Source organism: Myxocyprinus asiaticus, chromosome 46 (assembly GCF_019703515.2).
Source record: "Myxocyprinus asiaticus isolate MX2 ecotype Aquarium Trade chromosome 46, UBuf_Myxa_2, whole genome shotgun sequence".
NCBI lineage: Eukaryota > Metazoa > Chordata > Actinopteri > Cypriniformes > Catostomidae > Myxocyprinus > Myxocyprinus asiaticus.
The window spans coordinates 23,514,892-23,625,540 of NC_059389.1; the positions used below are offsets into that span (position 1 = coordinate 23,514,892).

At 37.2% G+C, this 110,649-nt stretch overlaps 1 protein-coding gene and 1 long non-coding RNA gene across 5 annotated transcripts; one reads left to right on the plus strand and one right to left on the minus strand.

Annotated features, from left to right (window-relative positions):
• Positions 1–5,218: 5,218 nt before the first annotated feature.
• On the minus strand, positions 5,219–103,535 carry LOC127436184 (ATP-binding cassette sub-family C member 8-like). Of its 2 annotated transcripts, none has more exons than XM_051690186.1 (39): positions 103,350–103,535; positions 97,648–97,789; positions 95,081–95,202; positions 92,826–92,992; positions 90,205–90,447; positions 81,594–81,782; positions 80,344–80,508; positions 79,767–79,922; positions 75,878–76,012; positions 75,474–75,636; positions 67,297–67,337; positions 66,967–67,112; positions 64,660–64,768; positions 64,354–64,470; positions 64,154–64,226; positions 61,811–61,916; positions 50,639–50,668; positions 43,162–43,194; positions 42,309–42,407; positions 39,867–39,951; positions 37,419–37,499; positions 34,478–34,615; positions 32,198–32,323; positions 30,687–30,783; positions 24,309–24,556; positions 20,102–20,268; positions 19,915–19,984; positions 19,612–19,748; positions 15,223–15,315; positions 14,914–15,016; positions 12,302–12,415; positions 11,860–11,980; positions 11,529–11,659; positions 9,919–9,997; positions 9,706–9,814; positions 8,394–8,497; positions 6,207–6,340; positions 5,692–5,754; positions 5,219–5,464 (listed from the first exon to the last, which is right to left on the minus strand). In XM_051690186.1, exons 1-39 carry the CDS (start codon positions 103,495–103,497, stop codon positions 5,327–5,329), a joined length of 4,722 nt encoding a protein of 1,573 aa, XP_051546146.1. In that variant the 5' UTR covers positions 103,498–103,535; the 3' UTR covers positions 5,219–5,326. The 2 variants fall into 2 exon arrangements, with proteins under 2 accessions (XP_051546146.1, XP_051546145.1); XM_051690185.1 differs by having other exon boundaries at positions 19,591–19,748.
• Positions 12,284–32,053, plus strand: LOC127436207 (uncharacterized). 3 transcript variants are annotated; one of them, XR_007896348.1, is made up of 6 exons: positions 12,284–12,423; positions 20,134–20,241; positions 24,318–24,467; positions 27,001–27,036; positions 30,106–30,226; positions 30,705–32,053. It is a non-coding gene; the product is annotated as an uncharacterized LOC127436207 (long non-coding RNA). The 3 variants fall into 3 exon arrangements; XR_007896349.1 differs by lacking the exon at positions 27,001–27,036; XR_007896350.1 differs by lacking the exon at positions 20,134–20,241 and having other exon boundaries at positions 12,318–12,423.
• Positions 103,536–110,649: the final 7,114 nt, after the last annotated feature.

Below are 110,649 nucleotides of genomic sequence, written 5' to 3' on the forward strand. Positions count from 1 at the left end.
TAAAAAAAAAATAGCTACTTCTAGAAGTAATAAGTTAAAATTGTTTCTGTTAACCTAACTCATCTATTATGGGTATGTGCAAGTTCAACGAGATCTGGCTCGAGACCAGTGCATTTAGTGCTTGGTTGAAGCCTGTTGAAAATAACGAATTTGAAACCCGCTGCACCTTGTGCAAGAAAACGCTCAAAATAGGAACTTTCGGTATAAAGGCATTAGAGTCGCATGGGAAGTCAGAAAAACATAAATCCTTCATAAAAAGCCACCAACAAATGCCTGCTATCACACAATATTTTTCTGTATTCACATCGGGAGCATCACCAAAGTCCAGCCCCAGTGCGACCCACTCTGCACTAACAATGTTAACTCCTGCAACTCCGGTAAGTGACCTCCAGACAGCGTTTGGATCTACGCCAACATTAAAAGTGGAGGTGCTCTGAACTTTACACACGGTAGCAAAACATCAGTCATATAAAAGCAATGAAGACATAGGTGAGCTGTTTCAAACCATGCTCCCTGATTCTGACTTCGCTAAAACCTTCATTACGTGATTTGGATTGGCAGATTTCTATAAGAGAGTCCTCATCCAAAAATTATTAAGGGCCCGTTTGGGCTGATGTTTGACCAAAGTCTAAATCAAACAAACAAAACCAAGCAGTTGGACCTGCACGTACGCTTCTGGGAAGACGGGCATATACAGTCGAGGTACCTGAGGTCCCATTTTTTGGGTCATGTGACAGCCCTGTACTTACTGAAACATGTCAAAGTAAGTAAATGTTTTATTTATTAGCAAGCATTACATAATTTTTATTCTCACATTCATTGATTTTTTTTCCAATAGCAATGCTATGGCAAAGTGTGACGACCTATTCTGTTGCATATTAAAGGGATAGTTCACCCATTTTTTAAATTTGTATATTGTTTCACTTATCCCCAAAGTGGTATGTAGGACAGTAGTAATGGTGTCTAACTCACACAGTTCTAGCTGTGCTGGTGGTTATTTTGCAAGAAATCTAGCTGGGGGGGATAGTTAACTGAGCACATCTAGAACCATGTGAGGTAGCTGCCATTGTCAGTGTCCTACATACAGTGATGGGCAGTAGCTTTGCTACAAATAGCAAAGCTATTAGGTTAACTACATTTCTCAGTAGCGAGGTGGTAGCTTTGCAAGTTTTTAAACCAAGTAGCTTTTCAGTAGCGAAGCTGTATTTTTGATAAGCTAGCGCGTAGCTTTGACAAAAAGCTACACCACTACATCATACATCACACCGGTGTTTACTGTAGCCAGTTTTGAATCAGAACTAAAGATGTCTGACTCACAAATGAATCACTCATCTGAGTCAGTTCTTTACAATGAATTGCTCACAGGTTATAGCAAAGTGCTCTGAATTCGCGATTCAGTCTGAATGACTTAGAAAGCTTATGCGCGCACTGCTGAATCATTTGGTGCCCGCTCTCATTTGTCAACACACTCACAGAATATTTTAAAACATGGAAAATAAAGATAATGCTGGTTGCAGCGGAAATACAATCAATGGAAACCAAACCTACAAATGCATCCTATCATTTGCCAGTGATAATGGTCTTTATTAAGTTCAACATGTGTGCAGCTTGTAAACGACTTCTGCAGGTAAAGAAATTGTATGACCAAAAGAGTATCAAAACACTTAATATCCTACATGAAAACACATAGAAAAGTACCATGGCATTGCCATGTTTTTTGGACACGTACCATTACCTGGGACTGTAACGGTAGCCAGCTGGTAGGTAGCTGTGCAGTGTGTAAACTTCACTCCCCTGGCCTCAAGAGGCACACTAGCGACTGACGCTAGAGGCTGTAGCCTTTAGCCTCCTCGTTAGTGAGGTTTAGGGGGGTGAGTGTAAGGGTAGCCAGCTGGTAGGTAGCTGTGCAGTGTGTAAACCTCACTCCCCTGGTCTCAAGAGGCGCACTAGCGACTGACACTAGAGGCTGTAGCCTTTAGCCTCCTTGTTAGCGTGCCCGACTCCCATGTCGGAGACGCCGGTTCGAATCCCATTCGGAGTGGGTTGAGCAGGACCGGTTGCAGTGGTGCCGTGACCCGGATGGGAGTGAGGTTTAGGGGGGTGAGTGTAAGGGTAGCCAGCTGGTAGGTAGCTGTGCAGTGTGTAAACTTCACTCCCCTGGCCTCAAGAGGCACACTAGCGACTGACGCTAGAGGCTTTAGCCACCTCGTTAGCATGCCCGCCTCCCATGCCGGAGACACCGATTCGAATCCCGTTCGGAGCGGGTCAAAAAGGACCGGTTGCAGGAGCACTATGTTAATACAGTGGTTTACAAATAAGGTAATATAGTGAAATACCATAGTACAACCATGGTATTATTTGAATTACCTTGAAGCACCATGTACATTCAATTGTATATGAATGTGGTAATCATATATCAAATTTGGGCTTTCTGTCTGAAGCTGCTCATTTTGTCCCATGGACAGGCCTCTGTGGAGAGGCTTTTCTGTGAAAAAGGAAGTGGAGACTTGCAACATGCAGGAGGACACTGTTGTTGCACACAGGCTTGTGTGTGATTATGTCCCCTCACAAAAGAGCTCCTGACTTCTGTGGCATCAGCCAGGTCCAGGTACCTTGTCCACCTCGATCAAGAGAGAAGGAAGCAGGAGTCTGAGGCACAGGGCCAGAAGAGAAAGCCTACCTGGAGGTACTAAAAAAGAAAAGGAAAAACATCCAAAAGGTTTCTAAAAGTCAGGCCAGAGACACAGACAGGTTTGCAGAAGCAGCTGAGGGCAAGGCTGGCAGTCGGATGGCCCAGCTCATAACGAAGGCTGCAAGGAAAAGTTAGCTGAGCTCAAAAACATTGAGAAGGAGATTGCGGCCAAGGGAGAAGAGCTCAGATTAATGTAGCCTAGTTCTTGTGTACACACACTCACACACACACATACATACACACACACACACACACACACACACACACACACACACACACACACACACATTACTCTTGCGTACACACAGTTCTGTGTAGTTATGTTCAGTTGAATGTTCATGTTGAATGTGAATAAATTAATTTACTTTGCAAGTAATTGTGGGACTCATATCCCTCATACTTTGTTTACCAGTAAGGACATGAAATAGGTCTTAAATTGCATTCATAATGGTCTTAAAAAGGTCTTAAAAAGTCTTAAATGTAACTTGTTGTAACCTGCAGAAACCCTGACCCTGCTATATTATATGAAAGAACTATTATTCTACACTATACTGTACATGCTATATTATATTGTACTGTACTATATTATACTATATATATCCAACAAAACTGTACTATTTTACACTAGTATGCCCTACTATACTGTTCTAATATCTACAATACTACAAAGTATCCTGCTATATGGCCAAAGAACTACTATTCTAAACTATACCTGGCTATATTAAACTATACTATACCATATCCAACAAAACTACTATTCTACTCTATACCCTGCTATATTAAACTGTACTATACTACACTAAAGCTAGCAGTACTGCTATACACTGACTTTCATGTACTATTCTGTGTAATAAAGTATAATAAAATACTAAACTATATCCTAGCCAACAAAATTATTATTCTGCACTACACCCTGCAATATTATACTGTATGTACTGTACTATAGTATACTATACTATATCCAACAAAACTGTACTATTCTAATCTAGTATAGCCTACTATACTGTTCTAATGTCTACAATACCACACTATATCCTACTATATAGCCAAAGACCTACTATTCTACACTATACTGTACATGCTAAAGTATACTGTATTATACTATATCCAACAAAACTGTACTATTTTACACTAGTATTCCCTACTATACTGTTATAATGTCTACAATACTTCAAAATATCCTGCTATATGGCCAAAGATCTACTATTCTAAACTATACTGAACATGGTATTTATATTGTACTGTACTATTCTATACTACACTATACAGCTCTATACTATATCCAACAAAACTGTACTATTCTATACTAGTATAGCCTATACTGTACCAACATCTACAATACTAGACTTTATTATACATTATAGCCAACAAAACTACTATTCTACTCTATACCCTGCTATATTATACTGTGCTATACTAAACTATACTATAAAGATCTATACTATATCCAACAAAACTGTACTATTCTATACTAGTATAGAGCTGTTCAGCCGTGATGTCAATTTGTAGACAAACCCGTAAGTCTAATTCACCATGGGTTCCCTCTGGATTTTCCTATGGGTTTTTTTATAATGGGGTTTTTTAACTTAAGTGTAAAATAAGGTCTGTGGTAAACATTACTTGACGATACGTGGACATTTTGTTCTATAACATAAATTAAACACATTCATTCCTCAAACATGAATTTTGAAGCCACCGTGTGTTTAAAAAAAAAAAAAATACATAAATATGTAATTCAATACGGCTTCAAAATTCACATTTGAGGTATGACTGTGTGTGTTACCAGTGCTGAAGAAGTAATCCAAAGTATTTAGAATACGTTACTGACCTTGAGTAATCTAACGGAATACATTACAAATTACATTTTACAGCATGTATTCTGTAATCTGTAGTGGAATACATTCAAAAGTAACCCTCCCAACCCTGTATATAGCCAACAAAACTACTATGCTACACTAGACCCTGCTATATTATGTACTGTACTATATTATACTATACCTAACAAACCGGTACTATTCTACACTAGTATTGCCTACTATACTGTAGCCAACAATATGGTACGATTCTACACTAGACTGTGATAACACAGTAAGAATTCGAGAATTGTTTATGTGGATACATAGACCACTTCCTATGACATCTACAATGGAGTAGTTGAAAAATAATATGAAAATTAACATAAAACATCAAGATTTTAGTTTAAATTTAAGAATATATAAGTGAAAGTATATTTTTAATCATCCTTTTACATTTTAGTCCTGCAGTGTGACATTATTATTTTTTAAAGGGAAAAATATTCAATGTAGACTCTAAAGTCATTTTATAATGAGTAAATTGCTGTACAATGCATTACTTGTATACAAAAATTAAAAATGTTGTTTAAATGTTGCTGATTTAATATATCATGTCACACAGCAGGGCATTGCTGTCGATGTTTGAAATGTCAACTTATAAACTGTCTATAACTTAAAAAATATTTAATTAAAAGATTTAAAAAGAAAATACTGATTATGTAATTGTTTTTATTAATAAATGATTAATATATTATTTACAAATGTGATAATGATAGTAATAATAAATAATTCATTGTTTATTCATGGTACAATTGCACTTTCAATAGAGGGTCCCCCAGAATCATTTGTCTGCTCGCACAAATGATGCAAATACACTCTCCTCTTGATTCAGGAGAATCTCTGGCTTATCAAACTCTAGAATGACACCTCTCTTCATCACAATCACCAGGTCTGCATTCAGGATGGTGTGTACACGGTGCTGCGGAAAAACACAATGACCCATTATATAGTTTGAGACATCGTTTGACCTACAGTAGCTATATTGCTTAATAATCATTAAAAACATTGAATTGTTAGTATGCAAATGTGTACATTAGTTATTTGTACACGGTTTGTACACTGCCAAAAAAAAAAACATTTTATGAGGGTCTCGAGGACATTTAGACTTTGAATATTAAAGTAGGACAGCAAACTAATAGTACTTACAGCTATTGTTACCACAGTCCTATCAGCAAAGGCAGTCATCACAACTTTTTGTAGAATGCTCTCCTATGTGGAAAAAAGCATTTATCTTTGTTATATTATATGTTCATATTATATTTATATATATCTTCAGTGTGGTCTCAGACTTTTAGAACCTACTGCTTTTTAATGATATTATATTATTGTATAATTTTTTCGTATTTTTATATAGTCTGTAGGTGGTGTATAAACACCAGTAAGCTTCATTCCATCATAATTAACACAGAAGCTTTTCTTTCATTTTAAATCTGTCAAATTGACCCTGACTATTTGTTCGTTCCTTTATTAAACTCACGCAGTGCATTCAGTGCAGCCACGGTTCATTTACTCAAGAGAGATGAAGCAATTGTGTCGGTCTCTCCACTGACGAGGAGGATTCTTGAGAATAGTGTGAAGTGAATCGAGGTCTTGGCCCCAGGGGTTTCTACTTGTCTCTTTTGTACTTTTATCTCCTATCTTAAACACACACACACACACACCGTAGCCATGTCTATGGAAGCAGTGGCCTCGTCCATAATCAGAATACTGCTCTTCCGCACAAATGCACGCGCCAGGCAGAACAGCTGACGTTGCCCCTGGCTGAAGTTCTCCCCACCTTCAGTTATTATAGCGTCTGAAACACAGGAAGAAAGAGTACTAATCAATATCATTAACCACGGAATCCAGCATATTCTGTCTTTTATATTGTCCACTCAAGACACTCAACTTTGGATAGCTTGTATAATGTCCTGAGGTGGTGTGCTTAAAAGAATATTCCGGGTTCAATACAAGTGAAGCTCAACCGACACCATTTGTGGCATAATATTGATGACCACAAAACATCGACTCGTCCCTCCTTTTCTTTAAAAAAAGCTACAGTTTGGGTGACAGTGAGGCACTTACAATGTAAGTGAAAGGGGTCAATCCATACATGTTAAAATACCTTTTTCAAAAGTATAGCCACAAGACATAAACTATATGTGTGTTAACATGATTTTAGTGTGATAAAATCACTTACTAACCTTTTCTGTGTAAAGTTAACTTCGTTGTGATGACGGCGTAACGCTTAAACCCTAAAACGACCATAAAAACGATGATTTATACAACTTTATAGCTCAAATAATACACCAGTTTTAATAAAATTAATTGAAGTGGTTTTAAACCCTCCAAAAATTGGCCCAATTCACTTCCACTGCAGGTGCATCACTGTAACCTCGATTTAAAAAAAAAAACATTTTTTAAAGAAAAGGAGGGATGAGTCAAAATATATATATATTTTTTTGGTAATCAACATTATGCCACAAATCCTGTCGATTGAGCTGAACTAATATTGAAACCCTAATATTAAGCTGACCGCTGTTTTATTTTATGCACCCTCTTAAAAATGTCGTCCTTTCTAACAGCCACTAAAAATGAGATATAAATTCTTCATGATACTGCTGCCAGCATTCATAAAATTAGAAAGTCCATAGAGTCAAGAAATAAAATGTGGATAAAACTGTTGCTCTTACAGTGTTCAGATGCGGAAACAATATGGGGAATCTTCATTGATCTTTTCAGATAAAAGAGATTGATGTATTATGAAAACACACTGTAAATTTCAGAACTGAAACTTCCTCCCCAATCAAAAAAGAACCAAAAAAAGAGCTGTAAAAATGACTTGTTCTGAACTTTCTAACTGATGAAAACGAAGAAATAATAATAAAAGCAGTATGTCATATTTTGGCACTCCTTGTACTGTTTCTGAATGGGTGTAGCACCTACAGCTCTGCATATTCTTCAGAAGAACTTCAACGTTACAAATGAGCACCTGAAGTTTAATTTTAACAAAATCCCTGATCATTTCAGTCTGATCTTAACAGTTTGAGCGGCAGTGTGGAGAGTAAAAACTATACTGAACATAGCGACAGCAAATCCACTACCTGTAAGTGTTGTATCTAATCTCATTTCAAGGGTCAGAGAGAGGGTGGGAAATAGTCATGAAAGACTAAATTGACTTTTTTTGGAAGAACAAACCTTGACTAACATTTTAAGCGGACTATGGGGAAAAAATAAGATGCTAAAAATGTAAAATATACCACCTTTTACATGAAAAAGATCCCGTTTATAATGTAAGTACAGAAAAAGCATGTTCATTCAATCCCACCAACTTCTGTTATCACGTCTGCTGTTGATACAGTAGATTTAAACTTTTTCCCACAAAGGAATTGCCCAAACTCTGACGCAAACGTCTGTTTTGAATTTCCAAAGTGCAACCGTTGTGACTGATATGAGGCCAAATATGATCTAACGATGATCTTGTATTAATAAGACTACCATGTAAGATCTAATGGGATGAACTGGCCCATCTCGACCACTCCAGGGCATACTGGCTGTTTGTGAATGGATATGTGGATAAAACAAATGTACTACTTTTAAAATTTTGCCTTTGCATTTATGAAGTAACTTGTTCAATCTAAATAGATTATGTACTGTATGTTGGCCAATAATTTAAGCAGTAAAGACGCATATTGCAGGTCTGCTGGTAGTTTTCCTTTTTATATACCACATTTCTCAGGCTTTCAAAGTGTGTTAACAGATGTTTTTCCTTTTTCTATCATCTTTATCAAAAGACTGTATGATAAGATGCAGTAGAATATGGCAAGTAAAAGTATCTAGCATGTTCTTCACATCTGTAGTGTCCTTACCAAGTCCTCCAGGCAGGGATTTGACCACAGGTTTGAGCTGTGCGATTTCTAATGCTTCCCACAGCATGCTGTCTGTAGCCTTCATCTCTGGATCGAGATTAAAACTGAACAAAATGACAATTAGATATTATAAAACATATTATTTATTCAGGGTGCCCCAAATGTCCTGCAGTTGCAGAGTGCAATATTAATGTGTTATGTAGCTTTGTAGAACTGAGAGCCAAGCACTGCAACAGGGCATAAATGAGATCACTTCTTTTCTCCGCAGTTGCTAAGGTACGTTAACATAGAAAATCGCAGTGATTAAAATGATGGTTGAGGAGAGTCCCCTGTTCTCTGTGTAAAGCACTTTGAGTGTAGTGTCAGAAAAGCGCTATATAAATTTAACGTTCATTCATTCATTCATTCAAGAGGATATTTCACCCAAAAGTGTAAATTCTCTCATCTTTTACTCACCCTCATGAAATGTTTCTGTATATGACTTTCTTTCTTCTGCTGAACACAAACAAAGATTTTTAGAAAATATTTCAGCTCTGTAGGTCCTTACAATGCAAGTGAATGGTGGCCAGAACTTTGAAGGTCCACAAAACATATAAAGGCAGCATAAAAGAAATCCATACGACTCCAGTGGTTTAATCCATGTCTTCAGATGCTATATGATAAGTGTGGGTAAGAAACAGATCAATATTTAAGTCCTTATTTACTATAAATGTCCACTTTTACATTATTCTCTTCTTTTTTCTTTTTTTTTTTTTTTTTGCAGATTCACGTGCATATAGCCACCTACTGGGCAGGGAGGAGAATTTAAAGTAAAAATAACATAAATATTGATTTGTTTCTCACTCACACCTATCATATCACTTCAAATTATATGGATTTAACTACTGGAGTCATGTGGATTGCTTTTCTGCTGCCTTTATGTTCTTTTTGAACCTACAAAGTTCTGGTCACCATTCATTTGCATTGTATGGTCCTACAGAGCTGAAATATTCTTCTAAAAATCTTTGTGTTCAGAAAAAGAAAAAAGTCCTACACATCTGGGATGACATGAGGGAAAGAATATTCATTTTTGGGTGATCTATGCCTTTAATAATATATAAATGCTCATTCGTGATTGCCTTTCATTTATAATGTAAATCTGGAGCAGTGGGTGATGTTCCCCACAGAAGCTTCAGTAGTACATTAACCTTTTACTGTTATTAATAAGCAATAAAGAGTATTGCCACTCTCTCCTAATATGTCTTGTATATTGTGATAAATGAAAATTATAGACACATGCAGTATTCAGTTTAACTCCCACTAAGATATTTACCGGATGGTTCCACTGAATAAGAAGGGATCTTGCTGAATAATAGAGAAGCGAGACCTCAGCGTTTGAAGAGGCAAATTTGCTATGTCGATGCCATCAATGATTATTCTCCCTATTAACATATAGAGACTTAAAATTAAATATTATACAAATTCTGATGGAATTCATTTAAGATAATCATTAAATTGAGATTAAATGAAACCTAATGAATGTCACCTTCAAATGTGTCCACCATTCGGAAAAAGGCTAATGAGAAAGACGATTTGCCGCTTCCTGTTCTACCGCAGATCCCAACCTATAACAGATCAACACAATGTAAATGTGTTGTAATTCACAAACACAACGTCAAAAACAGTAGTCTATTTGGTTAACCTTTGGATCAAGCTCAATTTCTTGAATAATACCTAATCATATTTAGTACTTCAATATTCATATATTAATTAGCTGATTAATATTTATATTGTTTTCTTTAAATATTTAAGCCCTGATGGTGTTTTTAAAGATTTCCTGATTCAGTAGCATACCCAGAATTAAAAACGTATAACTCTACAAAAACAACTTTTCAAATTATTTACAATATAAATATAAATTCGGAGACTCTCAGCCTAAGAAACGGCTGAAAAATCACAAAAAGACTTGAGCCAAAAATTTACTTTTTTTCTTATTTTTCTGATTTGACATTAAATATCTCTGGGTGTAAATAAGGTGGCTCTGAAAAACTGCTTTTGTTTTGTTCCCAATCATGTCACCTGTAACTGAGTAAAATTGTGTGTTGATTCAACAAAGCAATCAAAAGGTATAGCATTACAAAAATAATGTATCCTAGTGTCCAAAAACATCTCCAAACAAATAAAACATAATAATTGTACATAAGAACTAATTACACATGCAAACACAACAATGACTAAAGGTTTGCATAGCATGCAGACATGCTATTTGAGCCATCATTGAGTCTGTGTCATGTACTTGGCACCATCTCCTGGCAGCCAAATATAACAGTCACCAATTACATGACTCTCTGCCCAAATGTGGATGACTTTTTGCACCAATCTGAACCCAGTCTGATTGGTTTAGCGTTCCATGATGCTGCATCATTTGACATTGTGCTCATTGTACTTTGTGTCAATTATCTAATGATCTATGCATCCGATTACTTTGTGTGTGTTGGCTTGTTTGTGAGATAATCGCCTCTTAAGTAATGGTATGTGATGTTTTATGTATTCTTCATGCAGTTATAAGCGGCATATGAGCAGCAGCTGTACACATGAAACATAAATGTCAAAGATATATATTAGCTATTACTCACTATGATTTTTCTGTGAGTAAAACAAATAGGCTGGTTGTATTCTATTCTTTCGAGAACTTTCCAACAACATATGACACATGGCCATTTGATGAGCTTGATGTTTTTACTGATTTCAATAATATGTACTGAACAAATTATCAAAACGTAACACTTCTAATTTGTCTGCAAATTTCAAAGCACTTGTACAGTTTTGTTCATAATGCATATATGCATTTTAAGTAGTGCTTCTAAGCTTTCAAATGATACCTATTTTGTTGGTCAAGACTGTAGTTATTAATATTTGTTTTTCTCGTAGGCCCATCTGCGCTTAAAAGGTTAAATATTTAATACAAATTAATATTTAAGCAACAAAGTATAAGGGCCGTTCTATATTGTGAATATTGTCAAGATGTTAGGCACAGTGTGCATAGGAGATATTCACAATAATGGTAATTCTGGTTTGACGTAACTGCACCATTAATATACAATCATAAAAGCATTGATAATTGTACTATAAATAATTTAAGATAGTTTATAGTACCTTTTGTCCTGGTCTAACGTGGGCGTTGACGTGTTTCAGGACCGGTTTTAGTGTGCTGTCGTACCTCACGCTCAGATTCTGAATCTGAATCTCACCCCACTGAGGCCAGCCTTCTGGAATTTGATTCGAAGCTGAGAGAGACATATAACCAAAAAGGTAATAGATCAGAAAGATGGATAGATTGATGGATGCAAAGAGACAGAAGCTGAGACCTACAGACAAATGCTGAGTGTACAAGTAGAGTGAAAATGAGACTCAAAGTGAAGGACGAAGTCACTGTAGTCTATGTGAGTAAATGTGGCTCATATATCCTGTGTGTAGTGATACTCACAGAGCAGTCCTTCATAGTTTTCAGGCTTAGTCTTCAGAAAAGCTTTTATTCTCTTCACAGCTCCCAGCTGAACCTCCATATCAGCCAGATTCCGCACCATCCAGTTCAGGTAGTTGGACACCTGAGTGAGTGATAACGTGTACATACACAAGGCACACCCTGTTTAATGTTAAAGGTCTTTATATCATGTAGTTTCATTGGATCCTGAAAACATGCTGGTTTGATCATTTATTTATAATTCAAAATAAACTTAGCATTTCTCCAAAAGTTGCTTGTTGTATATTCCAACTTTGAAAATACAAAGAAATCAATGAGCTATTTAAGAAAACATCAAAGCTGCTCTATATTTTTATTCTATAGTCTGTATTAAATATGATAAAGTGTTTCTGCTGCAAGTCCACCATAAGTGTGATGAAAGTTGGATGTATTTGTGTGCTCTTACCATGAGGGCATAAGTGAGTCCCAGCCCCACCAGCCCAGTGGACAGATGACTGAACAGCGAGTTGGTGATGGAGGCCACAGCTGCTATCAGGACTATACAGGCCCCAATGTACTCCTGTAGAGGTGAGTCAACAGCATAATGATTACATTTGTGTTCATCTGGATGTCCTAGCAAATACTTTTTTTATTTGTCATCTGTTTAAGGAAGCATTTGATCAGATGGAACAACCACAGAGCTTTAAAAGTGCACAAAGTATTACTTATGCTTCAGTGATCGTCTATCGGCACTGAAACAATGTCGCACAAAATCAAAAGTTGAAATGAGACAAAAATGTACATAATTTTAAACATATTTATAAAAGGAACTATTCATTTCTTTAGAAGGCTGGACTCAAAACCAGAGCCATGAGCATGACACCTCAAAATGTTGGAGCACTCGCACTGATAACAGGGTCACCACTCTGACAGAGAAAGTTAACTGTATTAATGTATTACTTGTAAATATGTATTAAATGCATATTTTGTCTCTTACAGTTAATGCATTTAAAACAACATAAAATTTTACTCTGAATTAAACTCTACATGGTGCAAGCTGAATGGTTCTTTAACTTGTTATCTGTTAGCCAATCGTCTCGCTCACATGTGATATGTCAAGCAAATTGGGCTCACATGGTGTAAGGTGATTGGTCCTTTGACATGTAATGGGGTAGCCAGTCAACTCATGTGCTCTCTCTTTGTCTAACATTTAAATTGCTCAGTGCAGCGAAAGAGTATTTTTTTTCTGAAACCCACCTCCACTCCAGCTCCACTTGTCTAGATCTGCTACATGGGTATTGTATTTATGTGTAATTGTGAAGTAGTATGTCATACATGCTTTATGCAGCATGTCTTGTGTTTTTCTAATTTTGCAGCAGCAGCAGCAGCATGTCCACATGCTAACTCAGTGAGTCTGTGAATGTTTTAGCAGCAGCAAGTCTTACGCTTTGCTACATAGCAGATCTAATCCACCAAGACCAAAATCCTAGCAATGTCATACCCACATTAACAAGCTAAATCATTCTGAGAGTTGTCATGACTGAACTGAAATAAACAGTGTCTATATTCAGTAATTCAAAGTTTTTTGGTCACATGCTTAATCGGGGGACATTAAAATGTTTTTATTAGGGCTGTTGATTTAACACGTTAATTCAGTGCAATTATTACGTAAAAAATAACATGTTAAAAAAATTAACGCAATTGATCATGTCCCCGTAATAAGGAATACTCCTGCCATCAGAGCAATTCAAGCTTGAAATACCATCTGTTTTCTCCAAGGGGCAATAAGCGAAACTCCAGCTGTAAAGGCAACATGCATATACAGAGAACAAACCACATTTACCAACAGCAGACAGCCCAAGATGAAAACTCATTCTTGCGTTCAATTACTTGATGAAGCGCAAATCCAAACGCAGGAGACATGTCTCGAGACGTGTTTTTCTAAGTTTCAAACTACGTATAACTTGACACAGTGACTTAAAAACGCTATGTTTATGTGACGCAACCAAATTAAGATGCTCTAAAAGTGTCCATCTGATGCAGGTGTACATTTATGCATCCTTAGACAATACCTTATAATAAATCTAAGACAGATTGACTAATTCAGTTGCAAAATGGATTGCTGTGAACAGTAGGCCAATTATGGGTTTGTTCAATAATATGGAATTAAACGATATATTGGATTTTAAAGCCAATTTTTGTATTGTCTTTTCAACTCTTTGCTGATTTGCCACAACAATGTAATGCATTTTATTTGTCTAAACTGTTATTATTTATAATGTATGTGTGTATATATATATGTACACACACATACTGGCAGCCAAAAGTTTGGAATAATGTAAAGATTTTGCTGTTTTGGAAGGAAATTGGTACTTTAATTCACTAAAGTGGCATTCAGCTGATCACAAAGTATAGTCAGGACATTACTGATGTAAAAAAACAGCACCATCACTATTTGCAAAAAGTCATTTTTTATCAAATCTAGACAGGCCCCATTTCTCGTCAGTCAGTCATTGTTTTGAGGAATGAAGGCTATACAATGCTTGAAATTGCCTTGTAGATTTCATACAAAGGTATACACTGCAGTCTTCAAAGACAAAGGACAACTGGCTCTAACAAGGACAGAAAGAGATGTGGAAGTCCCAGATGTACAACGAGTCTCTAGTTTGAGAAATAGATGCCTCACATGTCCTCAGCTGACAGCTTCATTGAATTCTACTTGCTCAACACCAGTTTCATGTACAACAGTAAAGAGAAGACTCAGGGGTTTTATTACATTTTAGTTTTGTAATGAAATAAATTAATATGGTGGCACAATTATATTTTTGTCTACAAAACTAATTTCAAACATTTAAGCATATGCCTTCAGATCGAAAGATTTTTAAGATCATGAGAAACATTTCAATCAAGTGTTTCAAAACTTTTGACCGGTAGTGTATATTTAACTATAGAAATTTCCATGACTTTTCCAGGTCTATAAAACACAATTTTAAAATTCCCTAATATTCCCAGGTTTTCCATGACTGTGAGAACCCTGATAAATTTAATAAGCCTATAAATGACCTTCAATAAACTCACCATTCGAACCTCCAGCCAGCGGTTAGCCGCTGTTAGAAAGAGAGAAGCCATGTTATTGGCATCAGTGAATTCTAGAAGCCTCTGTCTGAATCTAGCCTCATACCTAAGAAAGCAGAATACCAGAAGAATCAATTAATACATTCATGGCTTTTTGCAGATGTTCTTCAGAGGGACTTGCAAAAAGTGCTTTAGCATTACAAATGACACAGCCGTGGACAACAGTTGAGAAAATAGAGTATTCAAAACCAATCTGATGTCTATAAAGGTGTTGTATGCAGGGTTTGTCATGCACTGAATAGTTGTGCCCACCTGAATGCTCTGATGGTTGTGAGCCCCTCTACTGTTTCAGAGAAGTGTGAGAGCAGAGGAAGCTGTGTGCTGTCTTCTAGCTGCTGCAGATCCCTGAAAACAAAAAAAGGGATAGTTCACCAAAAAATTAAGATTTTTAGCAGAATATTTCAGCTCTGTAGGTCCATACAATGCAAATGAATGGTGGCAGAACTTTGAAGCAGTGTTGTAGTCCTCAAGACCGGACTTGGTCTCGAGTCTGAGTCCAGGACTAAGAAAATATGGTCTTGACTCGGACTCGAACAAGTGTGGACTCAGACTTAACCCAGAGTCCAGTTGAGTCCCTTTTAAAAAAAATATACAGTGAAAGCTTCGACTTATCTGATAAACATTTTTGACTGACAGTATCAGAGATCTTGATGTTAGTCCCGCATTTCAGTCTGTTGTGTAGAATCAGAACTTGTGAAGCCCAGTTCACAAATAAATCATTCTACTGAGTCAGCGAATTAGCCAAACAGGTTAGCAAATGGTTTGAATTGACTGGCTTTTCAGTCCGATTAGTTCAGACTGCTATCTCACTGAATAATCTGCAGCAGCTTCTCACTCATTAAAACAGCACCAGGACATTTAGAAAATGGAAAACAAACCAATCGTTGGATAAAGTGGATATTAACCTACAGTCAACAAAATACTTTTGAGAGGTAACTTTGAGAAACTTCCATTGGTGCTGTGTCTTGGTTTAAGGGGCTGTTCACACCAAATGGATTGTTGCGTCCATCCATGCTGTTTTTCAGTTGTTTTTCGATGTAAAAATGCTAAACAGATGTCTTTGACCGTTGCATTACGTATCGCTGTGTTTTTGGCATCTCATGCAGGAGTGCCACAATTTTTTCTAAGTTCTTTTGTCAAGTTAAAAAGAACATCAACAGTTAAAATGTGTCTCGAGACCTGTGTTATACTCTTTCCCCGATAGCACACGTACAACACCCAGACGTCTATTTAATGTGTGTGTTTACATCTGGAAGACATCTATTTTACGTTGTTTGTTCATCTGCAAAAACATCTATAAGACGTATGTCAATAAGTATGTATCGGATGTCAATAAGACATTCAGCAGATGTCTTTGAGACGTTTATGATTTAGAATGATTGTAAATCTGATCTTTTTAAGATGTTTTGCAGATTTTAGATGCTTTCCAGATGAAAAGATCTAAAACAGACTTCTTGGTGACGTACGTGTGCTATCTGGGTTCGTTGCACTGTGTTGGTCTGAACGGCCTGTCTTTTAGAAATGCTTTAGCCATTAGTTACATTATTGCTACACATATGGAAGAAAATGTAAAAATACGCCTCTCAGTGTAAACAAAATGTAATGGTTTCTGAAAAAAGAAAACAGTTTCTGTGCATACCCTGAAATGAAATCTTGCAGGCAGAAATGCAGAAATGCATACTTGACTTACAGTGAATGAAATATAGTTGTGCAATTGAGGAAATTAACAAATTGAATGTAAATGTTTATATTCACTTTCTGCATAAGCATTGTCATATTTAATACAATATTGTTTGGTTTTTAGGCCCATTTTAATTATAGTTCTGTAATACTGTATTTTGTAAAGCAGAAATATTTACTTGACTTAAATGGAATATAATAGTATACAGAAGCTGGTAGTTTGTATTGCCATGAGGCACTTTGAACCTTTAATTTGAGTTTTTCACTGACATTTTGTTAACACTGATATGTTGTAATTGTAATACCAATTTGTTCACTTAACTAAGGACATGCCATTTATTTCAGTAGTTCGTATGTTAATGAAATCTTGTGTTGAAGCAGTAAACGTATTTGGCTTGCTGTCCGTATACTGGAGGGCTCGGAGCTCGAGGCTCGACTCGAGTCCTGATTGCCTCCCGCCCGGACTTTACTTATTTAGATAATGGATCTAGAGAATAGGTGAAGATGGGGTGGAGGTGGGATGTCAGGAGAGTTGTCACAGGAAGCAGGTAAGCAGCGGCTTATATACTCCTGCTCGTGGGCTGTGATTTGTCAGATTAAAATTAACATGCTCCTCCCGAACCTCTGTTAATTAATGCCATTTAATTTTTATTCTCAACTGGTAATATTGTTTAACCATCATAAGCTTAAGCAAATAATAAATGAGGTTTATTTGATACAGTTGTGCTCAAAAGTTTGCATACCCTAGCAGAAATTGTGAAATTTTGGCATTGATTTGAAAATATGACTGATCATGCAAAAAAACTGTCTTTTATTTAAGGATAGTGTTCATATGAAGCCATTTATTATCACATAGTTGTTTGGCTCCTTTTTAAAATCATACTGATAACAGAAATCACCCAAATGGCCCTGATCAAAAGTTTACATACCCTTGAATGTTTGGCCTTGTTACAGACACACAAGGTGACACACACAGGTTTAAATGGCAATTAAAGTTTAATTTCCCACACCTGTGGCTTTTTAAATTGCAATTAGATCCTGTGTATAAATAGTCAATGAGTTCGTTAGCACTCACATGGATGCACTGAGCAGGCTAGATACTGAGCCATGGGGAGCAGAAAAGAACTGTCAAAAGACCTGCGTAACAAGGTAATGGAACTTTATAAAGATGGAAAAGGATATAAAAAGACATCCAAAGCCTTGAAAATGCCAGTCAGTACTGTTCAATCACTTATTAAGAAGTGGAAAATTTGGGGATCTCTAGATACCAAGCCAAGGTCAGGTAGACCAAGAAAGTTTTCAGCCACAACTGCCAGAAGAATTGTTCAGGATACAAAGGAAAAACCCACAGGTAACCTCAGGAGAAATACAGGCTGCTCTGGAAAAAGATGGTGTGGTTGTTTCAAGGAGCACAATATGACGATACTTGAACAAAAATGAGCTACATGGTCGATTTGCCAGAAAGAAGCCTTTACTGCGCCAATGCCACAAAAAAGCCCGGTTACAATATGCCCGACAATACCTTGACACGCCTCACAGATTCTGGCACACTGTAATTTGGAGTGACGAGACCAAAATAGAGCTTTGTTTGGAGAGGGGTCAACAAGGCCTATAGTGAAAAGAATACCATCCCCACTGTGAAGCATGGTTGTGGCTCACTGATGTTTTGGGGGTGTGTGATCTCTGAAGGCACGGGGAATCTTGTGAAAATTGATGGCAAGATGAATGCAGCATGTTATCAGAAAATACTTGCAGACAATTTGCATTCTTCTGCACAAAAGCTGAGCATGGGACGCTCTTGGACTTTCCAGCATGACAATGACCCTAAGCACAAGGCCAAGTTGACCCTTCAGTGGTTTCATCAGAAACAGGTGAAGGTTCTGGAGTGGCCATCACAGTCTTCTGAACTTAATATCATCGAGCCACTCTGGGGTGATCTCAAATGTGCGGTTCATGCAAGACGACCAAAGACTTTGCATGACCTGGAGGCATTTTGCCAAGACGAATGGGCAGCTATACCACCTGCAAGAATTTGGGGCCTCATAGACAACTATTACAAAAGACTGCATGCTGTCATTGATGCTAAAGGGGGCAATACACAGTATTAAGAACTAAGGGTATGCAGACTCTTGTCTTAGACTCAACCTTTACTGGTCTCGGCCTCGACTCGGACTCTGCCCTCTCCGGTCTTGGTCTCGACTCAGACTTGACCCTCTTCTGGTTTTGGTCTTGACTCAAACTCCTACTCTGGTCTCAGACAGGACTTGGACTCCGATGAGCTGGTCTCAACTAAAACAAGGCTTTGAAGCTCCAAAAAGCACATAAAGGCAGCATAAAAGTAATCCACACGACTTCAGTGGTTAAATATATGTCTTCAGAAGCAATATGATAGGTGTGAGTGAGAAACAGATAAATATTAACTATAAATCTCCACTTTCTCTTGAAAGTTTTTGGGAAATTGCATTCGTTGTGCATATCACCACCTACTGGGCAGGGAGGAGAGTTTATGGTAAAAAAGGACTTAAATATTGTGTTTCACACCCACACCTATCATATCGCTTCTGAAGACATGGATTTTACCACTGGAGTTGTATGGATTACTTTTATGCTTTCTTTATATGCTTTTTGGACCTTCAAAGTTCTGGCCACCGTTCACTTGCATTATATAGACCCAAAGAGCTGAAATATTCTTCTAAAAACTTCGTTTATGTTCAGCAGAAGAAAAAAAATCCTACATATCTTGGATGGCATGAGGGTGATTATATGATGAGAGAATTGTCATTTTTGGGTAAACTATCCCTTTAAATTCCAAGTTATATATATTAAAAAAAAAAAAAAAAAGCCAAGCAAATCTAGATTAAATATGGAATTCTCTCTCATTTGCAGTGGATTGAATCAGTATTTATCACATGTTGTAGGAGTTTTTTTCTGATTGATTACTTGGATGCGACTCTGAAGTACTTCTGGATAAAGTAACAGGCGATGGCTAATGGTGCCAGTACGATGAGGAAAACCGGCGTGACGTATGAGATCACACCTAGAGCTGATGCACACAGTAGCGTAGAGCGACTTAAACACTCTAGAGTAGCAGGAATGTGCTGGAAAAAAAAGAAGCAAAGAGAGAGAGAGATTCAAATTGTGCTGACCCAAAGGGTTTCAATTTACTAAAACTTCTTGCTAAATGTTGTTTCTAATAGTCACCAAAGAAGATATCTTGCCTCTCACACAGAAACATTGTTTGATTGTGGTATTGTAACCTCATACCTGGTCTATTGTATTGGTATCAGAGGAAAAGCGGTTTATTATGCTTCCCAATGGAGTTGTTTCAAAGAACCTAGAAAGAAAAGGGAATCTGACCTTATTTTGAGTTATTTTTCTATTTAAAATTTACAATCACTCGACCTCTTAAGGGCCAATTCATCCAAAAATAAAAGTACTGTATCAGATGTACCTCATCGGGGCAAGTATGATATTTTTGAGCAGATGGTGGTGCAGATCTTTGGCCACCCCCAGGCCTGTCCACTCCACAGCCACTGATGTGACCAGACACAGGACGATCCCCAGACAGCACAGAACGCTGAACACCAGCAGGTATGATGAGTGACTGAAACCCGCTTCCTGTGGGGAAATTACACTTCAGTTCACCAAGAAAACATAAGAAATGACAGTATAAATGAATATTTCAGGTTAAATTCAACTTAATGTCTATGAACAGCATCTGTGGAATACTGAAAAAAGAAAATGCACATTATACTGTACATGACAAGGCTGTCAGTAGATTTGGGAACTGAACCTATTCAGAATCACCACAACTGTAAATCAGCCAACTGGGTACAGTTATTGGCCGATATTTGGGAAATCGCCAAATATCAGACAATTCATCGGCCTTGCTTATATATCATCAATCATTAAAGGGATAGTTCACCCAAAGATGAAAATTCTCTCATCATTTACTCACACTCATGCCATCCCAGATGTGTATGACTTTCTTCTGCTGAACACAAATGAAGATTTTTAGAAGAATATTTCAGCTCTGTAGGTCCATACAATGCAAGTGAATGGTGGCAGAACTTTAAAGGTCCAAAAAGAACATAAAGGTAGCATAAACGTAATCCATAAGACTCCAGCGGTTAAATCCATGTCTTCAGAAGTGATACGATAGGTGTGGATGAGAAACATATCAACATTTATGTCTTTTTTTTTTTTTTTTTACTATAAATTCTCCTCCCTGCCCAGTAGGTGGTGATATGTACAAAGAATGTGAAAGTAGAGATTTATAGTAAAAAATGATTTAAATGTTGATCTGTTGATCTGATTTAACCACTGGAGTTTTATGGATAACGTTTATGCTGCCTTTATGTGATTTTTTGAGCTTCAAATTTTGCTACACAGCTGAGATATTCTTCTAAAATTATTTTGTGTTCTGCAGAAGAAAGAAAGTCATACACATCTGGGGTGCATGAAGGTAAGTAAATAGATAATTTTCATTTTTGGGTGCACTATCTCTTAAATATATAGAAATTTAAAGCTGAAGTGTATAATGTCTGCATCACCAAATGGAATTGCAAAAATTTTCCAAACAGCTTCCAGAAAACTCCCCCTTCTTCCATTAGCTTTACAAACAGATTGTCCTGCCCCAAACTCACACTGTTGGTCAAGTCAATTATTATTATTAATTATAATTATTAATTATTATTAAATTAAGTCAGTGTTGTTGTGTCTGGTTGGATGGGATGCTTAAACAAACAATGTTTTGATTGAGCTACAGTGTTACATTTTTAGGTGAAATCCACCATCAATTGGCTTACTTAAAGTTTTTAGAATCAGGTTTAGGTCAGTTAAAACCAAGAATATTGCATTTACTTCATTAACCTCGTGTGACCCTGCGTGCACATGCATGGATGTTGTATTTTGGCTTTGCTATACACAACGCATAATTTAAATGAATTTATTCTGACTGAACACTGTTCACAACACTCTAGAATGTCATTGAAAGGTTAAAATTCTGAGGCACTGAGTCATGTGACACAACAACATGATAATTTCTGTGAAGCGCTTCTACGGGTTCAGAGCAAACAAAAGTGCCTCTGGTAAGAAATCTCTTAAAGTTTTTTCATTGAAACCTGTTTGGGGTAGCATCTCTAGTTTCGTTTGATATGCCACTTTAAAAAATTCCTTAATTGTCCAATGCGCTGATAAACATGATGTCCACATACGTGGATTTTAGGACATTATTCCCCTCAAAAGTTGAAAAAACATGTTAGGTTTTTTTATTAACCTTCAACATTAACACATCTGTGGGTCACTTAGCTTCATTTTAAAATAAATTTTGTTATATTTTATTTTGTTATCACTGTACAATACAGTTCTATTCATTAACATTAGTAAATGCATTCCTATATTTACTGTGCATTTTCACATTGAGAATCGATGGGTTCATCCATAAGCTGAAAAATGTTGCTTTCAGAGGCTTTGTATGGAGTTAGGATGAAAATAAGGTGCAATTCAAACTGTTCTGAGACCAGTGCAGACAGACAGCACACTAGAGGTTAAGTCATTCACTAAATAGGGAGCAAGGGATCAAGATAGTATCCTATAGCTCTCTATGCAGCTAAGTGCATTCACTCCTAAAATTTGACCAAAGGTTCAGTTTCAGGCTGCAGATGATATTTGGACCTCTCAATATGTTTGGCAGACATGGGACAATGGTAATCAGTACATAGATTCAGAATTTATAATGTATGATTTTATTTTAACATGGTTGGCAGTGATTGGATGATGCTGGCCATTACTTTGAATCAGAATTATGCTAATTTCTCATGTAATGTCTGTAACGTCTCAAAAACAGGAATAACCAACACTCCTGGAAACATAATAACAATATGATGAAAAAATCTAAATTTCACAACTTAGTTCCACTGTCCACATACTGTAGGTTGCCATCAATTTTTAGGAAAATTATTTACTCTAGAATTTTTTTTATCTTCTTTATTAGGTCCTACTTGTTACAAATCAAAAAGGGAAATGGAAAATGCACACAGCAGTCACACTCGGGTCTCAGGAGGTTAACTCATAAATGTAGTCCAGAGAGACTATAAAAATCCCTAATATCCACTCTAACGCTGCAAGAAGGAAACATTTTAATTTTATTACACACCAAGACTGAGCATTTTCTATTTGATTGACATAGTGCTTTAACTTCTAACCTTGCAATGTTAATCATTCACACTGAAGAAATAAACCAAAAGAAAATCAATCCGGCAAGTCGACGCAGAGACTAAAAGCCTTTTAATTACTGTGCACTCCAGCAGAGAATATCAATAATGAAGACCAGTCTCCAAAACAGTTAGTGGGAAATCATAATCAATGCTTAAATCTACTTGATATGCCCTGTGGCGGCATAATGTGCTGTTTAAAATGCGTTCAGTGATTTCACGAGTAGTAATGGTGAATTAATTATTAAGTGCAAGGAACGAAAAATTATAAAATGTCATGTAGTGTCTCTAGGGTTTGAGGCATATGAGCAGTTGCTAGGGCAAGCATCACTATTACTATTACTCATATTTGTGGTAAGGGACTTGAACAAACCAATAACTCTACTGTAAGTATTGGGCTTCAGCTTGTTGCTCAAACTTCAGCTTGTGCAATGAACATGAATAATACCTGAAATCATGTGGCTTGTTGACAAGAGTTGTGCTATTACATTTCTAAGCAATTGGACTAACCATTTTCGCCTGGCAGTCAGATAATAAAATGACTTACATTTAAGGAGGGACCAGAGTCATATCTAGAGACCAGAATATCATAAAGACTTTTGACTTGGGCCATTAAGCAACTAGCTAGCAACCACCAAGAACACTTTAGCAACCACATAGAAACTCGTTTCCAACCACATGCTTTTTCGCGGGATAGCACCACTCACATTTTCAACAATCTTTTTGAGCCAAAGATAGATAAGATAAACCCTGAACAACTAGAGTCTAACCTCACAGTTTTTTCTGACCTGTCACAGCACACAATAAAGTAGCTCAAGGCTAAGCCAAGCACAACATGCTCTGTTAAGGCTTTTTGCAGTGACAGGGAAGTCTATTAATAAAGTGAAGTGTTTTTATCTGGCTCTTAACACCTTCCCTTTGCCCTGTACTGTCATCGATAACAAAATGCCATTCTCAGCTTGTATGTGGCTCATGGAAAAATGAAACGCAACATCAACACCCCTCATGCTGAATATTTCATACATAGGTTATACAGTTTATAGGTTTATACCTTATTCTCTGTGCCAGACTTGAGTGTTTGAACATTTTTAAAACATTTGAACAAAATTTCTCTTAGTAATAACTATTACTAACGCTCATACTTATGAGTTAGGGAAGAGAGGTGTGCTATTACTTTGCACAGTGATCAGACTTACAATATTTGCCTGGCAGATGATAAAATGGATGGAAAAAACCCCATAGACTTGCATTGAGCAGGGGATCTGAGCCATATCTAGAGACCAAACCATCTTAAAGTGTTGGGGTTGAACTTTTCACTTCCACCAGTAGACAACCACCTAGCAACCGTCCAGAACACCTTAGCAACCACATTGCAACACCCTAGCATTGTAGTGGCGAATACACAGACAAGCACCGCTCACGTGTATTACTGTCTTTTCTTACCTGCACTAGGGAGCAGTTGTGTGCGACTGCCTCATTCTTGGCCGTGATGACTTTGGACGTCCAGTGTGCGAGCCAGTAGTCGATGGCCACCATGAGGGAGTGTTTGAGGAGCTGGGACAGCAGGAGCAGGAGGAGCAGCAGGAGGCCAGCAGAGCTCAGGTACGTCCCACAGGATCTCCAGGAGATAGTGGCTCTGTGCCTCATCACTCGAGAAAGATTATCTTCATCATCACTCTCCACTGACTCCTCTAGAGATATGAAAGGTGGAAAAGGGTGATGGACAGACCACACGTTTGATTTTTTTATAACCTGTTCTACTGCACTGCACTAATATGATACTATGAAGCAGTGATAGACATACATTTGAATTTACAATATATTTATAATAATATATTCAGATTTTATCTATTTATTTCCTGTGTGGCTCCCAGTATATATTATGATTTGAGAATAATGCCTTATTTTAAAATATGAAATAATATCTAAGGTTAAAAAAAAAAGTCTTCTTCAAATTACTGCATTGAAAATGTATTGCATACTGTTTAATGGCTTTTCAGCAAAATGTAAATAGTAAAACAATTGTGTATTTCTTCAAATTTTGTTAAAACAAAACAACAACAAAAAACAGATATAAACATTTTCTATTTGTTATATGAAGCTCTCAGTAAAACTGCCTTCATAATTTATTTTTGGTACTTTTCAAATGCCTTTTATGTATAGATTTAGGTGTTTCAGCCTTGTTCCAGATCCAGACTGTCAATACTGAACTATGAAAATACATGATAAATACACATTATTACATGTTTAGAACTATGATAATCTAAACAGAGAGTGGAATAAACATAAACCATTTCAGTTATAGTGTGAAAAGAATTTACTTCAATTTTTCAAAAATTACGACTACCCCATAGGAGTATGGAGGGCCAAATTACTCAAAATTAAATAAATAATTAAATATTTAAATGCACAATTAATTAATTCAATTAATAATTCAATATTAAAATAAATCTTTAAATGCACAATTAATTAATTAATTCAATGCATCATTAAATAAATGTAAATACATATTTAAATGCACAATGAATTAGTTCAATTCATTATTCAATTAATAATTAAAATGTAATTAATCCATTAAATACATAGAAAATTAATTAAATACATAATTAAATATTGAAATAAATCTATAAATACACAGTGAATTAATTCAATTCATCATAAAATAAATAATTAAATATTTAAATACACAGTAAATTAATGAAATGCATCATTAAATAATTACATATTTTAATAATTCATTAAATACATAGTGAATTAATTCAACGCATCATTAAATTAATAATTAAATATTTAAATAAATCTTTAAATACACAGTGAATTAATTCATCATAAAAACAAACAATAAATATTTAAATAATTCATTAAATACATAGTGAATTTATTAAATGCATCATTAATTAAATATTTAAATAAACAGTGAATTAATTCATCATTAAATCGATAAATAAATATTTAAATACATAGTGAATTCATAAAAATCATTAGTCAATAAATCATGTAGTCGTTGCAGTGTGAAAAAAGCGCACCTAACCTAAACAGAAAGTCCAAACAAATAGATTTTGAAAGGTGACGCTCACTGCCGTTTAGTGCCGTGCCAATAACCATAACCCTAAAAATGAAAATAAGGACACTTGTAAATCTAAAATCAACCCTATAATGAAAATAGTTCTAAAAGAAATAAAAAGAACATTTGATTTTTTTTTTATGATTTAAAAATGTACTATATTTTTGTATAGTTTTTTTCACAATTTAACATTGTAGTGAATTATTTATTGAATTATTTAACTAATTTTGCATGTAATTAATTCACTATTTAATGATTTATTAAATTATTTAAATATTTATTATTTATTTACTGATGCATTTAATTCATTATCTATGTATTTTCTAAATTTAATTATCTATGTATTCAATGATTTAAATATTTATTTAATGATTTTATTTTAAGTATTTTGGCCCTCCATAGCCATTGAGTGACGTGGCGATAACGTAACCCTGAAAATGAAAACACACAAAGCTTGTGCTTAAATGAAAAATCAATCCAAAGATAATGCTAAAATGAAAATTAAATACAAGGAACATTTATTGATTTATTTAGTAATTTAATGATGAATTTATTTTTAACTTTTATAGTTTTTTTTAAACAATTTCCTTATGCATTTAATGATTAAAAAGTTTTTAGCAAGACTACAGTGCTAAAAGTACCCAAACTTGAAGAAACACTCAATTATGAAACAAAATATAAAAGGTAAATCTAAAAAATCAGAATTGTATAAAACGTGTATTGATCAATATTTAAATTCTTTTTTTTTTTTTTTTTTACTATAAGTCCTCCTCTCTGCCCAGTAGGTGGTGATATTCACAATTAATGTGAATCACCAAGAACAAAAGAATAAGAATGTGGAGAGTTATAGTAAAAAAAAAAAAAAAAAGGTCTTACTTATTGATCTGTTTCACACCCACACCTATAATATCACTTCTGAAGATATGGATTAAACCACTGGATTTTTATGGATTACTTTTATGCTGTCTTTATGTGCTTTTTGGACCTTGAAAGTTCTGGTCACTATTCACTTGCATTGTATGGACCTAAGAGCTGAAATATTCTCTAAAAATCTTCGTTTGTGTTCTGCAGAAGAAAAAAATCATTCACATCTGGGATGGCATGAGGGTGAGTAAACGATGAGAGAATTTTCACTTTTGGATGAACTATCCCTTTAAGAGCGTTTTGAACGAAGTGTTTGAAACACTAACAGACTTAAATGCAGACTGAATTTCAGTCCTCTCCACTTGCTGCATCTAAATTTAAAACACGCCATCACGCACAAGTGTAGATGGATGTCAAGGAGAGGAGAGGAGAGAAGAGAAAAAAAGAATAAACATGAAAAAGCTTTGAAGTCAACAAGCATGTATCACTACAATCATGCCAGGAATACCCTCGTCTCATCATAGACCAGATCAGTGGTGTTATGTGTGAATCACACATATCAATTTCATTGCAGTAGCACAGCATTTACTAGCACAGCACATTAGCTGCCACTGGAGAAAAACATACTACAAGCCACATCCGTTTAAAGACTCAGCAAAAACCCATTGCTGGGACAGAAATATCCCCACATACATTATTCAGTCCGTCATGGTCAGTCAACAGATGGTAAATGCACCTGATGTCTCTCTCACATGCTACGACTATAATAAACAATGTTTTGCAAACAAATTGAAAGTACATTACGTCTGCCACCAGGGGGCGAATCATGACAGACGTATGCAGGTATATAAAACCTTGAGAAAGCAATTATTTAGCGTTCCAATTTAACCAAGCACTTAAATATGTGATACGGGACATATTCTTATGGTTGGAACATGGTATGTCCCAGCCAATACGGTACAGCTGTCAACTCTACTTTTACATACTGTACAAGCAAAGCGCTTTGGGATTTGAAATAAATTTTTTCCAGCAAAGACTACAGTGTCATTGCACTGTAATATCATGTTTTTAGTAGGACTGTCAATCGATTAAAAATATCAAATTAATTACATTATATGCTGATTAATTAACCCTGTTAAAACGAGCCCACACACAACGTAATTGGATGCATAGATTATTAGATAATCCACACAAAGCACAAAGTGCACACAGCACATAATGTGCTATCTGGCTAAAAAAACATGGTAGCTTTCCTGGATCAGATGACTTCATCGGGCAACCAGAGGTGGAAGTCATCCAAATATGGGCAGAGAGGATTGTTCACTCTAATTACATATGGCCACCAGGTGATGGCGCCAAGTACATGACAAAGACTCAATGATGGCTCAAATGACACCGAATGGAACTGAATGAGATCTCGTTACTCATGCTTTGGAAAGAGAGCATACTTTAGTCATTGATGTATTTCCATGTGTGATTAGTTCTTGTGTACAATTTTTACGTTTTATTTGTTTGGAGTCGTTTTTGGACACTAGGATAAATTATTATTGTAATGCTATAACTTTTGATTGCTGTGTCATATCAACACAAAATTTTACTCAGTTACAGGTGATATGATTGGAAATAAAACAAAAGCATTTTCTTTTTTTTTTTGGAGCTATCTTATTTACACCCTGAGATACTATATATAATGTACTGTTTTTTGTGATTATTTAGCTTTTTTTAGGCTGGGAGTCTAATAATTTATCATTATCTACTTCAAGTATCAAGTTTTCTTTGAAATTATACCTACCAATTGAACCTCTTTGGGTTTTTTGAGGAGTTATAAGCCTTTAATTTTGGGCATAAGTAACCTCAGGAGAAATACAGGCTGCTCTGGAAAAAGACGGTGTGGTTGTTTCAAGGAGCACAATACAACGATACTTGAACAAAAATGAGCTGCATGGTTGAGTTGCCAGAAAGAAGCCTTTACTGTGCCAATGCCACAAAAAAGCCTGGTTACAATATGCCCGACAACAACATGACACGCCTCACAGCTTCTGGCACACTGTAATTTGGGGTGACGAGACCAAAATAGAGCTTTATGGTCACAATCATAAGTGCTATGTTTGGAGAGGGGTCAACAAGTATTGTGCTCCTTGAAACAACCACACCGTCTTTTTCCAGAGCAGTCTGTATTGTAGTGAAATCTTTCTTGGTCTACCTGACCTTGGCTTGGTATCAAGAGATTCCTGAATTTTCCACTTCTTAAGTGATTGAACAGTACTGACTGGCATTTTCAAGGCTTTGGATATCTTTTTATATCCTTTTCCATCTTTATAAAAAGTTCCATTACCTTGTTACGCAGGTCTTTTGACAGTTCTTTTCTGCTCCCCATGGCTCAGTATCTAGCCTGCTCAAAGCATCCACATGAGAGCTAACAAACTCATTGACTATTTATACACAGACACTAATTGCAATTTAAAAAGCCACAGGTGTGGGAAATTAACCTTTAATTGCAATTTAAACCTGTGTGTGTCACCTTGTGTGTCTGTAACAAGGCCAAACATTCAAGGGTATGTAAACTTGATCAGGGCCATTCCGGTGATTTCTGTTATCATTATGATTTAAAAAGGAGCAAAAAAACTATGTGAAAATAAATGGCTTCATATGATCACTATCCTTAAATAAAAGACAGTTTTTTTGCATGATCAGTCATATTTTCAAAATCAATGCCAAAATTTCACAATTTCTGCCAGGGTATGCAAACTTTTGAGCACAGCTGTATGCATCAGACTGTTTTTCAGCATTTCGACTGTGCAAATGATTACTATTGGCATCTCACACCATTAATGGTGTGTTTTTAAGACAACTTGTCAAGTTTGAAAAATGGGACCACTGCATTCTGTTTCATTCAGTTGCGCTCCATTTGGCTGATTTGAAACACAATGACGTTTCCTGTGTGGATGGATCCGCTTGCTCTTGGCAAGAAAATTCCTTATAACAAAATGTGTGTACAGGTCAAGAGGTATTAATAATTACATACTAATTTATTTTTTAATTCTTGATCATTTTTTTTAAACTTATAACAATCACATTGACTACATTGACAGCCCTAGTTTCTTCACAAGCTATCCTGATGCCCTATAGCACCCATCAAAATGGTCATGAAAGGCTTAGAAAGATTAATAAAGATCTTCACCAATCCTGAACCACCAAACTCTCTATACCAACTGTAATATACTTGCTGGAAGTAGAGATCCCCAGATGATGCTTTTATGTTTCTCTGTCCAACTCTTTTTTTCTTGATCTTGTTTCTTGACTACATCTCAGCAATCAACACTCTGGCTCTAAACATACCCATCTGCTCATGGATCCTGGACTTCCTGACAGGTGGTGAGGGTGGGCAGCCAAACATCTTGACATAGATACCTCACACCAACAGCTTGGTCAGGTAGGCACAGCTATGATGCCCTCCACCAGATACTGACATCATTTTACAGAAACATCCTGGTATGGCACCACACAAGGCCACAAGCACTTGCAGAGCATGCCACAATCAGATGAACATATCACTAGTGCAGACTGCCCAGTTTGAAGGCCACTTAAACAATTGCCTCTTCTAATTACTGTAGTCAGGAAAATGCTATCACACATGGAAAGGTTAAGGAGGAGCTACTACTCCCAAGCCATACAGATCCTTAATGAGGATTTATGAGGATTCCTACCAGGGGCTTGCACACAGTAGTTAACCATACAACAACCCATTGGCCTTTTATTGCAGCTGGCTTGCAAGAAAACATTTCTCTGCAACTGTCCCAGATGAGCATGTAAAACAAATACAACTTAGACAAATGAGCAATTAAAACTTTGATAAAACACTTTTTTGTGCATTCATATTTCTAAACTCTTACCCTCCTCTTCCTCTTCAGTTTTCAAGGCCTCTCTGGAGTACATGGCTCGCCTCAAGTTTTTTCTTTCCAGCACTGTCATATTATCATCTACTGTCTCCTGAAACACAACGTGATGGAGTACTGAATATGGGTCATTGACAAATAAGGTTGTCCGAGATGATCAAAATTAGAAATATTTGAAAAAGAATAGCCAAGTTTGTATAAATGCACGGAGCCCCTCGCAATAAATTTGTGTGCCCTCGCAATAAATTTACCATGGTTTTCCTATAGAAACCATATTTTAACCTTGATATATACAGTAAAACCATAGTAAATACAGAAAAACCACATGAATTACCTTGATTAATCTAGAGTAAAACCATGGTTACTATATGAATAAAGTATACTGTGTTAATATAATGGTTTCCGGCAAAAAACTTGGTTACTACGGTCTACAATATTACTATAGTAAAACCAGTTAAACTATGACATTTGTATAGTAAAACCATAATAACCACAAAATTATGATTTTATTTACCATCGTTTCTGTAGTAAAACCATGGTAATTTTTTGGCGAGGGAACGTAAAACTTATTGTAGGGGAATGCAAGCTATTGCGAAGGCATGCAAAACAATGTCCTTGTCCTCTAAGGGGCTCTGTATTAATGTAATCCTTGTCTTCATATTGATTTTCTACATTTTTGAAAAACATTTATAGCATTTTCAAAAAAAAAAAAAAAAATACATTTAATGACTTGTCAAGTGGTGTTAACTTAATTACACTTAACACTTCAATTTAATTTATTAAATAAAATTATTGTAAGGTAGTGTAACCATCAAGCTTTATTTACTCCTTGGATACACTTGAGTGTACTCAACTAAATAATTATTTTTAAAGATAAATAAAATAAAATTTTTCTTTTCTTTTTTATGTTGTTTTTTTTCACAAATAGCATAAATTTTTGAGTCATATCAAGGATTCAAGAGTCATTCCTGAGGTAGCACATTTGACATGAACAAAATGTGCTTCTTTTAATGGTCACATGACAACAAAATGGCAACCTGAACTTTGATTTTGTGGACAGAAGTATAATAATAATATTTTAAACAATAATATATATATATATATAATTTTTAATATACAAAAATGCTTCCCTGCTTATTTCAATAATAATAATAATCTAGCATTTAAAAGCACACTGAACAAAATAAATGGGTCATCTCAGCTCAATGCAAGAACATCTCTTGCAACTTTCTGAAGATCTAAGCCTATAATGAAGGATTCATCTGAGAGCATCAGATGTCAGGGTACTTGTACAAGTAGGCCAGTGCCTTTGAGTTTACTTTGGTTCACTGAAAGCCAGTGTAAAGACCTGATTGTTAGTTTTGTTAGCCACTAGGTGGCATTGACATCCACTGTGTCTGGTTGTTTTGATTACCATGCCTAAATGTTGCCAATGGAAATCCAGGTATTAACTTTACAACCAAAATAAATGACATGATAAATAAATCATGACATGATCTGCAGACTACCTTCTCAAACTCCTGGTCTTGTCTGTGCATCAAGGTCTTCCAGTGCTTGAAGAGCTCAGGTTCAGAGTTTTGGATGTCCTTTAGTGTTCCTTCTGTCTGTATGCTGCCATCCTTCATCGCAATGATCTACAAACAAATCAAGGTAGCTGTGAGTAACAGGGTTTTCTTAATAGAGTTAAGAAAAACTGTTTCCTGACCACAAGTGCAGAAGAAAGACTGCAACAAGGCAATTAATTACCGAAGTCAGAGCTAGTGTGAGAAAGTGCGCTTTGTTTATTTCAGATAGAAACAAGGTTGATGGTGACAACAAATTGGCTTGAGAATTCAAATGTGTTCAGATGATCAATTAGTGTATAAAAGTTTAAATGCAAAAGTATGCAGTAATGCGTTATTGTAGTCAGATTACTTTTTAGAGAGCAACACATTACAAGTCTTGCCAAACTACCACTACAATATTTTTCCTTATTAGTATTTTTGTCTTGTTTTCCAGTAAAAATTTGCTTAAATCAAGATTCATTTACATGAGAAGCATATTTGTAAAGTTCTGATATAATTAAATGTGTTTAATGTGTTTCTGAAACCAGTATCTGAACATGTGACATTTCTTGTTTGCCAAAATAAATTGAGAATACTGAACCTGAATGACCTCAACTTGGTTGGATGGGTGTGGTTTGGTCTGCAGAGTGATTACTTTCATTTGCAAATAACAGCCAAATTGGGATTTAATTAGATTTTTCTATAGGCCAGATGGTCTGTTGCTATATTTGATGTAGTAATGAATTGTGTTAGTAGGATTTGCAGATGAAAATGAACAGCGTTGAAAGTGTGAGGGGGCAATACAATTAAATTCATCCCTTAAAACAGACTGTTGTATTGGGCTATAAATAAATTAAATATCTTATAGGTTTCCTCGGAAATCATTTCTGTGTGTTCTTGGGGTGGAGGTGAAGCAATGAATGAACATGAATTATTCATAAGTATGGCTCAGGCTTTGTGAGATTTGACTTGTAAATGTAACTTCTGTTTCTCAGAGTGTGCGCTTGCCTTTTCTCTGTACCTTTCTTATTTAACAGAGAAAAGTCAGAGCATCCGAGCCACTGTATGGTGTCCTGCTTAAAGGGATAGTTCACCCAAAAATGAAAATGTTCTCATCATTTACTCACCCTCATGCCATCCCAGATGTGAATGAATTTCTGTCTTCTGCTGGACAAAAACTAAACTATTTTTAGAAGAATATTTCAGCTCTGTAGGTCCATACAATGCAAGTGAATGGTGGCCAGAACCTTAAGGCTCCAAAAAGCACATAAAGGCAGTATAAAAGTAATCCATATGACTCCAGTGGTTAAATCCATATATTCAGAAGTGATAAGTGTGGGTGAGAAACAGATCAATATTTAAGTCCTTTTTCACTATAAATTCTCCTCCCTGCCCAGTAGGTGGCGATATGCACGAATAATGCAAATTGCCAAAAACAAAAGAAGAAGAATGTGAAAGTTGAGATTTATAGTAAAAAAACAAAACAACAACAACAACAAAAAAAAAAATCCACACACATACCTATCATATCACTTCAGAAGACATGGATTTAACCACTGGAGTCATATGGATTACTTTTATGCTGCCTTTATATGCTTTTTGTTGCTTCAAAGTTCTGGTCACCATTCACTTGCATTGTATAGACCTACAGAGCTAAAATACTCTTCTAAAAATCTTCATTTGTGTTCAGCAGAAGAAAGAAAGTCATACACATCTGGGATGGCATGAGGGTGAGTATATGATTTTCATTTTTGGGTGAACTATCCTTTTAAGAGTTCTTACAGACCTGTTCCCACCAAGTTTTTCTTGGCAAGAAAAACATGCAAAACAAGAGTTTGAAACTAACAAATGCATTTCTACACAGTAAAAATGGTTGGCCAGGTACCTTAAAAATGTACTTATGGTAAAATCTGTGTATGTTTTTTATCAAATAAAAAAGATATTTCATATGACTGAATAAAACTGACTACGATAGTTTACACCAACAAATGTCATATTTTAAGGTCAGAAAGAAATAGGTAACAATGGCACTATTTCACTTTTTTTCAGTGTATAAACACCTAAACAAACACAATGTCTGAAATATTGTACTGCGATTAACTGTTTTATTTGTGTGTGTGTGTGTGTGTGTGTGTGTGTGTGTGTTATTTAGAGGTATTGTTTGAATTGATACCTAAAAAAATCCCCATTTATTCATGTAGGCATCCAAACATTTTTCAGCAAATTGTGACAATTCGCCATTACCCAGTCTGCATGGGGCAGATACTGCAGTTTGTGTGTCACAAGCACCACCGTTCTCTTCTCTTCTCTCAGCAGTTTGAGAATGCCTTCCTGCATCAGGTGATCACTAAGGTGGATATCCAGCGCTGAGAAAGGATCATCCTACAAGAAAAGTTAATAAACAAGCATTTACATTCTACTTGAAGTGTAATCCAAATTTATAAAAATTCCACAAATTCCACACATTATTTTGCTTTCCTTAATAAGGAACGGGAAAATATCTGGAGATATATAAAAAAAATGGTATTAAAATGTTCTAAATTTTTATTAGGGCTGTTGATTTAAAGCATTAATTTAGTGTGATTAATTATTTAAAAAAATAACATAGGGGCAGTCAGTGCACCTCAACAAACCTCAAAAGCAGCGAAGCCACAGAATGAGAGCCGGTCACACAGAATGCGTTTTTAACAGCTGGACGAAGCAGAACAGAATACAGGGATTTGATCCCGTGATTTTAAAAGTTTTAACCACTTTTAATTTGACACAGCATCCTAAAAACATGTTTATGACGCTGAAAACCAGTGAGAGGCTCCAAAAGCATCCGTCTGACGCATATGTACAGTGGCAAGAAAAAGTTTGTGAACCCTTTGGTATTAGCTGGTTTTGGGCATTAATTGCTCATAAAATGTGATCTCATCTTCATCAAAGTCACAAGTATAGACAAACACAATATGCTTAAGCTAACAACACACAAACAGTTATAATCTTTCATGTCTTTATTGAACACATCCCATTAAACATTCACAGTGCTGGGGAAAAAGTTGGTCAACCCTTGGATTTAATAACTGGTCAATCCTCCTTTGGCAGCAATAACCTCAACCAAGCGTTTCCAGTAGCTGCGGATTAGACCTGCACAACATTCAGAAGGAATTTTGACCCATTCTTCCTTACAGAACTGCTTCAGCTCAGCCATATTCTTAGGATGTCTGGTGTGAACGGCTCTCGATTTCACAGCATATCTGTTGGGTTAAGATCTCGGCTCTGACTGGGCCATTCCAAAAAGTGGATTTTCTTTTCTTTTTTTTTCTTTTTTTTAACCGTTCTGTAGTGGATTTACTTTCATGTTTAGGGTCACTGTCCAGCTGCATCACCCAACTTTTACTGAGCTTTAGCTGGCGCACAGCCACGCTGACATTATCCTGTAGAATATCTTGTTAAACTTGGGAATAATTTTTTTCCCTCGATGATGGCAAGCGGTCCAGGCTCTGAAGCAGCAAAGCAGCCCCAAATCATGATGTTTCCTCCACCGTACTTCACCATTGGGATGATGTTTTCATGTTGATATGTGGTGCCCTTTTTACGCCATACGTAGTGCTGTGTGTTCTTCCCAAACAATTCAACCTTAGTTTTATAAGTCCACAAAACATTTTCCCAATAGCGTTGTGGAATGTCAAGGTGGTCTATGGCAAACTTCAGGTACGCAGCAATGTTTTTGTTGGAAAGCAGTGGCTTCCGTCGTGGTGTCATGCCATGGACACCATGCCTGTTAAATGTTATCCATATAGTAGACTCATGCACAAAGATGTTATCTAGTTCCAATGATTACTTCAAGTATTTAGCTGTCACTCTAGGGTTCTTTTTTTACCTCACTGAGCATTCTGCATGTGCCATTTAAGTCATCTTGGCTGGACAGCCACTTCTAGAGAGAGTAGCCACAGTACTAAATCATCTCCATTTATAGATAATTTGTCTAACTGTGAACAGATGAATATCTAAGCTCTTTAAGATAGCTTTGTAACCCTTTCCAGCTTTTTTCAAAGCAACAATTCTTAATTTTAGGTCTTCTGATATCTCTTTTTTGCGAGGCACGGTCCACGTCAGCAGATGCTTCTTGTGAATACTCAAAATGTTTTAGTGCTTTTTATAAGTCAAAGTAGCTCTAACCCACATCTCCAATCTTTTTTCTTTAATTGGATGCCAGGTTTGCCAACTCCTGACTCTAATAAGCTTTTGTTGATGCCATTAGCCTATGGAGTTCACATACTTTTTCCAACCTACACTGTGAATTTTTGAATGATGTATTCAATATGTACAAGAACAATAAAATAATTTGTGTGTTATTAGTTAAAACAGATTGTGTTTGATCATTATTGTAACATAGATGAAGATCAAACCAGATGGGCAGTGGTAGCTCAGTGGTTAAGGCTCTGGGTTACTGATCAGAAGGTCGGGGGTTCAAGCCCCAGCACCGCCAAGATGCCACTGTTGGGCCCTTGAGCAAGGCCCTTGACCCTATCTGCTCCAGGGGCGCCGTATCATGGCTGACCCTGCACTCTGACCCCAGCCTAGCTGGGATATGTGAAAAAGAAGAATTTCACTGTATATGTGCAAATGTATAATGTGTGATGAATAAAGATAAATTATAATTATAGATTTTAAGAAAAATGTATACATAAATGCAGATAATTCCAAAGGGTTGACATACTTTTTCATGCCACTGTAAACAGACAGACAATTCCGCAGATGAAACGCAAGAACGTCCTGTGAGAAAAGGACAGACTGACAAACTCGATTGAAAATGGATTGCTGTCGACTGTAGGCATTTTCAATGATATAGGAATAAATCAAACAATATATTGATTTTTAAAAGCACTTTTTTTGTTGTCTAAACAATGCTTTACAAGTCAGCCAAAATAATGCAATTTATCTCTGAATTATTATAATATTGTATTATATTATTTTAACTATTTATTTATTTTCTAATTAAAAAGGTTTAAAAAAGCAGAAAAAATGTATGCATCCCCTCTGATTCGCTGTAATTGCTTTAATAGACGATGACACCAGCATAGACTGTGGCAGTATGATTCATAGAGAGACAGAGATTGTGAACAGTTCCTATAAAGACATCATACACAGACAGTGCTGTAGCAACTCACCTTACTGCTGTAGAAAGCTTTAGACTTACCAGAAACACCACATTGGTGGTTTGATAAAGCGCTCGAGCCACACTGATGCGCTGCCTCTGGCCTCCAGAAAGAATGATACCCTGGACAGAGGAAAAAATAAGTTACTGGCAAGTTTGTAAAGATAAAATGCGCAATGAGAAAGATATAGTAAGAGCTGAGCCTCACTAAAGTTTGTATGGTGATTGACTATTGTTGACTTCAATGAGGTGAAAGACTGCTGCTTTTAACTGCCAACAATATAACCTGAAAAGCTTTAACTACATGAAACAGCCCTAAATGTGACCTCAATTGAGAACCTGAACCAAAGAGAGTAAAAGAGAATGAGCACTGCCATGAGTGAATGATTAATGTCCTGTGAGGGCAGATATTTAAAGGTGCACTCAGTAATATTTTCCTCAATAAACAATTTTTACTCTTAATGAAATGTATTGTAATTTTTTTTTTTTTTTTTTACTTTCAATCCACAATATTCCTGAGTCCCATGATGCTTTGCTGGCGATGTGGGCAGAACTTCTGGTTAAGCACAAACAATCATTATGTTATGTACTAACGCAGCATTAAAAATTACGGAAACTTGAGAACAACTGATCACAGAATTATAGCGAGGCGATATTGTTCTTCCCCACCTATCTGTTAATGAATATGTGTTTGAGGATGATGGCCAAATATCGCAAATAGAAGCATTTTAGTTATTTTGTTAAGTCTTTATCCATCGATGGAAGAACCTAAGCAGACTAACCTGAAAAGCTATGTAGCCTATTAGCACCTTCACAGCTATAAATTTTGACATGTTTTGAGAACTGTAGATAAATATATTTATTTTAAAGAATATATTGACTCTAGTCAGAACCTGAAGAGTTTGTTGTACCGAGATGATGTACTTACTGCAGATACAGGGGAGGTCTAGACAGCAGGATGCTCGTGTATTACAGGACTCAGGCGATGATACCATCATGCTGCCGTTTTTCTGATAAAATACAATTATTTTGCGGGAGCTGAATGTGTAGTAAGCTCAGTCTAGCTTTATTATTGTTAGTTTACATACTTAATCTCCGTATCTAAATGCTATAACCTACATTAAATGTTTTAGTGTTGACTGAACAAGTGATCCTGTTGATAGACTGAATTTATTGTTCTTAGGAAGGAAATAACGATGTATTAGCAGCCACACATTAAACTGAAAAGAACTACATGCAATACAAATAAACATATTTATTAGGACATACATTATAAACATTGTACTCAAAAGTTCAATGTTCTCTGTACAGCAACTATAAAACAGTATGTATTATTAAAAGCACTAGATGTACAAATACATTTTATTGATACTGAATTAATGTCCACATTGTTTTCCAAATCACCTTTTCCCCTTAAGGGAAGACAAGCACATTCTGCAAAGACACTCAAAAGAAAGTGAATTTCAGGCAGGAAAAATGCAGGAAAGAGGAAAATCATAATACAATTAATTTCAAACGTGATAAAAAAATCTCACTACTGTACATGTCTCTTCTAATAATTATGGTCTTTCACTGTAGAACTATTCATTTAGCATCACAGCATGAAAACAGTTGAAAACATTGTCAGTACTCACAGACAGTTCAGGTAAAACGCTGTTCCTATATATGCCATTTCAAAGGCAAATGCTGAATAGAAATGACCAAACTCTTAAAATGTCTAATGAACTTTCAGCACATGTACACACACACCTGTTAGCACAATAATGCTATCGTTTATGTAATTCATTGTACTATGTTTCTGGACGTCTATCGTAGCTGGACCGTAACGATGAATAATATAAGTAATCCCCGCTCTTGACTTCTTGCCAATAAAGTGAAAGGAGCACACAAACACATTTTTCCAAGATTTTTCAAACAGATGTTCCAAAAGTCAATCCTTCTGTAGGCAGCCGATGGAAGAAGCAGCATCTGGGACAGGAGCGCTGTGCTTTAAGAGTGGTTTCTGATCATAACATTGCTCTTTTAGACAAAACTTTAGTTTCGCTTTATAATTAGGATAACCATTAACTGCACACATTGTCCGGGAAATTTTTAAGACATCTTACAACATTTAAAAAGCAAGAATCTAACTGTATGACACGCAAGCAAGCAGTGACCGGCTACACACAAAATGCCAACCAATCACTTCCGCTAGCCAACCGGAAATTCCTCCCACCTAGCGAAATACAGTGGACTTGCTGAGAATGTTGTGGATACTGGCGTGCAAAGTGTGAATAGTGATTTTCTACAATGGGATCAGTAACTGAAATCTACTGCTTTGAATGATGCTCCATCCACGTCCTTAGGTGTCAGTGTAAGTCCAAGATGACATAAACACAAATATTACTGAGTGCGCCTTTAAAACTCAATATCATACATCATAAGTGAAACAGTACAATATGTAAAATAAAACCAGTCCAGATGGCTAGCAATGAAATGCATCACACTGACCCTCTCGCCGATCTCCGTCTGGTCCCCCTGGGGAAGGATGTCAATATCCGGCTGGAGAGAACATGCTTCAATTACTGCCCTGTACCTGAAAACGACAAAAGAAGCTGAATGGGGACTAAACCACAGCTGGCTGGATGCTTAACACTGTGGTAATCTATCTGTATTACATTTTGAAATATTGATGTTGGAGTAAAATTGTTTGTTAACAATGAATGATTATTTATCAAGAGAATTGTATTAAAGAAGTGTACGGTTTTAATCAGCATTGAAATTACAGACTTACTCTCACAAAGACTTTTGATTTATGACTTTCCTGCTGAATTAAAATATGTGATTTAATCATAATCTTGAACATCCATTTAGGAGATTTCGGTCTTTCCCTCATTCAAGTAGATAGGAGCTGTACTTTTATGCCACTTGTTTACAAGAAAATAGCTGCCTGGGAGCGTTCCAAAGATGGCCGCCAAGTGGACTGACTTGCCTTGAAAGGGACTTTTGGGCAAAGTCACATTACTTTTTTGATGAGCATCAAGGAGTTTATTTGGTAAATGTGTCTCCATCGTAGTTTATGTGCAAGTCTTCTTACCATATAAAAATATGTATCCACCTCTAGCGAGCATATACGGTTTTTTATGCGCATTTTGGAAATTTTAATCGTATCGCAGGTTCTTCCATCCAGCATTTTTTATGCTATATCCCAAAATTTTGCATACAAATACATGGATGGAAAATTAGCTATTGTGCTCTAAGAAGTAATTTGTCATCAAATTGTCCTTTGTCACAGCTGGTTAGGACAAAAACTCAGAATAACATAGAAAAGATACTGTATCTTTCATTACTTGTATCCCGCCTGGTTAGGACACGGGTCATTCAGCCAATCAGAATGGTTTTGATGTCACAACCATGAACATATTTGCTATTCAACTACTTGGTCCGTCCTGATGAATGACAGTGTAAATATAAACTAATACGCAGAAATTAGCCAATCATAACAGAGGATCACTTATACAAAAATGTCTTAAAGGTACAGTCCCAAAAATGGCCCATTTAATTCAAAGAGTCAAAGAAATGGTGGAAAATATTATAAACCTATTCTAACCTAAAATTAGAAGTGGGCTTTGAGAAAATATATTGCTATTAAAGAGTAGAATATGCCCCTTTAACAATCCCTGTGTGCTGACATTGACACTTGCCAGCTGCCGAGGCTCCAGGGAAGGTGAATATCCAACAGATTCTAAGAAGCGTTGACTCACAGACAAGACACTTAGTAAGGGACACATCTGTCTAATGACTGTTACTGCTATTTAAAAAGCTTACAATGACTGCATGACATCAAGAGAGAAAAGTCTTTTGTATTGACTAATGGAAAGAGGGGGTATAAACAATGCACTTTTCTACATCACTAGGGTAACAGGGTGGTGGACACAGGTTAATGTTTACAAAAAGCCTATTAGAGGCAAATGCTGGCTCCAGACAACATATGGCGTCCTAAAAACCCAGCAACCTTAATCCATGGGGCAAAAATGGTGCCGAAAAATGTGTTCATTCATTCAGGTATATAAACCTCTTTCAGGGGATAACAAAAATTTGCCATCCATCCATCCACCCATCCATCTGACCAACAATCTAGCATCCAACCATCCATCCATCCATCCATCTATTCATCTAATCCATCCATCCATCCTTTTTTATGTATATCTGTTCATCCATCCATCCATACATCTGTCCATCCATCCATCCATCCATCCATCCATCAATCAATCTAGTTTCCATCATCCATCCTTTTTTATGTCCATATATTTATCATCCATCTACTGTATGTTCGTCCATCCAACAATACATCTGTCCATCCATTCATCCGCTTAAACAATCCATCCATCCAGCCATCCATCCATCATAGATACTAGCGTGCAAAGGCAAAACGCAACTACTAATTTTGTCAAAACTGATTTTTGACCAAAATTGGGTCTCTTAGACCATGATCCATCCATCCATCCATCCATCCATTCATCCTACAATATAGCATCCATCCATCCTTTTTATGTCCATCTATTCCATCCATCTACTGTATGTTCGTCCATCCATTCATCTGTCTAAAACATCCATCCATCTTTGTCCATCCATCCATCCATCATAGATACTGGCATGCAAAGTCAAAACGCAACTACTCATTTTGTCAAAACTGACTTTTGACCAAAACTGGGTCTCTTAGACCATGGTCTGTCCTGTAACAGACAGTTTTGGCTTAACTCTGCTCATTAACATATTTAATTAGTGCACTGCCATGTGTGTACATTATGTACAAATGATTTGGCTGGATGTTCAAAGAAATCTGTTGCTATTATTCTTAGTTTCATTGCATGTGCTGTAACTGCGTTTTGCCTTTTTAGGGCAGTATACATTTACATATTTAGATTGAGAATGTAAATGAAGATCCGTTACCTTTGCTTTATTAAAGGCATCTCGAATGTGATGTTCTCCGCAAGTGTGGTGTTTAGGAGCCAGGGCTTCTGAGAAGCATATGCCACAGCACCTCTTTTCCTGTCAGAGGGGTTGCCATAACATCAGTGACCTCCTTCACAACACCAATGTTGCTCTTAAATATAAAAGAAAAGCTTTATTTTAACTGACCTACACTAAAAATTATCTTTTTACTGTGTGCTCAAACAGAGTTATGGCCATGTCTTTAGTATTATGTTAAAAAAATAGCCTTTTTGACTACTGTACTTCAGTGAGTTTGTGAATTTTGCAGGTATCGTTTCATAAAAAAAATTATCACTAACAGATAAAATAATTACTTTTCTATAATAATAATAATAATAATAATAATAATTTTTTAATATAAAATCTATATAGAAAAAAAACAGTATTAGGAACAGTGCGCATTATGCAACGATAAACATTCACAGTAGTACGTTGCATGCTTAATTCAACAAGTTAAGTTTTCATCTTGCATTTTTATTGAGTAAAAATAATGAGCCAAGAAAGAGATATATATAAAAAAAATAAAAAAATAGTGTTTGACATTGTTCTGGTTCATTCGCCACACTGGACATGGAACGTCACATTGAGCATACTGCATTGTGCGATGCAGTATTATGTGCAGAATTCTTTGTAAGCTCATTTTAGCAAATGTAGTAGGTCATCTGGGTATTCCATGCATTCAGAAACATTGCATACTGTGCATAGTACACATTCTGCATACTGCTAAAATAGTATTAGTATGGTAGTGTGCTATTCCAAACCAAGGTCTCATGTGGTGTGTGTATGTGTTTGTTTATGTGTGTGTACATACCTGACATCCCACTCTGCAGCTGCATCTGTAGGGCTGGAAACACAAATACATCTTTTAAAAATACTGTCATAAAGCATCATAAACAGACACTTTAATACACATCATGAATAATCTCTCAAGCATTGCCAGTGACCTCAACTACAGAACATTTCTGCAGTGCTTCATATTAAACCTGGAATGCTGCTGCTGATGCCATGTAATAGAAGACTGGAAATAGTGCTGTGCAATCATGCATGGGTCAATCGGTAATGCAGTAGTGCTGACCCAAGTCTGGGTTTAAACTGAGGTGAGTACAGTAAAAAAAGACTCTTAAGCTTTAGACAGGCAGCAAAATATTATACTGGTTAGGCATATCTAACACAAATCCCTTTAGTTTTTGTTGTCTGAACAACAAACAAAAGCATGGAGTACATTTGTGTGTGGTTTCAAATACGATTAAAATCATAATTGAAGATTTGTATTTCATAATTTGGGACGCAACATGTACTGTATGTAACATTCACAATGCACAGTTCAGTTTATTTGTCAGAATTCACTCATTTTCATGCTCTCTTTCCCCATATAATGAACTACACTCAATTGCTATGTAGTGATTGAATAAATGGAATGAATGGGATACAATTTTATCACTTGCAAAATGGCAGTGTGGTCTAAAGATGGGATTTGAAAAACAAATCGAAACAGACTTCAGTGGTAAGATTCTGGAAGAGAAAATCCCATTCATTTTCTCCAATGGATTTTTAACGATAACATAAATCTTTCAAGAAAGGTCTGAGATTGTTAAATGATAATATGCTTTGGTAGAAGCCACAACTGTGATTTTCAATTTTAATAGTTAAATTCCTGGTGAAGAAAAACACCAATCAGAGAAGTCTCTGTTACCATGGGAATGAAAATCCTGGCAAAAGAGTATACTGACCACATACTCCCATGAAACATTGCGAATGATGTAATCGAGTCAATCTCCCTATCCTCATAACTTCATGGGAATACACAGTCTTCTACTTTTGTCTTTTTTCAGATTTTCATAATCTTTTTGCATGAAGTCAAAGTTTGTAATGCACTTAATCTCATAGCTGGCTGGTTTGGTTCATGGCTTGTTTTTTTTTTTATTTTTTTTTTTTATTCCTACCGAGAGAATAAATAGGAAAAAATACTTCCGGAACTAATGCAGCTGAAAAAGAGGGCAGGTGTTGTTGCTCTCTATTGGGTGAAGTATGCACAAAGCCTTAATGGTCTTGTCTTTTAAAAGCACTGGGGCTTTTAAAGTAATGGCGTCCTTCGTTAGACATACTGGACTGGATTTAGATTAATTTTGATTGAAACCACTGAGTTTCATAAAAAGATAACTTAGTAATTTTCTCATTTGTGCTTTGACATGAATGGCTTCTGATTGGCTGCTGTTAAACCTGATAATCAGAGCACAATGTCTTCTTGAAAAAAATTGCCCCCATGTAAAAAAGGTAAAAAAAAAAAAATAAAATAAAAAAAACATTTTATATATATATATATATATATATATTACATTTTCAATGAAGGGAATGAAATGCCAGATGTCTTTTTGAAATTCCTGTAATAATACACCTTGGCTTTGTATTGTATGACATAGTGATTGCCCCCAACAGTAATAAAAAGCTTCTGTCCTTGGATGCCAAATTCAGACCATTGCCAAGAACAAGACACACACTCCTACACACACACACACACACACACACATTCACGTTCACACACAGCAGCCCATTGTGACAGCACATTCTACTTTATTGATGGCCAAGGGGATGATAGTCCATTTTATCATCAGCACCAACTGTCAACTATTTGCAGTAATAGGCTTTGTGATAGACTTCTAGAGAATTTATGTTTGAGCTGCTCCAAAGAGTCTTAATGAGTCACCTTTATGGTAATGTATATAGATAAGAGAGCTGTTCAGAGAAGTAAAAGCATTAACTATAAAACTCTAGCTGCACCTGAAATCGCGTACTGTCAAAGTATTTACTGCTTCTGATGAAGGATGCACTTCTCGGCTGGTAAAAAAGTAAATTTTTTAGGTATGCAGGAGAGCAGTATGAATAGATTCCAGACATACTTCATACGGGAATGTGGGCATTGTCCCATGACCAGAATACAGTTGTGCTCAAAAGTTTGCATACCCTGAAAGAAATTGTGAAATTTTGGCATTGATTTTGAAAATATGACTGATCATGCAAAAAAACTGTCTTTTATTTAAGGACAGTGATCATATGAAGCCATTTATCATCACATAGTTGTTTGGCTCCTTTTTAAATCATAATGATAACAGAAATCACCCAAATGGCCCTGATCAAAAGTTTACATACCCTTGAATGTTTGGCCTTGTTACAGACACACAAGGTGACACACACAGGTTTAAATGGCAATTAAAGGTTAATTTCCCATACCTGTGGCTTTTTAAATTGCAATTAGTGCCTGTGTATAAATAGTCAATGAGTTTGTTAGCTCTCACGTGGATGCACTGAGCAGGCTAGATACTGAGCCATGGGGAGCAGAAAAGAACTGTCAAAAGACCTGCGTAATAAGGTAATGGAACTTTATAAAGATGGAAAAGGATATAAAAAGATATCCAAAGCCTTGAAAATGCCAGTCAGTACTGTTCAATCACTTATTAAGAAGTGGAAAATTCGGGGATCTCCTGATACCAAGCCAAGGTCAGGTAGACCAAGAAAGATTTCAGCCACAACTGCCAGAAGAATTGTTCGGGATATAAAGAAAAACCCACAGGTAACCTCAGGAGAAATACAGGCTGCTCTGGAAAAAGACGGTGTGGTTGTTTCAAGGAGCACAATACGACGATACTTGAACAAAAATGAGCTGCATGGTCGAGTTGTCAGAAAGAAGCCTTTACTACGCCAATGCAACAAAAAGCCCAGTTACAATATGCCTGACAACACCTTGACATGCCTCACAGCTTCTGGCACACTGTAATTTGGAGTGACGAGACCAAAATAAAGCTTTATGGTCACAACCATAAGCACTATGTTTGGAGAGGGGTCAACAAGGCCTATAGTGAAAGCACTGTGAAGCATGGTGGTGGCTCACTGATGTTTTAGGGGGGTGTGAGCTCTAAAGGCATGGGGAATCTTGTGAAAATTGATGCCAAGATGAATGCAGCTTGTTATCAGAAAATACTGGCAGATAATTTGCATTCTTCTGCATGAAAGCTATGCATGGGACGCTCTTGGACTTTCCAGCATGACAATGACCCTAAGCACAAGGCCAAGTTGACCCTCCAGTGGTTACAGCAGAAAAAAGTGAAGGTTCTGGAGTGGCCATCACAGTCTCCTGACCTTAATATCATCTAGCCACTCAGGGGAGATCTCAAATGTGCGGTTCATGCAAGACAACCAAAGACTTTGCATGACCTGGAGGCATTTTGCCACCACCTGCAAGAATTTGGGGCCTCATAGACAACTATTACAAAAGACTGAATGCTGTCATTGATGCTAAAGGGGGCAATACGCAGTATTAAGAACTAAGGGTATGCAGACTTTTGAACAGGGGTCATTTCATTCATTTCGTTTTATGATTGTGCCATTCTGTTATAATCTACAGTTGAATATGAATCCCATAAGAAATAAAAGAAATGTGTTTTGCCTGCTCATGTTTTCTTTAAAAATGGTACATATATTACCAATTCTCCAAGGGTATGCAAACCTTTGAGCACAATTGTATATGATCTGATAACAACAACCACGAAAGTAATCTACTCTGGTTTTGTTAAAAAAACAGCACCATTTAAGCACAAGAAACAACTTTCTTGGTATATATCACTTACAGCTGAGAAGAGCCACTGGACTCGTGGTTCTCCGCTGTTTTTTTTTAAACCAGCATTTGAACTTGAATGCGAATTTGAACATCTCCTCAGCTCTTGTGGGATTTTGGGAAAGTTTAGGTGTCCAGTCATTCCGCACTTCAGAATCTCGCAGGAAACAGTAGGTCATCCGGGTATTTCTCGCATAATATTTTATGAATACTTAGGATTCGGACATACTACTACTGTACATTGGTATACTGTTTTTCGCATACTATATAGTAGGGAATAATTCATAGTTGGACGCAGCTCATGACTGTCTAAAAACCTAGCAAGCTTCCTGGTGAGATAGCTTTCTACCTCAATTTATTTTGCCCAAAATTAGGAATCTTAGAAGTTACCATAATTTCACTAATAACTATCTAAGAAAGTCTTTATGTTGGACTGCAACCAAAATTATTATTTGTTTTACAATATTTGTCCAAAAAAATGCTGTCTAGGTAACAAGTTGATGAAATCATAGCTTAGCCACATGCTAACATTAGAATGATATTTTTTTGAATCACTTGTGTGGTTTACATAAAGAGTACTGGTCATAAGTTTGTTGTACATGAACGCCTCAGATCAGTTACTAATGAGGTTTTATTTCAGTCAGAATGCTGAAGCTCCCCGTATACTGTAGACAGTAGTAATCAGCAGCGTTCGAAAAGCTACTTTGAAACTGAAGCTTCCCAAGCTACAAGCTACTCAGTAGTTAAACTAGCCATCCATCCAATAGTTAAACTACAGCCAAACTACTCTTATAAAATGGTAGTAAGCTACACTACAAGTTACTAACAAAAATAAGCCATCAACAATAAAGCTATTTAAATATAAAAATGTATTTTTAAATATATAACAATCAGAGAATTGTATTAATACTGCAATCTTGCAGAATTCAATAATATTATCTGAAGTAAGCTTAAGTACGTAATTTCTGTGCCACTAGCACCACTAAACAGAATTGAAAAAAATAAACATTGTTTTCAAAACAGCTTTCTGAATACATTCCTCCCCCCCCCAACTTCAGCTTTAATAAGGGAAACAATCTCTTTAAAAATTAACCATGGTATTTGTAGTGAAAGCATTAAAACAAAATGAACAATGGTTGCTACAGTCATGGTTACTACAATATTACTATAGTAATACCATGATGCCAATAAAAGTATAGTTACTACAGTCATAGTCTCAGACGGCACACGCATTTGATGGAAATTCCGTGAGTTTACGCACACAGGACGTTTAATTAGTCTGCCTGGAAGCCGAGTTGTGTCCACAACCAGGGCCGTTTCTGACCATTTTAGTGCCCTAGGCGAGATCGCAATTGTCGGATGGTGGTTGGGGTGGCTGGGGGGTTGTGGGATGCAGACACGGTGGGGTATTGGCACGGCATAGGGGTGGGGCAAGATTGGCACTGGTGCTCCAGACAGCCGGAGCGGGAGAAGGGCACAGAGTTTGGGGGCGGCTTGCGATTTGGCACCCCAAGCTGGTGGCAAACTAGGCGGTTGCCTATGCCATAGTCATAGGTCTGTCTATGCAAGTCTACTAAAGTCATGGCTACTACAATACTGTTTTTAATTCAACAAAAGGAAAAAATATAACAGTGTGTGGATCTACTCCTCAAGTTTTACCACGATATCAAAACCATGGTTAATTTTCATTAAGCTTAAACAAATAGGGTGACAACATTTATTTAAACATAAGTTTATGCTTAATCGGCATTAATAAAACAATAACACCCTATTTTAGATACCTCTATTGAAATGCAGTGATACACAGCAGCATTCAACTAAATATTTCGCTTCTGAAAAAGATCTCATAGTCCATTTAAGGCAGTGTGAAGCTCAAGTGAAAAAGTGAATCATTTACTGTAAATGAACTAGTTCATTTACATTAATCTTTCGCAAGACCCAACTCACTAAAATGAATTGGAGTTCCCAATGCCAAAAATAAGGAAATCGTTTATTTTAACCTGTTTATTTACACAAACTGTCCTTAAGAACTGATTCACTTAAATTATTTGAATTCCCCAGCATCTAGATGAGAGAGTGGGGATAATTTAGGTAAAGTAATTCGACTCCATTGCTGCGTTCGTAATACCTTGTGACAAAGGTAGTGTTTTAAGATGCTACAGTGCTACTAGTTGGAAAATGTAGCTTATTACTGGAAAAGCTACACTATTGGGAAAATAGCTGAGCTACGTCATGCTGATGAAAAATGTAGTGAAGTTAGTAGCGTTGCTACTTTTATTTAACTACTCCCTAACACTGGTCATCAGATCTGTTCCAAAACCTATTGAGCTGCCTCGCTGCCTACTACCTTCATAGACAGCTTCATTCAAAGGCAGTGTCCTAACCAATAAGTGACTCATTTAAAACTCTCTTCACTTGAAGCACACAAGATACTCAACTAAGGCTCAGCTGATTCAAATATTAGCATGTTGCTGAGCTAATGACTTCATATTCTAATAAGCACTGATTAAACTAGTATACCTTGACTCTTTTTGCCATCTTGGATTTTTTTCCGTTCCAGCAATGCATGTAAAGCTACCATACTGACAGATATACTTAACTCTTATTCTATTTTTATTAGGGGAGTCAATCTATTACAATTTTTTATCGAATTAGCTACATGACATTCTCACAAGATTCACATTTGCTGTTACTGAGGTTGAGGTACGGGTTAGGATTTAGAATAGAGTTAGGGTTTAGGGTAAGGGTCGGGGCAGGTTAGGTTTAGGAGTAAGGTAAACAATCTAACTACAGATGTAATTAAATGCAGGTATTTTAAACGCAAGTACAATTAAACAACACATATGACATAATAAGTACATTGTATCAAATGCTTTAGTACACAATAAGCCTACAGTCGACCTCAATCCAGTTCATTATTCTGTTCTGTTTTTACAGGGAGTGTTCTTGCGCTATTTTTAATTTTGCTCTATGTACATATAAATCAGACAGATGCTTTTGGTGCAACTTACTGGTTTCAGTATAATAAACACCTCATTTTTAGGATGTTATATCAAGTTAAAAGTAATTGAAACTTTAAAAATTGTGTCTTGAGATCCCTGCATTCTATTGTGCTTCATCTAGCTGTCAAGAACAGGTCCTATATGACTGGCTCTCTTTCTGTGGCTGCACTGCTTGTAAGTCTTAATGAGGCACGCTGACTGCCCCCTGTTGACGTGGCTCATAAAAACGCTAAATTACATGTACTTCAAGCTTAAATTGCTCCGGTGGTACTAAAAATATTTACTTTTATTACGGAATTTACGTACAGGTCAGGATGCAAGATTAATTGCATTAAAGTTTTTAACACATTATTTTTTATATAATTAAATCACACTTATTTAACACGTGAAATCAACAGCCCTAATTTTTCATATTGTTGTTGTCAGTGTAAAATGCGCATATATTGAGCATGGCTATGTGGAAATAAACAGACCAACAGAACAAAGCTGGGGAATTAAAGCCAACAAACCACAATGAAGATGATCAGCACTGCACAGCATGACAGCACATAAGCACACACAAACCCTTTATCACACTCAATAAGGGAACATAATAAGTAATGGCTGTACTCTCTGAAGGAGGCACTAAATGTTTATCTGTTTTCATGTTTATCCCTTTGAAAGAACTGAGCACCTACCTTTCATTTCCCTCTGCATCCATGGGCAGTCTGCAAAACAATAAACAGCAAAACAATTACTCAAACGTGAAGCAACATTAACATGACAATGATGTTGACATGCATAGATTCTGATAAGCTGTGCTGAGAAATAGCTGCTATCACAAAGGCATTATCAAGGATATTGATAATCTCTGAACTTGAAATAAACATGAAGGCATTATTTGCATCTTTTACCCTCTATATGTCCTCAAAAGTGGAAAAGAACCATAAAGTTCTGCAGCACACCTAAAACTGCAATACAGTTTACATTGTTCTGCATTGGCTTTGTAGTTAAGCTATAGGACTCAACTTGTTAATTTACAGTAGATTGATGTGGACATGCTTAATCGGGCTGCAATCTTTACCATTTCCCCTCACAACTGGATTTCTTCATAAAGTAAAGGTAGGAAATGCTCAGTGCTTTAAAAAAAGATTTTTGCAGCTTTTTCAATTTAATTAAAATGAACTAAAGCAACACAATTCTAGAACATTTTGTCACAACTTGCGTTCTATCCATTTAAATTTGTAAAAAGGAAGATTACTTAATCCATTTGTCACTCATGAAATTGATTGCTTGCTTTGTTGAGCAATTGCTGTGCTAACCGTAGCATAGTTACTAAACTACACTCTGTAGTGCTTCCAACCGCGACATATTTAGCATGCTAACATTCCCTTTCACTAGTTAGCACATAACGAAATAAAGAGATTTATCTGAGCTATACATTAACATGTCTAATTTTGTTGGGTTTACCCATTTCAACTAGGTTGTTCCTACACAAAGTGTTTGTGTTGAGATTACGCTGTAATTTTAAGTTGAGAAAACTCATTTCAGGCATGTGGAACCATTGTTCATGATTGAATCAATTTCAGCCAAAGAGCAATTTTTTTTTTTTTTTTTTTTTTGAGTGTGGGTCTGTTTAAATTGCCATTCCATGTGAAGGACAACCGTAGAAAGCAGATGGCACATGCGGTTCCAGGAAAGTGATTTTCAGACACCGTACTGAGAGACGTAATTAGCCACAGTGAGCTATTACAAAATGATTGACACTGTGATTAAAACCACAGCAGAGCATTTTTGGAGGTGCTAAGCTAAACCTCCAAGGAGACTTTCTGTAAGCAACTACAGTATAATAAAGCAGACAAATAAAACAGAACTCGATTTAAATTTTTTACATTTTTTTTTCATTTTACAAACCTAAATGCTACAAAATTATTTTGTATTAATTGATTATCATTTAGTAAAAATGTCTTTATTATTAGCTTATAAGGTATTGAACCGTTTACAACGTTCATGCTTGTGATCCCTTTAGAGTCTAATATATTATATAGTGAGAGTAAATGATAACAGCAAATATTGTGCAATTCACAATGCAATGTATGCGTTGCTTTCTCAGCGTTGCAGCAAGGGATGCTATAGCGGGCATTAGCTTAAAATCTTTTTCTGCTATTCTATCTTTTAGGTCAACAGTTTGAAGACAATCTTGTAAGGTAAGTTAAAGTCGACAACATGTTTAATAGGACAAATCCCTTGCAATGCGTTGGCCAAGTATTCGAGTAATGTACGTAAAATATTCCTGCCTTAACTTTCATCATGTCCTCCTTGTTGTATTGTAAATTTGTGTTTAGAACATGTAACGTTGACATTAGAAGCTGTGAGAGTCATTTATGTGGGCAGATAACATTTGTCTGATAATTGATTGAGATAAAAGGGAGGTTGATACTGTCGGCGCCTTGGCTTGGGCGTATCTTACAAACTTAAATTGTGCAATCTTGTATGGTTAGCCGAACTGACTTTTAATTATGTGCAGGATAGAATTAAATGCTTACTAGTTAAAATGCAATTTTTTGATTCAAGTTATTAAGTTTGCACTAGTACAAATGTTAACTCTTGATATAAAAATGTCATTACTTGCAGAAATACCCATTCTTGATATCAAAAATGGAATTTCAACTAGTAAAAAACATCTGAAAATTGAAGTCTCAAATCCATTTTCAGAAATCTAACATGTTGAAATACATTTACAAATATCAATGATATACAAATGAGCATTTTTACTACTTGTTATTCAATTGTTGATATCAGGAATGGATATTTGTACTAGTAACAAAGTAATTATTGATATGAAAAAATATTGCTTTTAGTAAGTACATAGATTGTGAAATTACAACTAGTAAGAAATAAATTATAGATACAGTATCTGTAATTGTGTTTTGGACAGGAGTCAATGACAGATCATTGTGAAATTCTACTAGTAAAAGTGCAGTTACAGAAGAATTACAGCTTTCACAAGTTTAAAATCCATTTTTTGATATCAAAAATCGGTATTTCCATGAGTAATTATGTCATTTTTTATAGAAAGAATATATATATATTTTTACTAGTAGTATTTCCATTACAGATATCAAGAATTAGCATGATATCTATAATTCGTATCCTGCACATAATAAAATGTCGAAAGGGCTTACGATAAATCTTGTATTCTTATTTTCATTTTCAAAACATTTAAAATAATAATAATAATAATAATAATAATAATAATAATAATTAGCTTGAAAGGTATTACTTTAAATGGTTAATGTTTGCAATCCCTTTAAAGCAAAATATTTATTTGAGTAACTATGGCTGGGTTTCCCCAAGCACTAAGTAGAATGTTAGTAGCACTTAAGTAGTACTTAATCTCTGTGACACGTTTCCCAAATACATTATTATCTAAGTAGTTTGTAAAAACGCTCGTAAATTAACGAGAGCTTTGAACCACTCTTAAGTCCATTAAGTGCAACTTAAATGTATCTTTCTCGCATCTTTCACAGTTTATCAGAGACAAAGGGACATTGAATAAATTATATTATACCCCCCCTAAACCTCACTCCCATCCAGGTCATGGCACCACTGTAGCCAGTCCTACTCAACCCACTCTGAGCGGGATTCGAACCGGCGTCTCCGGCATGGGAGGCAACGTGCTAACGAGGGGGCTAAATACTACAGCCTCTAGCATCAGGCGCTAGTGCGCCTCTTGAGGCCAGGGGAGTGAGGTTTATCAGAGATCATTTATAAATGTTTGTTCCTACATTATTAATACATTAAAAAGCTACATATAAATAGTATGTTATTTGTTTCTATTCACTTTAGCAAATGATTTATTATTGTTTAATAATTTCATATATAGGCAGTTTGATAATGTTTTTTTATCCTTAGTAAACAACTTGTTAATCATACCTAACTGATGTATTTTAGTTGATGCAAACCAGTGGTAAAGAAGTGTTTATGAGAGCATTAAGAAAGCATAAATTCATATTTAATAAAGATATTAAATATGTAATGAATTGGATACACATTTCTGCTTAATGTGTATATTAATGTTTTAGGAACACTTACTATTAAATCAATGAATGCTTAATAAAGTTCGTAATAAAGCACTTACTAATGGCTAGCTAAGCATTTGCCATGACCTAATCTAAAGTGAGAACTATATATGCCTAATTAAACATTTATTAACCTGGTTCAACAGTAAGTATGGCCAGCTGGCCCAGAGCCAGTGTGAGAGTTTCGCCGTTTCGGGAGTGTTTTGAATCACTAAATCTTTTGTTGATCTTGTAAATTTCTAGTGTCCTAGTCTGATTATTAAACCACAGCAGCCTGCAATATAATTTAATAAAAAAAAAACAGTTCTCTCGTGTTGTATGCTTCAAAGTGATGTGTGAAGGTCATACAATATGACTTCTGTAATCTGTGTATAAGATTACAGAGAGTGAAATGCTCATTAAATGTGAAGTGTGCAGCACATTCCAGACTATTCATTTAATGAAACTGCTGCCTCTTAAGGTATAACAATCAAACGACCACGTAGCGAACTGCTTATCCAGAAGTGTGAAACTTCTGTCAAACAGACACAGAAACTGACAGAGTGATCCATCAAAATAAAAGTTCGGTTTAAATGGACGCACGAAATTGTAGAAATTATGTTAAAAAATATATTACTACTGCATAGTAAAAATTTAATATTCATTTTATTAATAATAATAATACTTATTATTTGTATTATTACTATTATTATTATTATTATTAATACTATTATTTCAAGAATAATTATATTTTAGCAAATTTCACAAGCAAGTGTACTGTTGTACTGAATGTACTGTAAGTTTTTAATTTATTCTGTAATTCTCTGTTGTGCTCACGTTATTTGACAAAAAAAAGATGTTATTGAAGCATATTATTTGATAAAATAATTTTATTTGATGAACTCTTTATAAATTCATTTGATTAGTCATATTTGTGCCAGCAACTCTAAGCAGTTGATATGCCATTGGAGTCGGGGCCCCATCCAGTGCCCCAACACTGCCTGCCCGTTGCACACGGCACCCCAGCCCGAGTTCGAGGCGTCCGTCGTGACCACGATGCACCTTGAGACCTGCTCTATGGGAACACTTGCCTGTAGAAATGCCAGGTCCGACCAAGGGCTGAAAGTCTGATGGCACTGTGGTGCCATGCCCACCTCGGGACTCGAGTCTGTAGCCAGTGCTGAAGCGGTCTCATATGCATCAACCCGAGGGGGAGAACCGCCGCCGAGGATGCCATATGCCCCAGGAGCCTCTGAAACTGTTTCTCTTGCACCACTACCTTCTGCCTGAAGGTCTTCAGGCAGGTCAGAACTGACTGAGCATGTTCGGTCGTAAGACATGCCCTGAGAGCAACCGAGTCCAACTCCATACTGAGAAAAGAGATGCTCTGCACAGGGGAGAGCTTGCTCTTCTCCCAGTTGTCCTGAAGCCCAAGTCGGTTTATTGCACACAATATATCTCGCGAGTGAGCTAGGATTAGCCAGTCATTGAGATAATTGAGAATGTGTATGCCCTTTTCCCTTAGCGGGGCCAGGGCAGCCTCTGCGACTTTGGTAAAGACACGAGGGGACAGGGACAGACTGAAAGGGAGGACCTTGTACTGGTATGCTCGTCCCTTGAAAGCAAACCGAAGAAAGGGTCTGTGTCGAGGAAGGATCGATATGTGAAAGTACGCATCCTTCAGATCGATGGCCGTGAACCAATACTGATGTCGTACTGACGCCAGGATGTGCGTCTGCATTAACATCCTGAACGGAAGTCTGTGTAAGGCCTTGTTCAGGGCACGCAGGTCCAAGACCCTCCCCCTCTCTTGGGCACGATAAAATAAGGGCTTTTGAAGCCCTTGCGCAACTTGGCTACAGGGACAGGCTCTATTGCTCCCTTCACCAGAAGGGTGGCAACTTCCGCCCGATGGACAGAGGCACCCTCGCCCTGCACTGTAGTGGAGAACACGCCACTGAACCAGGGCAGGCGTCTGGTGAACTGGATCACGTAGCCGAGGCGAATCGTCCTGATGAGCCACCGTGAGGGGGTGGAGAGCTCTAACCAGCCTCCGTGCCTCCGTGACAGCGGCACCAGGGGGACAACTGGACTTACCGTGCCCAGGCAGGGTGGTTCACGGGCAGAGCAGGCGCCCTACCTAGAAGACAGCCAAGGGGGGACGTGCTGCTCTGCAAGCCCACAACGGTGACCGGTGACTGGGGTGGGCGAGTGGCCCCAGTGACCAGCACACTTACCTGTTCACCGGCTGTCTCTCGACAGAGAACGAGGGAACGGGAAGTACTCGCATTCGCCTGATTGACCGGAAAGACTTCCAGCGCCTGGCCGTTGTGAGTGCGCTGGCCCAGGGAATGAGGAAACTGCTCTTTTATTGACCATGTGGGTGCCGAGGCCCAGAGGGCATTCGGCGATGTCATACTCAACACACGCTGGCCCAGGGGTGATGGTGGGGCTGGAGAGATGTCCCGGGCCAGACCGGTCAGGAGCAGTCGCCTCATCCCTGGGCGGGCCTTGTCAGGACCGCCTTGAAGCCTGTCTGGGGTTCTTGGGGGCCGACTGACGGGCAGGTGGAGCCGACTTCCCGTGGGGGGATCTTTTTCTCTGAGGCCTGCTTGTGGGCTCCGATGGTACAGCAGCCGGGGCCAGCACCGCAGGGGAACGACTCTGGTGAGAAGCAGACGGGGTGCAGGACCTTGGTGGCCTGAAGGTGGCCAGGTCATGCCGTGGCTGGATGTGTTTAATTGCCTTGGACTGCTTTCTCACCATCGAGAACTGATGGGCGAAATCCTCAATGGTGTCGCCAAAAAGCCCACCTTGGGAGATGGGCGCATCAAGCGAGTGGACTTTCTCGACGTCACACATCTCCACTAGGTTGAGCCACAGGTGCCACTATTGGACCACAAGCGTGGACATCGTCCGCCCCAGGGTGCGCGCCATGACCTTTGTCGCATGTAAGGCGAGGTCAGTCGGTCCTATCCTCATGCAGGTCTTTTAGCACCTTGGCGTGGTGGACCTGCAGGATGACCATGGCGTGCAGGGCGGAAGCGGCCTGACCCCCGGCCTTGTAAGCCTTCATCATTAAAGAAGAAGAGAACTTACAGGCCTTGGAAGGGAGCCTTGGTCGGTCGCGCCAGGCGGCTGCGCCCTGCGGGCATAAATGCACCGCTATGGCGCACTCTACCTGGGAAAGCTCGACATATCCCTTAGCTGCTCTGCTGTCGAGGGTAGTCAGAGTGGACGAGCCCGTGAAGCGTGTACAGGCAGTAAAAGGTGCCTTCCATGACTTTGTTAGCTCCTCGTGCACTTCCGGGAAGAAAGACACCGGGGTGGGGCGCGGCCGTGAGTCGCGCTCCGAGCCCAGAAACCAATCATCCAGCTGTGAACACTCAGGGCAGTGTGGAGGGTTCCACTTCAGCCCGATGTTCGCAGCCGCCCGAGCAAACACGGCTGCCATCTCAGCGTCCAACTCATCCTGTGCTCTACCACCCGTGGGCAGGAGCTCAGAAGATTCGTCCGCTTCTGATAGCTGAATCCCACCCTCCAATGCCACGACCGAAAGCTCATCTTCATCGCGGGCCGTGAACGACACATTAAACCCGCCCTGAGGAAGACCGTCTGCATCGCTCGACAGCTCGTCTGGACAGAACGAGCGTGCTGGGGGATAGGAGGTCCGCGGGGGCTGAGCCGGCAGAAACGCTCCCATGTCCACATCCAGATCTCCCGGTGTTCTTGCCGACCCGGCCGGCTGAGCGTCAGCCCAGGACGGACCAGGTTGGGGAGCAGCCGTGGTGGCTCCTTGCTTCATGAAGAAGGAAGTGAGCTGCGACCGCAACGTTCTCATGGGCATGTTCTCACAATGAGAACATAACCCTTCCACGAAAGCTGCCTTGGCATGCTGGCGCCCCAGACACTCGAGGCAGATTTCATGGGTATCCAGAGGGGAGAGATAACTGCCACATCCAGTAGCGCAAACGCGGAAGGACATCTTTAAAAAGACACCAAGCGTTTACACGAGCTCTTTTAGAAAGAAATATGCTCTAATATACTCTTTTAGCACCTGCAGACTCAGGCTGCCGAAGTGCCCAGGGGAAACACAGCACTCAACCGTGTGAGGTGACCGCAGATATGCACCGTAAGAATCCAACAGCGTAGCAAAGAGTGAGAGGACGAACACACATGCATTTGGCTCCAAAGAAAAAATCTGAATGAGTGATGCATGCCATCTCCTTTTATACCCATATGTCCGGGGCGGAGAGTGGCATGCAAATTCCACTCGCCAATTTTCATTGGCCTTTTCGATTTTAAGCAAAGGTGATTGGGGCTCTTAAGATCGAACCCCCAGTGTCACTACATCAACACAACATCGAGTGAGTGACAGACAGGGAAAGCCATTTCATTCTGCTCATGTGTTACACTTGCTATAGTTTACTTCCATGTTGCTTCTTCATCAAATAGCAATGTTAAATGTAAATCAGGTCAATCACTAAAACAACAGCGCTACCCTGATGGAAAAAAAGCATGTATAAAATGTATGTGTACACTAGGCATGTTATAAAATATCACTATATCGATTATTAATCTGCACATTATTTTATCGATACGTTTAGAGGCATTAATATATTAACATTAGCCAACATTTAAGTTAAAAGCCTAATCTGCATGCTTTCCAATTCAGTATCAGTTGCCTTCCAGCCTGCGTAGCTAATAGTGTTGGGAACCCACAAAAGGGTGATATAACATTTACTGAAGCTGGTGGCAGGTAGAACAAGGCACAGTCCAAACTAAGTTGTAGATCTAGTCACCATACAAACAAACATTACAAAGGTTTTTGTACTTCTTCAAGAATTAACAATGTGACGTTGATGAGTTTGCAGATTAGTTTATGAAACTGGTTTAACTGTGTAAACTGAACGATTAGAAATTATTATGCAATTTCTCTGTATGTACCTTTGATGAGGTTTCATTCAAGGTGTCAAACCACAAAAAGACATACTTGTAACTGAAAACACATTGTGTAGGCTATATGAAAGATACATACTGTATACACAATATATCATCCGGTGATGGCTTGAATAAATAATCTTTGTCCTTTGATAATGATTTGGGTTGAATATAATGGAAAATTATGCGATTTGAGCTCTGTGGAGCTGCAGAATTTTGAGCAGCCTCTGAAGATGGCGAGTGGCGGTGAGTGTGTACCTTTTGTAGAAAATAATTATTTCGAATTATAGAACGCGCCATGTCATCTGCCAGATGCGTCTGGTGTGCGACCCCCTTTAATTCACTCTGCCACCACACTTTGCCAAAATTGTGTTGAGCAATATGTTTGAAAAGACAAAGACTATTGTGCAATGAGCAGCACTATTTATATCTGAAAATATGCCAATATTTATCATTAATCATTGGGAAAATTTCTGATTATCGAAGCGTGAAAAAGGCTACGTTCCCAAGCCTAGTGTACACGCAAAAAATCGACATGATATAGAAATGATTGAGAAAGGACCTCTTAACGCTATTTGATGTCCAAAACAAGCCCAGACAGGTATTGTGACAGAAATCAAGTATTTTTCAGCCTATGTAAGGCGCATTTTAATTACCACAGAAGCACGCCAAGTCTTAACTATCACTTTAATGCAGAATGAGACGTTTTTGTCTGCAAGCGCTGGTGTTGACGCCCTGTCGAGAATCATGAACTTCACGACTGCTGCAGCAATGTGGATAGCCACAGGCTGCTGCTGATTAATATTGTGGAGGATGAGAGTTTAAGAGATTTAGTGCCCATTGCAATGAATATGCAATCTATGTGGGGACTAGTTCTTTCAATTAGTCAAACTCCCACTTAGACTTTGGGAAACGTTTAATGTTACTTGAATTGGTGCTATTTTAGTGCATTTCTATCTTTATACAATGGAAAGCTTTGTTTGGAATATGTTAATAAAGCATTGCATTGCTACATATTGTTTTGTTTTGAAATACATGTATTTTGACGGGAAAAGAAGTATATATGGTGTTAAATTTCAACACTTACAAAATCTGCGATTGTTGCTACAAAAAATATGCACTTAATCGCAATAAAAATGTTAATCGACTGACAGCACTAATTACAACACTATTACATACTGTATCTCTGGTCACTAACAACCCTATACACTTTTGGTATTAAAGCAAATATATATATATTTTTTAAAGTTTGCACTAATGAGGAGTACTAAAGATGTGGTGGCATAACTCCAAAAATGGATGAGGTATGTGGGATGGAATGAGGTAGGGTCACTAAAGTGCATTTAGGTATGCATTTAAGGGTTAAAAAGTAACCAGTTTGAATTCTCTCTCTCTCTCTCTCTCTCTCTCTCTCTCTCTCTCTCTCTCTCTCTCTCTCTCTCTCTATATATATATATATATACACACACACATATATTTTAATATTTTTATTTTTATTTTTATTTTTTAATCTATCCAAGTATGAATACATTGTCTATATTTTAATCTAAAACACCAAGTGGATTTCCATTGACTGTACCAACTGTTATCTTAAGTAGCCCCTTTGATTCAGACTCAGTTGTTTGGTTGTTGCCAGGGCTGACTGGCACTTGAACAAATGTTCCTCTGCATTGTGCTTACTGCTTAACTCAGGATATGGCATTTAAAAGAGGTGTCCAAACATCAAAAAGCAAGCCTCAAATAAGCATTGTAACTACAAATAGCCTATGTGACAGCGCACACCGAAGAACAGGTGACTCATCTGTTAAGAGGACCGGATACAATTGTTGACAAGAACATTGCAGCCTCTTTTTAACCTGAGCTAGTTGTGAAGTCATTTACACAGATAACAGAAAGAGGTTAGATGGTTTAATAATCATTGCAATCTTACTTGCGTGCTTGTATGTCCATACTGTATTTATATTGCTTATCATGAATGCTCTTGTGTGGCCTTAAGAGCTCTCTTTTTTGAAAATAATCTTTTAAGGGAAATCATAAGCACCATATGGATTAAAAATGGAAAAATAATGGAATTGTTTTTAACTTGATCAAAAATATTTATTTAATGTTAAAAACAGAGCAATATTTTGATAGCACCAGAGAGCCAAAATTAACTGTGGCTGGGATTAGAGATAGTAACACCAGAACATTATGTACTTGTTCTATAAATCCAATTTTCCACCACAATTTGTGCAGATTCCATGTGGGCCAACTGATGTAGCAAAACACTGGGAATCAAAGCCTTCCCCTATGGTGCGCCAGTTATAGACATTTACTCATTAACAGGAGCTTGCTGTGTCTTACACAAGGCTAGAACTGAACAGTTAGATCTTCACTCCGGTCATATTTGGAATACTTAATAGAACTGGAAACAAGCAAGCAATTTTGTATTACCTATAATACATTGCAACTCTTCATGAAAGTACTCACAATACATCCACAGAGGTACTAAAGCCATTTCAAGCTCTATATAAAAGGCATTACTCATCACAGCGTATTCTCTGCACACCACTTTCTTTCCCAGGGTGCTCTGCCTCTAAGAACACTCATGAACAAATGGGAATGCACTGTGAATACCCCAATCACTTCACCAGGCAATTACAAAAATAATCACTCAAATTCACGCCATAGGTTGAGTCAATGTTCCTGGGGTGCTTAAAAAAACAGAACAATGTTTTGATAGTGCCTTATTTTCGGAGGAATCAACCATTGAAAGGATTATTGATACTGTAGATGTCTCTGCAGTTAAGCTGGGATAGGAGAAAGTATTTACATTTCGAAGGTTACACACTCCACCTTTAAATATGACTATGGATTCTGCATATTCACCTGTTCCATATCACAGTTCCAGAGATCTTTTGCATCTCACCCAGTGCAGCCAGTAACAGAGATGATTTCCCACAACCCACCTGTCCAACTATCATTGTTAACTGACCTGAGGAGAGAACGCAAACAAATCAATATACATGTGATTTGAAACTCAAACTCTTCCCCTCCACTGTAGCGCTCAAATCTCATCCGTGCTTGCATTCAATTGAAAACATTCAAACATGCACAATGATGCTTGACACTAAACCTGCCACAACACATCTTGTATACATCAGTGTTTTCCTCGCAACTGTTCGGCACACTATAGGAGCCACACTTTAAATTTTGCAAATGTTTTTTTTTTTTTTTTTTTTTTTTTTTTACATATAGGTATCAATCCGAATATACTGTATAGTTACAGTTGTAAATCAGAATGTATAGTTAAAAATCCTGAATATATAGCTAAATACTGTATATATATATTTATAAATCCAAATATCTAAGTATAAATCCTGAATATATGAATGTACCTCTAAATATAAACAGTAGTTATAAATCTAAATATATAAACATAAATCCTAAATATATTTGTAAATATGAATAAATACATGTAAATATGAATAAAAATGAATATATAGTTATAAATCCTAAATATATAATGATAAATCAGAATATAAAGTTGTACATTTTAACATATAGTTATAAATCCTGAATAGATAAATGTATCTCTAAATATATATTTGTAAATCTGAATATATATATTTTTAATCAATATATATATATATACACAGTACATATATAAATCCTGAATATGTTTTCTAAATGAATAAATAATTTTAAATATAAATATGAAAATATAAACATAAATCCTAAATATATAGTTATAAATCCTGATTATTTAGTTATAAATCAGAAAAAAAGTTATAAATCCTGAACTGATAAATGCATCTCAAAATATATAGTTATATATCTGAATTTATAGTTGCAAATCTAAATATACTGTATGTATATAAATTCTGAAAATGTTTTACATCTAAATGCATACATTTAAATCCTGAATGAATAGTTATAAATATAAATATACTGTGCAATTAATATATAGTTATAAATCCAAACACTTAGTTATAAATCTAAATATATAAATCTAAATATGGAATTTACTGTATTTTCAATGTTCTTAATTTTAAATATTAAAATATACATTTGAGTATATGTGTTTAGTGATAAATCCTGAATATATAGTTATAAATCCTGAATACATGGTTATAAATCCGAACATTTAGTTATAAATCCTGAATAGATAAATGTATCTTTAAATATATAGTTATAAATCTGAATATATTTGTAAATCCTGAATGTATAGTTATAATATAAAAATATAAATAAATAATAAGTTAAATATAAATATACTGTACAATTAATATGTAGTTATAAATTCTGAATATATAGTTATAAATCCAAATATGTAGTTATAAATTTGAATATATAGTTACAAAATCTGAATACATAATTGTAAACCTGAAAATACAGTAAAAAATCCTGAATATATAGTTAAAATCTGAATATGTGGTTATAAATCTGAATACTATATACAGTTTTAAATCCAAACATATAGTTATAAATTCTAAATACTATATAAATGTACAGTATCTCTAAATATTTAGTTATAAATCTGAATATATAAATATAAATCCTGAATATACTGCATTTGTAAATCTGAATACATAAATGTAAATCCTGAACATATAGTTATAAATATGATTATATAGTATAAATATAAATCCTGAATATTTAGTTGCAAATCTGAATATTTAAATGTAAATCCTGAATATATAAATATTACCCTGAATAAATTAATAAAACTTAATGCTCGGGCATGTTGAAACACAAATTCATTTTCCATATTTCACTATAATGATCACAGTAGACCAACAAATTTGAGGCAGCTTTTTTGTTTTGATGACTTGAATCTTTTGAAATCCATAGTTTAAAAGTGGATTAAATAAAGAGGCAGGAGTAGCTATTCAGAACATTGAAAACAGAAATGCTGCTTCCAGTGTAGTCAGCTCTGTTGATTATAATGGAAGTGATCTAGTTTTATTGCGTCACAGTACTCAGTGTTTTGTTTTGATACCCATTCAGTCCCCAAACACACACCTCCTTCTCTGTCTGTCTCTTTCTCTCTCGTTTGAGTTGCAATTGAATGCCAAAGACTTATGTAAAAATAATAACACTAGTAAACGAGAGCTCATGGTACAGTGCATACAGGTGTATATGTACCTGCAGGCGTTGCTGCATGAGGGTGAGTAAATGCTGACAAAATGTGATGAGCCATATAATAAGTATGCTTGTTAAAGGACTCACCAAAAGGAATCCTAATATCCACATTGGATAACATTGGTGTTCCATCAGTCCAGCTGAAATAGCCATTTGTTATCTTTAAAGAAAAGCAGACTGACAGTTACTCCATTTGCATGGGTCTTTCTTTCTTGTCTCCTCACATACTGTACATGAAGCTCACATTCTGTGTTACTGCATGAATGAAGACATGAGCCGAATCTCACCTTGATGCAGATATCCTCATCCTCCACAGCCAGCGACACATCCTCATGTTCACTCTGCAGCCCACAGCTGTTCCATTCCTCTCTAACAGGACGCTTACGATTTACCACCTTCAGAGGCTTTATAAGAGGTAAGAAAAGCAAAAGATCTACTAAAGCTCAGCATGAACAGCCTCTTTAAAAGTAACCTCTATATGCTTAATGCAATTTTTGTATATTATACATTAAATTCAATTACATGATTTTTTTCAACATAACACAATATGGTGATGAATATGGCAGGCCCTATGGTCAACTAACTGGACTCACCAGGGCTTGATACTTGTTGTGATTGGTTGAATTGGGTAATATGGTTGCTCCAGGGTCCTGTTCACCTCCGATCTCATCACAGGAGAAAAACTCACTCAGCTTCTGAACACTGGACAAAGGCGAGAAAATAGTTTGCCAGGTATTCACATGGTATTCATGTGGTATTTACAAGGGCGTAGATTTGGCTTGCACATTGGAGGGCAGTGTGAAGCATTTACCCATGTTTCCATTGATCTATGTATAAATAATGGGGGGGGGGGGGGGGATTACCTCCTTTACGAAAGCATAACGAAATAAATTCAGAAAAAAAATAATAGATTTTGTTTTCTAGTTGTATAGAGTGTATTGTTGGAAGCAGATTGGAAACAACTGATGCTATCATGAAAAATGTTGATCACAAGCAAGCAGTCAATTCCCCTCTCGTTCCACTAAATATATTGAGACTGGTGGCACAGATGGCCTGTTTTCCAGACAGAACTGATCTATGACCTGTAGATACAGCTTTCACTCTCTGAAATGTGTTCCACATCATTAGGCTGATTTGATTGATCCCGAGGCACACAGACACACATCTGATTTTTCAGAGCGGAGTATAGCTGTGATGGGAGGAAACAAAATAAACAGCGCACGACTGAGCTGAAATGATTTATCACACATTGACATTGGAAACACGCAAGACCAAATTATCTTAACCGAGTGGTTAATTAAAAATGTTATATCCTGACCTGTCTTTGTTGGTCATATATCACTGAAATAAACAGAGCAATTCGAATTTGCTGTCATGCAACACTACGTACAAATTAGGCCATAAATTCAACTGTTTAATTGGTACATAGAGGACATGTATGAAGTCTATGTTCCGGGAAAAAAAAAAAAAGATCCATCCATCTATACAGAGGGTCGGCAACCTTTTTGAAACGGAGTGCCATTTTTAATCTTCCGACATAGATTTTTTTTAAATTCTGAAACTTTATTTCCAGGTTTAATTTAGATTTTAAATCAGACTTATAATTTTGAACCCCACGAATGGTTTAAGGGTGGTATTTTGGGTTGAAAATCTCAAACATTGATGGTGGCGGCGTCTTAAATACATCGTCAAGAATTACTCTGAAAGCAAAAATCAGCAGATAAAACTTGAAAATGTAGGCTGCTATCAGGCAATGCGGTTTACTCCTGTGATTCAACAAAAATACCAATGATTACCCCTTCGCATGCCAATGGTGGCACATGTGCCATAGGTTGCCGATATCTGATCTACAGTGGCAAGAAAAAGTATGTGATAATGTTTGAGTGCTTTTTATAAGTCAAAGTAGCTCTAACCTACACCTCCAATCTCGTTTTATCAATTGGATGCCAGGTTTGCCAATTCCTGACTCTAATTTTTTTTTGTTTTTTTTTGTCATCTTTAGCCTAGGGATTCACTTTTTCAACAGCACTGTGAATGTTTAATGGGGTATGTTCAGTAAAGACATGAAGGATTATAATTTGTTGTGTGTTGTTAGCTTAAGCATCTTGTATTTGTCTATACTTGTGACTTTGATGAAGATGATAACATTTTATGACCAATTAATGCAGAAAACCAGCTAATTCCAAAGGGTTCACACACTTTTTCTTGCCACTGTACAAAAACAAAAAAATAATTATATAATATTAAATAATGTTACAATTTCAAATGATGAAGCAAAATCTGTTTCAAAGCCTATGAGCTGCCTACCTAGGCAACATTTTTAGGTGCAATCAACGCAAAAGGCCTATGTAAAAAGGAAAGAAAAGAGAAAAAGGAGAGAGGTTTACCACCATATGCTGAGGGACTGTGTATGCCACCGGACACAAACACACAAAAAGGTAAACCAAACTTTTATTGTGGTTTACTAACTTCACCAAATGTTAGCGAACTTGGCCTGCTACTATATACTGAGTTACCTTGGCGTTAGCAAATTGACAATCATGAGTCGTCACGTACTAAATCTATTTCACCAGCACAGTTAAGCATGGTTAGCTAACCATGCCGAGATATCCAGTCGGAAAAAGTTTTGAAATCATGCTGTGCCGACACATGATCAAGTTGGAACCGTTCCTCAGCCTGCTGAGAACCATTCAGCCCGATGGTTGAAATGCGGCTAAAGTTGCTGCCATGAAGTACCTCAAATCAGTCACTTATGAAGTTCCATTTCAGTTAAAATGCTGTCTTAGAAGGTAGCTGTCTATGTAGACAGTAGACAGTGAGGTAGCTTACTAGGTTTTGGAACATAGCTAAAATGAGGTTATTATAAGCTTATCCAGTAGCATTGAATATTTGTAACTGACCTGACCAGTGCTTTGACGGTGGAACGCACGACACTGGAAAGCAGGAAGAGAGGGGTGACCAGGATATGAAAGAGTGAGAGGGAGGCAAAGGCCACAGCGGGGGACAGGTCTGCATCATCAGACAGGTGCACATGGGCAACAAACGTCTGAAACAAACACACACATTTTCATCTTAAATGCAGCCATTTCAATTTAATCTAGAGTATTAAAACCTACATAATGTATATACAAGATGGAATTGCTGGTAACAGTCCATGTCATAATTACATATCATTGGTAGGAGACAGTGCCAATAAAAATTAGAAATCAGAGTGACCGTTGTATACTTACAGTGAGTACTGCTGCAATGGGAATAGCTGTGTTCATAAAAACTGTGAAGACAAAAAATAGCACTCAATGAGTTTCAAACTCATCGTAAGGCTATTGGCAGCAAATGAAGCAAAGTGGTACATGTGTAGAGTGGTAAAATTGGATTTCGTGAACACAGTTTTCTGTCTATCCCCATTTTTATCTATCCATGTGTCCATCCATCGATCATGTGGTGGTTCCGCCAGTGTCCCTGCCAACATTCAGAATAATGGTTGATCAAATATTGGGTTTTCAATCACAGGTTCTTTTTTTTTTTTTTTTTTTTGGATTTTCCCCCTTTTAAGTCCTCGTGGTCGCGTAGTGCTTCACCTCAATCCGGGTGGTGGAGGATGAATCCCAGTTGCCTCCGCGTCTGAGACCATCAACCTGCGCATCTTATCACGTGGCTTGTTGAGCACGTTGCCACGGAGACATAGCAGGCTATGGCCTGCTCCACTTGGCCTGCTACCATATACTGAGTTACCTTGCCGTTAGCAAATTGACAATCATGAGTCGTCACGTACTAAAACTATTTCACCAGCACAGTTAAGCATGGTTAGCTAACCATGCCGAGATATCCAGTCGGAAAACAGTTTGAAATCATGCTGTGCCGACACATGATCAAGTGGAATGCCCAATTGTGGAGGCTTCATGCCATCCACCGCGGCATCCGCGCTCAACTCACCACGCGCCCCACCGAGAACGAACCACATTATAGCGACCACGAGGAGGTTACCCCATGTGACTCTACCCTCCCTAGCAACCGGGCCAATTTGGTTTCTTAGGAGACCTAGCTGGAGTCACTCAGCACGCCCTGAGATTCAAACTAGCGAACTCCAGGGGTGGTAGCCAGCGTTTTCTTTTTACCACTGAGCTACCCAGGCCCCGACTTCAATCACAGATTCTAAACTTTTTGACACTGCGTCTTAAAAATGAAATGATCTTTGTGTAAGATGCTGAAAAAACAGCAAGACACAACACAATAGCCAAAAATGCTCACCTGACCAATGTCTACATGGACCACAAATTTAAAAAACAGTGTAAATAGTAGGCCAGAGGGCACCCGGTGTATCTTCTGTTACTCCTTACATGTCTTTGTCGTCAGTGTACTTTGTGGTAAAGACATACTGAGTAGTAGTACAGCTCCTTTCTCATTTCTTCAGTGGTCTACTAAGGCTACAATCTCAATCTCACAATGCACCTTTTGTTCATTTTGTCATTGTGGAGAAACAAGTTTCTCCAGAGGGAACAAATATGCAATAAAAAAATATTTTACAGTATGTTGCTTTGCATGTAATATTCTTTTGGTGCATTTGGTGAAAATCTTGACTTGGGCCTAGGACAAAATCTTGAGAGCTCAGTACCGATAGCGTATATGACTTTGGAGTGAGTTATACACACTGCAAGTCAAGTGGATAATGCAATGGCTAATGCAGGTGAGTTTTGCCATGGGCACATTACTGAGCATTACCAATCTCTGTTTGATTTTAGATCTGTGCTGCTGGTGGAATTATTTCACCAGAAGGAATAGTTTCCTCATTAAAAAAGTTGTTCTTCTTAAGAAATTAATTGTAATTTTGAAACATTTGTACAAAATCATGCACACTTACATGAGATGAAGTCTCCAGTCATATCAGTTACCTTATAAAAGCTGTTTAATTCTACATAGAGAGGGTCCCTCAAGGGGGCGGCCATGTTTGGATCACATGACCAGCCGAATATTACTCGCTTAATTTCAGTAACCATCCTGTTATTGGACACTTTCACCCATGGGTTAAATTAATTATGGCTGACTGTGAATAGTGAATTTCTACAATGGCACTGGTAACTTAAAACTAATGTGCTTGAATGATGCCACATCCATGCCCCTATGTGTCAGCGTAAGTCAAAGTAGATATATTGAAAAGTAATTACTGACTGCACCTTCAAGACATGTTGATGTGCCCATTGTCATATATTCATATAACGTTTTTGAATACATTATGATTCATGCATAACTTACAATTTTAACTTTAAAAAGTGGAATTCCATTAATGGGGATTGATTTAAGAAATGTGTTTACTCCTCTAAACAGTCTGTGCTGGAAGTGCCACACTTGAGTGAGTTTACATTTGACTATATAAGGAACTTGGCAAATTACAAACCGAAGTTTTGCTGATTGCTGAGGGATGCTGTATCTGCAGTTTCATTGCCAGCTGGTATCTGACAAAATGGAATGAGCAGACGCCTCAGTCTTGGTGATAAGAAATCTACAATTCGTAAAAGAAATCTACAAGTACCAGAATCTGTGTGGATACTTGAGAACCCTTTAAGTAATTGCTATTTACAGCTAACCCATTCAATACATCGAGGAACTGATGTATGACCATGCTCCCTGTTATCATTCATGCAAATTTGCATCTTCACTTCACATGAAGACAAACTAGGCTTGACATTAAAAACAAGTCAAGATTAACAGACTGACAAAACACAATTTCCAAATGTTAACATCCAAACACACATTTCTATGCCAACCCTACTTAATTCTGCACTGACTACCAACATAGCTTCAGATTGTAGTATAAAGTAGATTTGGCTTTGATCCAGTTCCATTCAGATATTAGTATGAAAACTGTGTCTTTCCCTTCTAGGATTATGACAACTACCGAGAAAGAGTATGCCATGTAGTTACTGCAACTGACAGCTATGGGACAAATGGCCTCTTTACTGTTTGTATCTTCTATTACTTTTCTGTGAAGGATGAGCCTTCTATATTACTATTATGTTCTGAGAAGGAGCAATAGACTGATTGTACCATTTCCAGACCAAAAATGGCAACAAAACTAAACTTGAATTGGTTCCTACAATGAGTTTAGAAGTTAAATTCTGCAACTTTGCGATCATGGCAATTCATTGACAAAATGGCAAGGTCTGCTGCACACCTTCCTTTGATCCCAGTGTACTGCCCATAAGGTCTGTGAGACACAAATGCCTTGTGAATGTTTCCATTGAGTTCTTGAGTTTGGGTTCTGCTGACTGGTGGCAATGCCATCAAAGTGATTGATTGAACTCTTATACTACTATCATTGCACATTACTTAACTTCTGGGTTTGGGGCTGTCTACAGCCAAGTTTAATTAATTTGATGGTAGTTTCCTGTCTCACAGGTTGTTGTTTTTTTTGCCCATTTTCCCTCATGTTCTTTGGTGTCCTCATTTGGCCTCCAGCCTAGTCTGTCTGCTATATTTGGGTTTGCAGTCTGGGCAATTTTAAGTGTTTCTTTTACCATATTGTTTTGAACTAACTATGGACATAAAACAAATTTGGAAACCTTTGATTAGTATGTGATGGGCAAACTTAATTGGGACTTCTTCCCTAATTGGGCATACTGTATCTTCCCTAAAGTACTATTACTTAAGTTGGTGGGTGGCTTCATTACTGTGTGAACAAGTAAATGCATTCCCTAAGTTTCACTTTAAAAAGAAACAGGTCTTCACGGTTGAAAGACTATGCAACCCTGACTTAAATCAGAACGCTTGAGAGGACAGCACTGGAAAGAGTGCAAACATTTTCAATTAATGCAATAAAGCCAAGAACATTCAGTCTTTCAAAGCTGATAACTATTAATTTCGATGGCAGTAATTTTCAACCTTTTTGACTCCAAGGCCCCCCTCTTGCTGAGCTATTTAATTGCTAGTACATCGAGTTGTTGCTAAAATGTTTTTTCTTTTGCCCTGAACCCACTACACTGATAGGTATGAGGAGAATGAATAGCCTCTTACAGCCTGACCTGCTGGCAAGCTACATTACTTTTATTATGAGGGATGAACCTTCTATATAGCTAGATAGATTGACTGTGCCACTTTCCCATAAATTGTCATCAGAACTAAATCTTCATTTTTTCCTATAATGGGTTCATAAGTTCAATCCACAAAGGCAATTGAAAGTTCAGTGAAAGTAAGGATAGGTCTGCTCATGTGATACCCAGAGGGTCCGTGAGATTAAAACGGCATCAATGTGACTGGTGGCTTTGAGTTTTGCGCTTTATGACTGGAGGCCATTCCATCAAGTTAGTGAACTATTTTACAATTATTGCTGTAATTTACTTGCTGTGTCATACTGTGGTGCTACCTGCAGCAAAGTTTTATCACTTTGATGGGACTTTATGCAACTGAAATACTGTTCTTTGGTGTCTCTTTTTTATTTTTGCTGTGCTGTTTAGTTACTTGTTTTAGTATCATGTTGGATAAACTTCTGGTCATCTCCCCCAGATTACTACTACTTGAGCTGGTGATGTGAAATAAATATCTAAAAATTGTTTAGTGTAATTACACATTTATTATTTTACCCAGTATTTGTGTGTGCTTCTTACTGCACCGTTAGCATAGGAACATGCTAAGTACAAACATTTTTAAATCAAATGCAGTCGATAGACCCTTTTCACAGACTGTGATGATGCATCACGGCTTATTTATCAGCAAACATCAAGCAAACATTTTCATATTTGCAATTTTTTCATTATTTTGTGTATTACACATTGTATTATACTACCCTGGAATTACTTTTCAAAAACAATTTACCACAGACGCAATGAGGTTTCTAATGCAGCTGCTGAGAGAGTGACCGCTGACTATCTTCTTTCTTCTGAATGCCGTAATCCATCACTCTCTCTTTTTTTTCTTAATTTGGAAAGTTGTAGGAATGTAACAGCGGCATTTTTTCCTTTATATGTTGGAGCAAATGGGTAAGCAAAAATTATATTTCCCATTCACTCCCATTCACTGCTATCGAAGTTTACCCTGCAATTGTTTACTTCCACGTTCCAAAACCCGGAAGTGTGAAAAGGGCCAAATGTTTCCTTTGAGTCAGGTTCTGCTGCCTAGAAGTTATGACATCAAGATAAGTGAATATTGCACAAACATGGATGTAACTCACTTCGCTGCTGTTCCATTCGGTACTGCTGCAAAGTTTAATCACTTTGGTGGGACTTCCTTCTCCAGCTTATTTTCCTGTATGATAGATTCTTTACCCATTTTTTTAGGCATTCCCAATTTGCCTCCAGGTTAGTGAATTTATTTATTTATTTAGTGCGGGACTAACTGACTTACTCTAATAGTTTTAGAGTTGTGCTGAGCAAACTCAATGACAACTTCTGGAGTATAAGGCCACATCCACACTAAACTCTGTTTTCAGTTTCCTAACATCATCATTTTCCAAAGTTTGTACATAGTACTAGAGAGTGTTTTCGAAAGTCAGCATTTCAGAATGAAAGTCAGAATGAAAAACCATTACAGTGAGGGTGAAAGGCATAAACATAGCAAAATCAATGCGTTTTCAAATGAAAATGTGTGAACATTGGCTGAATCCAAATGACCACATATTAATGCTCTTCAAGATTTTACAATGGAATTTAGGAAACTGGGTCAAAATAATTACAAAATCAAAAGTAAACCAAAAACCTGTGAAAGTACACGCAGATTGGGGGTCCAAAATCCCAATAATCAAAGAAGATGGCTTTGTATGGATGAACTCGGCATGTATTGCAACATGTGACTTTTTTTTTATAGAGACAGCCAAATTCATTGATCCTATGCTTGTGCTTCGTTACAGGAGCTGTCCCCTCCAACGGTGCTGAAACTTTGGCCAATATGTCCACAAGTCTGTCTCCTCAACATGAAAATAATGCGGAAACACTAGCAAGCATGGAAACTCTATGTAACCTTGTTGAAACTTATTAACTATTACTAAATTTAATTAAAGAAAAAATTATGGCTTTGGAAAGACAGGGTTTCAGATGTATTGACCCCAGAAATCCATGTATCTGAACCCACGCGATGTGAGATGCTCTTGTCACTGGTCCTACTCGAACTGCCCCGAGCGGGATTCGAACCGGCGATTCCCGGCATGGGAGTTGGACGCGCTAGCAAGGAGGCTATAAAAGCCATGGCCTCTAGCCTCGGTCGATAGTGTGTCTCTTAAGGCCAGGAGAGTGAGGTTTACACACTGCACAGCTATCATGTACCAGCTGGCAACAGTTACAGTCACCCCCCTAAACCTCACTCCCATCCATGTTACGGCACCAGTGTCACCGGTCTACTTGACCCACCTGAGCAGGATTCGAACCGGTGATCCCCAGCATGAGAGTTGGACGCGCTAGCAAGGAGGCTATAAATGCCATGATCTCTAGCCTCGGTGGCTAGTGAGTCTCTTAAGGCCAGGAGAGTGAGGTTTACACACTACACAGCCATCACGTACCAGATGGCTACCATTACACTCTCACCTAGCCTAATGTGTTGTTTCTTTTGCTGGAAACTGAACAGATGCACACAGAACAGGGTTAAAATGACAGGCATCAGTACTGAACATCAGAGACTGCCTACTGATTTTTCAAATACTTTTTTATCCTCTGAAATAGGGTACAATGGCTTTCCAATGAAACCAAATATATTAATACAATTTATTAAATGTCCCTTAGTATCTGATAATCTATGAAAAATGCAAGAAAGGTATGTTAAAATTACGTTTAAGTTGCACTAGGACTTAAGAGTGGTTCAAAGCTCTTGTTCATTTACAAAAGTTTTTTACATAATGCTTTTGTGAAAAGCGCGATAGAGAATAAGTGCAACTTAAGTGCTACTAACGTTCTACTTAGTGCTTCAGCACCAAGCCTATACAGTTCACACTTTATTCCAGAGAAGTGCCATAATAGACAAACCACACTTTATTGCAGATTACAATAAAAGAAACTGGTATTATTTTACATTATACAGTTACATTTTAGTAGAAAGCAGCTTGCTTCTTGTATTTTTCCAAATTTTCAACAGCACTCAGTTCAAGAGACAATTACTTCTAACAGTGACAATTTTAGAGAAAATGGTTCACTTTTTAGAGATGTACATTATACTGTACTCTGTGTTCAGATCCCCCACCTAATGGGGGAGGGGGTCAACTTTTCCTAAGTCAGATTCTCATTTAATACTGACATTCATCTGCTGCGCTGCCACAAAAAAAAAAAAGAAAAAAAAAGAAAACAAGATGTGCCGCAACGGCCAAACACCTTCGACTTTAGGGGGGTGAAGGGGGGCCTCCAACTGATTTATGAAACAGGGCTCCAAATGCCAAAGGCCACCCCTGCCTATGCAACAAACTCTTCAGGGAGGAAATCACTGATGCAAACTGAATGATGCATGAAGCTGACGCTTCTTCGCACCACTGCATGCAGAATTTACTTCTGCTGGGCAACCCTATACCTACTAGTGTTGAGAAAACTGAAGCAAAAAAAAAAAAAAAATGTAATATATATATATATATATATATATATATATATATATATATATATATATCAAAGAATGTACAACACTACACGGTTGAAAGACTGTGTAACCTTGATTTAAATCAAAGCCCTTGAAAAAACACCACTGTGAAAGAAGTGAAAACATTCTATATATGCAGCTAGCGAGTGTGTTTGAAGAAGCAAGAAAATGTATGTGTGCCCTTTTTTCCAAGCATTGCAACCTTGCCATCTGTTGCAGGGCTCCCTGTTCTTCTATTGCATTCTGTTTGCAAAAGGAACATTTGGGAGTCAAAATTGTATATTTCCTATTGACACACTAAAGCTGAGGATATATATAACCATCTTAAGACAAAAGCTTTTGTGAAACATCTTATGTGCCTAAGACTTTTGCACAGTACTGTAGATGGGGAATTTGTTTAGAATTAATTGTATCTGCGAACTGTGTTGGGTGTTGTTTTACCAAAGCAATCACGCAAATCAGGTAATGAAAGCCTAATTTGCACAGAAAGAAGGCAGGCGTGTTTGCCCAGAACAGAATGACAATGACTTAATTTCAATATGCATGAAGTAATGCTGTTTTAGCTCATATAGCTCCTCCTTAAATTGGTCTCCAGGTGATTTGTAAACAAGATGCAGGTTTTGCACTGAAACTGTTTATTGAATTCGATCCTGGACATTTTGTTTACATTTTTGGGCCTGGCTTACCCTTGAAATGCTTCCATCTTTTTAGAATAAAATGGTATTGATTTAAGTTTTGTTGTTCGTGGTTCTTGGTCTGTCATGTTCTAAAGTGGTTCTTTTTTTGTGTTCTAGCCCTATGCAGTTCCGTAATGTTTGGTTTATCCATACAACATACAAAGGTAATTGTTAATTCTGACATGTCTTACTTGATATGGAAGTGTAGAGTGCGAAGGTCTGTAAGCTGGTCAACTCTTTTCCTCGGGTCTCCTCCACACTTGAGCAAAAGATATGCTCCCAGGCGTACAGCTTCAAGAGTTTGATACCCCGCAGCAATTCATTGGTCTTCTTCAGTCGTTCACTGGAATACTCCTGAGTACCGTCACATAAATTATACATCTGTAATGACGCTATGGGTGCTTAAAATCTCGTAGGTCTTATTTGATCATCCGTAACTCAATGTAAACACAATATTTGACAGGCATATCACTGTCTACAAGCTCTGGCTTTACTGCACAAATATCATCCGTATTTGGACAAAATCTATATTTGCACAGCCATTTGACTGCAGGCTTTTAAGAGCCAAGCTTATAGAGGATGTGAGGTAACTCACCAATGTGCTTTTCTGAGCATCTGATAGCTTGGTTGCCACAAAGTACTGCACCGGAGCCAGAAGGGTGATGACCATGGCCCCTATCAAGGCACTTATTCCCAGGAGGTAGTAAAGGAGGATGATTCCAACGATGATCTAGAACCGAGGAAAACCTTATTTCATTAGTTTTTCTCTCCATATTCAGTAGAACTTTTAAACACAGGAAGAGATAAAAAGAGCACTGAAATTTTTTTTGGTTGAAATTAATTCAGTTGTGGATATTGGTTCCACACAATGAAAATGAGTGTCTTTTATAGGAAATTAAAATGTAGGCTCTAGCCAAACACTTTGCATAGAAAAACTTGAATTGAGTTAATCTAACTTAAATTTGATCTGTTCAAATAACTAAATACTTTTTTGCATTAGGGAAGATTAAAGTACTGAAAATGAAGGAAAAGGAAAAAATATATGCAAATATTAGGTAAGTGTTACTGCAGAAATAGGGAAATCAGTTTACACTACAATAACGCAGCGATCTGAAGATCTCGTGTTAAAGTTTGCATTACATAACCAACTACATTTACAAGCTTGTTCAAACGTAATCAAATTGTGCGGTAGCTCAACTGACAGAGTGTTGTACTTGAGATGAAAAAGACCAGGGTTTGAGTCCTGAAGAGCATGCAAGTCGACAAGAGAGACGACAGTGTCATAGAAAAATCACAAAGCGATGTGGTTGCTTCGGCAATTGTGTTTCTCATGTCACATTGGCTTTTTATGACACTATTGGTTAGGTTTAAGGTTTAGGGAAGGGAGGTACAGTAGGATTTGTTGATTTAAAACTCAATAGAGCATTAACCATAAAAACATAATCTGTTTAAGGAGAGCATTTAACTCTCTTTTAGCCACGTAATGTTATTTTGCAAAAATGTCGTCTTGGAGTTGTAGCAGAAGAGGTCCACATATTACAAGATCTTTGTTTAAGAGGTATTTTCCAACAGTGAAAAACAGTTTGCTCTCACAAATACATGTGAGAAATTAGCAATTGCTCACAGCATTTTGTCAGAAAATAGGCCATGACAAGTTCAACTTTGAGTCAGATTTTTTTATTTATTTTTATTTTTATTGTCATACTTTTATGTCAAAACTTTTACAGACCTAAAAAAAATAGTCTGCAACAGCAAAATCGAGCATAATGTGTCAAGTGTGAGCTTGGTCTCTAGTTGACTAGAGTCCTGGGAGCATACTGAGTCATAGTGATCTCTAATGAAACAAGGGACACGTTCTAGCTCTGTGAATGAACAGTACTTCAATAATATAGTGGCAGATAACAAAGGGGATTCACTATTGTAGGAAATATGGAAGAAGCCTTGGGGAACTAATCAAGTTTTGCACAAAGGTAGTCACAGGTACCTCCAGGAGCACCTCAGGAAAATGTGCCTTGCTCAACGTAGTGATAGTGATTTTATCTTCCTGGTTTCCTGGAGTCTCTCTGATTGTGGCACTTCTAAGCCATCTGTGCCATTATTAGTGGTGCTTGTTTAAGACAATATGAAACCAAAATTGGAGTGTATATACTGTATATATGTAGGGAATCGTAGCTTAGTGGTTAAGAATTTGTACTGTATTTGTGAATTGTTCATCTATCAGAAAGTGTTATAGTCTATAATGTAAGGAGGCAGTCTGTTATTTACTAAAAAATAAAAGCCTGCTAGGACTCTCATTATGTCAAGGATGATTTGATGACTTAATTACTGGGCTTGTTGAGTTTTCCCCCCATACCACAAATGAGTGCATTTTTATTTAAATGAGAACACTTAAAATCTTGTCATTCAAGAGCCTCATTGACAAACCGATTTCAACAAAAGCAACTCCATTTTACACACTAAGGCTTTCGAGTACAAAAATACAGTTTTACAAAGACCAAAAATAGATCTTGCAGAGGTGTCTGACATTGTCTCGCTCTCTAGCCTCAGGAGACACATCTTCAATAGCAGGAGATGTGTGAGGAATACTGAGAGGTGTGCAATGGATTTGTACAATTTTTCTTTGTTAGGATTCAGCTCAAAGTCCATTTGGTGCAACCAACTCCTGTCATTCAAACAAAGCCATATGGCACTAAGAGTAGGCTTGCTGAAAAACAGTTCCACATATTGAAGAAAGAGAAACATATACAGTTCATTACATAAATGTTATGCTTATCCAAAGCAACTTCCAATGTATTTAAGGTTACTAATTTATCAGTTCACATATTCCCTGGGAATCAAACCTATACTCTACCAATTGAGCTAAGGAACAGCATAAGTATTTGAAAATCTAAAGCCAAAAGATCAAACTGTGCTTTCTCATTGGCTAAGAACCCTCTTAAGCAAAAATAATAGATAAAACATCTGATGGAAGAACAGCTTTGAGCAAAAAGGTTTCAAAGCCTTTTGAAAACAAAAAGGTTTCAAAGCCTGAGAGTGGTGGGGGTGTAGTGGACTAAAGCATGGAACTGGTAAGCAAAAGGTTGTTGGTTCAATCCCCACAGCCATCACCATTGTGTCCTTGAGCAAGGCACTTAACTCCAGGTTGCTCCGGGGGGATTGTCCCTGTAATAATTGCACTGTAAGTCGCTTTGGATAAAAGCGTCTGCCAAATGCATAAATGTAAAAGCATAAAAAATGTCCAGGGGGTGTGTAATAGTGTGACATATTGGTAAGGTTATAATCTCATCATGTGTACTGTTGGGATGCAATTATAAATACTGTTCCTATATACTGTATATAGTACTGGAATGGAAGACTGGCATCCCCTTAAGCAGAAGGAGCAGGTGGCCAAGAGCAGGGGCAACAAAAACAGAGCTCTGCCATTGGCACGTGATGAGGTGCACCTGGCACTCATTGTCACCGCTGCCTTATTCTAGCAATATGTTTTTCTTCAGTAAGATCAATGTCAATGGCTTTAATCACACTGCAACCAATTGCAATTTTTTTTTTAATCCAATCTTTAGGAATGACTGTCCGCACTGTCATTTTGCACGTAAAGAAATACGATGTTTTGGGTTTGTTTTCCACACAGTGTAGCATCCAGCATATATCTACATCGGCTGCTATAGTAAAGACTTAAGCATCACCAGAACACCAGGAGACTTAAGAGAGTAGCTGTTATGCCAGAGGATGGCTTCCCCCAGCTGAGTCTGGTTCCTCTCAAGGTTTTTCTTAAACATCTTATGGAGTTTATACTGCATTAAGGTTCTAAGATAATAAGTAGTGATTGTCTGTAAGGGTGTTTTGAACAAAAATATGTATTGTGAAAAATGCTAGTGTCATGATCCTGCCGTTTTAGTCTTGTTTTATTCTTGTGTTGGCAGGATTGTGACAGTTTTCTCTGTCCATCTCTCAGGCTGTCCCATGTGCTGTTGCTTTACTCTCTCCCTCGTGTTTCTCACAGGTGCTGCTCAGCAGCGCAATCAGCGTTGCCATGGCGATGATTTGCGCTGCTCGTGATTATTGGCAGCACCTGTATCCTATCTCCCTTTCCTCTATTTATTCTCTCCTGTGTCTCGTCTTTGATGCCAGATCGTTGTGTTATGTATGTGCTCCAGTTTTGTCAGTCAGTCCATGCGAGTTCCTGTTTGTTCCTGTTCTTAGTTAGTTTGTTAATTATTCTTTCTTGCCTTGTCGTTTCTGTTTTTTCTCCCCTGTGAGTTTTTGTTTGCATTTTAGCTTTGCTAGTTTTCTGTTACATTTCACATGCTTCTTGTCTTGATCTTGTTTCCCTCCACTGTGAGAGGTTTTGTTTGTATTCTGTTTTTATTTTTAATAAAGCCCAGTTCTTCGCCTTCCAGCATCTTGGGTCCTACCTCAAATTCCGTGACAGCTAGACAAATACATTAGACTTGACTTGAATAGGAACAATGCATGAGGCTTACCTGAACTGGCATTGCAAATAGATTGGGACACAGGAAGAAGAACCACATTAGCTGGTTGGTGTCTATGGCGACAAGGTTGCATATCTGGCCCACCGTCATTCCCCCCATAGACATGTTTGAGGTGCAGAGACGCATGATTTTATTGAAGATCTTTGTCTGAAAATAAAAACGAAAATTATATTATTTTGTATGGACTTAGACAATCGAAAGTTCCAATTTAGGCATTAATAAAATCATTGGCTATTGAAGTCTGTCTGTCCATCCCAAAAAATGTCTTGTTTTCCAGTAAAAATATCTAAACATTCTAAAAAGTTTAGATGGCATAATACTTATATCTTGTTTTCAGAGAAATGTAATCAAATTTAGTGAGATTCATGCTTAAAACAAGTAAAACTGTTTGCCAATGGGGTAAGAAAAATAAACTTTGCTTACCCCACTGGCTGATTTTTTTTCTTATTTTTTTTGCTTCTTGTTTTAAGTCTAAAGCTCACTAAATTTTATCAGATTTCCATCTGTCCGTTCAATTTCTACAACACTTTTTCAATCAATCAAATCAAGAGTAATAGACTGTCCTGACCTGTATGGCTCCTCTCAAGTTGATTCCGGTTTCAATAGCAACATAGTAGGACGCTTGGAGGAACGTTCTCTGAAGGAGCAAGGCGAAGAACAGGAGCACAGCTAGGACATATGCATTGGCAAGGAACTCCTGGGAGGAGATGAAATAGATTCCAAAATGCTGCATCTGTAATAAAACCAAACAATTTGCACCCTTCAATTAGCATTAGCCACAATTACCTTTAGCAGTTAGCATTTTTTTCCCAAAAGATAGAGTACATAAAATGCATTATAATTCTAAATTACATATATACCATGTAATTAATGATGACAGCTGCAACAAATGAGTACATTAAACCAAGGAAAATGGACTGTTACCCATAGAACAACAGGTCTCCCCAATGCATTTTTTAATTGACATTTTCTTAATTAAGGCAAACTCTATCACTACTATATAAATGCACAAAGTAATGTTTTAAAAACTCACTAGATCTTACCACAGGCAAGTAAATAACATTTTTGAATACATTTGAATACATATCAAATGTCATACAGAACTGTTCCCCTGAACAAAACAGTATCTTTTACTTTTATCACTATTAAAAGTCTTTTTTTAAGATAAAAAGGGCAGTGTTATAAATAAATCATTACATTAAGTAATTACTTTCAGTAGGATAAATGGGTAAATAATTAATTAAGCATGACATGACACTGCAAAGTTTTGTTCATTCATCTCATTTCAATGTCACCACAACCTCCACATGACAAAGTGGATTACAATGTCATAAAGATATTTGAACAGTGTGACATTTGAGAGCTAGACAGCACGCTGTTCAACTCTTCAATATTTGATGACAACTCCATGACGATAAAATGCTTTGTAACACAAGATGAAAATGTTACACAAGACGCAGACGCAGCTATGACCTGAAGTTTGTATACCAATGCAATGGTTTCTAATTTTACCTTCAAAATTTCCCAGAAAAGAGAATTGCTTTGTCTTAACCTGCCTAGTCAACCGCATAAACAAATATAGCACAAATATCTAAAGAATTTTCATTTACATTTCATTGCCAATGATGCTTTGTGCTTTTGCCCAATAAAAATTGGGATTTTTTAAACAAGTAAATTGGGATTTTTATTGGTCGGTTGGTCACACTTCGATCAGATGGACCCCTCCTGTATAAATGGGCAGTTCTTGGCCAAGCCAAACTACTATGTGGAACAGATTTTATGCTAATAATCAAGTCATATTAAAAAAAATATTCTTACTGGAGGCTGAATGGTGTGGTTCTCTTTACTGATATGGTGCACAATGCCTGAGATGCAAAGAGGCCCAGCAAAGCCAAGCAGATCTGCCATAAAACGGTAGGTAATGCTGAGGATGAGGGGTTTTCCGAAGGCCTGCCGGAGGGCCGTCCAGATCCACTTGGGCCCCTGGGGCTGCAAACCTTGGGGCTTCTGAATAAGTAACAAAAAAATAAAGAGAACGACATAGAAAGAAAATGTGAAATTTAGCATATTAGGAACAGTTTGCATTTTTCTAAATGGAAATGAATCCATAGTTATCAGAATCAGAATGAGCTTTATTGCCAAGTATGCTTACACATACAAGAAATTTGTCTTGGTGACAGAAGCTTCCAGTGCACAAACAATACAACGACAAGACAGTGATAATAATAATAAAAAAAATAAAAAATAAAATAAAATAGAATAAAGATATAAAGTGAATAGAAAATATAAGTATATATAGAAATACACAATAAGACAAAAAAAAAATAATATATATATATTATACACACACACACACACACACACATACGTACAAATACAAATCTGTTATATACAGAAGCAAGAGAATGTAATGGCAGAAGAGGTGTGATCTGTTGGATGAATATAAATAGACTACGCTGTGTATTACACGTTAATTATTGCTCAATGTGGCAGTTTTAACTGTTCATGAGATGGATAGCCTGAGGGAAAAAACTGTTCCTGTGTCTGATGGTTCTGGTGCTCAGAGCTCTGTAACGCCATCCAGAAGGCAACTGTTCAAAAAGGTGAGTGATCAGGCTGGGTGAGTGATTTTTCCAGCCCTTTTCGTCACTCTGGAAGTGTATAGTTCTTGAAGGGGGGCAGGGGGCAACCAACAATCCTCTCAGCAGTCCAAACTGTCCTTTATAGTCTTCTGATGTCCGATTTCATAGCTGAACCAAACCAGACAGTTATTGAAGTGCAGAGGACAGACTCAGCGACTGCTGAGTAGAATATATAATATATACTAGTTTTTATTTTTCATTTTCTTACATACAGTAATATTTGTATGATATATTAAATATATACAGTACATACAGTGTTGGTAAATTATTTCTGAAATCTAATCTGGTACTGATAACAAACTGCACAACTGAAATTGTAATAAGTATTTTCTGTTATAATTTTAGGTAATAAAATCTGATTACTTTTAGAATACGTTTCAATTAATTATAGTATGTTTTGATGAAAATCTCAATTTAAGTGTATTAAAGGAATATTCCGGGTTCAATACCCCTTAAACTCTGGTGCATTTTTGGGCTGCCACCAGCAATTTTTCACACTCAAATTTAAAAGCTCACCATTCACACATACTGTGGACTAATTGCAAAAAATAAAATAAAAATAAAAATAGTCTAATTTTTCAGAAATGTATTCAAAGAATTAATTTATTCATAAATAATATTGTATCTGTTTTTACTCATGACAAACATTTTCTTTTTTTTTTTTATCTTTTTGTCCAAACTTTGTAAAATGTAATTCTGGTTTTGTTCATTCTACCTCAAATTGAAAAGTCTTTTTTTAATTCCATTAGATGGCAGCAAATGCTAAAAAACAAACAAAAACATTTTCTCTATCACATTCCATCACAATATACCGATCTGAAATGTAGGTGGTGCTCTAACACATTTTAGTCCTCACAGATGTGCTCGTCCATAGATATTCAGTCTAATTTTCAGTTCATGCACCACCCTCATTATTTCATAGAATATCTCGGCCTCTGAGTGGACTTAATCTAAGTGTCATTAGAAAGCTGAGATTCTCCCCTTTGTAAAGGTATCTAACATTTTATCATCAATAGCCGAAAACATATTTTTCTGATAATTTGTTTAGGATGCTTTTCCTGCTGGATGGCATATTCTGTTCTGGACATCTAAGATATAACATTGGATTATTTAGCAAAGCAAGCTCACAGAAAAGTATATAATGACTCATTTTTATTTATTGTTTTTAGAAAACTGCCTAACGTAAAAGTTTTTAGCTATTTGGGGCTTACAGCAGCAGTGATCGGTGCATAAAAGAGACCTTTGTATTTTATGACTTACAGAAATCACATTTCACCTTGTGATTCTTTTGAATTTTTTTTCCGAAATGTGATATTTGGGCAACAAATATACTTTTTTGAGGCCTTATTTTGTTAATTTATGTAAATTAAATGCAGAAGCTTAAAGTTCAGATTCTAAGCTTTCAAATGATACCTCATATGCCTGACTTATGTATACGGGGACTTAATTGTTATAAGTGTAAACCTTTTTTGTGTTATAGCCCCCTTTGTACCTGCCGGCAGAAATCGGGGCCTAGGTAGCTCAGCGAGTAAAAACGCTGACTACCACACCTGGAGTCGCGAGCTCGAATCCAGGGCGTGCTGAGTGACTCCAGCCAGGTCTCCTAAGCAACTAAATTGGCCCGGTTGCTAGGGAGGGTAGAGTCACATGGGTTAACCTCCTTGTGGTCGCTATAATGTGGTTTGCTCTTGGTTGGTGGCGTGGTGAGTTGTGTGTGGATGCCGCGGAGAATAAAGTGAAGCCTCCACACGCGCTGTCTCCACGGTAACCCGCTCAACAAGCCACGTGATAAGATGCGCAGGTTGACGGTCTCAGATGCGGAGGCAACTGAGATCGTCCTCTGCCACCTGGATTGAGGCGAGTCACCACGCCACCACAAGGACTTAGAGTGCATTGGAAATTGAGCATTCCAAATTGGGGAGAAACCCCCCCCAAAAAAGCACAAATCAAGGTCACAGTGAGGCACTTACAATGGAAGGGAATGTGGCCCATTTTTGAAGGGTTTAAAAGGCAGAAATGTGAAACTTATAATTTAATAAAAGCACTTACATTCATTCTTCTGTTAAAAATAAAGTATTATTTGAGCTGTAAAGTTGTATAAATTTTAATTTTTACAGTCATTTTTTAGTCAGAGTTTGTTGACAATACAGGTGCATCTCAATAAATTAGAATGTCGTGGAAAAGTTCATTTATTTCAGTAATTCAACTCAAATTGTGAAACTTGTGTATTAAATAAATTCAATGCACACAGACTGAAGTAGTTTAAGTCTTTGGTTCTTTTAATTGTGATGATTTTGGCTCACATTTAACAAAAACCCACCAATTCACTATCTCAAAAAATTAGAATATGGTGACATGCCAATCAGCTAATCAACTCAAAACACCTGCAAAGGTTTCCTGAGCCTTCAAAATGGTCTCTCAGTTTGGTTCACTAGGCTACACAATCATGGGGAAGACTGCTGATCTGACAGTTGTCCAGAAGACAATCATTGACACCCTTCACAAGGAGGGTAAGCCACAAACATTCATTGCCAAAGAAGCTGGCTGTTCACAGAGTGCTGTATCCAAGCATGTTAACAGAAAGTTGAGTGGAAGGAAAAAGTGTGGAAGAAAAAGATGCACAACCAACCAAGAGAACCGCAGCCTTATGATTGTCAAGCAAAATCGATTCAAGAATTTGGGTGAACTTCACAAGGAATGGACTGAGGCTGGGGTCAAGGCATCAAGAGCCACCACACACAGACGTGTCAAGGAATTTGGCTACAGTTGTCGTATTCCTCTTGTTAAGCCACTCCTGAACCACAGACAATGTCAGAGGTGTCTTACCTGGGCTAAGGAGAAGAAGTACTGGACTGTTGCCCAGTGTTCCAAAGTCCTCTTTTCAGATGAGAGCAAGTTTTGTATTTCATTTGGAAACCAAGGTCCTAGAGTCTGGAGGAAGGGTGGAGAAGCTCATAGCCCAAGTTGCTTGAAGTCCAGTGTTAAGTTTCCACAGTCTGTGATGATTTGGGGTGCAATGTCATCTGCTGGTGTTGGTCCATTGTGTTTTTTGAAAACCAAAGTCACTGCACCCATTTACCGAGACATTTTGGAGCACTTCATGCTTCCTTCTGCTGACCAGCTTTTTAAAGATGCTGATTTCATTTTCCAGCAGGATTTGGCACCTGCCCACACTGCCAAAAGCACCAAAAGTTGGTTAAATGACCATGGTGTTGGTGTGCTTGACTGGCCAGCAAACTCACCAGACCTGAACCCCATAGAGAATCTATGGGGTATTGTCAAGAGGAAAATGAGAAACAAGAGACCAAAAAATGCAGATGAGCTGAAGGCCACTGTCAAAGAAACCTGGGCTTCCAAACCACCTCAGCAGTGCCACAAACTGATCACCTCCATGCCACGCCGAATTGAGGCAGTAATTAAAGCAAAAGGAGCCCCTACCAAGTATTGAGTACATATACAGTAAATGAACATACTTTCCAGAAGGCCAACAATTCACTAAAAATGTTTTTTTTATTGGTCTTATGATGTATTCTAATTTTCTGAGATAGTGAATTGGTGGGTTTTTGTTAAATGTGAGCCAAAATCATCACAATTAAAAGAACCAAAGACTTAAACTACTTCAGTCTGTGTGCATTGAATTTATTTAATACACAAGTTTCACAATTTGAGTTGAATTACTGAAATAAATGAACTTTTCCACGACATTCTAATTTATTGAGATGCACCTGTACATCGTTATGGCAACAAAATTGTAAAATTGGCTATAATTTTACACAGTATAGGTTATTAAGTGCTTTTATCACACTAAAATCATGTTTACACACATTATGTATGTCTTGTGGCTATACTTTTGAAAAAGTTAGTATTTTAACGTTCAAAATCAGCCCCCCTTTCAGTCCCATTGTAAGTGCCTCACTGTAACCCAAATTTGAGATTTTTTTAAAGAAAAGGAGGAGCAAGTCAAAATAATTTTTTGTGGTAATCAATATTAGGGGCTCTGTTTTCGTGAGTGCACAAAGCGCAGAGCAATGTGCGTTATGTTTGGAGATTCCACCAGCAGGTGGTAATAAAGTTTATGTCCAAACATCAAATTATGTCCCTTCAATTGCTGTTGAAGTTGTTTGTTGAAACAAAAAAATGATAAGATTTGTGTTAAACTTTCTAGAGGTCATGGTTTATTTTTCCAATTATTATTATATGTATTATTATTCTTGTATATTTACAATTGTATTTATGATTTCATTTTGACTAATAATTTTCCATCTGTCGTAAAGTGATTTTAAGTCACTGCGAAAGGGGCCGGTGGAAGAAGGTGGAGTAAAAATCCATACTAAAAAGGATTTAGTATGAATTTTTCACCACTTTGTTATTTTGATAATATTTTCATTTTGTTTGAAGTGTAATTTGAATTTAGAAATATTTTTGCTTTAATTGTTTTTTGTTTCAATACATTTAATTTTTTAAATCAATGACGACCGGCAGAAGTGAAGTGCGTGTCGATACAAACACTGTTAATACTAGCCAGGATTTGTGTGTCAGTAGATGAAAATTATTAATAAAACTTACATTCTCTGTAATTTAACTACATTCATATGAACCATATTTTCTGTGTGTATAAAAGGAGTGTGTCCCATTTAACAAGGACGCATTTAATGCGCAAAATAATGTAAATCAATATTTCTATTCCTCGAATTCATGTCTTTGTTTATATCGCTGGTGCTGGACAGGGAATGGACTGTATAGGACGGAGATGGGACCAGATGAGAACCTCCCGTTTAATTTCACCAAACCCACTTGCCTAGACTTAGTGATTGCTTGCACGAAAATACCAAAACTTCATGGCCATGCCCATTGACTTTGCACTTATGACTTAAAGCATTGCGCTTATCGCTTGCGCTCTTAAAATACGGCCCTTTGCCACAAATCTTGTCGACTGAGCTTAACTTGGATTGAACCCAGAATATTTCTTTAAGTACAGTTTGCACTCCTTTCATTACACATTAATAAACATGAAATCAAAGAGCAATTTGTTTTGATTTTTCCCCAAAATTAATGCACTACAAATAAAGGATGTTATTTTTGCTGCCTATTGGAGAAAGGTGCAAAAACATGGGCAGCTTTCTATTTTGACAGTGTGAAATCACTTAGCAGTCACCTAGCAATGCCCTAGCAACCATCTAGAACACCCTAGCATTGTGGCAAGCACAGTTTTGAACACGCAAGCAACACTCACATTTTCTGAAGAAATTCTAGTTGGTCTTAATGAAATGTATTCCACCTTATTTCCTGTTTTGTTTTGATAATAAGTCATTAAAGGGAGCATACATACATAACTCATTTCAGTGCAAGCACACAGAGCTCTGTGCATTGCAAACACTTCTGTATTCTGTATCAGTGGTTTTCTTTCCTAATGTACTTGCACTGCAGTTATATTCTGATAAAAGTGTTTTCCCCCATGGCTGTTTTAAATTGAATATTCAGAATCTCATTAACTCCGATCGTTTGTGCAAATCAAATGCTATGAACATCAAAATGAATCCTGAGGTTATTGTGTCCTGAAAACACCTTAGTGTGAATGAATAGCAATTAGGATCTATATTGAATTATATATTTTTATTTGCTTTCTGTGTTGATAACTTAATCTCATGTAATACTACATATGACATACAAGGTGTAATACAGTCTTAAGCCTGATCTATTACACTAGAGTATGGTATCTTTCATCAATCATTTTTACATGAATCACACCCAGTACTAGCAGAGTTCATCGCAGGAGACGTGACTAATGTCACACCATCATGTCGCATGTGAGAACTGTCACGTTACACAATCTCACACAATATCCGTTTGCCTGGAGTTAAGTGAAAAAACACTCACATGAACATAATTGCACATTCACCACACTGTAATTGCACTCACAACATGTGTGCATGCAGTTAGTAATTTGCATAAAACCAGGGTCATAACTACGGTTTGAAAATTAGTGAGGGGCGCTAAGAATTGAATACTAAAATCAATGAAATAGCATAGGTTTCATCATAGCCAGTATTAGCATATTTTACATATTTCATACTGTATTCCGTACAAAATTTGGTGTACTAGCGTAGTGTGCAACTGTTTTTGTACATTTCAATTAATGTCAATATGATCATCAGGGCCGGAATAAGACTCCTTAGCGCCCGTAGTCATGAAGATGTAGAGTTTTCTTATAGAAGATATAAGATTTTTTTTCTTCAGTGACTCTGAATTTACATGTTTTTGTAAAGTCATACAATAGGTGTGTGTGAGGAATGAACAGAAATTGCGAAACTTTCCTTTGAGACAACTTTCTTCCTCCAGGGGGCGCTTGACAGCTCAGAAAACCGAATCCTCGATTGATCTGTACTCAAATCTCAGGAGGTTTTTATATCTAATTTATTATTACATTTTTACATAGGATAGTACTTAAAAATAAACAAATAAATAAGATAATTTCAGTGATTTGTATCTGTGGATGGAAACCCCCTCACAGCCGATTAATGTTATTAAAACCTTATTGAATTATTACTGTATAAATAAATAAATAAATAAATAAATAAAATAAAAACTGACAACTGCACTGATTCATACCTTTGAATGGAAACCCATCACAGCAGTATATCTATACAACATTTCTCATCCAATGATAATAAACGACTGTGATTGGTCCATCCTGACCAGCGCTGAGTAAAGTAGCAAGTGCCACGTGACAGTGCTGTGTATGTGCTGATTATGCAGTCTTAATTAATGATGTTAAAAACTTTTGAATAAATATTAAAGATTCAATGTGCTGCACTTTATGGTGAACTTGTCAGATATGAACTGACCTAAGGCAATTAAAAAATTGCAGTCGCATGTTATTCAGTTATAGTTTCAATAGTTTATTTATGAATGTGAAAAATTTACCGAAGTCTGGTCATGTCTGTAACACTCAAATGCGTTTTTCAGGAGCCTTGATACCAAAAGTATCTGTCTTATTCATTTTCTCCATAGGCATTTTAGAAAATTCATCAGTAAAGAGCTTTAAGCCTTGAATTAAACCAACAAGCTCTGAATTTATTTGATTGAAAGCAAAAAAAAAAAGCAAAAAAAAAAAAAGAGAAAGTAAAACAAATCTGGAAATAAATTGAAAGATTATTTGTACTTATGAAGGAATGAATGAACAACTAATTAAATAAAGCATTACAAATTATACAATTTAATCAGGTTTTCGTGGGGGGGGGGGTTCTTCTTTTTTTATTTTTAAAGTATTTTCTTATCAGAAAACTCCACTATTGACTTTTATGTTCTAATGCTACAACATCCCATTTTAAATAGCGTAGTAGCTAATATTATCTAACTAGCCTTTATTAGCCTGCAAAAAGCCATTCAAGTGAAAGTTACATTACAGTGCTACATTTCCATTGCAGCAGCGACTTCTGTGATTGGCGGAGCTTGCTTCAGGATTGTGGGTAGTGTAGTTTGTTACGTTCAGAAAAAGACAAAACCAACGGTTTAGCAGAATGCTCCTTTTTACTTAGCAGAAACTTCAATAACTCACAAAATACGGTATAACTGCAGAGCATGCGCACCAACATGACTTAGTTTTCATTTATCACTTAATGTCATACAAAGTCCAGTAAACAAAAGCTAAATCAATATTCGGTGTGACCACAGAAAGCTTCTTGGAACGCTACTTGCTAAAAGGACCTTGTAAAGTGTGTGTGTGTGTGTGTGTATGCGAAGTTTTTTTTTAAACTTTATGCAAAATGTCTGGTTCATAGAGGTACCTTCTGGGATTCAAATGCCTCGCGGAGTTTCAGGTAATTTGTGAGCGCTCTCATAGCGATTGGTAGTCTGCCAATGACCTTCAGATCGATGGGACGTTTGTGTGCTGACGTTATGAAGGTGTTCATCCACCAGTATGTGCTTTTAGACAGTAGGTTCACAAACGGCTGCAGGAAACGGACCCCAAGATCCTGTAAATCCTCTGGAGGCTTCACTTCAGTGGCGTGTTCAAAACACACATATCGCTGGAGAAAAAAAGAGAAAACATTGCAAAAATGTAGAAATAGGTTGATAGGGGCCTGGGTAGCTCAGCGAGTATTGATACTGACTACCACCACTGGAGTCACGAGTTCGAATCCAGGGTGTGCTGAGTGACTCCAGCCAGGTCTCCTAAGCAACCAAATTGGCCTGGTTGCTAGGGAGGGTAGAGTCACATGGGGTAACCACCTCGTGGTCGCGATTAGTGGTTCTCGCTCTCAGTGGGGCGCGTGGAAAGTTGTGCGTGGATCACGGAGAGTAGCATGAGCCTCCACATGCTGTGAGTCTCCGCGGTGACATGCACGACGAGCCACGTGATAAGAGGGTGGATTGACTGTCTCAAAAGCAGAGGCAACTGAGACTTGTCCTCCGCCACCCGGATTGAGGTGAGTAAACACTCCACCATGGGGACCTACTAAGTAGTGGGAATTGGGCATTCCAAATTGGGAAAAAAAGGTTGATAAAGACATACAGGGCATTTATTACATACAACAGTACACATTACACACACACAAACTGTGTATACTGTTCATCTTACATCAAAGAAAGTGCAAGCATGACAGCCAATTACAACATATTTGAAGTTTAAAGGGCTAGTTCACCCCATTAGTAAACCCGTTTGAGTTTCTTCTGTGGAACACAAAAGAAAATGTTAGGTAAAATGTAAATGACTAACAGCCTAACGTTTTTATAAAAATAAAAATCAAGCAACCAATTAAATATACTGACTAGGCAAAGATTACTGTAATTAAGTTAGCATTTAATTTATGAAAAGCTACATAACACAGCAGCTTGATATTCTTTTAATGGCACCTCATAGTTTGTCTCTTATATAAACAATTAGGCTGGTAAATCATGCACTTTAAGAAATGTTCCAACAGGACACTTGAAATATTGCTTGGATGCTAATAGTCATGGAAAGTAACAAATTGTGGAGACCATGTGATCTGCGGCTGAAGAAAAACAGGTCGCTTTTTTGGCAGCACATGGCTAGATGGAGATGATGGGCTAAAGCCCTGGAAGAAAAAATCATAATTTATGAGAGCCATAAATAAAGTCTCTTATAAACAACAGCAATAATATAGAACACTGTGAGAATCACAAAATAGAATAGCCTGAATTTCATCAATAAAGAATTCCAAAACATGCATTATTTTGAGAAAGGATAAAGAGGAAGAAGTCTAAATTCTTAAAATAAAATAATTAAAAGCTTCACACAAATACTCACATGCAAGTAGTGTAATACAAACCAAGTTTAAATTCAAAATGAAATTTCTCTTTAAAGGTGCAGCCCTAATTAAATTAGTACAGAGATATTTCATAAGCTTTTATATGCTTCTCATTTAAACATCATCCAAAGGAGAAATCCAGGTATTCAGAAGTGCTATGCTAAGTGTGGGTGAGAAACAGATCAATATTTAAGTTCTTTTTTTACTATAAATCTCCACTTTCACTTTTACTTTCACATTCATCTTCATTTGTTTTGGCAATTCATATTCTTTGTGCATATCATCTCCTACTGGGCAGGGAGGAGAATTTATGGTACAAAAGGACATAAATATTTATCTGTTTCTCACCCACACTTATCATATCACTTCTGAAGACATGGATTTAACCCCTGGAGTCGTATGGATTACTTTTATGCTGTCTTTATGTGCTTTATGGAGCTTCAAAGTTTTGGCAATAATTCACTTGCATTGCATGGACCTACAGAGCTAAGTTGTTCTTCTAAAAATCTTCGTTTGTGTTCAGCAGAAGAAAACAGTCATACATATCTGGGATGGCATGAGGGTGAGTAAATGATGAATGAAAAAGTGAATGATTTTCATTTGGGTGAACTGTTCCTTTAAACTCTCTATAAACATTAAACACTGATGTGCGTGTTTATATTACAACCTACCTCTGTATTCTGACAACAATCCACCTTTTTTATTTTAAAATTTCAGAATCCAGATTAAATATTAGATTCCATTTAAAGCATTCAAAATTCTCTGCAGTGCGTTTTGCTGAATAAAGCAGAATTTTGTAATATCCAAGACTACAGCATGAATGTGTTATATGAAGATCACTCCCAGATGTGGAACAAAGAACATAAATGGATTCAAGGATCCAGAAGAACTGGGATAATGTGTGTAAAACAAAATGCGAAGAACTATATTTGATCACCTGTTTTAAAGGAACAGTTTACCCAAAAAAAAATTTTTTAAATATATTTTAAAGAATGTTGGAAGGGTGATTAAATCATGACATAATTTACATTTCTGGGTAAACTATTCCTTTAAGGTTTAAAAAATGGCCCATTCTCTCATACTGACTGATTTTCTCAGTCTGAGACACTGAAAACAGACACACTAACAATATTTACCCTCCTCAGGATGACGTTGATCTCCACAGCTAATAGCAGGCCATACAGCAGAGTCAATAAGCCGGTTATTCCGAACCGCAGCTGTCTCAGCCCGATGCCATGCTCTGTGTACTTGGCAAACTTGATTGTTTTCGTGACAAATGCCAAAACCCAGTAAATAAGCAAAGCTGTGAAAAATAAAAGGATGAACTAGATTAAGTATTAGAAATACTCATGACAATATACATACACATGCACTACCCATGTGTATGTGTGTATGTATGTATGTGTGTGTCTGTACGTATGTGTATAATTAGTTTTATTTTTTATTTTTTATTATTATCTATGTCTTGCTGCTGTTTTTGTATTGTTGTACACTGGAAGCTCCTGTCACCAAGACAAATTCCTTGTATGTGTAAGCATACTTGGCAATAAAGCTCATTCTGATTCTGATTCTGACAATGCCTGCATGGATTTTGCATTTGATAATGCTTTGTTGAGAGTTTAATACTTTCAGCTTCGTTTAACATATTATCATACTTCAACATGAAATCAATTCAACATAAAATCAAAAATGACCCTATTTATGTGCTTAATACACATTCCTGGTGTTATTGTAACATCATTCTGGTTTGGAACGCCCAATTGTGCTTCCCAATTTTCCTTGGGAAGTCTTTCACAACATTTTTTTCTCATTGATCATCCTGTTTCACTCGGAAATTGATTTTGCCATCATATTACATAAAGAAAACGGGTTGAGAATGCCATTTCATGTTGACTTAAACCTATACATCAGAATTCAGAATTAAACCTATACAAACTTCCCCCAATAATCGGGGGTGCGTCTCCCATACAACAATGTAACTCACTGCTTAACCACCATAGTACGAAGCATCATTGAAGAAATTAACTAGCTAGTCATGAATGTTTCCCAAAACCGAAGTAACTATAACGCACATCCATCGTTCAAACCATGCTGGTTCAACACTATAGAGCTGTCATTAATGACGTTACACAGGGGGTGGAGTAATAACGTCTGCGGATATCAAATTAAAATATTTTTTACGTACACCAGAGCTGCTGAAAACGTGAAATCGGGTGCACCATGTAATGAGACAGATGCATTGCACTGCAATAGATGGGTTTTCCTCTACATCAGATCATGGGATTCCCCCGGATTCCCCCGACGCGTTTGAGCACATATGCACATGTGCACTCTTCAATGGATGCGTTCCATTTAGAAGTGATCAGCCCTATGACCTATTCCCTTTAAAGCCTTTACCATCCACTATGAGAGCAGTGGAGGGCTGAAATATTTGGGGCTCCGAAATAACATTCATTTGGAACTTACTTTTTAAGCCATTTTTATTGAAAATTCCGTTTGAAGCAATCTTACAGCATACCTGTTATGATTGTTCTCCCTTCGAAGTGCCCTTCAGAGGCTGATTCATACCGTTTGGAATGCAGCCAAAAATGACACTTCACCACTTATGCGTTAACGTGGACATAGAAACCGTGTTCTCCAACAGAAACCGTGTGCGTTACATTGCTTTCTCTTTTTATTACTGTAAATCTTCCATTTTGTAATTTACATTACTTTTCTCCAGAAAACCCATTTCCAAGAAATCTGAGAAGGTTTTACAACACATTCTCTACACACATTAATACTAAAAGGTGTCAGGGTCTCAGCTGGTTTGCTCAGCATGCTGAATTTTGAAATGGCTTTTCACTTCTCACTTCAGATGTTTTCGAGAGAAGATGAGAAATGTGGTTTAAAGGTTTTCTAGGGGCCTCCGCTGTCCTCAAAGATATTACAGCAGAGGAAAGTGATTACAGGGCTTACTGCAGCCATTGTGGCTACTTCGATCTCTTGATAACTTTCAGAAGTTAATGGAATTTGATGTCATTGTAGGAAAACAATATTAAACCATAAAGGACCATTAGTCTGCAGTAGTGCAATGCAGATCACACTTCTGGTTCAATGTTTTTAAGATATGCATCTGTACTCACAGAGCTCTATGTTGAAGGCAATTCTATGAGTGAATAAAGCTGTAGCTGTAGCAATCCCTCTCATTCTTACAAAACAATACCTTAATAATAGTATTACAATTACTCTAGTGCTATGCCACTTTTTAAAGTGTGATTTGCCATATATAAATGTGCATGCCTTGTGCAAATAACAGAACAAATGAATCATATTAATGCATGGTATAGAATCCAGGTTTGAAGCATTTCACTAAATAACAAACAAACCACGCTATAAAGCCAAGACTCACTCATCAGTAGCTTGGGGAAGTTGGAGGTCTCTATATTATGGTAGAAGACTATTGATGTGATAGCAGCCATGAAGGCCAGACATGATGGCATATAGAGGTGCAGGTGGACAGACTGGTTAAACCTGAGAAAAATAGATAGAGAAAGATTGTTGAAGGGCCATTGACAGATAAAAATGTCCGAGATGATACAAATGAGAAATCATTTTAAAATCTAGTTAAATGTGACTTTAAAAATGTCAATTTGTGTAACCATCAACTTAAAAGTATTAAAATACTTCCCTTGCACCCTGAATACACATACACAACTTAATCATTCATTTCGAAAACGTTTTCAAACATATTTTGTATGGTAAAAAGTATTTTTACAAATATCATGAATTTTTGAGTCACAAATTTCGAGACGTTTTCTTAGGGTAAATGCACGCCAAAGGCGACGCAATTATGAGAGGCGAATCGCGGAAGAATGGCCCTTTCCCACAGAAAGTGACGCAAATGTTCGCCATTAGCACATTCACGCCTTTACAATAGGTGGCGCTAATCGACAAGCAATTTAACCCTGGTATAGTAGGTGGCTCAACGCACCTTTCAGCTTGTCCGCCCTCCGCCCATCATGAGTGAGAAGAAGAGCTAACCACTTGACAAGTTTGCAAAACAAACAAGACAAGCAAATAAGTTCTCTAGTGAGTTCTCTTGTGATGCAGCAATATCATTTACACGTTAAAATAACCCATGAGAATTTATTTCCCCGTTTTTAAGGCATTTGATGCAAATGAAATACACATATGTATGCTTAGTTTGGAATGGCATACTACCCATACTACTCTTACAACTTCTGCAATGTGTGTCTATGGCAAATAGTAAGATTAGTATAGTAGTATGCCGTTTCGAACTCGGCCATCATCAATGCTGGTTCAGGATTTCTTCCTTGAGTTACTTCTGCTTTTAATGTCGGTGGTCAAAACCACTTTCTGTGCTTTAGCGCCACCAGCTGCACTGGTTCTGGTAACTGCAATGGCTTCTGACACGTGATCTAAAGCTTATATATTATTGGTCAACAATTCTTTTAACCCTAACAGATGCAGTATGTAGCTTCTCATTTCTTAAACAACCATGTGGTCGTGGAAAAGACATTACTGTGTTTCAGAAGGGGCAAATTATTGGCCTGCAACAAGCAAAGAAAACAACAAAGGAGATTGCTGAAATCACTGGAATTGGGTTAAGAACTGTCCAATGCATTTTTAAAACCTGGAAGGATAGTGGTGAACCATCAGCTTTGCATAAGAAATGTGGTCGGAAAAAATCTTGAATGATCGTGATTGGAGATCACTAAAACGCTTGGTGACGTCGCATCATAAAAAAATTAACAGTAGAACTCACGTCTATGTTTAATAGTGAAAGTAAGAGCATTTCCACACGTACAATGCGACGAGAACTTACAGGATTGGGACTAAACAGCTGTGTGGCCACAAGAAAGCCACTTGTTAGTGAGGCTAATTGGAAAAAAACCTACTTCAATTTGATAGAGAGCATAAAGATTGGACTGTGGAGCAATGGAAAAAGGTCATGTGGTCCTATTCCAAAGCAATGGGTGCATCTGGGTAAGAAGGGAAGCACATGAAGCGATGCACCCATCATGCATAGTGCCCACAGCACAAACCTCTGGAGGCAGTGTTATGATCTGGGGTTGCTTCCATTGGTCAGGTCTAAGCTCAGCATCGTTATTCGCAATAAAATGAAGTCAGAAGACTACCTGAATGTACTGAATGACCAGGTTATTCCATCAATGGATTTTATCTTCCCTGACAGCACAGGCATATTCCAGGATGACAATAGCAAGATTCATCAGGCTCAAATTGTGAAAGAGTGGTTCAGGGAGCATGAGGAATCATTTTCAGACATGAACTTGCCACCCCAGAGTCCTGAACTTTACCCCATTGAAAGTCTTTGGGATGTGCTGGAGAAGACTTTACGGAGTGGATTGACTCTCCCGTCATCAACACAAGATCTCAGCCAAAAACTGGACGGAAATAAATGCTGTGACGTTGCATAAGGTTGCAGAAAAAATGGCACAACAAATGCACGCCATAATCAAAACTAAAGGCGGTCCAATGAAATATTAGAGTATGCAATTTCTTTTTTTTTTTTTTTGGCCAGGCAGTGTATTTCTGAACAACCAAAAAAAGAGTGTCACCTCATTGATCCAGAAATAGACTGTTTTCAACATTTTCAGTTTCAACTAAAGAGTATGATAAATAAATAATTTTCATAAATGAGATAGGAAAATACAATTGCAAATAAACTAACTGTGGCAGTGCCACGGCAATGTGATTGTAATACCACGGTGCTTGATTTATCCAGTAGCATGTTACTAAATTTTTATAATAATCCACATGTATCATGGTATTTACATATCAAGAACCACAGTATTACCATGGTAAAATATCTATTAAACCATGGTATATCATGGTGCTTTTTTTTTCGTGTATAAGCAGGCAGCCAGCAAAATAGATAGACAGACAGACAGACAGAAAGACAGACAGGCAGATGGATAGATAGATAGATCTCACCCATCAGACACGATGCCCTCAGCGATCTCACACACGATGACGAAGAGCAGGATGAAGGTGAGGATCCAGCGGAGGTTGTGTCCAGGGAAGTGCAGCCAAGTGCTGTGATGGATGTGCACCTTGGAGCTCTGACTTCCCCAGCCTACAGTACAATGATTAAACATTTGTACATAGCTTACAGCACCCACCCATATTTCTCTCTGACAGAAAGCAATGTAAACTTTCCTTGAGGAATAAAATGTTTGTTCATACATCATCATCCCTAGAAGCCAACATGCAGAAATGTGTAGCTTATTATTTGGACATATACACAAACGTGCTTGTAGAGTTTTAGCAATAATACAGGATATTAGGGACGTGGGGAAGCTGATTCCAGAACAACAACACGTATTTTAAAATACCACTCATGAATAGTCCCTACTACCTGACAGGTATCACTGAATATTTTTGTATCTGTGACAGCCCTAGGCACTGTAAATAGTAAAAACAAAAAAAGAATCTGACCACAGCCTGCACGTATTGGCCAATCAGAAGGCACAGCTCTTTGCCAATGGCATGAGTTTGGGGCGGGACTACATGTTTGACTGAACAATGTGAGATAGGGGGAGTGTTTGGTTCACCTGTTTGGAAACAGTTTTTATATTTGCAAAACCTTTTGGTGACACAAGTGGTGCAGAAATCATTTATAGCAGCTATAAAACTGCTTTCAAAAAAGGGCTTGATATTTGCACTAATTTCTAGATTTGATTAGTTTTTATTTGATGAAATTAAAATAGTTAATTATACTGAATAGATTCTATTCAGTATTGATTTGGTAAACTGAAACACTGCATATTACAAAGTGTGTTTCCTTTCGGATTAAGATTCAGATTCCCTTAAAATTTATTCATTAAACTGAGTTTCCACAGTAAACTAGTTCAGCAGAAACTCACCATATTACAAAGTATTTTAGTTTAGTTTTGTTTGGTTTTGGGTTTCGTTTTGCTTGGTTTTGTTTAGTTTCATTTCATTTTGTTTTATTTTTTCATGGAAAGGTATGCAGAAATTTCCTATTCCCTAAAAGATATTAATGAAATAAGTGTCCTGAGATATCTCACTGTTCTTTGTCACAGCACTAGACTCTGTAAACAGCAAAAACAATGTGTCCACAGGTCGCGATCTTTGAAAGACACTTTCTGCCTGTCAGTGCGTTCTTATAGTGCTGTAGTTGAGGCCGCTATTTTGCTACTGTTGTGATTGACAATCGCTTCTGCTCTGTGTCGGTCTCAACCAAGCTCCTTGATCTCAAAGGTATTTTTGGAGTGCTGGGTTTTGGGAAAAGGGGGCGTGGCTAATCCAATGGCTCAGCTCCTGGAAGCTCTTGAATGGCTAAAAATCACTTAAACTGTGTCCCAAACAACACACTATGCACTCAGCCATATAGTCAGGGCTGTAGCTAGTGGGTAGAAAGATGGTAATGATTCTAGGGGCCCAAAGGTCCAGGAGCTCCACAACAAATTCTAAACTGTATTTTTTAATAGCAAAGGGGCCCAGAGCAATATACAGTCAGGGGGCCCAGATTACCTTGCTACGTAGCAAGGTCATCTGTAAACTGTAATCCCCATTGCTATTAAAAAATACAGTTTAGAGTTTGTTGTGGAGCCCCTGGACCTTTGAGTCACTAGAATCGTTACCAACTTTCTCCCCTTACATTTCTCCCTGCATGTAGTGTATGAATTTTCAATCGTCCCAAATGGAACACTTAACAGATTTTTACTACACGGAAACATTCGCCATTTAACGGCTGACGGAAGTCATGTTTCAAACACACGTGATGTGTTGCCTCTAGCTTTAGCGTGTTAGCCAACCTTAATACTTGTATCTTAAACAACATACATATTCACACAGGTGTGATGGTAAAGCATTCATCTCACATTTGAAAGGTGCTGTCCACTGAAGTTTCTCTAGCTGCTTCATTCTTCATTATTTACAACTGTTTTGTCAGACCAGCAGCAGCCAGGTAACTCCGCCCCTTCCGCTATGTACGGCGAGCCACATGCGCTGAGTACATGAAGTGTCCAACATTCCACACTCCGTTTTGTCGTTTGAAAAAATGCATCATCTGGGTATTTAAAGTACACTTCTTTTTGCTGCATTTTCAGTGTAAACATACTACTCGCACTATTTACACTACATAATGGCGTAGAATAGTGCAGCAATGTGCGGTTTGGGATGCACCTTTACCATAGTAATTTAGTTCAGCAGAATCTCTGCATATTATAAAGTATGTTTTGTTTCTAGTTTCAGATTCTCTTTCAGATTCCGATTCCATTCAATTCATTGTTTTTGTTTGTTGTTGTTTTTTTGTTGTGCTGTTTTGTTTTGTTTCAAATTCAGATTTAGAATTCATTCAATACTGATTAATTTCGTTAATGAAAACTATGATGAAAAATGTTCGTCGATGACCTTTTTTTCCATGACTAACACGAGACGATGACGAGACAGCACAGACGTAATTAAACACTAACTGTGACTATATCACATGCAATATTGTTGACGAAAAAGACGAGACTAAAATTTTTATCTTTACCAAAATCTCTTTATTTCCGTTAGAAAAAAAAAAGGAGACAAAATATTATAGTCTGTTTTTTTCTTTCTAAATTACAATGCAAATATCCTGTTCATTGGATGGCATGAGCAGCAGTTTCCTTTTCTGTGCTGCGCGCGGCATATCAGGACTAAGCAAGCACAGTGAGGAGTCCCTTTCAAGTAGTTTACAGAAAGCTAACGTTTGTTAAATACTGACAGCAACAGTTGGACTTGGGAGAAAGAGAAGATGATATGAAGGCAAACCACAAAGAAATTGAGGTAGATTAACATCTTGGTGGTAATGTTAGGTTGTTGTTTTTTAAGCTATAGTAAAACTAGTGACAACTATATTAGACAACTTAATAAGCTATATTAAAGGGGGCCTGGGTAGCTCAGTGATAAAAGACGCTGGCTACCACCTCTGGAGTTCGCTAGTTCGAATCCAGTGTGTACTGAGTGACTCCAGCCAGGTCTCCTAAGCAACCAAATTGGCTGGTTGCTAGGGAGGGTATAGTCACATGGGGTAACCTCCTCGTGGTCGCTATAATGTGGTTCGTTCTTGGTAAATATAAAATGAAGCACCTAGGCATGCAGACTGCTTCTACAAACATTTGTGAAAGAATGGGCCGCTCTCAGGAGCTCGGTGAATTCCAGCGTGGTACTGTGATAGGATGCCACCTGTGCAACAAATCCAGTCGTGAAATTTCCTCGCTACTAAATATTCCATAGTCAACTGTCAGTGGTATTATAACAAAGTGGAAGCGATTGGGAATGACAGCAACTCAGCCACGAAGTGGTAGGCCATGTAAAATTACAGAGCGGGGTCAGCGGATGCTGAGGCGCATAGTGCGCAGAGGTCGCCAACTTTCTGCAGAGTCAATCGCTACAGACCTCCAAAGTTCATGTGGCCTTCAGATTAGCTCAAGAACAGTGCGTAGAGAGCTTCATGGAATGGGTTTCCATGGCCCAGCAGCTGCATCCAAGCCATACATCACCAAGTGCAATGCAAAGCGTCAGATGCAGTGGTGTAAAGCACGCCGCCACTGGACTCTAGAGCAGTGGAGACGCGTTCTCTGGAGTGATGAATCATGCTTCTCCATCTGGCAATCTGATGGATGAGTCTGGGTTTGGCGGTTGCCAGGAGAACGGTACTTGTCTGACTGCATTGTGCCAACTGTGAAGTTTGGTGGAGGGGGGATTATGGTGTGGGGTTGATTTTCAGGAGCTGGGCTTGGCCCCTTAGTTCCAGTGAAAGGAACTCTGAATGCTTCAGCATACCAAGAGATTTTGGACAATTCTATGCTCCCAACTTTGTGGGAACAGTTTGGGGATGGCCTGTTCCAACATGACTGCGCACCAGTGCACAAAGCAAGGTCCATAAAGACATGGATGAGCGAGTTTGGTGTGGAAGAACTTGACTGGCCTGCACAGAGTCCTGACCTCAACCCCATAGAGCACCTTTGGGATGAATTAGAGCGAAGACTGCTAGCCAGGCCTTCTCGTCCAACATCAGTGTCTGACCTCACAAATGCGCTTCTGGAAGAATGGTCAAAAATTCCCATAAACACACTCCTAAACCTTGTGGAAAGCCTTCCCAGAAGAGTTGAAGCTGTTATAGCTGCAAAGGGTGGGCTGACGTCATATTAAACCCTACGGATTAAGAATGGGATGTCACTTTAGATGCGTCTAAAGGCAGATGAGCGAATACTTTTGGCAATATAGTGTAAGATGCGCGGGTTAACATTCTCAGATGCGGAGGCAACTAGGATTCGTCCTCCGCCATCCGGATTGAGGCGAATCACTACGCGACCACGAGGACTTAAAAACGCATTGGGAATTGGGCATTCCAAATTGGGTGAAAAAAGGGGAAAAATCCCCCCAAAAATAAATACAAAAATAAGCTATATTAAGACAAGGCGGTGGTATTACATTATGTAGGCTGTGTTTTATAGCTAAACCGAACTCATTAAGCTAACAGGCTAGCAAATTGTTGTGAAGGAGCTGAAAATGAGCGGCAAAGGTAACGTAGGATTGAGTATAGACCAGTTACTTATGTGTTTTGGCATGTATTTGGTGACAATGCTATGTTTATTTGTCCTTCACATTAAAATGAATTTGATTTGGCATCAAAATGAATCTGAATATGTTATAAAAACTAATTGCCTACAAAACATACCTCAAAAAAGGTGTCTGCAGTAATATGCCTTCATAACCTGCATAAAGTACTTTGTGAGTTTAATACCACCTAGTTTTGATTGTGTAGAGTTTTCTTTTTTTTTGGATACTCAGGGTTTGTGTTAAGTTAAAATCATAGCAATGATTTACTTATAGTGCAACACTTGGATTTCTTGATGTTGCACCTGTCTAAATGTGACTAAAATATGACTAAAATGTCAACAGTTTTCATTGACTAAAACTAGACTAAAATACTGAGGGTTTTCTTTGACTAAGATAAGACTAAAATGCCCAGACTTGGTCAACTAAAACTTTACTAAAAAAACAGGATACGGCTGACTAAATATGATAAAAACCAACAAGGACATTTGACACAGGACTAAGACTAAGACTAAATTAAAAAATAGCTGACAAAATGAACATTATTGTTTGGCATGTAATTTTAGTTCACTTGCATATTAGTAGGATGGTTTAATGTTGGTCTGACTTTTCTTTTATGGCAAAGGCAGCTTCCTGTAACCCAGCATGATGGCTTTAGCTCCTGCTCTGTACATTCCACTATTAAGGTCACATTTGTTTGTCAAAAATAAAATTGTATCCCACTGGGGGTACAGAATATACTGTATCCAAAACTCCCTATGTGGTTATCCAAACCACATTTCAGACAAATCATTGCTGAAGTGCAAATCAGTTAAGCAGTGTTTATCTTTGCAATGAATGAGCCAAATGTTCAAATATGAATTTCAAAATGCTTAATTATTTCGTGTCTTGTTTCTCTGTTCTTTCTACAAATGAAACATCCTCCTAAATGGTGTGGTAAGCCTTAAAAAGGGGGCAAACATAAACTTGCTTTTGATTCTTAATTAAAGTGAAATCTAATGGGGTGTTTAAATCTTCCATTCGTTTGGTTTTTTGATACAACAAGCATGTTCTAGTGCTCACCTGACTGTTACACTCACCGATGAAGAGGATTGGAAAGGTGATGAAGAGCAGGAAGACGTGCGGCACCACTGTGAGAGCATCCAGAAAGCATCCGTTGTTTAGGACACCGGCATCCACGTTGTATGCGGCCGAATTGTTGTCGTTGCCGCAGAACGCCAAGGACATGGTGGTATCGGGTCTCTGAGGGGAACCGATAAAGGAAAGGCAGAGATAGAAGAAGTGAGAGAGGAAAAGAAGAGGGGTAAAGAGACACTTTCAGAGCATAATCTGTCCACAGAGCAAACAGACAGATGCTGGCTGCTGAAAAGTGTTACATCCTTGCTGTAGGTGGACGATTTAAGCCGAAGTGAGTCACAGCACTGGTAGAGCACAAAAACAGGTCCAGTTCTGCATGGGATCAGGACATCCAAACAGCCCCTCTTCAACAGGGGGACGCCTGCATTGCATTCCAACGGCAAAGCCACAGCTAACGGTCATGCTTTTAATAACTGCAGCTTAATGACAGGCAAAAAACAAAAAGCATCTCTATTGGTGCACACACAAGCGCATGATGGGGACTGCCTCTGCTGCGGTTTCTGTGATCAATGTGATGAAGTGTTGACCTTGTAGGAGGATAGCTGTATGGCGGAGTGTGTATGAAAGGCAGAGAGTGTAAGGGGGGAAGAGAGAGAGAGACAGGATTACGGAGAGAGGGGAGGGGAGGAGATAGCAGGAGAGGACTTGCATTGTAAGCGGCATCAAAAGCTGATACACACGTCATGGCATGAGACATCACACATGTTAATGAGCACTGAACTGACTCTGTAATCAGGACTGATTTAATTGGATTTGCTGGAACTTCATGAGGAAAAGAGAACCTATGAGGAGGTGAAAGGACAACTGGCTATGTAACTGACACAAAGGAGAGGTAAACACTTTGTTAAATTGGTTATTGGCTGATATTTGTAAAATGGCCAAATATAGCAGATTAAACTGTCTGATATATCGGTCTATAATTACGTAGAGACAATTTATTAGTGGAGCTTGTTAACTTTTCCGACATCTTTTTATAAAGGACACGAAAGATATCTCAAGTCATCTGACTTGTGAAAGAAAGGTGTTCTATTCATTTTCAGAGTGATCGGCTAATTTTCGACTAGCGGACTACCGACGTAAAAAAATAAATAAATAAATAAATAAAAATAAACTCATAGATTACACTGACACCAGACACTTTTAGGGCAGAGAAAAAAAAATAAGAAAATGGTGCTTTGGTGCTTGGACCTCTAATGAAGCGTTCCAGAGCTTAACAGTTGTACAAATTTTGAAATTCAAAAACTTGCTGTTTTGAGTATAAAACATCCTGGATGCGTTTTTGCACCCATCTGCACTATATTTAATTGTTGGTCTATATAAACATGTGCTACATGGACATCTAGATAGACATGCTTTGATGCATTTCCAGCTTTGTGTGCGGTAAGAACGGTACAAATTCAACTTTTAAAAAATCTGTTCTGCTTCAATCCATTGCTGCCACTATTGGGAGAACCGCATCGCATCCAGAGTAAACAGATGATGGAAGATGTGATTTTGCGCCTGTGAATATCAGCATCTCTGCTTTGGCCTCTGTTGAAGCATCCAAACAGCAGGAAATAGTGACTGAAGTTTAACAAAGTTCCTGATCACATCAGTGCAGGATGAGTTTTCTGTGCGTCATGTTTCACCATGGATTGAATTATGTGTGTTTAGCACATTTCAGCGTGGATTGCTTGTTAACCAGTTACAATATGATCTAAAGTAATATTCCGGGTTCAATAAAAGTTAAGCTCAATCGACAGTATTTGTGGGATAATATTGATTACCACAACAATTAATTTTGACCCATCACTCCTTTTCTTTAAAAAGAGCAAAAATCGAGTTTACAGTGAGGCACTTACAATGGAAGTGAATGGGGCCAATCTGTAAACATTAAAATATTCACTGTTTCAAATGTATAGACACAAGACGTAAACAATATGTGAGTTACAATGATTTTAGTGTGATAAAATTGGTTACTAACCTTTCCTGTGTAAAGTTTTTGCCAATTTTACAACTTTGTTGCCATGACGACTTAATGTCAACAAAACCTAAAACGATGCTTTAAACAACTTTACTGCTCAAATAATACATGAGTTTTAACAGAAGAATTCATGCAAGTGCTTTTATAAAATGATAAGCTTCACATTTCTGCCTTTAAACCTTCTAAACATTGGCCCCATAGACCTTATTCACACTAGCACCATCTTTGATTTTTAACAGGAATGACAACCAGGCTGTGAGGGATAGACTTCCATCTCTTCAATGGCACGGACGGTATAAAGCTGTAAAAAGCTCCAAGATCAAATCTGATTTTCCACAACTCATGTTGTCTGGAGTTGTTTGTTTACTGAATGTCCTTGAAAAGATGTTCCTTCAAGCTTAAGTTTGCAAAGGAACGGTTATTGAAAGATGGGGCCGTTAAAAACACTATTAGACCCAACCGCAATACGGTAAGTTACCAATTCCATTCATGGAATATTTCATATGTCATGACTGTTTGATATTTATAGTTTATGGTGCTGCAGTGCTTGAGTGAACAGTTTGAGATGTTTGGATGCAATGTGTTGGATGAGCGTTGTTTGTAAACCCTGAATTTTTTTACATTTTATTATTATTGTCTTGGAGCTTGTTCATTCTCTTCTGATTTAGTTTAAAATATGGCTGTATTCGATGGGCTGCACGATGTTAGCCAATCATAACAGTGGGAATTTACACTGAAGTTTAAAGGAGACATTGAGGCCAAAACCATGCGTTTCAGACAGAGGGCCAGAGACAGGGTGGAAAATTATCATATATTATTAAATATGTTTTGGTGCAAAATAGAAAAACTTTACTAACATTATAAGTGGACCTCAGGGAAAAACATTATTTGTACTTCAGACCTTTGTTTTGTGGACAGAAAAAAAAAAAAATACTTATATCATGTGACCCACTTGGGTAATGGGTAAATGAAAATGGGTAAAATGTAATAATTTTCAGATGGGGCTACATTGAGAGCCTCATACCTCTGGATTCAACCATACAGGGCCTTAAAAATCAAGACACAAAAAGTAAAGTTTGTTCAGAACCAGAATGAAAAAGGATATTTAAATTGTATTAATACTTCTGGAGTTATAGGCACTCCAAATTTGGGAAAACAAATTTTTGTCATTTTGACCCCTCTCTTCAAAATAATGGATTACTCAGTAAATACTGATCCATTGCATTTAACATATTGGCTTTCATAATCATCATTTATGTATATTTATATATATTAAAAAAAAAAAAAATCAAAAACAACATTTGGAGCCGGGGACCTCTGGTTGAGTTAACATGGAATGACCCTATAGTGGACGATACATGGATAAATAAATCCCATCTATACTGAGGGAGGGACCTGAGCCATATCTGGGACTAGAACATCATAGAGAGGTGTTCTATTACATTTCTAAGTGACTGGATGATTTTCGCCAGGCAGGCGTTAAGTGGAAAAAACATCCTGCGGATTAACATTAAAGGAGGAACCAGAGCACCATATAAGGACCTGAATATCTTGGGGTGGCCTATTCTGACTTCCCCCAGTAAGCAACCACCTAGCAACAACCCAGAAAGATCTTGCAACTACATAGCAACGCCCTGGCCACCACCAGAACGCCTTAGCATCGTGACAGCAAGCAAACTTTCTTTAGCAAAAACTCTCTCTAGTTTAGAAGGCTATTTAATTTCCGAATTATTGAGCCAAATTGTTAGAATCCAAATTCCTTTCTGGCCAGTTAGCATTGATGACACATTAGCAGTAATTTCACATCAGATTAGAAAGGAAATTCCACTGCTGATATATAGAGACCATGACATTTCAAAGTGTAGGCAGTTTAAAGAAAAATAGGAGGAACTTATCAAAATCTCTGTTTTGACTAAAAGACAAAGTAAAGGTGAAGTTAGAATAATTACTCTATGTGTCTAGACTGGTTACAGGATACATGCTGAAGTTAGACCTAGACTATATAGAGACAGTAACCCATCCTTCTTCCTGTCTTGAACTAAAATAACACCCCACAAATACTGAGAGAAGCTTTGGGCACATGGTTGCCATGAGGAGGAAATCTATAAAGTTGATATAATGATGGAGCTACATACAGGTGTGTGTGATGTGTTATAGACAGTTTGGGTAGCCTATATACTGTATGTGTAAAACATGCTGTTCCAATAAAGCAATGTGTAAATGCCACCATCAACAGGAAAGAAACACATACACAAACATGTTACAATCTATCAAGACACTGAATTAAGTAAGCATTCTTGGATCAGTGGGCACACAGCAACATATTGCATCATAAATGAAAAGCATTTCCTGCAGATTTACTGAGTAGTATGCCTCTATAATCTGCATCAAATCAAAAGTGGGCCTATACAGCATTATTTCTGTCAATATGTATTGAATTCTATTGATTTTTTTATCAAATGTCTTTTGATAATCACCTGATTAAAACTCTTAGTCAGCAAGTAATATAGTAATATAGTAAGTCTCTGTATCTGTGTCAGTGTAAATATGTGCTATATCTCATGTAGCCTGTAATTTTTCACCCCAGAATAATAATAATAATAAAAAGGTACAATAAGGTACAATATAACACTGTTCAATATTGCTCTATTTGTTAACATTAGTAAATGCATAAGGAAGTAACAGTGAACAATACTTTTTCAGCTCTTATTAATCTTGGTTGGTTATTTTATAAAAAGAAAATAAAAAAAACACACACAAAAAAAAACATTGTTAGTTCATAATGCATTAACTAATGTTAACATATTAAACTTTACATTTTTGAAAATGTATTAGCATATGCTATAATTAACAATAACTACAATTTATAAGAGCACAACATGTGATATTATTTCAGTTGTAAATGATCTATACGTCATGGTAGTATTTGTTGTGCTGACTTTAAAGGGATCCAAAAAGCACATAAAGACAGCATAAAAGTAATCCATAAGACTCCAGTGGTTAAATCCATGTCTTCAGAAGTGATATGATAGGTGTGGGTGAGAAATAGATCAATATTTTACTATAAATTCTCCTCCCTGCCCAGTAGGTGCCAATATGCAGAAAGAATGTGAATTGCCAAAAACAAAAGAAGAAGAATGTGAAAGTGAAAGTGGAGATTTATAGTAAAAAAAGGACATACATTTTGATCTGTTTTCCACACACATCTATCATATCACTTCTGATGAGATTGATTTAACCACTGGAGTCTTATGGATTACTTTTTATGCTGACTTTGTGCTTTTTGAAATTACAAAATTCTGGTCACCATTCACTGGCATTGTATGGACCTACACAGCTGAAATATTCTTCTAAAAATCTTCATTTGAGAAGAAATAAATAAAGTCATACACATCTGGGATGGCATGAGGGTGAGTAAATGATGAGAGAATTTTCATTTATTGTGAACTATCCCTTGTATTTATGCTGATTTTTAGAGTTTTTATTTTAGTAATTAGTGACATTCAAATGAGAGTCACCACTGAGAATTCTGCAAATTACAAAACAAACTTAAAACAGTGCTTGAAGTGGGCGGGAACTCACCGGTCTTTAATTTAGTCAGTTTTTCTCCCGGTATGATGTTATTTCTTTATTTAATGTAATACAGTGGATGATTTGATGCGGACCGCCAATTTATCTGTCCCTCCGACGGATTTTGATTAAAATTTCGTCACAATCTAAACATCCGAGCACTCTCTGCGCAAAACTCAGCGGGGAGTTTAACAAAAGCATCAGTGATCCGTGGTCCAGTTCTGGACCAGAGCGCACGTGATAAAGCTTGTCTGGGCTTAGTTCAGTTACACTGCTCTTTAAAACATGAACCAGCAACTTTTAGGTGAGCACATTTTATCGCGTCTCATTCTACCAAAATGTATTTATGCAAATTGCTTAGCTAGCAGGTACAGTCAAAAACTACAGACTTAAAAAAATACTTCTCAGCTGTTACAGAAGTGATGTCAGCTCATATGCACAACCTTATTCAACAATAGATAAATCGATGATAAAATCCGAACCGTTAAAGAAAATACACATAAACATTTGCTTTTATTTTCCATTCTTCAAACGTTAAACGGGTGTGTCTCATCTGTTCATGGTCAGCCGTGCTCCTCAAAAGTGAAAACGTGAAGCGTCATTAAACCTGCATACATGCATATTTCCTGATTGTGTTTGGTTCTATAATCAGACGTGTGGACAAGAAAAGGTTCATTTTCCCCTCCTGAATGGGAGGATAATACAGAAAAAGGAAGAACAGGCATTGCATTTTTTTCATTATTGTATCTAAAAAGGCAGTTCTACGTTAGATTTCATTGTTTTCTTATGTGGTATAATACTGTCAAAGATATACAGACTTTTGCAGATCTAAATGTTTTTCCTCTGTTTTCGTAAACAATAACCCTACATTGTATGTTTTTATTTTCAAAGTAAAGTTAATTTAAACCTATTTGTTATTTGAGGGTGTTTGGTCAATTTTGTTCTTTAGCCAGATCTTAAAAAGGAATTTATGGCCAGACCTTAAAAAATATGAATTAAATACCCCTGACTATTTTAATATAAACAAACACACATTATTAACAGTGTTTTGTTTTTCATGTTAACATGTTAGTTACAATGAAAGTGTTAGGTAAGAAAAATATAGAACAATATTTGACCCCCATTGAGTTTTCATCTGGATAATCTGGCCTCTGAAGAAAGTAGTGAAAGAGCCCTGCCATATAGTAACCCCTAAATTGATTGATTTATTTTTAAATAAACATATGTTGTGAATAAAAGCAGTCTCCGAGTCTCATTTAGCCTACCAAAAAAAATAAAATAATAATAATTCTAATTTAATACTAACACAGAGTACCTGCACTTTTTTTCTTCCACTTCAAGCACTGCTTAAAAGTGGAACATCTGGATGTATTACAGTAACGAGAATTTGTGAGAATATTATCATGAAAATAATGTCACAATGCTAAAAATCTTGGTCCTAAAATAGCATTAATTTTCTTTATGCAAAACATTATTTCATATTAATTTTTTTATTATTATTGCTTTTTGTGTGTGTGTGTGTGTGTGTGTGTGAGATTCACCCAAATAATGTTCTCGACACCTCAAATTATACTGTACCATGAAAGAGGCCAAAGCCAGTCATACGCTAATAGACTTTGGTACAGATGAGACACCTTAGCCTAGAGCAATTGCCGAAAAAAAAAGAAAAAAAAAAGAAAAAAAAAAAGAAGAATTCCGTATTTCATTCA

Bases quoted from the DNA above. Each gene is read 5' to 3' on its own strand.
- LOC127436184 (XM_051690185.1), bottom strand. From the start codon at position 103,497: ATGTCCTTGGCGTTCTGCGGCAACGACAACAATTCGGCCGCATACAAC. The intron at 20,269-24,308 runs GTAAGAAAAGAC...ATTTCCCCACAG, and splicing joins ACAACTGCTCCCTAGTGCAG to GAAGCGGGTTTCAGTCACTC. The intron at 15,017-15,222 runs GTGGGCACAACT...CTGCTTTCTTAG, and splicing joins ACAACCATCAGAGCATTCAG to GTATGAGGCTAGATTCAGAC.